Here is a 144,179-nt window from a genome sequence, read left to right on the forward strand (position 1 = left end):
TTTGTGTGCTTTGCTATGATATTACAAATTGTTATGCGTTGAGATGTTATGATTGTATGTCCGATGGTAGTAATGTCTAAGTTCGTACCATGCACCTAGTTAGTAGGATCACAACCTCACAGAAACCACATACACTCAACATCTTTCCGTTTCATGACAGAAAGATGCCTCGCCGACCTACTCGCGGAAACCCAGGACCAACTCCACCCGAGGTTGACTCCACTGCATTCCAGGCAGCCGTGTCTGCTGCGGTCACCGCAGCTATGGCACAACTCCATCAGGGGAATAATGGAGGAGGCAACGGACAAGGGGCAGGAAGTTCGAACAACGGGATGAACCAAGGATCTACCAAAACATGTGCCTACAAGGACTTCACAAACGCTAAACCACGAACTTTCAACGGCACTGGAGGGGTGATCACTTTGAATCGATGGATTGAAAAGGTGGAGTCGGTATTCGAGATATGCGATTGCCCCGAGCAGATGAAGGTGAAGTTCACGGCCTGCACTTTTGTGGACCAAGCACTCACTTGGTGGAACGGACACGTGGAAGCCATGACGCTCCCTGTAGCCAACTCTATTCCATGGACAGAAATGAAAGAAATGTTAATGGCTAAGTACTGCCCACGAGGCGAAGTACAGAAGATGGAGCAAGAGCTATGGAACCTCACTGTGCAGAATGCGAATATCGATGCCTACATATCGAGATTTAGTGAACTATCCCTGCTGTGCCCGGGTATGATCACATCAGAAGGAAAGAAGATTGAGCGATTCATCTAGGGACTGACATCCCCCATTCAAGGGAATGTGATAGCTGCGAACCCTGAAACGTTTGACAGTGCGAAAAGATTGGCGAAGAGGCTGTATGATCATAACAACAAGAAGGGCGAGAAGCCAGTGGAGGCTGAGAAGAAAAAGGAAGGTGATGACAAGAAAGGGAAGAACAACAAGAGGAAGGGACGTCAGGGCCCCGAGACCTCTAAAAAGCAGCAGACAGTGGCAGTTAACGCTGTCACCGCACCGGTTCCAGCCACACCACATGCTCCAGCCTCAGCTGCTTCAAATGCTTCAAGACCCTATTCCGGTAATCTTCCCAAATGTAATAAGTGTGGTCTCCATCATCACGGTGAATGCAGAGAATTCCATTGCACCAGTTGCAACCGAAAGGGGACACACTGCAAGATACTACAGGACTTATCCTCCCCATAATCAAAGTCAGGGAAACAACCACAACAACAACAACAACAACAACAACAACCACCGCAATAACAACAACACCAATGTCGGCGGCAATAATGCAGGGCCTAGCCACACCTGCTTCGGGTGTGGAAGGACGGGGCATTTCCGCTGAGATTGCCCTAACAACAACAACTCAGGAAACAGAGGAGCAGGAAGGATGCTGACTATGGGTCAGGGTGAGGCAGTTCAGGACCCCGCAGTTGTGACCGGTACGTTTCTCCTAAACCACACTTATGCATGCACCTTATTTGACACCGGAGCGGAGCGAAGTTTCGTAAGCGAGAAGTTTAAACATTTATTAAAACAACAACCCCAGAAGCTAAATGAAACCTATACGGTGGAAATGGCCAATGGGAAAACCGAATCCACTGGGGAAATCTACATCGGATGTACCCTAACCCTTAACCAACACGTCTTTCGAATAGACCTAATGCAAGTGTCAATTAGGAGTTTCGATGTGATTATCGACATGGATTGGTTAAGCCCCCACCATGCTGAGATTATGTGCCACGACAAGGTCGTTCGCCTTCGTCTCCCAAATCACGAAACCCTAGTAATTTACGGAGACAAACCTAGCATGAATCTTCGCCTCATCTCGTGCATCAAGGCACAAAAACATCTACGAAAGAACAACTTGGCGTTCTTGGCTCACATAGTGGATAAGACCAAGGAAGAGACTAACATTCAAGATATCCCGGTAGCGTGTGAATTTCCAGACGTGTTTCCTGAAGATCTTCCGGGAGTACCCCCAAAGAGACAGGTTGAGTTCCGAATCGACCTCGTTCCAGGAGCAACTCCTCTCGCTAAATCACCCTATCGGTTGGCTCCTGCTGAAATGCAGGAATTGTCCAGCCAACTCAGTGAGCTTCTGGACAAGGGATTTATCCGACCTAGCTACTCGCCATGGGGAGCTCCAGTGCTCTTTGTCAAAAAGAAGGACAAATCTTTTAGAATGTGCATCGATTACAGAGAGTTAAATAAACTCACTGTTAAAAACCGCTACCCACTTCCACGAATCGATGATCTATTCGACCAGCTTCAAGGAGCTAGTTATTTTTCTAAAATAGATCTACGGTCCGGATACCACCAACTCAAAGTCCGGGAAGAGGATATTCCTAAAACCGCTTTCCGAACCCGCTACGGACATTATGAATTCGTCGTAATGCCCTTCGGTCTAACAAATGCACCTGCCGCATTTATGGACCTAATGAATCGAATCTGCCGACCGTTCCTTGACAACTTCATCATTGTGTTTATCGATGACATCCTCGTCTATTCTCGAAGCAAAGAGGGGCATGGCCGACATCTCCGACAAGTCCTAGAAACTCTGCGATCGGAAAAGCTTTACGCCAAACTCTCCAAGTGTGAGTTCTGGCTCCGAAATGTGAACTTCCTAGGCCACGTAGTTAGCCAAGACGGAATTCATGTGGATCCCTCTAAGGTCAAAGCTATGGAAGGATGGGCAACTCCGACCACGCCCACCGAAATTCGTCAATTCTTGGGTCTAGCAGGCTACTATAGGAGATTCATTCAAAACTTCTCTAAGATCGCCAAGCCACTTACCTCGCTTACGCAAAAGGGCGTACCATTCAAATGGATAGACAAACAAGAGATTGTGTTTCGAACCTTGAAGCAAGCTCTCTGTAGCACTCCCGTACTATCTCTACCAGAAGGAACGGAAGATTTTGTAGTCTACTGTGATGCGTCGAATCAGGGCTTAGGTTGCGTTCTCATGCAACGTGGAAGAGTGATAGCATACGCGTCCCGCCAACTAAAGACGCACGAAGTAAATTACACGACCCATGACCTAGAATTGGGAGCCGTAGTCTTCGCTCTGAAAATTTGGAGGCACTACCTGTACGGTACGAAGTGCACCATCTTCACGGACCACAAGAGTCTCCAGCACATCTTGAACCAGAAGGAGCTGAACATGAGACAACGAAGATGGGTTGAATTGCTAAACGACTACGAATGTGAGATCAAGTACCACCCAGGCAAGGCCAACGTGGTAGCTGATGCATTAAGTCGGAAGGAGTACTCTAATCGCCATACGAAAACTCTCTCGATAACCATTCAATCTCATATGACCACTCAAATTGCATCAGTCCAGTCGGAGGCTATGAAAACGGAAAATAGAGCTAGCGAGGCATTGCGCGGGATGGAGAAGAACCTAGAAACAAGGGAGAATGGGGTATACTACTTCATGAACCGTATTTGGGTCCCAAAAATCGGAGGATTTAGGGAGGCCGTTATGAAGGAAGCCCACAAGACACGATACTCCATTCATCCCGGTTCAGACAAGATGTATTTGGATATTAAACAACACTATTGGTGGCCTAACATGAAGGCGAAAATCGCGACCTACATTAGTAAGTGCCTTACGTGCGCCAAAGTAAAGGTGGAATACCAGAAACCCTCAGGATTGTTACAGCAACCGACAATCCCTGAGTGGAAATGGGAGGGGATTTCTATGGATTTCGTGACCAAGCTACCCAAGACGTCGGACGGACTGAACACCATATGGGTAATAGTCGACCGACTGACGAAGTCTGCCCATTTCCTGCCTATAAAAGAAACCTACAAGATGGAAAGACTGACACGTTTGTACATTCGGGAGATCGTGCGACTCCACGGAGTACCAGTGTCTATTATCTCGGATAGGGACAGTAGATTCACTTCGCGCTTTTGGCAATCACTCCACAAGGCAATGGGAACTCATCTCGACATGAGCACCGCGTATCACCCACAAACGGACGGCCAAAGTGAGCGAACCATTCAAACGCTTGAAGAAATGCTTCGTGCATGTGTGATAGACTTTGGGAAGTCTTGGGATACCCACCTACCTTTGATCGAGTTCTCATATAACAACAGTTATCATTCGAGCATCAAGGTAGCTCCTTTCGAAGCACTGTACGGGCGTAAATGTAGATCACCGTTATGTTGGGCTGAAGTAGGTGATACCCAGCTAGCAAGAACACACACGTCGGACAAGGCACTAACGGGACCCGAGATCATTCGCGAAACCACGGAAAAGATCGTTCAAATCAGAGCTCGATTGCAAGCATCGCGTGACCGACAAAAGAGCTACGCCGACAAACGGCGAAAGCCCTTAGAATTCCAGGTCGGTGATCGAGTACTGTTGAAAGTCTCACCCTGGAAAGGGGTTATACATTTCGGAAAACGGGGAAAGCTGAACCCGCGATACATTGGACCTTTCGAAATCGACGCCCGAATAGGTCCGATAGCCTACAGACTGCAACTACCCGCAGAGCTAAACGGTGTACACCCCGTGTTCCATGTCTCTAATCTAAAGAAGTGTCTATCAGATGAAACACTCGTCATTCCCCTTGACGAGATCGAAATCAACGAGAATCTCCTGTTCGTTGCAATTGAAATCATGGACAGGGAGGTGAAGCGTACTAAGCAAAGTCGCATCCCGATCGTGAAAGTACGGTGGAACGCAAAGTGTGGGCCAGAATTCACGTGGGAACGCGAAGACCAAATAAAGCAAAAGTACCCTCACCTATTCTAGCATTCTCAAACCTAGCTTTCAAACAGAATTTCGGGACGAAATTCCCTCTAACGGGGGGATGATGTCACCACTGGAAATTTTGTGTCATGTAATCTATACACGCAAGTTAATGTGAATCAAAAACTTAAAAGCATGTGTGATACCTATTATATGACTTCAAAAACTTCAATCAAATACATCATACAAGTACTACAAATAGTCAACAAGTAATTGGAAACCCTAGAAGTTCTTGTTTAGGTCCATTTTGGACTAGGACTTCCTTCTTGGACTCAAATGGACCAATAAGCTTCCAATTTGACTATCATGGGCTTAGAACCCTTAAATGGGCTCTAATTGGACCCACATTAATTTATTTCAACATTTTGGGCCATATTGGGCCTAGAATGAAATGAATTAAAAGCTTTGATCCATGAGTAACCTAAACTAGTCCAACACAAAAATGTAAAAATCATACTACATTCTTTTAGGTTAAAACTCACCCAAACTAACTCTAATATTGGGCTTAGGGGCAAAAAGCCCAAAATTTTCCTTTTCCCTTCAAAACTCTCGGCCCAAGGCCCAAACCCAAGAGGAGATGAAGAGAGTTGACTTTCAAGTGACACCTCACTATTACCTCATGGTTATCCATGCATTATATCTCATATACCCATGCATACATCACCTCAAAGTTCATTCCTTCTTCCCTCTCACTCACTCTCGGCCGAAAACACACCCACACACACCACAAAAATCTATTCCAAACTCTCTAAGTCTTGAAGAACAATCCTCCCTCCTCCTTCAAAAATTTCGTGAATCAAGAGCTTCACAAGGAGAATCCATCACTAAAATCATTATCTAGGTAAGTTAATGCTTGGATCCATGCTTTGGACTCCTTCTTATCTCCAAAAAATCTCTTCTTAACTCTCATTAAATCATAAACTTGTGTCTTAGAACTCCATAAACTCGAAATCTTCATCAAGAGGTGCTAGGGTCAAAAATCACCAAGCTTTCTTCCATCCTTTCTTCAAAAACCGAATCAACATCCAAAGGTGAGCTTCATACTCCCTATTTTCTGTTTTTATGAGTTTTGTGGGGGGGGGGGGGGGAATACAAGTGAAAGTGTAGATCTATATGTGTTTTGTATGCCTTGTATGATTTTTATGCTTATATGTGTGATTTTGTGTGTTTATAATGTTAGATCTAGCCATAAACCCCTAAAAATCAAGATATACTTTATGTTAAATGATACTAGCATCAAATATATTTCTACATACAAAGTGTTCCAAGAAAAATAGCTAAATGGTTTAATAACATCTTCTTTGGGCTAAAAACCCAATTTTTGGACATAAAATGTTAAAAATATAAAGTTAAAGGGCCCAAAATGACATATCACGAATTCTGATGGATGAGGAGTGTCAAAACAGTTTCAATAAAATATTTTCTGGAAATATACTCATATGGAGGATTAAAAATACAAATTTCAAGCTTAATGGGCTAAAAATGACAATTTCGGCCCAATAGGGCCCATTATGCGAAATTTTCTGTTTTGGAGGGCCAAAACTGTGTTTTTCTGTAAAAAGCGGACTACTAGTGTTCCAAGTACTTTTCAAAGGTTTAAAATGCTTTTCAAATTTAAAAAGGACCAAAGTTGCAAAAATTTTCCAATTTGGGCCAAAATTGTAAAAACTGCGAAAAAGAGGGGTTATAACCGAGAAAACTGCAATTTCAGGGACTTAAACTGTTTTCAATGAAAAATATGCTGAAAAATATTAATTTCAATAATTTTTGGTGTTAAAATGTCAAGAAAAATGATTTAAGGACCAAACCGGAAAGTTATTTAATTAGAGGGTTGAAAAAGTAAATTTTACAAACAATGAGGGGTTGAAAATAGAAAACTTTCAAGGCTAATTCAATACACGCAACTTGATCAAATATTGGCACCGCGACTACCTACGTAATACAATACACAACAATACCAAAAATCGTTGTTAAACGAATTGATTCGGTCTCGAATCAATAATAATCCGAAAATACTAACACGACGATAACTCGATTCATACACGAAAACATTTGGTAATTTAATATACACGTGAGAGTGCACAGACGTCTACGCACCATCTTTGGGCCCCAAAGTGTAAAATCTTGTTTGTTGGGCCTAGCTAGCCCAATGACCTGATCTTAGGGCCCGAAGATTTCTACCTTACGAGTTGTTGGGTCTTACATGATCTAACACAGCGTAAAAGGACTTTCAATGGCTTATATACTATTGGTCCCCAAGGGTCCTATGGTATTGCTAGTAAAGTCGGTATTTCATGCGAGGCGGGTCAAGGGCCCCTCGTACTTTTTTTATCCCCAACCGGTTAATGGAGTCATCGGGGTCTTCGTGTCCTCTTTCTCTTCGGATGTGGGATTACTCGAAGTCAGGGCGGTCGGATAACGTGATTAGTACGGACGACGCCTACGGGATCGTTAGTATAGTTATAAACGGGTCGTTTGTGTAACGCGTGTTTATAGCAATTAATCATGCGCAAAAATAATCCGACGTCGCCTGGAATTAATGACTTCACGCGCTGCAATGGTTTTATTTTTAACTTCATGGAATTCAAAGAATTAGGAAAACATCGGGTTTTCCTAGGGTTTTTCAATACACACGATTTTCAAAACGTACACAATGTTGATGAGCATTTTTCTTACAACTATAGAAACAAACAAGCATACCTATGGATCTTCACAAATGTTTTCAAAAGCTCTTTTTAGAAAATATCGGATTTTCTGGTGGTTTTCAAAATGATACAAAACATTGCTTTTCAAATACCGCTTATGAACTCACCAACATTTCACATGTTGACGTTTTTCAAAATACTTGTATTCTCAGGTAATCAGTGAATCAAAGGAAAATGTACTCGGTGATGGTTTGCAGTTTACTTATTAACGAGTCAAACAATTTATTTTTGGGAATGTAATGTTTAAACAATGTACTTCATGTAAACTTTATCGGTTGTACTATATTAATGCATGGTGACGAATGTTGTTATGTTTCATATATATTCAATGTTATGGTATTCAATTAAGTCACGACAGCCCTCGGACGTTTCCGCCGTCTGGTTCGGGGGTGTGACAGGTTGGTATCAGAGCTTTGTTATAGTGAACTAGCATGTCGAGCCACACATTGATATGCAACTATAAACCAAAAATAGGGACTAACATAACTCTGAACAAAACAAGTAAATAAAACACCCTTGCTTGCATTAGGAATAGGGACATAACGCCGAACCAAACACAGTAATGCTAGTATCTCGGTTAATTCGGGACTGTTCTTAGTGATACCAAGGAGTGAATGTAGCCTGATCAACTACATTCTCTCCAAAGTAAAACTAACACACGTCTTGATGAGATCGGGATAGCTAGGGAACCTAAAACTATACCCTTTATCACTAAAAGAGAACGTTTGCTTAGTCCGTACAATAGTCATAGCATCCTAGGAATGATGTTAGCATATTTACATACTCGCGCAGACAGCTTGGCTGGTTTTCATCACCCTGGAGACCCCTATTTCCCTAATCAGGGAAACAACGGATGGCTAGAGGAGGAGGAGCCTGAGGAAGAGCCTGAAGAGGAACCTGAGGAAGACCCCGAAGAGGAATCTGACGGGGAACTGGAGGCAGAAGTCGAGGGTGAGCCTGCCGAACCCGAAGAAGACGAAGAGAATTTCGAAGAGGAGCTCGATGACAACGAAGGGGGTGATTCGGACATGGAGTCCGAGGTCATCAACCCCCCTTACCCGATCAGGGTGCCTGCTTACCGTCCTTGGGGCATTGATCTTTGGAGATGGAGCAGACATCAGGGACAGCGACCCCCGTTTGGCATGTCACGTGAGTTCTTTGACCTGAGGGATGGAGGACCGGCCGACCGAGCCCTACCGGTCATGGTGAGACGATTACGGGACACCGGCGACCTTGCTCAGGGCACTGCTGATCAAGTACGCCAGCTGTGGACTAGGGTCGAGCGTGCGGAACAGGAGATGCGTGACGTCCTTCGGGAGTTTCACATGAGGCAGGTAAGGTGGGAGTCTCGACTTCAGGATGTAGAACGCTTGGTGGCTCGTCTTCAGGGAGCATCCACATCCTCGGCACCACCTCAGGATGCAGCTCGTCACGGTTAGGGATAGACTTATCATAGTAGGTCATTAGGAACTATGCTATGTACTCCGACTCTATGTTTAAGTGACTACACTACTCATAGAGTCGTTATGTTGTCGAAATAGTGTCACTTGTGTATGCTCTTACGAGCAAAATTTTCTTGTATTAAATGCGGATAATATTAATAAACTTTTGTGTGCTTTGCTATGATATTACAAATTGTTATGCGTTGAGATGTTATGATTGTATGTCCGATGGTAGTAATGTCTAAGTTCGTACCATGCACCTAGTTAGTAGGATCACAACCTCACAGAAACCACATACACTCAACATCTTTCCGTTTCATGACAGAAAGATGCCTCGCCGACCTACTCGCGGAAACCCAGGACCAACTCCACCCGAGGTTGACTCCACTGCATTCCAGGCAGCCGTGTCTGCTGCGGTCACCGCAGCTATGGCACAACTCCATCAGGGGAATAATGGAGGAGGCAACGGACAAGGGGCAGGAAGTTCGAACAACGGGATGAACCAAGGATCTACCAAAACATGTGCCTACAAGGACTTCACAAACGCTAAACCACGAACTTTCAACGGCACTGGAGGGGTGATCACTTTGAATCGATGGATTGAAAAGGTGGAGTCGGTATTCGAGATATGCGATTGCCCCGAGCAGATGAAGGTGAAGTTCACGGCCTGCACTTTTGTGGACCAAGCACTCACTTGGTGGAACGGACACGTGGAAGCCATGACGCTCCCTGTAGCCAACTCTATTCCATGGACAGAAATGAAAGAAATGTTAATGGCTAAGTACTGCCCACGAGGCGAAGTACAGAAGATGGAGCAAGAGCTATGGAACCTCACTGTGCAGAATGCGAATATCGATGCCTACATATCGAGATTTAGTGAACTATCCCTGCTGTGCCCGGGTATGATCACATCAGAAGGAAAGAAGATTGAGCGATTCATCTAGGGACTGACATCCCCCATTCAAGGGAATGTGATAGCTGCGAACCCTGAAACGTTTGACAGTGCGAAAAGATTGGCGAAGAGGCTGTATGATCATAACAACAAGAAGGGCGAGAAGCCAGTGGAGGCTGAGAAGAAAAAGGAAGGTGATGACAAGAAAGGGAAGAACAACAAGAGGAAGGGACGTCAGGGCCCCGAGACCTCTAAAAAGCAGCAGACAGTGGCAGTTAACGCTGTCACCGCACCGGTTCCAGCCACACCACATGCTCCAGCCTCAGCTGCTTCAAATGCTTCAAGACCCTATTCCGGTAATCTTCCCAAATGTAATAAGTGTGGTCTCCATCATCACGGTGAATGCAGAGAATTCCATTGCACCAGTTGCAACCGAAAGGGGACACACTGCAAGATACTACAGGACTTATCCTCCCCATAATCAAAGTCAGGGAAACAACCACAACAACAACAACAACAACAACAACAACCACCGCAATAACAACAACACCAATGTCGGCGGCAATAATGCAGGGCCTAGCCACACCTGCTTCGGGTGTGGAAGGACGGGGCATTTCCGCTGAGATTGCCCTAACAACAACAACTCAGGAAACAGAGGAGCAGGAAGGATGCTGACTATGGGTCAGGGTGAGGCAGTTCAGGACCCCGCAGTTGTGACCGGTACGTTTCTCCTAAACCACACTTATGCATGCACCTTATTTGACACCGGAGCGGAGCGAAGTTTCGTAAGCGAGAAGTTTAAACATTTATTAAAACAACAACCCCAGAAGCTAAATGAAACCTATACGGTGGAAATGGCCAATGGGAAAACCGAATCCACTGGGGAAATCTACATCGGATGTACCCTAACCCTTAACCAACACGTCTTTCGAATAGACCTAATGCAAGTGTCAATTAGGAGTTTCGATGTGATTATCGACATGGATTGGTTAAGCCCCCACCATGCTGAGATTATGTGCCACGACAAGGTCGTTCGCCTTCGTCTCCCAAATCACGAAACCCTAGTAATTTACGGAGACAAACCTAGCATGAATCTTCGCCTCATCTCGTGCATCAAGGCACAAAAACATCTACGAAAGAACAACTTGGCGTTCTTGGCTCACATAGTGGATAAGACCAAGGAAGAGACTAACATTCAAGATATCCCGGTAGCGTGTGAATTTCCAGACGTGTTTCCTGAAGATCTTCCGGGAGTACCCCCAAAGAGACAGGTTGAGTTCCGAATCGACCTCGTTCCAGGAGCAACTCCTCTCGCTAAATCACCCTATCGGTTGGCTCCTGCTGAAATGCAGGAATTGTCCAGCCAACTCAGTGAGCTTCTGGACAAGGGATTTATCCGACCTAGCTACTCGCCATGGGGAGCTCCAGTGCTCTTTGTCAAAAAGAAGGACAAATCTTTTAGAATGTGCATCGATTACAGAGAGTTAAATAAACTCACTGTTAAAAACCGCTACCCACTTCCACGAATCGATGATCTATTCGACCAGCTTCAAGGAGCTAGTTATTTTTCTAAAATAGATCTACGGTCCGGATACCACCAACTCAAAGTCCGGGAAGAGGATATTCCTAAAACCGCTTTCCGAACCCGCTACGGACATTATGAATTCGTCGTAATGCCCTTCGGTCTAACAAATGCACCTGCCGCATTTATGGACCTAATGAATCGAATCTGCCGACCGTTCCTTGACAACTTCATCATTGTGTTTATCGATGACATCCTCGTCTATTCTCGAAGCAAAGAGGGGCATGGCCGACATCTCCGACAAGTCCTAGAAACTCTGCGATCGGAAAAGCTTTACGCCAAACTCTCCAAGTGTGAGTTCTGGCTCCGAAATGTGAACTTCCTAGGCCACGTAGTTAGCCAAGACGGAATTCATGTGGATCCCTCTAAGGTCAAAGCTATGGAAGGATGGGCAACTCCGACCACGCCCACCGAAATTCGTCAATTCTTGGGTCTAGCAGGCTACTATAGGAGATTCATTCAAAACTTCTCTAAGATCGCCAAGCCACTTACCTCGCTTACGCAAAAGGGCGTACCATTCAAATGGATAGACAAACAAGAGATTGTGTTTCGAACCTTGAAGCAAGCTCTCTGTAGCACTCCCGTACTATCTCTACCAGAAGGAACGGAAGATTTTGTAGTCTACTGTGATGCGTCGAATCAGGGCTTAGGTTGCGTTCTCATGCAACGTGGAAGAGTGATAGCATACGCGTCCCGCCAACTAAAGACGCACGAAGTAAATTACACGACCCATGACCTAGAATTGGGAGCCGTAGTCTTCGCTCTGAAAATTTGGAGGCACTACCTGTACGGTACGAAGTGCACCATCTTCACGGACCACAAGAGTCTCCAGCACATCTTGAACCAGAAGGAGCTGAACATGAGACAACGAAGATGGGTTGAATTGCTAAACGACTACGAATGTGAGATCAAGTACCACCCAGGCAAGGCCAACGTGGTAGCTGATGCATTAAGTCGGAAGGAGTACTCTAATCGCCATACGAAAACTCTCTCGATAACCATTCAATCTCATATGACCACTCAAATTGCATCAGTCCAGTCGGAGGCTATGAAAACGGAAAATAGAGCTAGCGAGGCATTGCGCGGGATGGAGAAGAACCTAGAAACAAGGGAGAATGGGGTATACTACTTCATGAACCGTATTTGGGTCCCAAAAATCGGAGGATTTAGGGAGGCCGTTATGAAGGAAGCCCACAAGACACGATACTCCATTCATCCCGGTTCAGACAAGATGTATTTGGATATTAAACAACACTATTGGTGGCCTAACATGAAGGCGAAAATCGCGACCTACATTAGTAAGTGCCTTACGTGCGCCAAAGTAAAGGTGGAATACCAGAAACCCTCAGGATTGTTACAGCAACCGACAATCCCTGAGTGGAAATGGGAGGGGATTTCTATGGATTTCGTGACCAAGCTACCCAAGACGTCGGACGGACTGAACACCATATGGGTAATAGTCGACCGACTGACGAAGTCTGCCCATTTCCTGCCTATAAAAGAAACCTACAAGATGGAAAGACTGACACGTTTGTACATTCGGGAGATCGTGCGACTCCACGGAGTACCAGTGTCTATTATCTCGGATAGGGACAGTAGATTCACTTCGCGCTTTTGGCAATCACTCCACAAGGCAATGGGAACTCATCTCGACATGAGCACCGCGTATCACCCACAAACGGACGGCCAAAGTGAGCGAACCATTCAAACGCTTGAAGAAATGCTTCGTGCATGTGTGATAGACTTTGGGAAGTCTTGGGATACCCACCTACCTTTGATCGAGTTCTCATATAACAACAGTTATCATTCGAGCATCAAGGTAGCTCCTTTCGAAGCACTGTACGGGCGTAAATGTAGATCACCGTTATGTTGGGCTGAAGTAGGTGATACCCAGCTAGCAAGAACACACACGTCGGACAAGGCACTAACGGGACCCGAGATCATTCGCGAAACCACGGAAAAGATCGTTCAAATCAGAGCTCGATTGCAAGCATCGCGTGACCGACAAAAGAGCTACGCCGACAAACGGCGAAAGCCCTTAGAATTCCAGGTCGGTGATCGAGTACTGTTGAAAGTCTCACCCTGGAAAGGGGTTATACGTTTCGGAAAACGGGGAAAGCTGAACCCGCGATACATTGGACCTTTCGAAATCGACGCCCGAATAGGTCCGATAGCCTACAGACTGCAACTACCCGCAGAGCTAAACGGTGTACACCCCGTGTTCCATGTCTCTAATCTAAAGAAGTGTCTATCAGATGAAACACTCGTCATTCCCCTTGACGAGATCGAAATCAACGAGAATCTCCTGTTCGTTGCAATTGAAATCATGGACAGGGAGGTGAAGCGTACTAAGCAAAGTCGCATCCCGATCGTGAAAGTACGGTGGAACGCAAAGTGTGGGCCAGAATTCACGTGGGAACGCGAAGACCAAATAAAGCAAAAGTACCCTCACCTATTCTAGCATTCTCAAACCTAGCTTTCAAACAGAATTTCGGGACGAAATTCCCTCTAACGGGGGGATGATGTCACCACTGGAAATTTTGTGTCATGTAATCTATACACGCAAGTTAATGTGAATCAAAAACTTAAAAGCATGTGTGATACCTATTATATGACTTCAAAAACTTCAATCAAATACATCATACAAGTACTACAAATAGTCAACAAGTAATTGGAAACCCTAGAAGTTCTTGTTTAGGTCCATTTTGGACTAGGACTTCCTTCTTGGACTCAAATGGACCAATAAGCTTCCAATTTGACTATCATGGGCTTAGAACCCTTAAATGGGCTCTAATTGGACCCACATTAATTTATTTCAACATTTTGGGCCATATTGGGCCTAGAATGAAATGAATTAAAAGCTTTGATCCATGAGTAACCTAAACTAGTCCAACACAAAAATGTAAAAATCATACTACATTCTTTTAGGTTAAAACTCACCCAAACTAACTCTAATATTGGGCTTAGGGGCAAAAAGCCCAAAATTTTCCTTTTCCCTTCAAAACTCTCGGCCCAAGGCCCAAACCCAAGAGGAGATGAAGATAGTTGACTTTCAAGTGACACCTCACTATTACCTCATGGTTATCCATGCATTATATCTCATATACCCATGCATACATCACCTCAAAGTTCATTCCTTCTTCCCTCTCACTCACTCTCGGCCGAAAACACACCCACACACACCACAAAAATCTATTCCAAACTCTCTAAGTCTTGAAGAACAATCCTCCCTCCTCCTTCAAAAATTTCGTGAATCAAGAGCTTCACAAGGAGAATCCATCACCAAAATCATTATCTAGGTAAGTTAATGCTTGGATCCATGCTTTGGACTCCTTCTTATCTCCAAAAATCTCTTCTTAACTCTCATGAAATCATAAACTTGTGTCTTAGAACTCCATAAACTCGAAATCTTCATCAAGGGGTGCTAGGGTCAAAAATCACCAAGCTTTCTTCCATCCTTTCTTCAAAAACCGAATCAACATCCAAAGGTGAGCTTCATACTCCCTATTTTCTGTTTTTATGAGTTTTGTGGGGGGGGGGGGGGGAATACAAGTGAAAGTGTAGATCTATATGTGTTTTGTATGCCTTGTATGATTTCTATGCTTATATGTGTGATTTTGTGTGTTTATAATGTTGGATCTAGCCATAAACCCCTAAAAATCGAGATATACTTTATGTTAAATGATACTAGCATCAAATATATTTCTACATACACAGTGTTCCAAGAAAAATAGCTAAATGGTTTAATAACATCTTCTTTGGGCTAAAAACCCAATTTTTGGACATAAAATGTTAAAAATATAAAGTTAAAGGGCCCAAAATGACATATCACGAATTCTGATGGATGAGGAGTGTCAAAACAGTTTCAATAAAATATTTTCTGGAAATATACTCATATGGAGGATTAAAAATACAAATTTCAAGCTTAATGGGCTAAAAATGACAATTTCGGCCCAATAGGGCCCATTATGCGAAATTTTCCTTTTTGGAGGGCCAAAACTGTGTTTTTCTGTAAAACAGTGGACTACTAGTGTTCCAAGTACTTTTCAAAGGTTTAAAATGCTTTTCAAATTTAAAAAGGACCAAAGTTGCAAAAATTTTCCAATTTGGGCCAAAATTGTAAAAACTGCGAAAAAGAGGGGTTATAACCGAGAAAACTGCAATTTCAGGGACTTAAACTGTTTTCAATGAAAAATATGCTGAAAAATATTAATTTCAATAATTTTTGGTGTTAAAATGTCAAGAAAAATGATTTAAGGACCAAACCGGAAAGTTATTTAATTAGAGGGTTGAAAAAGTAAATTTTACAAACAATGAGGGGCTGAAAACAGAAAACTTTCAAGTCTAATTCAATACACGCAACTTGATCAAATATTGGCACCGCGACTACCTACGTAATACAATACACAACAATACCAAAAATCGTTGTTAAACGAATTGATTCGGTCTCGAATCAATAACAATCCGAAAATACTAACACGACGATAACTCGATTCATACACGAAAACATTTGGTAATTTAATATACACGTGAGAGTGCACAGACGTCTACGCACCATCTTTGGGCCCCAAAGTGTAAAATCTTGTTTGTTGGGCCTAGCTAGCCCAATGACCTGATCTTAGGGCCCGAAGATTTCTACCTTACGAGTTGTTGGGTCTTACATGATCTAACACAGCGTAAAAGGACTTTCAATGGCTTATATACTATTGGTCCCCAAGGGTCCTATGGTATTGCTAGTAAAGTCGGTATTTCATGCGAGGCGGGTCAAGGGCCCCTCGTACTTTTTTTATCCCCAACCGGTTAATGGAGTCATCGGGGTCTTCGTGTCCTCTTTCTCTTCGGATGTGGGATTACTCGAAGTCAGGGCGGTCGGATAACGTGATTAGTACGGACGACGCCTACGGGATCGTTAGTATAGTTATAAACGGGTCGTTTGTGTAACGCGTGTTTATAGCAATTAATCATGCGCAAAAATAATCCGACGTCGCTTGGAATTAATGACTTCACGCGCTGCAATGGTTTTATTTTTAACTTCATGGAATTCAAAGAATTAGGAAAACATCGGGTTTTCCTAGGGTTTTTCAATACACACGATTTTCAAAACGTACACAATTTTGATGAGCATTTTTCTTACAACTATAGAAACAAACAAGCATACCTATGGATCTTCACAAATGTTTTCAAACGCTCTTTTCAGAAAATATCGGATTTTCTGGTGGTTTTCAAAATGATACAAAACATTGCTTTTCCAATACCGCTTATGAACTCACCAACATTTCACATGTTGACGTTTTTCAAAATACTTGTATTCTCAGGTAATCAGTGAATCAAAGGAAAATGTACTCGGTGATGGTTTGCAGTTTACTTATTAACGAGTCAAACAATTTATTTTTGGGAATGTAATGTTTAAACAATGTACTTCATGTAAACTTTATCGGTTGTACTATATTAATGCATGGTGACGAATGTTGTTATGTTTCATATATATTCAATGTTATGATATTCAATTAAGTCACGACAGCCCTCGGACGTTTCCGCCGTTTGGTTCGGGGGTGTGACAAAGTGGGAGTGAGAGTGTGAATTGTGAGTGTATAATGATGAACTTGTCTTTATATACAATGTACACAAAACAAAATTTCCTAAAATCTTGGGAAGTTCTTTGATTTTTGCTTGACCCGGTTTTTGGTGAGAATTAATGTCTATTCTTGTTGACCACATGATTAGTTGACTTAGTCCATGCCTTGTGAGATAATTATTTAGTCCTGGATAGATTAACATGAAAATTAAAACACGATCGTAATCCCAAGATGTTGGCTTGTTCAAGATCTTGGGTCATTCAAGATGTTAGACATAATAAAATAATGTTATGAAAATATCACCCATAACAACAACATTATCTCAATCCTGTTAGAATTTGGTGAGAGGAAGGTAATAAGGAGGAAACCATTTAGGTAGTGTGACTGGTTTCGAAGATGACCTCTTACATAAGAAAGGAAAGATGAAAGTGAACTCGAATATATGTTGGGTGAAGATTTGCACATGAAAACCTTAGTCTACAATGGAAGAAAATAAAAAAGCAATAAAGGCAAACAATGGTAAGGATTTTAAGAATTATATGAGAATAAAAAAGTGAAAGACATATAATACAAATAAAGTAGAAAACATATACAAGTAAGTAGCAATACAAGCTAAAAACACATAGTATGATTGTAACACCCTGTTTCGGGTCGTTTCTTAATTTGGGGGCGTGATCTGAAGATCGATTATCATAGGGCTTTGGGCTTTGAGGGAGGAAAGGTTTAGACCTAACTGGATGTGGGTAATATATGTTATGTGATCCAAGCCCTCGATTCGTGTTTTGGAGTTAAAGGGGTAATATAGGAAGAAGTGATGTTTCGGGCTTCTTGCATGAATTAAGAATCTTAGTTTGATATGGTTTTAGTAAATAGTAATGAGACAGGTTTATGGGGATCTTCACTAACTTTTCGAGCATATAAAGATCGTCGAAAACGAAGTTGGGGCGAAGAATTTATGCCCGTTGGAAGTTAAGATAAGAATGTGAATTTGTGTGTATGTTGGGCATACCTGGCATGTACATTGGGTGTACATCATTAAAGGTGACGTGATCATCCTTGAGTACGTTGGGCGTACATGTCATGTACGCTGAGCGTACTCATGCAACTCCTAAACCTTAGTTTTTGGGTCTTGGACCCTAATTAAAGACCCTAACCCCTTAAAAACCCTTCTGATTTCTAGTCTCGATCCTCCCCAACCCTAGTTTCAAATCCCTAATATCTTAGAGCTGGATTTTGGACCTTTAAAGTGTTCTTGGTACCTTGTGGAGGAAGGAGAAGTTCATCTTTTCGAATTGTTGTGGCTAGAGCTTGGAGATCCAACACTTTTATCATCTTTGCAAGCTTTTGGAGGTATAAAGCTTCAAACTTTTATGGATCTTTAGTGTAGATCTAGTTTTGGGTTATGTTTAAGCATGTTTTTGTCCCATGGATTGGATCTTGTGAGTAGAAGTTACTCATGAACCTTTGAGCCTCATTTATAGTCTTTTTTGAGCTCATTAAGTCATAAAAATCGAATCTTGATGTGTACATCTCTTCCATTCATGAGTTAGTGGTCCTTTGGTGAAGATATGAATCTAGGGCTTTGGTTTGGATTCCATTAAGCCATGAAAAGTCATAAAGTTAGGAAATTTATGACTTAAGATGTCTCTTAGAGTTAGATATGTGAATTAGACGAAAGGTCTTTTAGCATTAAGAGCTTAAAGTTGAGTTTGGGTAGCAACAGAGTATGTTGGGCGTACCCTCCTGGTATGTTGAGCGTAACGGATTTAGCCCAAGTTCTTTTTTGCTGAAGCCCAACACTCTAGGCATAATAGGGTGGTACGATGGGCATACTCACTAGAAGGCCATTTTGGGCCTTGGGTCATTTTGGGTTTGGGTCATGGTTAGATGGGTCAAGTAAGGGAAGGGTAAAATGGTATTTTACCCCTTAGCATTATAGAATATGGTTCGGACCTTTGAATATGGGTTATTACCTTAAATATTGATTAGGGATGATTTTGGATATGTTCACTATGAGGAGCCCTTGTTGCAATCGCATGGGTGTGATTCAGTTATCTTTAGTTCGAGGTGAGTCTCTTCACTGTACTCATGGGTCGAAGGCACCAATGCAAACCCACTAGAATGTGTTATGTAGTATCATAGCTGTCTTTGTGACTCTCGCATTGTATGTTGGGTTAGGCCCATTGGCACGGATGTAGGCTGGGCCCATTTGTGTGATTGGGGTAGGCCCATTGTATGTTGGGCTAGGCCAATTATATGACGGGCTAGACCCATTTGTATGTTGAGTTGGGTCTATTAATTAGGAAGGACTAGGCCTATTATTATGGGTTGGGCCCAACGTGCGATCTAGTCCCAATGATATATATGGTATGTGGTATCATATAAAGGCATCGTCAACAAGCCTATTATTCAAATCTTCACCCTTCTTTCTCTCTCAAACTTATCTCTAAACCCCTCCCAACCTCTAGTACTTCCCAAGTGATAAGAGGCGAGTCCTGGAGTGCTAGAAGGCTCCGAGAAGAAGAGCTTTCAGCTCGGAAGTTCCGCCCCCGCAGAGTCTGGTTCCTAGCCAAACCTCCTAGTAAGTGAGTTATGTTTACCCTACTTTAAGTATAGCTTATGTTTAAGTTCAATATCGTTATTATGAACTTATAAACAATATATATTATAAAATATAATATACAAAGTGTTATTATAATATCTTTTAACTACTCACGGTATGAGGAATCTGGTTTGAAGGGCTGCATAGGGTTGTTGGATTTCAGAAGTGCTATAATGCCAAAATGGTCCTGCCTTTTGGTGTTTCATGTCTGGCCCCTGACTGTAAATAGTGGTTGAAAATTATTTTTTAACACTTATAATACAATAACGCTCGTAGACAGTCACAATAAATATTAGACTAAAATCTAGTGGTAATGATACTAGGTTTTGTCGAAGGAAAATAGAATTGTTAGAAGCGATGCGATGCTCGTGTTTGGAATCATCACTTTAATAAGTGAGTGCATAGTTGCTTTCATATTACACATAGATACTAGTATGTAGAATACTCATAGACTACGACAATACCCTAATTCTAAGCCTCCATGACCTCATATTTTGGTTATGTCATGAGTATGATCTATTAAAGTCCTATCTTATGTTATATTCTCACTTCTATCTGGATAAAATGAAGAAATTAACGAAGCATAAGGCCATACCTCATAATTTTTGACAAGAAGCCTTCTTGAATTACCATAATTTGTCTCAGTCTACCATAGTGTTATGTGGTCCATATTATGATTTTTCTATGTATATGTTGTTTTTTCATAGTCTTATTTTCAGGTTAGCATTTTCGCATATGTTAGAGGTTATGTTTGTAATGTAGTCGTTCTTTCCATGACGGAGGCACTGCTATTAACATCTTACCTATCCCAACCCATTCTAAATGGGATTTTACGGGGTTTGTTGTCGTTTTTGTTGTTAATGTCTCACTCTACCGTATTGGTCGAGGAAGTCATTCACAAGTTCAACCATATTAAAATTGTAACCTACCAAAAATACTAAGTAAAAGAAATTATTTTTAAGTCAAACAAAACCATCAATCATTCATTTCAAAACCCATCAAAGTATGACAATGTAGAAAATAGTTACTAGAGTACAAATCATAACACAAAGTGCGGAAAGCTGATGGATGCGATACAATCAAGTCGAGCTCTTCCCCTTGGAACCAAAAGCACCTGAAACGTTTAAACATAAAACAGTAAGCACAGATCTCAACGAGTTCCCTAAATACCACATACCATACATACATCAGACCCCACCCGACATCCATCGGTCCTCGCCCGGTACTGATCGGGCCCCACTCGATTAACAGACATGTCTGTAACATGTAATAGGGCCCACCCAACACATATATTAGGTCCCACCCAATCATACATACAAATACATGCAAGAGTCACAAATACAACTATCACTCTATAAACTTAATCCAATGGGTCTGCATTAGTGCCTTAGAACCACAAGTACTATGAAAAGACTCACCTCGATCGATAACAAATAACTCTCACACCCGAGTTGCTGGTCTAAGAACCTCCTCACACTACACATATCAAAACCAACCCTAATTAATATTTAGGGTAATAATCATAATCAAAGGTGCATTGCATACTTTCTCTATCTAGGGTAAAAGACCATTTTACCCTTCCAAGGCTAGACCCCACCCAACTTGACTTAATGCTCAAAAATGACCAATATCACCCTTTTGATCGTACGCCTTGCGTACTCTAGCTCTACGTTATGTGTAGAGCCTTCCTACAAAAAGCGGGGAAAGGTCACGCTACGCGCTGCGTACTCCAAGGTTACGCCCTGCATAACCCAACTGTTGCCAAAATCTAGTTTTAAGTCCTTAATACCTTAACACCAAGCATCCGACTCTTAGATCTGAACCTAATAGACGTCTAAGAAGATAAAATTTTAGGTTTTATGCCTTTGCATGGATTAATAGATCCCAAAACTAAACCCTAGTTCCATATATTCCTTTAATTTCCTTAAACCCTTGCATAGGTGAAAAACAACCATCAAGATCCCATTTTTATGACATACAATCCTCAGAATCGACAAGATATGGCAACCTTAAGCTCTAGAGTAGCTTTTATTCACAAAAACCAAAACCATGGGACCAAAAACTTGCAAAACTCTATACTATCCTAGATCCAAGCCATAGAAGCATAAGGGTGAGAACTTTATACCTCCAGAAGTTGGAAAAAGAGACGAAAGCTCTAGATCTTTAAGCTCCAATCTCTCCAATTCTTTTCCAATGAATTCCTTCTTCACAAGAACACACAAAAAACCACACCAAGGCCTTAAAATCTCAAAAATAGGGCTAGGGTTTCGAGTTGTAGGCTTAAGAGGATGGAATATGATGATAAGAAGGACCTCAAGGGGTTAGAGTCCTTAAATAGGGCTCAAAACCCCGAAATTAAGGTTTTTTCCCAGCTCAGTTACACCCTACGTAATTTATTAAAAACACTCCCTTATAAGCCAATACGCCCAACTTACCTAGAGTACCAAACTCCAAAATCCTGCTCAACTTCAAATAGTCATAACTTCTTTGTTTAACATCCTAAAAATCATGGCAAATTTTTTCATTTTTAAAACCATTCCAAAAACCCATAAGCTTACAAAACAAGTTCTCAAAAGTCACTATCATGAATTAGAGTATCCCAAAATCATAAAAGCACATAAAATCCAAGATGATGTGCACGATCAAGCCTTCGCCTTTCCCCTGTCCTACCATAAAATCAAACTGTAAGCCAAAGCTTAGTGAGTTCCCCAACACAACCCACACAATAAAACATATACAATCATGCATGTTAGGTCCATATAGTCATCGGACTGGATTACCCCCAGGTCTACAGTCATCGGACTAGATTACCCTTAGCCCATAGTCATCGTACTAGAATGCCCCGGTCTGTTGGCTTACGTATATAGCCGTAAAGTCTCAATCCAAACTGCATTATGTCGACATATGCAACAGATAAATCATATAACAACAACAAATAATCATACATATCTAATATATCACTACATCATAGCAACATCCTATATACTAGGATACATAATCCAGTGGTCCGACATTAGTGCTTTCGAACCACAAATAAATTGAGGAAAACTCACCTCACAGTCTGAAAAATAGTTGAATAGATCACTACTCCAAATACTATCTCTACAGGTCACCTATACAATAAACAGGGACCCAATCACAATCTACTACTCAAATTACCCAAAATGACCTCTAGTCAAACTTGGTAAAAGTCAATGGTCAAAAGTCAACCTCCAGCTGGTCGCCACGTCGTGGCCGCTAATCGACAAAATAGACGAGCCTTAGCCCAGTCGTCATGTCGTGGCGACCTAAGGCCACGTTGTGGGCACTGGGCTCCTAACAGCTTAACGGGTTAAGCTGTTTTCTTCGATTCTAAGGGCTCCAAAGCTCAGATCTGGTCCATTCTATGGTCTAAGTGGATAAAGTTTCCAACTTTATCCCATTATACTCTCCAAGAGATAGAGATCTCACTCCTAGGTCCAAAAAAGGGGCAAAAACAACTTGGATAATCCAATAAGCACTTAATCTTGAAGACATATAGTCCAACACTTCCAGAAAGGTTTCTAGCATCATAAATAACATAAAAATCCATGATTTCCAAACATGCATGTCTAATGCATGTCTTGAACTCCAATTAGGTCAAAATGAGGGTTTATGGCCAAAAATCCATGTATGACACTAAAACTCATTACTAATCCAGATCCAAAGCACCAAATACCCTAGATGGCTTGGAGATTCATAAAGTTGCAAACTTTATAAGATCTCACCACTCCAACCAACAAGAACATGAAGATTTAGGGACAAAACTCAAGATCTAACAACCTAACATGATAAAAATCAAGTCTTGAACACTAACAAAGGTCCAGAAGAGTGCTATAACAAAGGATGGGGACTTGCTTGTTGAATCTTAACTCACTTCTTCTTCTTTCTTCCTTCAATGGCTTCAAAGAACACTGAAAAGGGCTTAAATAAAGGAGGAAGGGGATTAGGGTTTCTTAGATCTCAAGGAGGCTGAGGATGAGCAAGCCCTAGCCTCCTTATTCCTTTAAATAAGGAGCAAAACCCAGAAATAAGGTTTATCATTTGCCAGTTGCGCGTAGTGGCTATACACTGCCACGGTGTGGCGACTTAAATAAACCCGCGATCTTATCTTGATTTTCCACGTCATGGTGTCTCCACCACATCGTGGAAAACCCTAAAATGCTAAAATTGAAAATGTGAAGTACCTCGGGATTCGGGTGTTATAGAAGCAAACATTGTAATTAACCCAAAGGGAGTTGATATCATTGTTTATATCTACACCAAAACATGTGTAGTATGGAGCAATATATTGCATAGATCCCTCAATGCGCTGCCATTTCCTTCCACTAGAAACTAACACTCGAAAAAAAATCCTGTATACATACTCATTCCGAAACGTATAAAAAAAACTATCAAACAAACAAATATGCAATATATTGCATATATGGAACAAAAACACACAAATACCCTAAATTTATGTCTCTGGAACAGCCCTCCGGATGTACGGGCACTCCGAAGTAAATTTTGGAATAAACATTTCAGTCTGGAATATACAACGTGTCAGATTCCGGACCCAATTCCTACCAACCACAACTACCAACTCCATAACAAAAATAGATACTTTGAAATATCCTATTCCGGAATACTTTGAACGAGCAATGTCAGGAATGACCTTACATACTCTGAAGTGACATACTCCATAATACGATATTCCGAAGAAAGAAAGTCATTTCAAAAAAAAAAAAATTATATAAGGGTTAGATCACCCCATCTACCCTAATAAATGAAAATGACTTTACCACATGTCATTCTCTCATAAAATTAGCCACATGTCATTTTGTTATAATTTGATATATATTTATTTTCCACTTGTCATTACTTTAATTTTTCATTTTCAGTATATCATTAATTAATTTAGTTTCCATAAATTAAACCTACTATAATTACTATTAATTTTAAATTTTAAATTTTAAATTCAATTTCAAATAAATTTACAGTTTAAATCTTTATGTTTAACATTTTGTTATAATTAACCCTTTTAGTACACACTAAACACATAATTTTAATTTATTTTTTTTTTCATGTTTTTTTTCTCATAATTTTCATCTATTTCAATTTCAAATTCAAATAAAATTTCTATTTAATCGTTCGTACTTAACATTTTATTTTAATCAACTCGTATAATATACGTTCTCACAGCTAGTTTCATATTATTTTCCTAACCTGCACAAGAGTTAAGCAAAAGAAAATATTTACAAAAAGATAAATAAATGCAGAGAAAGATGCGGAGAACACACCAAGCGCACAATAACAAAAACAATCTAACCTCTTCGAACGAGTCATTAATTTCCTAAATACTTCTTGTGCTGTTGGAAACCTCCTCCCACAATTCCTGTTTCCTCGAACATCAACAACACCGCTACACTGAGCAACATCAAACTCACATTCAGGAGGTATACTATCATCAATCAACAACTTGCTTTACGATTTGATGGATTCTCGTTAGTTTCTTTTCAGATTTCGATTATATGCTCTTCGTTTTAATCGATGTATCAATTGTACCGATGCAAACACCTACCTTTTCTTATAATGTTTAATGTTCATTAATGAAATTTCTTTTAGTTATAAGGATTATCATCTCTTGATTATCTATAATGTCGTTTGATTGATTATTTGATAGACTTCGTCGTGCTGTTGATTCTGATTAGTTTATCTTGAGATTTCGATTGTCTTCTTCGTTTCTCTTGAGCACCGCTTGATTATCTGTGATGACATTTGATTGATCGTTTCTAGTAGTGATGCGTGCGATTAGTTTTGAGTTCATCAGAGTATCAATTCATATTTCGATTTAAATGATAGTTTCTTTTGAAATTTTGATCGTGTTTTTTGTTTAAATTGGTATATGAACTGCGCCAATACCATCGCTAAAGTTTTGATGATGTTTAATGCTCGTTTTTTAAATGTTTACTTCGGATTAGTGGCGTTTGATTGTTCTCGAGACTTGATACTGATGCTTGCGTTTTGTTTTGAGTTCAGATTATCAACAACATTTGTTCCTTTTGTTAGTGTGTGTTTGTTGATCAGATTTTATAGATTTAAAAATGTTTTTACCTAATCACCATCAAGAAATCACTGCATATTTTGTTTTTGTTAAAAAGTGGATTATTTTCATTCTATAATGACACTTAATGATTTGTTCAACCATTACTATTGGCCATAAGGATTGGACATTAGGTGAAGTGATGATGTTCTTTGATAAAATATGTATGATTAATGTTTTACTTTTGACTAATCATATAATAATCTGATTTATCTTTCAAATTTGTCATGAGCAGATTAAAAGGACTTCAATTTGGGACAAAAGAGTGAAAGACAAAACTTCCATCATGAAATATAAGAAAGGAAGTATGGTGGAGGTGTTGACCAAAGACAACTTTTGTCACCATTCTTGGCGTTGTGCTAAGATACTTTCCAAAAATAGCCACAATTATACTGTCACTTATGATATCTACCCTGGTTTTACCAACAAAGAAGACATAGAACAAATATCCATGAAATCAATTCGACCTTATCCACCTTTATTAGAACTCCCAGAATCTTGTGTTCCTGGTTATGTAGTTGAAGTCTTTCACAATCTTTCATGGAAGATGGCAATTGTTTTGAAGGCTTTTAATTGGGATCAGTTTGTAGTCAGATTAGTTGGATCTTCTCATGAACTCAAAGTAACCAAATCAGAACTCCGTGTGCCACAATCTTTTCAAAATGGTGAATGGATTGTTATTGACAAGTTTAAGACATTAATAAACTTGAATTCTTATAAAGATAAGGTTTTGACTTACAAAGAAGATGTTGTGAGTAATGATAGTGTCATGAGTTCTAGTGATAGTTGTAGCATTAATAGCTATAATGGATCTGATTGTTTTGAAGATATTGAAAGGCGTGATAGTGATGCAGAGTCTGTTTGTGAAATGGAATATGATGATGATGATGATGATGGGTGTGTGTCATTGGAGGATGAAATCCATAGACTTGAGTTGAATGCATATCGATGCACAATGGAGGCATTACATGCATCGGGACCTTTAACATGGGAAAAAGAAACAATGGTAACAAATCTTCGTATGTTGCTTCATATATCAAATGATGAGCATTTGATTCAGATTAAAAACTTAATTTCTTCAGCTAGTAGTAATACTTGTAATAGATGACAACCAACCTGACTCTTTTCTTGGTAAAACTCACTTTTCCTTCACATAATTGTAAAAAGCATTTGTACATTTTTGCTTCTATTGTTATATAAGAAAACTACTGGTGTTCAATAAATTTGGGTAGTTATATGATGGTTGTGTGCATGTTATATGTCATGATAAATGGTTATTTTGTGGGATATTATTGATGTTTAGCCTTGATTTTCCAGGGCCAAAGTACTGGCTTGAACATCTTTTCTAGTGAAAGCAGGATCATATGACATATGCAGAATTATATCTGAGAATACATGTAAGTCTCAAATTATAGATTTTCTTAAAAATACAGGAGCAAGATCTCGCACGATGCTCAGGTATGGAAAAGCTTTTACTTTAGATTCTTTACCTTGCTTTTTTTCTTAAATTTTTCTTATTGGTAAATTAATTTATTTTGGTTTCTTTTCGTTCCCAAAGATCATGTTTGTTACGTGGGACAAGGCAAAGACAAAACAGATTGTACTACGTTACTAGATTGATGTTAGTATTTCATATTTAACCCAAAAAGGTGGGATAGGCTTTGCCCTGGATCTCTCGTATTTGCAAAAGATGTGAATGTCTTCAACATGCTCATCATCTAACATATCCACAAACGTAGCCATAACGATGATTGGAATTGATGCATTTTCGATTTTGAATATTAAATGAAACCTTGCAAATCTTTGTGGTAGATAAGGGGCTAGGGGTGGATCCAAAGGGTGTCTAAGGCATGTAGTTCACACCTAAAAAAAATAGTATTTTGGTTTTTGTAGTGTAAAATAAAGAGTGAAATGCATTGGTAACGTATGTCTTGATTTTGTTTTGAAATAATAATAGTGCATACCTAGGTTAACACTTTACATATTTGACGATATAGGTTATTGATTGAGGTTAAAAAAACGTTTGAGAAAAAGATGATGTAGTCAGAAAAAATGGAGGGAAAAAATAAAAAGGACGTATTTGTAAGGGCAAATTAATCATTCAGTCTCTCGGACATGTGTCAAAACACATGTTTAGTCCATATTTTCAAAAGTTAACTCGGACCGTTTCCATGTTTGTTTTTTCTTGAACGCTTAGTCTCTATTGACTACCAACTCCTCCTCCAACCAAACCATAATCTAAAAACCATTCAAAAACGCATGTTTAGTCCATATTTTCAAAAGTTAACTCAGTCCGTTCATGTGTTTGTTTTTTCTTGAACGCTTAGTCTCTATTGACATGAAATAATTATTTCACCCTTAATAATTTCTTTTTTGGTTTTCATTTATTTCTTTATCAGTTTTAAACTAAAAAAAACAAATATCCCCACCCCTCACCTTCCATTTCCCCATCTCAAGATTTTCCATAGATTACCCACCATCACCTATCACTGCCAGCACCTCCGGCTGCACCACCATCAACGTCAGCACCTTCGACCCCACCACCTATCACTACTAGCTCCTCCAACCAAACCATAATCTAAAAACCATTTACATGCCTTTGCCTTCGACTTCTTTTCCGATTTTAAACCCTAAGCGGAAATCAATATGAACATATGCGAAAAAGGAGATCGATCTGAACATATGTCGATGGCCTCTTCCTTGATCTGAACCTTGCACATACCTTCTGCCTCGATCTGAACATATGTTGACAATTTCTCCGGCGATCTTAAAACCCTAGCCGACCAGCACACATGTGAAGAAGGAGATTGACGGCTTTAGGCGTCACTGCAAGTGCAAATCATTGTGTCACTGCAAGTGCAAATCATCGGTGGCGATTCGAAATCCTAGGCAGTGATTTGAAACCCTAAGCGACGACGATGATGGTGTTCGTGACAGCTAGATCTGGCATATGTTCTAGGTTGAGGGTGGTCGATCAGACAAAAGTTGTGCTTGATTGTTGGTTGTTGAAAGTGCTACAATACGTGTGTGTGTGTGTGTGTGTGTATGGAGGCTATTGGTTTCCGGCAAGGTGGAGGAGATCTTAGATTTGAGGCGAGGGAATATCAAAGAGAAGAAGGGGTATCTGATTGGAGAATGAGGAGGAGGAGAGTGAGGTTTCGATTCTAAATAATGAAAATGGTGGTGAATGGTGCTCTGACGATGGTGGTCGGCAGTTCTCCAGCGATGGTGGTGGTCGGTGGTTTCGTGGTGGAAAAGCAGTGGTGGTGTTAGTGATTTTTTTTGTAGGGTGAGGTTTTGTTGTTCATAATGAGAGAACCGATGAATAAGGGGATCAACCATTTTTTCTAAATATAATTACTAATAATAACTAAATAGAAAATAATTGGAAAATAAATAAACAAGGGCATTATCGTCATTTCAGATCTGATATGGACTAAATTTATAATAAAACCGTATATCAGGTATGAAGCGTACAATTTTTAAACAAACGATAAACGGTTCGAGTTAATTTTTACGTGCAAGTTTTAAACAAACGAGAGACTATCCGAATTAATTTTTAAAAATAATGATTGAACGTGTGTTTTGGCACATGTATAAGGGACAATTCATGCAATTTACCATATTTGTAACGAGTGTCTAATTACTATTATTTCAACTTTCTCTATTATGTGATTAAGTCGTGTCACCATTAAGTTTATTCAGGAAAAGAAACAATACATTGGTTCGTACTTTGAAGGGGCTGATAAAAAAATTAAAAATCGAACTCTTCAAATTTGAAAAAAAAAAACTTAAGAGTTAAGATTGTTTGTTTTTTTTTACATATTTTCTTGTGCAAACATAGTTTTAAGTGTGTATGTATATGTGTTGGAGAGAGAAGTAATATCTAATTCACCACTTTCAGTTATCTAAATCCAAAGAATCTAATATATTATTCATATTGTTGTAGCACTATTTTTTTTTTTATTAAAAAAATATGTTTTTAGCTTTTCAATCAAAATAAAAAAAAGAAAAGATATGAATAAATGGAAAGATGAGAGAAAGAAAGAAAAAGAATATTGATGATATATAATTCTAATATGTAAGGTCTACAAGTCATCTCACAAAAAAAGTTGTGTAATAAAGCATTAATACGAATTAAAAAGATAAGGGCTATGATTAAATGGTATAATTATGCATCATTTACTCACAATCTTCCAATGTTCCACTTCGTAGATGGTTTTGATAACTTGTTTACTTAGTATATTAGACATGGTGGCATTTTCACAAGATCTCTAGGAAGAATATACATAAACGAGAGTTTGAACTTCATCAATTATGTGGACATCAGGGAGTTTCAGTTTACGAGTTAAATACCCTGTTGATCAATGCAACACCGTGAATCAGGGTTAAACGTTTGAGTGTTCAATTTTTAATATATATTCTATTGGAAAAATCTGATTATTTGCATCTCTACCTACTATTACCAATAATTCACCCTTTACCTCACAACCTCTCTTACATACATCACTCAATGCTTTGAAACATACATAAAGCCTTTTAAAATAATTGTAGTCGGCTGAGGTTTACTATTACACCACCTTTACATATTCAATTTGGGTTTGATCTTAGCAGCTCATGTGCATAGTTCGAAGACCTTGCATAACGGTAACCTAGATTACCTTCTTTGGCCTATTTTTTTGGACCTACAACATTAACTTACTAACACCACATGGTTGAATTTTTGCTTCATATCACCAACCACTCTCCATTAGTTTATCTAGAGGCTTGTTTGCAATTTCAGTCATATAATGTTTTCTAATCCATTCAAGTGAAATAATTTTTCCATATTTAAACTTTATTGAACATGCATATGTATCTATCATACTTTTGATTTGGAATGATCTCTCTTTGTACATCCAAGACGCATACAGTCTAGCATATATTTTCTTCAATCCTATTTCGAAATCATGCTACCATTCTTGTATTGTCACACTTCGCAAAGTAAATTCCTTAGCCATTTGTGTCTATATAGTTTGTGGCATAGAATTTGAGTTAAGGAGGCTTAAGCATGTCACCAACCATTGGTTTCATCTTATTCCATCCGATTGTTGGATCATCAATCCTATATTTGGAAATGATTTCCTCCTCATTCTCATCTTCATTTTGCCAATCATTAGCATGGTAAACTCGAACACTAAAGTCATCATCCGTATAAGCATTACATAGATTTTCACCATTCAATATAATATTCATAAAGGTGTCCTTACACTTATTAAGTAACGTAATGAACTCCTCATTTGGTTCATGATCCATGTAAATTCCATGAAGCTCTAATCAATTTCCAACTTCGTTCTACCCAGAAAAAGGATCATATAAACCATCAAATTTGTTGTTGAGTTCTTCGTCTATGATGTAATTTTTAACTCCTACACAACATTACACCACCAATCAAATATCTTCAACAAACGCCATAATGTAAGGAAAAAAAACAAAAATTATATAACAAAATAACATTTATATGTACACAATTTCTTCAGCATAACACCTTCAATTACCTAATTTTTTTCTCTCACTCTTAAAACTATACTACCAGTGTAACCCTTTGTTTCCTCTTAAACTCTACTTTACATGATGATTACTTGAAAAAAACCAAGGTTTCCAATTCTACTAAGTACGTAAATTTGATGTAAAGCTGATGTTAAGACGTAACACAGCTAAGCAGTGATACATGGAGATTTAATGGACATATTGGATGTCACATCGGTTAGGTCACCGACTGTGAATGGTGAAACATGATAGATGGCATATATGCAAAAAAAAAAAAAAATTGAAAAGATTCGGTTATAATGCACCTAAAAGTGATGTTAGGTAATGTTGAGTTTTATTCAAAATCGTTTTCCCAAAAACGCTAAAAGCATCAATGAAAGCTTTAAAAATGTGAATAAACTTAAAACTATTTTTAACACACCAATGATTATTTTCCAAATCATTGAAGTATTAACACGACCATAGAAGAAAAAAATGTTACAACATTTCAAGACTTTGATTCCTCCTGAGAGGTTGGAAGTTGATGAAGATGAACAAAAAGACTCAAATGAGAGCTTCTTTAGAAGTATACACCAAGCAAGAGTAAACTATTTCAAGATTATAGTATACACTTGTATTAAGTTGTTCTTAATTCATTAAGACTTATACCAAATAAGCCTTAAGGAGAAGCAACTTATGAACCTTCAAATCAAGCGCCAAATTTCAAGAGAGAAGAGAGTGAAATAAGCTTCATATTCTTGGAATTAGCATCCAATAAAGAGAGCAAAAGAGAGCAAAAGAAAAACCTTTTCGTACTAGCAATGCACTCCTTTTATACATACTAATATGTACCAAAGTCAAGCAAGCATCAAAGGAAAGTATGGTAGTGTAAGATGCAAGGCAACACTTAAACTCTTTCCCTCTCATGCACCTTACGGTTTTGATGCACAAAGTCAAGCATTTGGAGTGTGCTTCACTCTAACTCATAACTAGTAGTTACATGCCTAACTAAGTGGTTACTCAAATTTCCCACTTATTTGTAGATGACATTTATATTCATACCATATGATATTTACTAATTTTTGTTATCTTTATTATTATTTCCTAGAAACAATATTTCATAATATGTTAGTAAAATATCATTTTCATAGAATAATAATTGTCGAATTAAATAAAAGTCTTAATATTTATTAATAATCATATTACTCTAATAATAATCAATTAGTAGTAAGTTGCTATAAGGTGTGACCATATACGATCATATGTCATTATCAAATATCAATTTATAATGACTCCTGAACATAAAGATCTTTCAAGTAAAAATGTGTTTATCACTTCATTTTAAATAATTATTTTTATTATAGTAAAAAAAACTTGGATCCCACTAACCTCTTTATCCCCTCAAATACATTGACCCTATATCCCTTTATACCTTCCACTTAAATTGGTATTCCACCTTCCTCCTCCCCTTCTGCTGCTGTAACATCCCAAAAATCCGTACTAAAATTTTTTCTTTAAATCATTACTAAAACCATTTTTATAAAAAACATATCATAAAGCATAACATAATTTAGAGTGTTAATTCCAAAACATAATTTCATTATCAGAGTAAAACATCCCAGGCTGACTAATCAATGGTGTGTGCCATGCGATCACCCCGGGCTCTTCCCTCCGCTACCGGAAGTACCTGAAAACAAAACTGAAAACCGTAAGCACGAAGCTTAGTAAGTTCCCCCAACCTACCACATACCCTGCATAAACACATACTACACATATTGGGCCACGCCCGCTATTCCGGGCCTCGCCCACTACAACGGCCCCGCCTGGCTTCGAGCCCCGCTCGGATACAGATCTGTTTCTCTTAGGCCCCGTCTGTCTCTGGGCCCCGCCCGCTAACCACATAATACAATTAGCATATAACACATAACTGAACATACCCTACTGTAATCCTGTCCTTAGGCCTCGCCCCTATCTTGTCACTAGTGAGTCATGGAACCCCGTCCAAGCTCCTACTGTAAGTGAGATACGGGCCCACGCCCACACTCACTCCATACCTATCTCGGGCATCACCCATGCTCTGCTACTAATGAGATATGGAACACCGTCCATACTCTGCTATTGGTGAGATACGGGACCTTGCCCACACTCACCTTGCTACCAGGCACATATATGCATCACAGAGACAACAAGTATACTCTATCATGCAAACCATTCCTTGGGCACCCGCCCGACATCGGACCTTGATCCTACATATCATAATAGCAAATAGTGCCTAGGGCTAACCCCCGGGTCTTCCTACTCATAACTACATGGGCCGACATTGTGGCCTTAGACCCATTCACACAAAAGGGAAACTCACCTACACTGTGGAACTCTTGCTGATAACCCTATGACTGCTGACTGAAAATTCTCTGAACCGCTGCTCCACTAGCTCCCCGACCTACCAATATCAATATACATAACACTTAGATCCAAACAGAACTCTTAGAATCCGTTTAAGTCCACTCTTGCCAAAGTCAAATTCATGGTCAAAGTCAACCCTCTTGACTGACTCTACTCGCCGAGTCACCCCAAGACTCGTTGAGTCCATGAATTCAGAAACTCCCATAAAACGACTCAACTCGTCGAGTCACCCCAAGACTCGTCGAGTTCAACGATCTGTGAGTCTCATCCTGCCCAACTCATTGAGTCACCACTCAACTCACCGATCTAAGTCTTAACCAGAAAAGGTTGAGGTTCTGCGATCCAACTCGTCGAGTCCAAGAACAGAATCGCCGAGTCCATGGAAATATTCAACAGACTCGCCGAGTTGTTCTTCCAACTCGTCGAGTTCTTGCCTATCTTCATCCAACTCGCCGAGTCCACCCATGTGACTCGCCGAGTAGCTTCAGTTCTTAATCCATATAGTGGCTTTTCGAGCCATGCAGGGGCTCCATCTTGTAGATCCACCCTTCCAAAGTATATTCCTCACGTAAAGTTGCAAACTTTATGTGAAACTAAGGGGCTATAGGCTTAGAACACTCTTGAGCTAGGGTTAGTGACAAAGGGGCTTCACCAACAACTTATTGGCATAAACTTTATGGCTTTCTGGATCCTTAATTGCCTAGATCTGAGGTAGTAACCTCAGATCTACTCCAAACTCGAAATAAACCTTCTCCATACTCAAAATGCCAAAATCTCAATCATAAGATAGATCTTAATGCAATAAGGTCAGCTTATTACCTCAAAGGATCTGAAAAGTCACACCAACTCTGTATCCAAGGCTTCCTCTTGCACCACTATGAACCTCCTTCTCTTCCAAACTTCAAATCACTTCACCAAGGCTAGATCTTTCTCAAAATGGATATGGTGGCTAGGGTTCGGTATTTTGGGTGAGAGAGACTGTATAGGAACCTTAGGGAAGAGAATGGGACGTTTAAATAGGGCACCAAGTCCCGAACTTAGGGTTTTCCCAATCCAGACCGGACTCGCCGAGTCCACTCTCCGACTCGTCGAGTCGGTCACTTACTCTTTAACCCGAATCCCGCTCGGACTCGTCGAGTACACCTATGGACTCGACGAGTTGACCCCTTCACTTAGGGTTTTCCTTTCTTTTCTTAGTCTTTCTGATTCTGGGTGTTACAGCTACCGAAGCTTTCGACAACATCATTGATCTTGCTGGCATGTGAAAGATTTGTTAGTTGCCTCATTCGACCGCCACCTCATCTCTTTCAGTCACGTACACCACTAACATCATCGTTGCCATCAACCGGTATGTGAAAGATTCGTCGGTTGGATCAATTGGAGCTAACACCACCGCAACCGTCAAACTTCTTCTCTATCACTAATCTATGTTATGAATCACTAGAACCTCGCCTTGAACCACATCCTTCCATTTGGACTATTGCCTTCTACAAAAAAAATATGGTCTCCCTATGATTTGGTTTAGACCACCCTATGTAACATTCATAAAATTTCACAAAAATTTAAACTTTTCTAAACCAACCAAAAATCATAACTGTTTACATAATAGTTTTCAAAACGTGTTTATCATTAGAGTTTTTCCCAAAATCCCAAAACATAACATGAGGAGGTACTTGAAACATAATCCAAAACTGTAAGCCCAAAGCTTAGTGAGTTTCCCCCAAAGTACCAACACAACACAAAACTAGAATAATACAATATGGCCTTCACCTTTCCGCGATCCTCATAGGTACCTAAAACATAATCCAAAACTGTAAGCCCAAAGCTTAGTGAGTTTCCCCCAAAGTACCAACACAACACAAAACTAGAATAATACAATAAACATCATGCATACAAAGCCTTCGGTCTGACTAGAATGCCCACCCGCCTACAGTCTATCTAGTACGCTCACAGAACCTTCAGCATGACTACTACACTACCTCGGGCCTTCAGCTAATCTAGAACGTTATATGGGCCTTCGGCCTGATTGGGACACCCCACTGACCTTCAGTCTATCCGGGATGCCCTAGTTCTATTGGCCTTCAGCATAGATCAGGAATGCCTCAACCCAACCACACATAACATGTCGACATATACATAACAAATAATTATATAACCAATCAACAGACAAACAGATAGATCTTATAGATCACTAAGCATAACATCATCCTATCTACCAGGATATCAAGATACAGATTTACCAGATCACTACAATACTCAATCATGCAATAATCAACATAACAATCCAAAAGGGTCGGCCTTGGTGCCTTCGACCCAACAAGTGCAGTGAGGAACACTCACCTCACACTAACGAATCGCACAGAAAACCTCCAGCTGCCAGCCCACTAAAACTCCGAACTATCACAGCAAATAAACATCCAATTAACAATTGGATTACCATCCTTGACTAATGACCCAGACCTAGCGTAAATCGCCACTTTACCCTATCCGTAATTGGGCCAAGACCTAGGCCCAATTCTTGATCCAAAAGCCCAAAATTATACAAGGCCCATTATTGGACTAATTTTCCAAATTGGGCCCAAACCCGTGTTAGGCCTTATCCTAAGGTCCAACTCTTCTCTTGGCCCAAAACACTCATACTCAGGAAGTCCAATGAGGGCCCAAATCATTTAAGCCCAAAAGGAGGCCCAAAACTCGAAGCCCAAACTCAAAAATACACAGACGACGTATGATGGGCGTACTTCGGAGGTACGTAAGGGGTACGTGAGCCTCGCATTGACCACCATTGGGGTGGTTAACTGAGTACGCGGGGCGTACTCCTCCCTACTTTGGGTGTTCCCTCACAGATCCGAAAGTCCATTAAGTGCTTAATGGCTTAAGCACTTAAGCCTATATTACAGATCCATGGTCCAAATGCACCTTAGAGTCATAAAGTCTCCAGCTTTATGACTTTAGACGTCAAAAAGTTCTTAATACAAGGTCTTAATTCATTACGACCCTTCTACCAAATGCACGAGACACTTCTAGCCATTGGGACCTCATTTTTACGATTAAGGACCCTTCCAAGGATCTGAAAGGACAACTCAAAATATCCAGAACATGTCATGCTCAATATAGAGCATTTGGGACCAAAAAGAAGCATAAAAAGAACCCAACAAGAGATCTAATCATAAAGGTATGAAGTTTATACCTTTAGATGATGGAGAATGAAGCCAAATTCCTAGATCCAAGCCTTGCCTCACGTTCCCAAGCTTCTTGATGCACTTCCTTTGTCTCTAAATCACCAAGGATACACTTTAGGGCTCTCACTATCACTCAAGGGGGATAGGGTTTTGCAAGAACAACTCAGGGACTTGGAGGGTGAAAGGATAAGGGCAAATGGTGCATAATGATGTTCAAATACTCCTCAAACCCTAAAATTTAGGGTTTCACCCGGACACTAGTATGCCCAACGTACTCACATTTACGCTCAACATACACCTCCTGCCCCAAAATTTACCAATTTGCCACTAGGGCTTCTTAGGGCTAATTCTAACAAATTCCAAGGACCAAAAAGACATAATTAAAATCAAGTGAATGATTTGAAAATACCTGAAATCCGGGATGTTACACCCTATCAGACACTTTGGTTTATCCGATGGTTTGGTTTCTGTAAAGGGTTTCTTGATCTACTTTCATAGGTGATTTCCTTCGGTTTTGATTTTCCTGGTTTGCTTCAGATTTGCTATTTTCTTAGGTTTAATTTTCTTAGATTTCCACAATAATTTGCTTCAAATATGGTTCCTAATTTGATTTTCTTATAGTTTGCTTCAAATCTGGTCCCAATCAATTGTGCTTTTCACCACTTCCTTTTCAATCCAATTTGCTGGCAGTCTTGCCGGAAAAGATGAAGGGGGTGATGATGGTTCGTTGGAAGAAGATTGGAAGAAAAGTGGGAGGGTGGGTGGGTTGGGTGGAGGGGACCAAAGACGCAACAAAACCAAACCATAAGGATCATAAGGATCAGGGCCGGTCCATTGATTTTCAATGCCCGGGGCGAGATAATAAAATCATGCCCCCTTATTTGTGCTTTACGATAGACCAAACACAAATATAAATATCTTTTAAAAATAAGAGTGATAGATTTTATAATCAAACAAAATATGTATTAACACAAACAAAAACCTACAAAAACTATCTTATTAGTAATTGCAAGACCATAGTCGGATATCATACGATAATCAATCGCATGTTCTAGTAGTTCCAAATATACATTTCAAAATACTTTGTATATAAAAGAAACAAGAACATAAAATACAAAGGTTTTACGTTAGAATTTGCACAATCTATTAAAGACGAGTCATTTGGATGGAAAGGAAATTGATTAGAGCTTTAGTGCAAGCAACAATGGTGTCAAGCAATCTCATAATACCCTGTGCATACAATTAAAAATCAAAGTCGTATTATTATAAAATATTTAAAATATGTACCTTATTAGGCTTGAAATTTAACCAAAGACCCTTGGAAATATACAAACAAAGAATAAGATCCACTGTACAAGTACACATTACAAAACATAATAATGGTTTTTAATAAAAGAATACATAAAGGCTCTATATTAATATAAATTAAGTGACTTAACCAATAAGCAAATGATATCTTTATAAGGCTTAACAACAAGAACACTATTGTTGTGTAATGTAAATACTACAAATTTGACACTAGAAAATAAAACTCAGTTCATTATTACCCCACACACACAATCCTGAGGGCAAATAAGTCCAATCCTTTCTATAACAAGTTAACAACCAAGTAAAATTCACATCCATTCTTATTATCTACAACATCAAACATCAACTATCTCACCTTCTTGTTCTATAACAATGATTGTAAATAAACCAATATCATCACATTACAACCTCGTGAATAATTCCATCATTCTTTCTTCATTGCACTGCTTGGCCTTTCCATTTTACACTAAAAACTAGAAGATAAAACACACTTCCAAAACCCTTGAAAAGAAAACAAGAACAGAAAGATAAAAACTTGAGAATTTCACAAAACTAATCACCGATTAGACTTAGAAACAGAAATAGAGGAATTCATCCATGTGTTAATAAACATATTTTGTTTACCATTATTGCCTGCTTGAATCTGCAATGCGTTCGAGATTTCAAGGCTTCTCAATGCATTCGAAATTTGAAGGCTTCATAGTTCAACTTTCAAACGAAGGGGCAGAGGCTATTACCATGATTGTAAATAAACCAATATCATCACATTACAACCTCATGAATAATTCCATCATTCTTTCTTCACTGCATTGCTTGGCCTTTCCAGTTTACACTAAAAACTAGAAGATAAAACACACTTCCAAAACCCTTGAAAAGAAAACAAGAACAGAAAGATAAAAACTTGAGAATTTCACAAAACTAATCACCGATTAGACTTAGAAACAGAAATAGAGGAATTCATCCATGTTTAATAAACATATTTTGTTTACCATTATTGCCTGCTTGAATCTGCAATGCGTTCGAGATTTCAAGGCTTCTCAATGCGTTCGAAATTTGAAGGCTTCATAGTTCAACTTTCAAACGAAGGGGCAGAGGCTATTATGGTGTCTCCTCGATTTCCCAAACACGTGCAATTCCTTCGGTCTTCCAAAATTAATGTCATAGACTTGTAGCACATTTTCATTTGTCGCACTTCAAGTCGATGCGTTGAATGTTGGTGGCTTTACGCATCCTTCCCTAAGTTAGACTCACTTGGATGGATTAACATTTGGCCCATAATCAATATAAGACCACTAGACATGAATCAAACTGATGCCCCAGCCTTCTTGATGCCCTGGGTTGTGGCCCATCTCGCCCAGCCCTTGGGCCGGCCCTGATAAGGATTGTCCAAGTTAAAAGAAAATTTTATGGACCATTAACGTAGTTTAATCATTAAAATATGTTTTTTTATTTAAAAAATACGTTTACGTATAAAATGATATTACATTGCTATGATTTTAAAACATATTTTTACGTTTCATATAAAAATAAGTTTTTCTTTTTTCACATAGGAAAAAAAGTTTTTTTCACATATTTTTTTATGTGAAATATGTTTTTTATATATTTAAAAAATAAGTTTTCATATAAAATATTATTACATTGTATAATCCGAAAATATACTTTTAAATACATAAAAAAAAACGTGATAACATATTATATAAAAACGTAATCCTAAAAAAACAACAAAAAAGTTTTTTGTATATGCAAGTATTAAGGTGTTGTTTGTTTTTTAAAAAAAACACTTATGACCATTTATTGTTGCGCTACGCAGCACTTGGTCATTCACAGCTGTTTGTTTTTCAGAAGACTTCTAGCTTAAAAACGGTTGTGCGTGTACTGCGTGGCGCAACACTTGACCCTCTACTTCAAACATTTTCACACCTTACTTTAACTTATTGCAGCAATCTACAGTGGTTAAAAAACAAACAGATTTTTTATTATATATTGGAGTCGTTGGTCCTCCACTTCTACTACAGAGGGTTGCAGAAGTGGTCTGTAGACTTCAGACATTTTCGTTTCGGAAAAACAATCGGCACCTTAGTTGATTTAAAGCGAATATGCAAGTTTTTTTTTTTTTTTTTTACGTTTTCGTATAATATGTTATCACGTTAATGTTTTTCGTATAATATATTATCACGTTAACATTTTTACGTAAAAAATACTTGCATATTCGCTTTAAATCACCTAAAGACGTTAAGATAATGTAAAAGTATATTTTAAGATTATAATAACATAATAATCTATTATACAAAAATGTATTTTTTAAATACATAAAAAACATACTTCACATAAAATAAATATATATAAAAAAACTTTTTTTTTACGTTTTTTTAGGATTACATTTTTGTATAATATGTGATTACGTTTTTTTATGTATTTAAAAATATATTTTCGGATTATAACAATGTAATAATATTTTATACGAAAACATATTTTTTAAGTATATAAGAAAACATATTTTACATAAAATAAATACGTAAAAAAACTTTTTTTCTATGTGAAAAAAAAACTTATTTTCATATGAAAACGTAAAAATACATTTTACGATCATAACAATGTAATAACATTTTATATGAAAACATATTTTTTAAATACTTAAAAAACATATTTTACATGAAATAAATACGTAAAAAAATCTTTTTTTCAACATGAAAGAAAAAAAAACTTATTTCTATATGAAAACGTAAAAACATGTTTTAGGATAATAGCAATGTCGTAACATATTATACGAAAACATATTTTTTAAAATACATAAAAATATATATTTTTTACGTAAAACAAATACGTAAACAAAACAAATAAATTTTTTGTAGTTTTTTTTACAATACGTTAAAAATCTATTTTATTTTATTAAAGAAAGTTTTTTTTTGTAAAAATATGTTTTTTAATTATTATTATTATTATTATTATTGTATTTACAATTTTAGATAACATTAGTTAGTTTTCAGAAATATAAAACAAGTGTGGGTTAAGTCTTGTTCGCTAGAGCTTTGGTTGATTAAGGAGTAGGTTAGGAGGTCCCAAGATCAAATTCTCTTATTCTTTTTTTTTTTCTAGCATTTATATTATTTTAAAACAAATTACAAAATGGTCCCTGTGGTTTACCAAATGTTATGAATTCAGTCTGTTTATACTTGAAAAGACTAGCATTTATATTATTTTAAAACAAATTACAAAATGGTTGTCCCTCTGGTTTACCAAATGATACGAATTCAGTCCATTTATACTTGAAAATACGAAAATGTCTTTACAAATTCAGTACCTAACAATTGGATACTAACGATGTTAGCAAAAATGGTAATCCATGCAAGTTTTGCTAACCACAATGACCATTTGCATAAAAAAAAATTAACAGTGACTGACTTTGTTACTTTTGACAAACCAGAAAATCTTATTTGGTCAAGAAAAGTCATAAAGTGGAATTTGGCCAGTCAAAAGTAACCCTTAAAACATCATATACAGTAAGTAACAATAAGTTTATACCTTAATAAGCATTTAAACTAAAATGTTGAATTTTAAGAGGTATAACTCTTAAAACATCATATACAATAAGTTTATGCATTAAATCTTATTTGGTCAAGAAAAGTCATAAAGTCAAAGGGTGAGAATGGGTCATTCGATTCGAATTTTTCTGAAAGCTCGCATAGAATGCATTTGACCAGATGAAGTCTGTTGAATCCGAGATCTTGGCAAATATACGTGGAATCTGGCCAGTCTCCCATATCAGCGCCTTTTTGTGGAGCACTTGAACTTCATCTCCACACTCTTTCACCGCCTTCCTCAATCTCTCTTCTTCCCTCTAAGAGAAACCGTAAACGTCACCTTCAACAATCTATCCCCTTCAACTAGATTTAGGGGGTGTTTGACTTAGCTTTTCACAGCCAAAAATCTTTTTTGAAAAAGAAAAAAAAGCAAAAGATGTTTCTTAAATTAATTTTAAAAAGCTACTTTTGAAGTTTTTATATAAAGAAAATAACTTTTTAGAAAATTCAGTTTCAAAAAAGGCACTACCTTCTACCACCACTATCACCGTGAGAATATCTTCCAACCACCGACCCACCTCATTGCTACTACACCAACAGAAACCTTAGCCTCTACTTTGTTACTTTCTTTCTTTCCAGAACACCGTGCTCCGTCAGCACCATCCAACGCCAATCTTTTCCTCATTCACCATCAAACTTGGTATTGTTTGTCGTCAACTTCTAGATCTGAGAAAAATCGAAGGAGATACAGAGAAACGCATAGATGGGAAATATGAAGGCTGATGGAGGTCTGCAACCTGGATCAAAAAGGTGGGCTTTTTTATTAATGATAAAATGTGACGTTTTTTTTACCTTTTCTTTTTCAGGTTTCTTTTGATATAATATAAAATCGGAAGAGTAGCAAGAAATGAAAATCTCGATTTAATTTGTTTTTAGACAAACCCCTCTTTATCAGATACTCCCAAAAGTAATTTTTATTTGTGATCATTTTTGCTGGATGTTGTCTTATGAAACATTACAAAAACATCATAAACATTTTCTAACTTGAAATTTTGCTTGTTTGAAAGATTTTTGCTTTTAGGGGTTTTACTGTTGATGCAAGTTATGGAAAGATTGCAATAAAAGTTATATTTTGTCTTAATTAACATGCATATAACATATAAATTTGCTAAAGTTTATACTCATTATTGTTTAACATTTTGTTTCAGCAACCCAAATGACTATTAATGACCATTGAAATTGATGAAGGACTAGAGAGGTGGAAGATCCTATTCTTTCAACATCATTCTCAACATTGTAAGGGCTATTAAGGATTCTCAATTCTACCATGTTTAACATTTAGTTTTAGCAAACAAAACTATATGTCTTGTGTTTGTCAAAGATATACATTATTTAGCTATTTTTTGATTTAAATGATTTACAAAAAATCATTTATTTCCGGAAAGAAGATTATTTTTTATTTCATTTATGTGGTTATAAAGTTTGTAGATGTTGTATATGTGTATGTATTTGTTTATGTATCTATGTGTCTATCTATTTGTGTTTATATATGTATCAGTTTATGTATAATAAATAATTCATGGGAAAAACAAGTTCTTAATTTGATTTTAATTTTTTCTCAGATTTGGAAACAAATGAGTGCTTGGAGAGGCATAGTAGATGTTGGCATGCCAAAGATCGTACTTGAGATGCTTGAAAGAGGGGTGCTTGAGAATACTTCTTAAGGTATGTTAAAATGGTTTATGATCCTTATGTTTGTTTGAGTTCATTTCAACTATTTTTGAGTTTTTATGTTCCTTTGTTTTTCATTTATATTGCTTAGTTATTCCAATGGTTTTCTTGGTCTTTAAATGAACACCATTTTTCCATGAAATTGCTCAATATCTAACCACATCGTGATATTATCTTGTAGCAAAGTGAGCACATTCCATCTGAAGATACACTTAAAGCAGCTTGAAAAGTTAAAAAAGGAATCGCTACACATGCTCAAACATTGTTTAGGTAATCATGTTGTGTAATTTATGAAAATATATAAATCAGTAACAACCAAATAGAGCCACGTCATTTGTTATATGGTTTCAGTTTTACATAATTTAAGTTATCTTATCTTTCACTGGTTGTTTCATTAGAAAATTTATATTATCTTATATAAATAGATTGCCCCTAACTAAGGTGCTGTTTGTTTTTTCGAAGCGAAAATGTCTTAAGTCTGTGGACCACCTCTGCAATCCTCTGTAGCAGAAGAGGTGGAACAAAAGGCTGCAACATTTAATAAAAAGTTTGTTTGTTTTTTAACGTCTGCAGACTGCTGCAGTAAGTTAAAGTAAGGCGCGAAGAGGTTTGAAGCAGTTGGTTTAGTGCTGCGCCACGCAGCATACGCGCAACAGTTTTTAAGTCAGAAGTCTTCAGGAAAACAAACAGCTGCGAAATGTCAAGTGCTGCGCAGCGCAGCAATAAGTGGTTTGAAGTGGTTTTTTTTAAAAAAACAAACAGCACCTAAGAGTCAGAGGGGATGTCGGATGGTGTAAATTAAATTATGCTTCTTTTATCTTATTGAACATAACCAAACTTTAAGGCAGGCCAAGAGCATAATTGGATGTAACAAGGAGCATGCATTCAGTTGAGGTAGTTTCTTTTAGTTGTTTTACTAGGGACATTTACTTTCATTGTATTTCTGTTAGAAAGCTGTTTGTTTAATCTATTATTCACACCATCTATTTTTGAAAAATGCAAGTACAAGTAATGCACTTTAATTTTAAAATAAAACAAAGCACATGAGACAATATAGTTTTATGTTTTTTGAATTTACTTTTAAAAAGTTTAGTTTCTTATTTGGAACATGATATTTCTTGCATTAAGCACCATTCTTTAATTTCTTTCCATTAAAACAAAAATAGTAATCTACTTACATTTTTGTTTTGTATTTCAAAATTATTGTTCATTGCTATTACTTGCGTGATAGCAACTTACATAATTTTAATGTATTTACCCATAAAAAAAGTAAGCTTTCCTTTGGAATTTTGGATTTAGCCACTGTATAAGATTAAACCATATGCCCTTTTACATACATTGACTATCCTTATTGTGGTTCAGATCCTTGTTAAAAGAATAACTCATGGATTTTCAAAATGTTATGAATTGGCTTGATCATGTAACCACCCTCATATAGACTATCTTTTTTAATGTATGATATAATCTTATCTTATATTTCCCTATTTCTCATAAATATTGTAATATTTTCAAATATACTTCCTACATGATTCACATAATCACATGACTATGGGTGACAAATTGAATTACTAAAAAAACATCCCTGTTGCCTATAATTGGTTTTGATTACAATTCTCGGCCAAATTAAGTAATTATATTTTAAATCTTTACATATTTATGGTTTCTTATTTAAAAATTGGCATTTACTTTTGTTTAAACTGTGAAGCTTATAAATTATATAGTGTAAATGTTTTTTATTTGTTAACTTATTTATGTTTTTGAGACGTTGATTTTTTGATGATTTTCAGGAGAATAAGCTTCGGCTAAAATTTGGAATACACTTAAAATAAAGTTGGATATTTTGTTCCAATCTAATTTGTTTTTTTTCCATGCCCACTACATAAATTTTCTAAAAGGATATTACTTCATAGTAACATTTAAAGAGAAACATATTATAAATTTATAATACTGGAAGTTATATAGATAACTGTGTTAGTTTTTTTTTTATTTAAAGACTGAAACATAATAACGTTGTAATGCATATAATAAAAAAAAACGTTTAATTTACAATATGACTGTTACGAATGGTATTTATGAATTTAATATTTAATATTTAATATAGTCGGAAAGTATCAACACCCAAACAAATAAGCTATACAAATAACATGTCTGGTCCGCCTCATCGGGCCTTCAGCCTATCTGGACCGCTCCTGAGCCTTCGGTATGACTAGGCCGTCTCGCAGGGCCTACAGCCTATCCGGACCATAATAGATTATTTTATTTACTTTTTTATAGTTTATTTTAGTTTATTTCATCCTAATTTAGATAATTTCCATGCATATTTTCCTTTTTGTTATTTTATGACTATTTCGGGTACTTTCGAATTTTGAGAGTATAATTGCAGGTTTTCGGGTCTAGCGGAGCGGGAGTGTCGGGAATGGAAAGCGATGGGAATTGGTAGACAACAAGGATCTTAGGCTTGATGGGTGGTGGAGATGATGCATGAAGCAAGCTTGATGATTATTTGAAGGCTTTGAGAGAAATAAACTTTAAATTTGTAAGATGCGGGAGTATATTCAAGCGTGTGTAGATTATTAACCGAGCGAGTTTGGATCATTTGGAGAAGCCAAATTGGGTTTAAATTGAAGAAAACTTGAAGAAAATGGGCTAGGAGCTGATTAGACTCGAATTAGGCTAAGTGGGCTAAGCTATGGAGGCCTAAACCTCAAAGATGCTACATCCAGGGACCCCCCGTGCAACAGCACGCGGGTCGCGCAACCTTCTGTAGGGGCAATTCTGGAAATGTTTTTTTTGAGCTATATGGGGAAGGTTGGTGTGCCATTTTTGCACTCTTGGACATCCGATTTTTTAGCGTTCTTTTTGGAGTTTTGGAGATTTTTGAAGGCCAAGAACACCTCAAGAACATCATCTTTTCACCTCTTTATTCTTGTTAAATGTTTGGTACAATCTTCTCTAACTTTGTTTTCTTGATTTTAGTCATGCTTGGCTAGACAAATCTTGGTTGACTTTGGTGAAATCCTTTGAATATGTGTTGAATGTTGAAGATTCCATGAACTTGTGTTTGAATCTTTATGAAAGTGTTTTGTGTTTTAACATCTTATCATTACTTGTATGTTTTTATTCATGAGTTTAAATGTGTTTGTGGTGATTAGTTGGCTAATTTCTTGATTAAGTAAAAGATCTTCAAATTAGCAAGCAACAAGTGATTTTTGTGTTAGCTTTGCTTCACACAACCATAAAAACATTTCCTCCAACATGGTAGTGAAAGCATTTGACTCCTCATGGATAAGGTGACTTTTTGGTTCTTAATGCTAGTTAACTTTAATTAATTACATGCTTAATAGAAATTGTGACTTTGACTAAGGAAATTGTTATGAGCTTCTCTAACCATTTTAACAACTAAGAAAAGTCTAGGTAATCTCAAGCTTCTTGGGTTACTATAGCCAAATTAAGGATTTAAAACAAGTATTGCACAATTGGATTCTAATGATATGTTCATCAAAAGTCAAAGTGAGGAAACCTTAAGTCAACCATCATTCCCTTATTGATTTTACATCAAACTCTTATTTTCGTTGAAATTGTCTATTTAAATCTTAGTTTAGTTCTAGTTTATTTCAAGTATTTCAAAAGACCAATCCCCCCATTTTTAATTTATTGTCATTTTACAAGTATTTTTACAAAGAGATTTTTCATAGAGTTATAAAATTGAACCAATCTTCGTGGATTCGATCCCTTTACCACTATACACTATTTTAGTGTGTAATATTTAGGGTTATTAATTTTGTTGGCCTCGACAACCACCAGACCGCTCCCGAGCCTTCGGCATGAATGGACCGCCTCGCAAGGCCTACAGCCTATCCAGACCGTTCACTGGGCCTTCAGCCTGACTGGTCCACCTAGCAGGACCTTCAGTCTATCTGGGCCGCCTTAGGTCTGTTGGCCTTCAGCACAATGCAGGACCGTCTCAACCCGACCACACACACACATGTTGACATATACATAACAAATAAGCATGCATATAGTATACCAATATAAATATTACAGGGTTTGTTGACTGGCAGCACAAAGCTGTACAGTCTCAACCCAACCACACTACATCAACACATGCTACTAGAAGCATTATAGCCAGAACAGATAACAGACAGATCTAGCATATCACTAAGCATAACATCATCCTATCTACCAGGATACCGATCTATCAGATCACCATAACATACAAGCATACGATAAACAAGGATAAAAATCCAAAGGGCCGACCTTGGTGCCTTCTGATGGGTTTCGAGCAATACATCATTCCTATGGTGTACATGCAAACCCTAATAGCTTTTGGATCTAGTTTGTCTAATGAACATGCAATTGAATATCCAAAACTATAAACCCTAGATCTAGCATACAATTAATCATATTAACACAAAATAGGGTTTAGATTTGACATTAGATTGTTATATAGAAATAACAATCAATCCTTAGCTTAAGAAAGCTTAGTGCCTCAAGTGTTGCACCTCTAATGGAGTCACAAACACCACTAAGCAAAAAGAATGAAGAAGGAAGAGAGGGGAGGCACCAAAAACGGTTGGAAACCCTAATCCAAGTGTTGGTCACGTTTTTGGTGTCTAAGGGCTCCTTATATACTTAGGCAATTAGGGTTATCAAGCTAGGAAACCCTAATTTGACTGCTTAAGCCCTAAGCAGCCCATGGACTCCTTTACAAGCCCTGGACGATTTCTAATGGGTTTCCCCATGGAATTCGTCCACTCCACTTCTATGGAGTCCATAAGCCATCTATGTAATTATCTTATAATTACACAATAAGTCCCTTAAGTTTAATTAATCTCTTTTAGCCACAAAATTAATTCTTAATTAATTATTGACTAATATTAATTATGATTTCTCCTTTAATATATTATTCTAATAATATATTAATAAATCATAATTAAACCTTTCTCTCCTTAATTCATCCTACATATTGCTATGGTGAAGGCAACCCAAAAGGATCATGCTCATAACCGGGTCAAGTACATACCAAAATAGTTATGGACTTAGACACTAATCCAACACCTTCGACTCATAAGTACGGTGAGGAAAGCTCACCTCAAATGGTAGACAAATCCTACAACTGCTACTGCTGAGAAGCGACTCCAAACACTGAGCAAAAACCTTAAAAAAAACAAAAAAATTCATTAATACTCATGGCTAATCCAACATAGGGCCCAACAATGACCTAGCCAACCAGGCCCAATATTAACCCAAGCCCATTGAGACCATAAGGCTCAATTACCAACTAGGCGCTCTAAGCCCCAAATGCAAACTGGGCCCACAAGGCCCAACTCCAAACTCCTTAGGCCCAAACTGGGAAATTCAATCAGATCAGTCCACACATGGCCCAAAACAGAAAGCCCAAACCCTATTACCAAGTCCAAGATCAAAAGCCCAAAAGTCCACTGGTGACACGAACGTTGGGCGTTCCCTTGTGGAGCGTTTGGCATTCGTCAGTCGTCACTAGACCATCCATCGGGAAACCAGACCGGAACACGCGGCGTTCCCTAACCTTACACACGGCGTTCCTGGCCAAAAACCAAAAATGCACAAATGACTTAATTGCTTAAACCCAACGTCCAGAACTTCCAAATAGGTCTATATCAGTGTCTTAATACATAAAGTTAACCACTTGGCACCTTTACATTGTCCAAAAAGGTCCCAAACATGATTCCAAACACCCAAATTTCACAAAGTGACCAATAACTCAAACATGGGAGGACTTAATGCATCAAGACTCCAACTTTAACTCAAAACCAACTCAAAAAAGGCAATCAACAAATCTTAGGCTCTTGGAGTGACTCAAACTCACAAAGAGCCTCAAAAGACCATAACATACATACTTTAAGTCCCAACTTAGATCTATGATGTAGAAGCACCAAGATGAGAACTTTATACCTTCAATAGGTTGGAAATGATGTAAAACCTCTAGATCTACAAGCTCTCATCAATCCCCTGCTTCTTCTCTAAACACCTTCTTCTTTAAAATCACCCAAATAACACCAAAATGCTCAAAGGCTAAAAATGCATGCAAGAGGCTTACAATTTCGTTCTTAGGGTTAGATAGGATGGAGTTTGAAGGAAATGAGGGTTTGAGGTGAGTTAAGGTGTTTAAATACGGTTCAAGACCAAAAAATTAGGGTTTAATCTGCCCAGAAGAATGCAGGGCGTTCCCAAATGCACCGGCGTCCATAACACCCAAGTACACTATGCGTACACATATCGTATGCCCCGCGTACCCGGTTCGGTCCAATCCCTTCTAACTTCAAATTGTCATAACTTCTTCATTATAACTTCGATTTTGACGTTCTTTATATCTACGAACAGGTAACGAGAAGCCCTACACTTATATTAACTTTATTTAGTCTGAAAACCAACTAAACTAAAATCCAAAATTCATAAAAGGCCCGAACCAACACCTTACCGATACCCTTGGCTCTAAAGAACAACCTGAACCCTTTCATCACATAACCAACATCACCCACATACAAAGGGGTATACATCTTTCTTCCCTAAGGCCCTAAACCTTATGATAGCTGATGATTGGGCCGCATCCCCGAATCACAAAGCGATTCGGAACCGATTGTTATATATATATATATATATATATATATATATATATATATATATATATATATATATATATATATGGTAAGGGATGAGATTTAGAACCGAAATCGGAACTGTTAGAACCGGAACATGTAAAACCGGTATGGGTCCCGGGTTTAAAAAATTACTTTATCTCGGTTCCGGGTTTCAGGTCCGGGTAAACCGGGTTTAAGAACCGGAACCGTGTTAGGATCCGGAACCGATTTTAGGGGCCGGAACCGGTTTCTGTGAAAATTTTAAAACATGCATATCTCATACGTTTGAAGTCGGATTGGCATGACGTTTTTTCCAGAGTGTAGTTTATAGTTTTTACATGATTTTAGACTATAATGTTGTCATTTTCGGGTTTATATTCATTGACTTACAGTATTTCAAAATCGGGATATTAAAGTTGTAAGTTTTATGTTTTTCAGTTTTTTTGTATTTTATGATAGATTTAAAACATACATATTTCATTCGTTTGAAGTCATATTGACATGAGGTTTTTTCCAAAGTGTAGTTTATAGTTTGTATATGATTTTAGATTATAATAATTACATTTTTGGGTTTATATTCATTTACTTATAGTCTCTCAATGTCAGGATATCATAGTTGGAATTTTTATGTTTTTCAGCTTTCTTTGTATTCTGTAATAGTTTTAAAACATGCATATCTAATTCGTTTGAAGTCGGAATAACATGCGAGTTTTTTCAAAGTGTAGTACAGAGTTTGTACATGATTTTAGACTATAATTTTGTTATTTTTTATTTCATATTCATTGATTTAAAGTCTCCCAAAGTCGGGATATCAAAGCTGCGATTTTTTTCAGCTTTATTTTTGTATTCTTTGAAATTTTAAAACATGCATATCTAATTCGTTTGAAGTCGAATTATCATGAAGTTTTTTGCAACGTGTAGTTTAGAGTTTGTACATGGTTTCAGACTATAATTTTGTCATTTTTTGTTTAATGTTCAATGACTTACAGTCTCCCGAAGTTGGGATATCAAAGTTGAAAATTTTCAAAGTTCAACCACTAACTAATTATCAAAAAATTTCGGTTTTCCCGGGTTTTCCAATTATACACCCACTTTACCTGGTTTCATCCGACCTACTTTGATATTTCCAGGTTTTTCGGTTCTAGACCCACTTTACCTGGTACGTTACCCAGAACCGAAACGGAACCGGTTCCTATATACGGGTCCGGTTTTCGATCCTATAAAATCTCGTTAAACAGTTCTAGGGTTTTCTGGGTCCAGTTCTACCAGTCTGGGTTTGGACCCACTCTCCTTAATATATGGTATAATGGTACGTTAACACTTTTGCATACATCTTTTAATTAATTTTTTTTACAAGTAAAAGTCACCACGGCTATAAACTCAAACCAATGAAGGTTTTTATATATCTATTATATTAAATAAAGACTTTACAAGGGTCAAAGTCAACCCTCAATAAGTTCAAACTTCAAACACACCAGTCTTGATAACTTCAAAGTTCAAAATAGCTACGAGATCTTCATCAATGGAGGACAGAAATGCTAACATAATCGGCGGTATATCTATCATCAATCTCATCGTATTCATCATAATTGCCAGAATCATTCTCAAACTCACCGAACCGTTTTTCTTGATACTCGGAGCCTGTGTCGCTGCTATCCTCGCCATCATCGTTTTCTACTTCATCAGGCGCCGTTTTCAAAGCAGGAGGCGGAATCTGGAGACTATAATTGCTTCCGAAGGTAAAGAGTTGCGAATCGAGTATAGTTTTCTCCGGAAGGTAGCCGGACTTCCGACGAAATTCCGGTCAAAGGAGCTTGAAGAAGCCACCGACAACTGGAAGTCGATGATCGGACAAGGAGCTTCGGGATCTGTTTTCAAAGGAAGCTTAAAGGATGGTACGGCCGTTGCGGTGAAGAGGATCCAACATGGAGAGGAAAGAGGGGGAAATGAATTCAGATCTGAAATCTCCGCCATAGCTAGCGTACAACACGTAAACCTTGTACGCCTCTTTGGATACTGCGTTCAGAGTAACAATCTCCATTTTCTCGTATACGATTTCATTCCAAATGGCGCCTTATCGAACTGGATATTCCCACGCCCTTCCTCCGCCATGATTAACAACAATTGTGGCGGATGCTTGTCGTGGCAACAGCGATTGAAAGTCGCAACCGACGTAGCAAAAGCCCTATCCTACCTACATCACGATTGCCGGTCGAAAGTCCTCCACCTCGACGTTAAGCCGGAGAACATCCTCCTTGACAAAAACTACAACGCGATCGTCTCCGACTTCGGAATATCAAAGCTCATGAATCCAGACGACAGTAGAGTCGTAGCATCAATGAGAGGTACAAGAGGCTACATAGCTCCGGAATGGTTGCTCGGCCTAGGAATCTCGGAGAAATCAGACGTGTTCAGCTACGGTATAGTTTTACTCGAGCTCATCGGCGGGAGAAGGAGCGTGAGGTCGATTGACGTCGTCGACGGTAACGGATCAAAGAGGAAGTTTGAGTATTTTCCGAAGATGGTGACGGAGAAATTAAAAGCAGGAAAGATCATGGAGGTGGTTGATCAACGGTTGTTAGATCTCGGCGACATTGATGAAAACGAAGTAAGAAAAATGGTACACGTAGCATTATGGTGCATACAACACAAGGCGAGACGGAGGCCGAGCATGGTGCAAGTGGTGAAGTGGTTGGAAGGGCTGGCGGCGGTGGAGCAGCCACCGGAGACTACGATGATGGTGGTTGACCTACTTGCTATAGGGAACGATGAACATGGTGACGAAGGGGGATGGCAGAATCGTAATAAAAGAAGAAAGCCAGGGGTTGTTGCTAGAGTAGCTTCACAAATAACTGGCTGCCTACCCTTGGCACCAATTTCAACAACGTCGGCATACAGGTCAAAATCGTTCACCTATACAATGTCTATAATTACTCCTAGATAGATACTACATATTTTATTATTTTATTTCATTTCATTTGAGTAAAAGTAAAACCGGAACGTGTCGTTTTTGAGTAAAAGAAACCCATTTCGGTTTTAGGTTTTCTGGGTTTTGATCATTTTTATATTATTTTTTTGGTGTGAAAACTGAAAAATTAGTATAACAACAGCTCAATTAAAGTGTATATGTAAAGTAATACAAAGAAAAGATAACGGGTTTCGTGTTGCTAGTTTTCTGGGTTTTATGGTTGAAACATTCTTATCGAAAATTTCTGATTAGCTATAATAGGTTTTATTTAGTGTAATTTAACTGAATTTTATTATATTGTGATGTTTGGCTTAATTTTAAGATACATATACCATAACCATACATATATGAAACTCCCAACATGCAAAAACTATGCAACGAAAAGCCTTCATAACGTCGTACAAAACAAACGCGCTCCTACATAATGTTGTCATTTCATTCATTGTTTTCACAACCCTCCACATATACAAAGGCTTTGGAAAAGTATAAAATCAATCTCAAATCAAAATTCACAAAAGAGCTGCTTCTTTATGTTGTAATATTAGTCTTTATATAAGATTTTAACATTTTTTTGTACACAATTACAAATAATCTTACAAATATTTTCAAAAAAATGCCATTGTCACTGATATTTTGTAGCTACAGTTACCACTTGATATGGCATATCGTGTAGTTGTTGACTTGAATTTTTGGTTGATGTGAATAGCCACGTCAACACTTCAATGAAAAAAGAGAGGAAACATAGCTCATCTTTTAAAGAATTAACCGCATTTCTTGCATCAAGTTTTATTTAGACCATTCGACATTAAACATAAGTGACATTGTTGCCAAAGCGAAGAATTTCTTTTTGCAAGTTTGATCGTAACCATTAAAATGTTTGACAAAGCTTCAACACCAAGGAAAGATTGTGATTTGCCTCATTCATATGTTATACTTGCAAAGAGAAGTAAAAAAGGTAGGAAGTAGTGAGTGTATTATGTTTGAGATGTTAGAGAGCGTTTTTCAATGGTGTGATAAAACTAACATAGACAATACTTATTTATACTAGGAAAGGAGGGGAAAAGTGGTCATTTATGCCAAAAAAAAAAAAAAAAAAAAAAAAAAAAAAAAAAAAAAAAAAAACTCCACTTGATTACTTCTTGGAACAAAATAAAAATGTATTTAACGGCTAGTTCTTGTGAACTGAATCCCAAATCAATTTCTATCAAACCGCAACCAACGACCATAAACTAAAATAGGTACTAACCATTAGTTCTACTCTAAATCATGCTCTAAATCAGACAGACTTGTGCCGATTGGACTATGAACTGATTTCAAAATCCATTTTATTTTTTTAACGACATAATTATATTACAAATGAGTTAGCAAGCCGCAAGGCCAAGAGACAACCAACCAAACATCCAAAACAACAAAACACAAAATGACTAGAAAATTACATCATGGACAAAATAGGATTTTGAAGTCAACCAATTCAATTTAAACCGTTTTTAGACCTAGTAAAAAACCAATGAAATGACTTAACGACTATATTATCACATAGATGGTTCTTCTTCGGCTTATCTTTATCGAACAAAGCCTTGTTCCGAAACATCCAAATATGATACCACATGACAAAAAACACTCCTTCTAGAATCTTATTTCTTGGTTTCCTAAGATGAAGACCATCAAACCAAGAGCTCCAATATATATTCAAAAGAGAGAGAGAGAGAGAGAGAGAGAGAGAGAGAGAGAGAGTTAAAGGCACATCTATCCCCATCATTGCATGATATTTCCCAATAACAAAAAAGCAAGATGACAGGAAATAAAAGGATGATTTATCGACTCCACCACATCCCTACAAACCACACAATTCAACTAAGGAATATCCATACCCTTCCTCGAAATATTCGATCTGGTAGGGACTAATCAAGCATCAACTTCCAAGCAAACATATTAACCTTGATGGGGACCAATTTAACCTATTTAGTCTATAACGAACTAGACTCAAGCAAAATCGAATCAATATAAGGCGAGTAGAGGAAAATCAAGAAGACACCAGAATGATTTAAATTCCATACCCAATTAACAAAAAAGAAGACAAGGAAACCACTTGAAGCAAAGAACGGAGAAGTTCACTTTGCACGCTCTCGGCACAAACCCAAATGAGGTCTACGAAAAGACCAAAACCAAAAAGGATGACTCATTTTTCAACAATTTCCACTTCCTTATTCATCTCCAAGTCAAACATTCTTGGGAAAAGTTGATGAAAAGGGGTACCCCCATCCACGACTCCTTCTAAAAAGAAAACTGGGAACCATCACCCAAAACCTTCTTGCATTTAGACATTAAATTCACACCTCTTGGTGAAGAAGATATCGACATAAATAATGTCTAACCAAGTAGAATTTTTATTCCTAGGAGGCTCGTGATCAAGGAAACTATGAGAACCATGAATAGATTTAACAACTCGAACCCAAAGAGCATCAGGAATAGTCTACTTGAACAGCCCTATTAAGAGCAAAAAAATTGTTAACACTAAGGCCTCGACTATATATTTGGAAGACAAGACTTTTTCCTAACTAACCCAAGCCATCTTCTTCTCATTCTTATCAACACCCAAAAAGAAATTTCTTCTCAAAGATTCAAGCTTTGCCAGAATACACATAGAAACTTTAAAATTCGACATATAATACATCAGAAGAGAACCTAATAGTGATTTCAAGAGAGTTAAATAAATGACCACCAACAGAAATAGATTTAACCTTCTAGTTGGACAATCTAGAAGTCAACTTTTGGATCACTTCATACCAAGAATACATGTTATCCATCTGAACACGCAGTAGCCGCATAGTCATTAAAAGAAGCAATACCTTCAACTTTATAAAAATTAAATCCTACCCCGAGAAGCCTATATTTATCGATATTGAGCTTCAGAATAGAATCCAAGAAAAAACATCAGAGAATATCCCAACAATATTTAAGAAATTATAATCTCTACATTCTCCAATAAAAATAGTGTTTATATGCAAAGAAGAGTATATCATACTACCAAAGAAATCACCTTGTTCTATACCCAAGAAAAAGATAATTGAAGCTATTCCATCACCATAATGAATAAAAAATTTGGTCCTTAAAGAAGATTATAAAGATAATTTCAATATAGAAGGATGTTGAGTTTGAAAGAATTCTCCAGAACTATCGATACAAGGTACTTCGAGCAGACAACAGTATCTGTAAATTCACCATTGCAGAATTTTTGTTGATGAATCTGAATGATCTTATCACCCTGGCTTTGCTTGTGAAAACACTTAATGATAAACAAGTCACCGACAAGAGAGCTTACGTTATAGGGTATGCTCATGTGAAGAATTTTATTGACTGCTATCTTACACACCTAGGATTAACTGACTCCAAGATTGCTAATGTAACATTCAGATTTTCAGGGTTATTATTGTTTAGTTTAATCTTTTGATTAAAGGAGAGACTCGACGAGTTGAGGATCCAACTCGCCGAGTCGAGTCGGGTTTCTCACGCGGATTTAATGGGTGGACTTGATGAGTCAGAGGAAGGACTCGCCGAGTAGGTGCTGGGCAGAGAAACCCTAATTTCTCAGGTTTGGGACCTATTTAAAGGCCCTTATGGCCTTCATTTCCGGCCACTACACCCTGAGAAACCATAGAGAGCAGGGAGGAAGCTTGTAGTGCAAGAGGAGTGCTAATTCATCATCTTTTGAGGTGTCTTAGAAAAGGGAAGGTTGGATTTCGCATTGGGCTGTCTTATGGGACTCAAATCTTCTATCATTTCGTTTAGAGCTGCTGTGAGAGGTAAGGATTCATGTCCATCTTCGTTTGTTGAGTAGATTTAATGAATCTAGGGTTTCTTCATGCTTTATTTAGCTTGAATCTAGAGTATGAGAGGTCCCATGGTGAAATGATTCCTAGATCTGGACCTTAAGAGGTCCAGATAGTCCCTTCCATTCTGCTTTATGCCTTTTCCTTGGAGTTATGAGCTAGGGTTGTCATGATATGAAGGATTTCACCAAAATAAGCATTGAGAGCCTTGCATGTGTACCAAGATTCGACCTTTACGTGGTTATTGGTCCTAGGGAAGTCAGATCTATGGATTAGAGGAACGGATCTGACCTCAGAAGGTCAGATGAGTGTTGTCTTGGAAGCAACTCGTCGAGTTCATGAGAGGACTCGACGAGTCGAGTCGGGGTTGCCCCGCAATTCATACCAGGGTAACTCGTCGAGCAAGGGGTTGGATCGACGTGTCAAGCGAGGCTAGGAGGAGGATTCCGTGGACACATGTGGACTCGCCGAGTCGCCCATGTGCACTCGACGAGTCAGGTCAAAGCTTGACCATTGACTTTTGTTGACTTTAGGGTTTTGGTCAAGACTGACTTAAGAGAGTTCAAGGAAGGGTAGAATTGTCTTCTACCCAATCTTTAGAGTTGAGACAATGAGAGAGTATTGATCGGGGATGTTATTTGAATAATAGGAGGAGGCCAGGTCGGGACGTTGAGCACGAGAGTTCATCCGACTTCGTTTGAGGTGAGTCTTCTCACTATACTTTGCCTTGAGTGGTAATAGAGTTAGGTGACAGAGTTATTGTATGTTATTTACGTGATGTGTTGCACTGCATTATTTCTATGTGATTTATGCCGTGTGTATATCAGAGTATATCAGAGTTAGAACCGGAAGGTTCACAGAGCTAGGACCAGAGGATCCACAGAGTTAGATGTGCTAGTGTATTTGTATGTTATTTATGTGTTGAGCTTTATTGTGATATGTGATATGCATGATTCAGAGTTATCAGAGTTAGGACCAGTGGGTCCATAGAGTTAGGGCCAGAGGGTCCACAGAGAGTTGGGACCGGAGGGTCCCACTGAGACACACTGACCAGAGGGTCAACAGAGTTATAGCCTTGAGTGGCTAATATGTGTTAGAGTGGTATTTTGGGGAACTCACTAAGCTTCGTGCTTACAGTCTTTTGTGTTATATGTTTCAGGTTTTCTCAGGATCACGGGACGGCACCAGCTCGATTGTACACATCAGAGGAAGCGTTTGTTTTGAGGATCCTGGTTTATTAATCGATTGAACAAAAGTTTCATGTATTGTAATTTAAATAAAAATGAGATTTTTATGAAAAGTGTTAAAGAGATAAGCGAATTTAAACAAAAAAATTGTTTTGAAAATTTTGGTGTTACAGCTAAAGCTTACAACGAGCCTAGGAAAAAACCCAATATGGAGTTTGAGGGTGTTGATATAGAACAACATAAATATGGAGAAATACTTTTAAAGCCTTTGGGTGTTGTTTTTCAAGGAAATAAGGTTAAGGGAGTGCATAAGAAACATTTCTTTTACACTGACTTGAAGAATATGTATTCTACAGCTAATCTAACAAACCTTTTGCTACGAATAGTGAAGTGTAAGAGGAATTTTGATGCTGATAAAATGGAGATCATAAATGTAACACCTAGTTTCCATGATATTTCTAATTTGAAGATAGAGGGTTGTAATTTGATCAAGTAAAGGTCTTGGACTTCAAAGGAATTGATTATAGACCTTATCAGATGTTGATAATGTTGGTTAAGTGATTAAAGCCCTCGAATTATGCTTTAAAGTGACAGGGGTAAAATGGTAAAAGTAATATTTTAGGATTATTGCATGAATTGTGGTTTTAGTTCGTCATGTATTATGTCAAAAGTAACTAAATAGAATTGTGGGGCTTGTCAATACCTTCGTGTGGATATAAAGATCACCGAAAACGGATTTGAAATAAAGAAGTTACGGCTGTTTAAATATTGGATCTGGGAAGTTATACCCTATGTTGAGCGTATGATAGTCCCCTACGTTGAGCGTAGGTGGGAATGTTGGACGGGTTTTAGTGACCTACGTTGAGTGTTGGTTAGGCTACGCTGAGTGTAGTCTTGTTGGAACAAAACCCTAAATTTATGGTTGAGATAATCCCCATGCCCAGCCTCCACCCTCTCAAATGACCTCCTTGAAACCTTAGTCGTCATTTGTGAGTTTTAAGCTTTTGGAGTGTTTTGTGTTCACTTTTGAATGAAGAGGAGTATCGTAGAACCACTTAGGAGCTCAAATCAGTGTAGATTCGGAAATTGCATCCTCTTATCCATCTCCAGAAGGTATAAAGCTTCTATTTTGATGCCTTTTCATGTTAGATCTAGTTTGATCTTGAAATTATAAGCTTTTCCCCCATAATATTTGTCCATGTGAGTATGTCCTACTCTATACCTTCTGAATGTCATTTTCTGATGTTTCTAAGGTTATAGAATCATAAAAATAATTGCTTGGACACTCTCATCCTTTCATTCATGAGTTCTTGATAAAAAAAAATATGGCTTTATGGACTTTGGGTTTGGTTCTGTGCTCCTTATAGCCATACAAATAGATAAAGTCTGAGACTTTATCCATTAAGATGTTCATTTTGATCAGATCTGAAAGATTGAGGAATTAACCTTTTGTATTAAGAGCTTAATAGAGTTTTTGGGCATCAGTGGTCCTACATTGAGCGTAGCCTTCTCTACGATGAGCGTAGAGCAATGTGTTACAATGAGCATAACATCACAGTTACGAGTGATACTTGATTAAAAGTAGGGATGAGCAGCAGAACTGGGTACCCGCTTTTAGAACCAGAACCAACTCGGAACCGCCTTAAGCGGTTCCAGTTCCGGTTCTTATTTTTATGGAACCGCTACCCGCTGGGTACCCGCCGGAACCGATATATATATATATATATATATATATATATATATATATATATATATATATATATATATATATATATATCACCAACACATACTTTATACGGTATCTCGAATACGTAACGAATTACATAGTATAGTTGTCAATAACTTTCTTTTATGTTTACAATAGATATACTTTTATTAGTTTTAAAAATTCAACAAATTTAACAAATAGGGTACCCGCTACTGGAACCACTACGCGCAGGTTCCGGTTCTGGTTCCAACATTTTAGGAATCGTCGGTTCCGGTTCCAGATAATTAGGGTGGCTACCCACCTATGCTCATCCCTAATTAAAAGGTACTTTCTTTGTATCCTTAACACCTAAGATACGTAGTGAGACTTAAGTGTAATAAGTGTTATGGTTTGATATGGTCAAATGTTGATCCTTAACCAGGCAGTTATAAAATCCATTTTCAGGTATGGTGTGAACTATGGAAATAGTTTATGTATTTGAGATGAGATTTGTTCCTCAGGTATGGTGTGAACTATGGAAATAGTTTATGTATTTGAGATGAGATTTGTTCCTCTTATGTGTTGAGAGCTAGACATCTAACGCTCGTTACCCCAAGTTGAACTCAAAATGAGATTGATGTGATCCAAGTCACATGTTTAGCAGGATGTATGTGGCAAATGAATAACTGATAAACTTACCTTATAAATCAACTGAGGCTTTGAGCTTTTAGGAATTAGATGTTGATAGAATAACATTAAGTCATATATTACTGGGGTAGTGAAATGTTGGTAGACGTTCACCACTATCTATATCAATCTATGACGAGTCTTGTGCAAGTGGGAGATTGAAAGATATATATACCCATGAATCATTATAGAATGATATTGCAATATAATATATGATCCTAAAGGGTCACCCTAACAACTTGATGCAAATATATTATTTATAAGAATCTGATTCTTGATATATATATATATATATATATATATATATATATATATATATATATATATATTATAATTAATTGTAAATTATTTATTTCATGGAAATATTAATTTTCAATGTTAAGTATCAAAATATATCATAATGTATGATTTATTAGGTCATGTACATCGTTTTGGATGAAATGGGTTTTTTGTCTTATATTATGTTTTATAAGTTATAAAAACACATAAAAAATAGAAGAATTTTATAGAAAAAATAGTTTCTTCTTTTTATAAAATACTCAAAGAGACCATAAAGAAGAAAGAAGACTTGTTTTTGATTAATTTATTCAACACACCAGTGCTAAGACCCATGGATAAAGGCTTAAAGTAAAGACTTAAAAAAACTAGTTTTCTCATTTCTTTCACTAAGTGAAAACCACGAAATTTGTGGCTTCCCATCTCCATATTCTCTTTAGTTTTTGTCTCTTAAAGTGTTAAGAACATTAAGATGAAGATGATACATGAATACTCTCTTTTAAGGCAAACTAGTTTCTTTGTCTTAAGAGCTTAGTAAATTCTTTTATTACAAGAAAAAGACTAGCATCTTATCAAGTTGATTTATTATTGGTGGATATCTCTACAGAACTTCTACCTTGAAGTTTCATGTCACACTTCATCATCTTCCAATCTCCCATGAGAATCAAAGTCTTCAAAGGTTGTAACATTTGTATTTCTATGGTTGTTTTTATATTTCTAAGTCTTGCAAAATGATCTTTTGGTGGGAATAAAACTAGTTTTATTTTGCTCAAAATCAAAGTATATCGTTGCCATGTTTATGTTTTTGAAATAATTTTTGAATAAAAACCCAACAAAATCTCATATATTTCAACCTTTGGACGGCCTCATGTTTAAAAAAAGTAGTAACAACTTTAGTTTTTTTTTCATTAATATCTCATACTCCGCAATCTAGGGGTGAGCAGTTAGGCCTTCGTACCAGGGATTAGACCTGGACCTGGACCTGGTAAGCATCAACAAATCCAGTCCAAGGTCCACCAACTTCTGCAAAATAGGCCTGATACGGTTCCATCCAGTCCAAATGCTTAATTTTATGTCCAAGAACTAGGAACCTGGCCTGACTTGGACCTAGTAAGCCTCAACAGGTCTTGTCCAAGGTCCATCAATTTTTGTAAAACCGGTCTAGTCCAAATGCTCACCCTACCACAATCTCACTCGCCCACTTCCCTTTTCGTATGACTTGCTTCCTCTAAACTTATTGTGGATTTTGCTCATCCACCTACCAAACTACTACTTCTTCCTTTTTTCATTTTTTTCCCACTTCTCCACACCTTACTCGTTCAACCTATAGTGTCTCAATCTAACACGACACAACATATTTACAAGGTTTAAATCCTAAACCGACAATCTGACACGAACTCGACATGGAAATAAACAAGTTCGACATGACACAACATGATACTTAAATAGGTCTGATTAAAGTCAAGCTATATCAACCCATTTAAGTTTCAACGGACACGGACGTTTTCCACCCTTAATTTCTATAGTCATAAGGAAATGGGTAAAAGAAAAAAATGACATGGGTATATTGTAAAGTTTAGTAGTAACCAAGAAGCCGAAATAGAATAAACCTAAAATTCGAGGTAGCTGAATGTCAAACTTTACTAAAATAATCCCATTGGTAGCAGAAGTCGCCTTCATGCGGGGTATCAAATACGAAGCCAACGCTAAAAAACAGTGGGAGAAGAAGAGCGATCGCAAAAGCGTGAAAAGTAAGTCAAAAGCTCCTTTGGTGCATCCTTTCTATCATCATAAGATACATACTGATCTAAAAACTCCCTAAATATTATAGATCTGTAAGTTTTTTTTGCGAATTATGATCGTCAAAGTCGCTGTTATTAGCTCGTAATCTCTATGAAGTCGAATTATTTATATCTATAGCTATAATCACGCTATGTGACCAGCGAAATTAACAAATTGAAAGGAATCCGTTATATAACTATTAAGTTATATTAATTTATTAGAGTTTTAGGTTTAAAATTGACTCTATTAGCATTGATACCTTTCTATCTATTAATTGCAATATATATTGGCTTTTGCGATCAAATTTTGGAGACAGACTACGAAATTTGTCAGTGGCAGAATTTTCTGTTTAAAATTGGCTCTATTAGCATTAATAACTTTCTTAGTATCTTCATGTATAGTGTACAAATATGCAGAACTGCTGATGTATTTTGTTGCAGATTTCATTCTCTTTGGCTGCTGTAGTCGATTACATTACATCTCTGGTGATTAATATGAGTCTTGGAGGCCCTTCTCTTGGTTCTGGTTAGTTTCTTTTTTTTGTTCATTTTCTCTATGTTAATTCCTTTTATATTTATGTAAAATGTAATGTGAAAATGAAAGGTGGTAGAACTGCTAGAAGGGCATTTGAGTTTGGACAGACACACGTGGTAAAACCTAAAGGCAAACACCTGGCAACTATTGTTTGGTTGCATGGCCTTGGTGACAATGGTGCAAGGTAATAATAATACTAACATCATCTCAAATTCTCAACTTCTTTTCTCTGTTTTCTATCATCTTTTTCATTTTTTTTTTAATCTTTAGCTACTGAGATCTATGTTCTGTTTCCTGACAGCTGGGCCCAGCTCTTGGAGACCCTTCCTCTTCCAAATGTAAGGACAATACTCCTTTATTAAAATTTATTGAATAAAAAAAAAACAAATCATTTACCCCTGTTTTATAATTTCTACACAAAACATAGATTGATTTAACTGAATATGATGCAGATCAAATGGATATGCCCCACATCTCCTTCTCAACCCTTAACATTATTTGGTGGCTTTCCTTCAAATGCATGTATGTTTTTATGCTCTTGTAAAAAAAATTAAAAAAAAAATATGCATGAAATTATCAAAAAGTTGGTGTGATGGATTTTAGGGTTTGATGTAAGTGACCTTTCTGAGGAATCAAAACAAGATGTAGATGGACTTGATGCTTCAGCTGCACATGTTTTGAGTCTCCTCTCTGCTGAGCCTCCAGATGGTAGCTTCCATTTTTTCTTCCACTGAAATGACCAAAATACCCTTACTAGTTATTTCTTCCTCTTTGGCAGTGAAACTTGGAGTAGGAGGGTTTAGTATGGGTGCAGCCACTGCTTTATACTCTGCAAGTTGCTTTGCTCATGGAAAACTTGGGGATGACAATGCTTACTCAGCCCATTTGGATGCAGTTATTGGCCTTAGTGGCTGGCTTCCATGTGCCAAGTATTATTTACCATTTTACCCTTTATCCTTCCCCAGTCAACACCTTATTTGGTGATATGATATTCTTTGCTAGGGACCTAAGTAGCAAGGTAGAAGGAGATGAAGCTTCAGCTCGAGCATCATCTTTGCCCATTTTGCTATGCCATGGAAAAGGTACTTTTTTTTTTAATTAATTTTATTTATTATATTTCACTTTTAAAAGTACATTGCTATTTCTTGCATTAGATATTGACTCTATTTTTGCAATGTGATTTCAGTTGATGATGTGGTTCTCTTCCGTTATGGTGACAAGTCATCAGAGAAATTAACTTCAACTGGCTTTAAAAACTTGACCTTCAAAACCTACGACTCGTATGTAACCTTTCCATCAAATCTAATAAGTATATAAAAAATATTTAAGGAGGGCATTTACGTCTTTTATACAAACAAGAGATCCAACACGAGTCTTTTTCCCATCTTTTTCTATGAGACTAAGAAAACACAACTTTTGTCTCATTCAGATAAATCACAATATCAGTTCAGTATCAATACAATGCATATCAAACACAGTATTACTGACTTTTTTATTTTTATAGGCTTGGCCACTACACGATGCCAGAAGAGATGGACGAAGTTTGTTCGTGGCTAACTTCAAAATTAGAGCTCAAGTGCGAGTCGTAGTTTCATCAATTGCAAAATCAAAACCAAAAGGAATATTTTGTGAAATATAATTTGCTCAAACATTTAAACATGTGTGTTGGTTTTGGGTGTGAAAGATGGTTCCAAACAATCAATCATTATAAATACTTGGGTTTACAATCTACAGAAAAGTACATTCGATTGTGTACAACAAACGGAAGTGATAATAGACAAAACAATAAACTTAGGAGCAAAATAAAAAATCACTTGAAATTTCAACAAATTACTATGAAAGAAAGTGTGGGTTTTTGGTTTCATCTAGCAACCTCTTTGATAAAAGATACATCATTGTAGGGTGGTGGGAGGAGGTGTTTATCTTGCTCATCATTGTCATATTCTTCTTCTGTAGGAGGAGGTGGTTCTTGAGCATTGGTTGTTGACACAGATGTGTTCCCATCTTCTTCTGTAAATCGATCAGATCAAAATATTACTATTACAACATTTCTAAAATATCTATTTTACAATTAATTAAAGGGCAAATTTGTAAAAAGACAGGACTCATCTCTCATACTTTATCCATAATAAGTCAAAAAGAATATAAAAAACATACCACAATTATGATACTCAGGAAGCTGTTTAACAGCAGATACTTGAAGGCTTTCAGGAAGTAGACAACTGCAAACAGCACCTACACATTATAAAACCAAAATATCACTACTGTGTTTGACTTTGACATGGATTGATTAATGAATGAATAGGACAAAAGCAAAAAGACATAAATACCCTCATCATAAAAAATAAAAATACGTACCTAATCTGGCGAGTCGATTGACCCAGCCAGGGATACTTTTGCCAGTTAATCTTTGGGAAATATCATCTGTAAAATGGTTGCAATTTTTGGAAATGAGGTGATATGTGTCTCCATGATACTCTGAAGCCACATTCTCAATAAATTCCCTAAATTCGGATGGTGATTTGGTTACATGCCCTAATGGGATTGAACATCTGTAAACAAAACCAGGGCAACTCTTGGGTTCAACTTCAAACACACCACTAATTGGAAAATCATGAGCCCCGTATCCGTATTCCATACCATACACTGTAACAAATAAAAGGGTAATTACGTAATTTCACATTTATCTCAATTGACTTGCAAATCTTAGTTGATACAGAAAAAACGAGTGAGTATTAGCTTTTTATCTGTCATTTCTATGTTCATGAATAAAACTCAATCAACATAGCATCTTTTACAACTAAAGAAACTTGATTTATCATAAAACCTAAAAAAAATCTATCTCATGAAGAATCTTGCATTTTTGAAAGATCCCAATTCATTTAGTACTGATCAAGAAGACATCTTTTATGGCTCAAGAACCACAAAGAGTTCATAAAACATTAAATTAAAAGAAGAAGTCCAATTAATGTTTTATATTCTACAAAACCCATATCACCAAATACAAATCAAGGAAAACCCAAATCATTTAACTTGTACAATTTGGAATTGAACATAAACACCCATGAAAAGTTAAGTCGTGATCACCATTAAACTTCATCAAGAACACGTCTTTTAAAGATGAAGAAACAACTGTACTCCAAAACCTCATAAATCATTAAGTTAAAACATAAACCCATTGCAGTTACAGATCATTCTACAAAACCAATTACGAAAGAAAAGTAAGAGCCCAAATGATTCTATTCATCAAGAAGACATGAGTGTAAAGCTCAAGAACCCCTACCCAAAAACCTCATAAAACTTTGAACTAAAACAAAAACCCATTAACGTTTCAAATCAGTCGACTAAACCCACATCACCATATACAAAATCGCCTAAAATGGAATTAGATCAGGTTGGATTTTTGCTCACCTTGAATACCCGAATGAAAAATACCAAATCCAAACCAGATGCTGTACGAATTGATAGGGGTAAGATCATATACATTCAGGAAAACTTGTGTGTCCATGTTGCTGTAATTCCTTTCTGGGCTTGTTGAGTTTGATGAGGTACTGTGTCGTCCCATTTGCTGATTTTAGTTTGCTTGTCTCTAAATTAAAAGTGATCTATCTTTCTGAAAGAAGAGAAAAGGGGCTTCGTATGCTTTATGAACGATTTTTCGTTTCTGGGATCATACTTTTTGCTGTGAGATACAAACACACACTCCAATCGAAAAGGGTTGGTTTTTCTGTTCGGGGAAGAGGCAAAATTGATCGGAACTCTTTTCGAGTGTAGAATTGGGAAAAGGAAAAAGGAAAAGGAGAAAGGGTAAAGTGGGAAGAGGGATTTTCAGAAAGCTGTATAAGTTCAATTTGGATCGTGGGATCAATCATGGAAGTGAACGAGTCAGGACTCGCTGTGTCGCTGAGCTCATTTGGGCCCTTTGATAAAATGACAGATTGGGATCAATCATCAAAGTTTCATAGGTAGGGTTGAGTTTTTGACCGGAAAGAAAATGTTTTTTTTATAAAATATAAAATTCTAAAGAGAAATTAAATAGTCAAAATTACAAAAATGGTCCCTGTGGTTTACCAAAAATAACAAAGTTAGTCCCTATTAATTTTTTTTATGCAAATGGCCCCTGTGGTTTGCAAAACTTGCACATATGGCCCTTTTTACTAACACCGTTAACATTCAGCCGTTAGGGACTGAATTAGCAAGGGTATTTTCGTCTTTTCATGTATAAAGGGACTGGATTCGTAACTTTGGATAAACCATAGGGACTATTTTTGTAATTTTGTCTTAAAATGATAAGAATGAGGAGAGCAAGATTCGAACTCGAAACCTTCACACCTTCTTATTCAGCCAAAGCTCTAACCAACTAGGTTAGAGCCAAACTTGTTGTATATATCCGAAAATTAATTAATACTATATAAAAGTGTAAATAATTAATAATAATAAAAAAAACATATTTTTTTAAAAAAAATTAATAAAACAAAATATATTTTTAGCGTATTATAAAAAAAATTACAAAAAATTTACTTGTTTTTTTACGTATTTGTTTTACATAAAATATTTTTTTATATATTTAAAAAAATACGTTTTCGTATACTATGTTATTACATTGCTGATCCTAAAACATATTTTTACGTTTTCATATAAAATTACGTTTTTTTTCTTTCACATAGAAAAAAAGTTTTTTTTACGCATAAAATATGTTTTTATATATTTAAAAAATATATTTTCGTATAAAATGTTTTTACGTAAAAACATTCAGAACGTGATTACATAACGTAAAAATATGTTTTAGGATCAAATCAAAACGACTTATATTTTTTACGTAAAAATGCGTTTTTTTTTACATAAAAATGCGTTTTTTTTACGTAAAATATTTTTTTTTTACGTAAAGCAAACTAAAGACATTTTTTTATGTATGGGTGATTGGTCCCTCCCCCATATAACGTATTTTTTACTTAAAAACGTTAATGTGATAACATATTATATGAAAACGCATTTTTACATTAACGCCATTAGTTTGCTTTACGTAAAAAAAATATAAGTCGTTTTGATTTGATCCTAAAACATATTTTTACGTTATGTTATCACGTTCTTAATGTTTTTACGTAAAAAACATTTTATACGCAAATGTATTTTTTAATATATATAAAAAAACATATTTTATACGTAAAAGAAACTTTTTTTTCTATGTGAAAGAAAAAAAAATGTGTTTTTATATGAAAACGTAAAAATATGTTTTAGGATCATAGCAAAAATATATTTTATGTAAAACAAATACATAAAAAAAACAAGTAAATTTTTTGTAAAAAATATTTTTTTAGAATACGCAAAAATATATTTTGTTTTATTAATTTTTTTTAAAATATGTTTTTTTTTATTTTTTAATTATTACTTATTTACATTTTTATATAATATTAATTAGAGTAAATTACTGAAATCGTCCCTGTGTTTTGGTCAAAATTGCACGTTTGGTCCATAACTTTTTTTTTGCACTCGGATCGTCTCTATAGTTTGATTTTGTTGCGTTTTTCGTCCCTATGGTTTGGTAAAAAAATGCATGTTTGGTCCCTAACTGTATATATGTAAGGGACGAAAATGTAACAAAATCAAACCACAGGGACGATCTGAGTGCAAAAAAAAGTTAGGGACCAAACGTGAAATTTTGACCAAACCACATGGACGATTTCAGTAATTTACTCTATTAATTAATTTTCGGAAATATACAACAGGTTTGGCTTTAGCTTAGTTGGTTAAAGCTTTGGCTGAATAAGAAGGTGGGAGGGAGGTCTTGAGTTCGAATCCTCCTCTCCTCATTTTCTATCATTCTTATCATTTTAAGACAGGAATACAGAAATAGTTCCTATGGTTTACCTAAAGTTGCAAATCAAGTCCCTTTATACATGAAAAGACGAAAATACCCTTGCTAATTCAATCCCTAATGGTTGAATACTAACGGTGTTAGTCAAAAGGGTCATATGTGCAAGTTTTGCAAACCACAGGGGCCATTTGCATCAAAAAAAAAATTAATAGGGACTAACTTTGTTACTTTTGGCAAACCACAGTGACCATTTTTGTAATTTTGTCCATTAAATATTTTTTTCTTTTTTTCTTTCTAAAAATCATTTTATCCATTTAAATGATGATATGAGTTGCATTAGTATACTAGAATATATCATTAAAGTTCATTAAATGAACATTAAATGTTACAAATGTCATCATTTAATTGGTATAAGGATTTGTAGGAACAAAAAGTAAAAGGATATATTTAATTTCTCGATTTTAAAATATTACGACTAATTACAAAAGAAAATAAAAATATTATATTTTATCAAATTTTCGGTTTAGCTATCAGTTTTTAATAAGTTTCAAGAAAAACATCAATTTTTGATAAAACGTTTTAACACGACCACTCTTACATGTTATGTGATGGGTTGATTATAAGAAAAAAAAACATTAATATTTTTCAAAAGGGATAATGACTTAAAAGGTAACATATTTTTTGATTTCTACACATTTGGTGTAACACCCAAAATCAGAAAGTTCAAGAAATGAAAGAAACCCCTAAGTTAATGGGTCAACTCGTCGAGTCCAGGGAGGAAGTCGACGAGTCCGAGCGGGATCCGGATCGAGGAGTAAGTGACCGAGTCGGCGAGTCGGAGAATGGACTCGGCGAGTCCGATCTGAAGAGAGAAACCCTAATCCCGGGGGTTGTACCCTATTTAAGGGATGTTATGTCCCTTCCTCAACCTCTATATCATCCTAGAGAACCTATAAATCCTAGATTTCGTGTGAGCTTCCATCATTTGAGGGAAAATAGCTTTGGAGGAGGGAATCTTTGAAAGGAACTTGAAGATCAAGAGGGTTGCTTCAAAGGAGAGGTGTAGATCCGAGAACTATTTCAGTTTGTGCTCATCTTGGAGGTAATAAGTTGTTATCTTCCCTCCTTTGCATCTAGATCTATCTTGGTTATGAGTTTTGGGGCTTTTATTCCATGTCCTTGAATCATTTCGAGTTAGAGCCCAAATCTGAAGTTGCTACTTCAGATCTAAGTGTATTCTGGCCTAGAAAATCATAAAACATCAGTCTTTGTGTTGGTTGTTAAGCCTCTTTGTCTTAAACCCTAGTTTGTAGTGTTTTGAGCCTTGATCTCCTTAGTTATACGTAAAGTTTGCAACTTTACATGGGGAGTGGACTTTGGAGGTATGGATCTATGATTTGGAGCCCCTGCATGGCTCGAAATGCCACTGAATGGATTAAGAACTGAAGCGACTCGGCGAGTCATATGGGTGCACTCGACGAGTTGTATGAATATGTGCATGGACTCGGCGAGTTAGAAGAACAACTCGGCGAGTCTGTTGAAGATTGCCTTGGACTCAGTGAGTCTGTTCTTGGACTCGGCGAGTCAAGTCGCGAAACCCCAAACCCTTCGAGTTAAGACTCGGATCAGTGAGTTGAGTGGGGACCCAGTGAGTTGGACAGGTCAGGGCTCGCAAATCAATAGACTCGGCGAGTCATGGTCTGACTCGGCGAGTCGAGTCGCAAATGAAAGGGATTTCAGAGCTTATGAACTCGGCTAGTCAGTAGGTTGACTCGGCGAGTAGGGTCAATCTGGAAGGTTGACTGTGACCAGGACTTTGACTTTGACCAGAGTTGACTTAGTTCACTTTTGAAGGACTGTCAGACTAAGTATCATATTGATATTGGTAGCTCAGAGAGCTAGAGGAGCAGTGCCTCAAAAGGTGGTCGGTTAGCAGCCAGAGGGTTATCAGCAGAGCTCAGCAGTTCAGGTGAGTTTCCTTCCAGTAGGAACGGGTCTAAGGCCACAATGTCAGCCCGTTTAGCTAATAGTAGTTTCCGGACTTAGGTCCGATGCAGTAGTTAATATGTTTGATGCCTTTGTGGCTCGGACAGGATTTATGTGTTATGTGTTCCGGGCTACGGCCCGATGCAGTATGCATTATATGTGTTCATGCTAGTTGATATGTTTATGTTATGCTATGTTCAGTCAGCTTCCGGACTTCGGTCCGATGCAGGGGACAAGGTCCCAGTCAGTTTCCGGACTTGGTCTGATGCAGCGGGCAAGGCCCTAGTTAGTCCGCTTATGCTAGATGATATGTGTTATGCTAGTTGATATGTGTTAATGCTATACTATGATCAGTCAGTCCCGGACTTTGGTCCGATGCAGTTAGTTCCGGACTTCGGTCCGATGCAGCTAGTTCGGACACCGGTCTGATGCAGGGGACAATGTGACATCCCCAATTTCACGGCCAGAAAAGACCGATTTCGTTTATGCTTTTTAAAATAAAATCAGAGTATTTCATTAAAAGTGTTGCGGAATGTGTTCCCAAAGTCAAACATGATAAAAATTTATCAAAACCTTGCTTTAAGAAATATATATTTTTATTTCATAACAAAACCTCGGGATGTCATGTTCCGATACAGATCAAAAGCATAAACAAGACATTATAAGCCTTACAACAGTTATTTATAACTAATGACCTATAATCCAAAATCACTCATCATCATCATCCGACTATGCTCGGGGTCCACTACCTATAATCATAAAAAGCTGAGTGGGTCAGGCTTGGAAGCCTAGTGAGCATATAGGGTTTTCAGCCCACAATACATAAATTTATTATGTTTAAAAATCAATCAGTCAACCAAATTACCCCAATTACTCATTCCCGTTATCCTCACGTTACGTCCCTAAAACAACTATCACAAGGAACCTAGCCTAAGGATTTTCATTAGGGGTGACAACATTGCTTTCTCAGCAATTTATGTCAAATAAAACAAACACCGGGGTGACAACATTGTTTTCCTTCAACAATTTATGTCAAATAGGCACGAAGTCACATTGTCGCCAAGATTTATATAATCGGCACGACGTCACATCGTCACCAAGATTTACTCAACAGGAACTAACAACATCGATCCCCACATACTAACTTTATACAGTGATCTTACTAGATCTAACCTAAAGAATCGATATGAACAACTAACTAACTAAACTGCTTCAGAAATCCTCTAGCAGTAAACAAGGATCGATAAAGATATTGAATGGATGGACTAAGTTTAACTACGAACCTTTGTTCGTAAAAGAAAGAACCACAAGACAATTAAGTCAGGGGTAGTTATCAATGCCTAGGCTGTGGTCTGAATATCGTGAGGTATATAACCTCCAGACGCACCCTATCCAGCATCGAACTTTGCCTAGGCTGTGGTCTGAATATCGTGAGGTATATAACCCCCAGACGCACCCTATCCGGCAATGGAAACACTAACTAACGCCTAGGTTGTGGTCTGAATATCGTGAGGTATATAACCCCCAGACTCACCCCTATCCGGCATCGGAAATGAAAACACTAACTAATGCCTAGGCTGTGGTCTGAACCCCCAGACTCACCCCTATCCGGCATCGGAAAGGAAAACACTGACTCATGAAGCTCGTCCGATCACTTCACAAAAGAAACGAAGACTCCAAATCTCTTCAAAATAAAAGCATAGGGAAAATACTAATAAAGTACTCCCGTACCCCGACACATAATAGTGTCAAAAAGAAGAATTAACGGATGAACACATAGTTCAAAAACACCTAAGGAACATATAGTTCAAGAACACTTTATGAACATATAGTTCAAACATATGTACCGATTACGAGTCTACTAACGTTCCACTGGACTATCTAAAATAGTCTGTGGTCGTTGTCTATACTCTGTTAGATGACTAGATCATCTTAAACATCGATACCTCTCATCACTTTATTTTATCACACACCAACTAACTACCCATGTTCTACCCAACATATTTGTAGATAAAAATATATATACAGTTTAAAACTTGTATAAAATATCAACACAACAGTCACCTCAAAAAAACAATTAACATATTTACACGTAACACGTATTTTAAGGTAAATACTTCATATCTATGTGTAAATTGAAAGTGAATATACACTCACTTGATTTGATGATAATCGGGCAGCAATTCGTTTCCTAAAACGATCGTTTTTAATAAAACCGGGAGTTTTATTAAGAAACCGGGCTCTACGAAAGGTCGGGCTTCGAAACCGAAAAGATAAATTTTTCGGGCTTCTCGGGCACTTCGTGGAGTATTCCGGGCTTTACAATCGATACCGGGGCTTTGCGGGATGTTAAGGTGAAGAAAATATGAAGAAAGGGGTGAAAAATGGCAAATTTCCAAAGTTACCCGGGAAGGCTCGCAGCCTTCTATTTATAGGGAAGACCTTCTGATCGGACGGTCAGGAGTCTTCTGATCCGACGGCTGAGAAGGCTCGCAGAGGGGGAGGCTCGCATGAGGGCTGCGCGTGCGAAGGAGCTGCTGGCGGCCTGTGATTGGACCGAAGTTCGGATCCGATGAGGGAAGCACGTGGCTTCTGCGAGGGCTCGGACACGAGGGAGAAGGCACGCGTCGGATCTTCACTGGACCACTTCGGATAGGGCCATGTGCTCGGATGACTCAGCAGCTTCGGTGACTCAGCAGGACACGTGTCACATGCGAGGCGAGGGTGACGTGGCAAAGTGTGACTATGCGAAATTTCTCGGTTTTCGCGCCAAAACTTCTAAAATCCATAACTTTCGCATACGAGCTCCGTTTTTGACGTTCTTTATATGCACGCGTAGCTAAAATTACGATCTACAACTTCCGTTTAGACTTCGTCGGCTAATTTTGACTTTAAATTTTATATTATTATTTTTAACAGACCGGGACAGGAAATCCGTTAAAAATTCATAACTTCTTCATCCGACGTCCGTTTTCGTCAGACTTTTTACCGTTGTGCTCCTAATGACGAGACCTTCAATTCTCGTTTAGGTTGTGTCGGCTAAAAATCGCTCGATCTAAAATTCGAGTTTTTAGCTGTCTACTGCTACGCTGAAACTTCGAAAAATCATAACTTCCTCATACGAAGTCAGATTTGGGCGTTCTTTTTATCGAACTTCTCGGTTTAACGAATACTACGACTTTCGTTTAGATTACTAAGGCTAAAAAGTAGTTTATCAAAAACTCACTTTTTACGACATTCAGCACCGTGCCGGTTTTGTCGCGAAACTTCCACAGGTCATAACTTCTTCGTTATAACTCGGATTTCGGCATTCCTTATATCCCCGAAATCCTTGTTTCGACCACTACAACTTTATGTAAAGATATCGGGCTTATCTCACACTTTAATTTTGACGCTTATTTTTATTTTTAATTAATTAAACCCTAATAATTAAGCATAAAACACATAATTCACATAAAATTCACATAATTCCTTTTCATTTCTTCTAAATGAGTTACAAAGGTTAACCTAGACCATTATGTCAATATTAATGCCTAGCCTAGAAACACGGGCGTTACAGACAAGGTCCCAGTCAGTTCCGGACTTCGGTCCGATGCAGTGGGCAAGGCCCAGTATGTGATTTATATGTATTGTATGGTATGTGATAGTTTGGGGGAGCTCACTAAGCTTCGTGCTTACGGTTTCAGTTTTTGGTTTCAGGTACTAAGTTTTCAAAAGAGGAGCTCGAAGGGATTGCAATGCACACACCATAGTCAGTTAGCTTGGGAATGTTTACTCTGATAATAAGATTATGTTTTGGATTAATTCCCGGAAAATTATGTTATGACTTATGATGTGGTTTTTATAAATATGGTTTAGTAATGTGTTTAAAAGAAATTTTTAGTCGTGATTTTTGGGGACGTTACATTTGGTCACTGAGTTTTTTTTTCGTCCATATTTACCCCTTCAACTTGTTAAACCGTACACATTCAGTCCTTATGACCGGTTACTTTAGGTTAGCCGGGAAAAATGACTTAATAGGGTAATATATTTCTCATTTTGTACACATTTAGTCCTTAATACTTTTGTACACATTTAGTCCTTAATATTTTTTTGTTTCAAAATAAGTCATTTTTGTTTTTGTACACATTCATTACTTATAAATGTTTTCTTTAGGTTTTTCTCACGACATCTTACGTAGGACAATCATTGATGAAGTGTGTAGGGTTGTGGATACTTATGTGTAATGTCTCGTTTTCACAATAAAAAATTTTCATTTTTAAATAAGGCAAAACTCCATAATTATAAATCCATTATTAAGAAAAAAATGTTTATTCCAAAATACATTTATCGAAAATCAGAGTGATATAAGAAATGTGGAATCCTCAATATTGTTGATGAGTGTGTACAATCATGCATTCTCCTTCCCACGGCCAACGATAGAACCTGAAAACATAAACAACTGGGTAAACACAAAATTTAGTAAGTTCCCCCCAAAATACCCGATACAACAAACGTATTATCATGCATAACGGACCCACACTCATCAGATTGGAATACCTTGACCCAATCAATCATCGGACTAGAACACCAACATACAACAGGTCCAATTAGTCATCAAACTGGAATACCCAGGTTTTGTTGGCATGCCGCCTTAACTCAACCGCTCTTCTCGAGTCTTCGTGTCTATAGTTTATAGCCGACCCGCACCAGGTATCTTGGCCTACAACATATAGCAAGACCACCTCAACATATCCCATCACAATATGGCTATCTCACATAAGATGTCGTGAGAAAAACCTAAAGAAATCATTCATAAATATTGATTTAATACAAAAACAAAAATGACTTATTTTGCAATAAAAAAATATTAAGGACTAAATGTGTACAAAGTGAGAAATATATTTACCCTATTAAGTCATTTTTACCGGCTAACCTGGAGTAGCCGGTTATAAGGACTAAATGTGTACAGTTTAACAAGTTGAAGGGAGTAAATGTGGACGAAAAAAAAAAAAACTTAGTGACTAAATGTGTACAAACCGAAAAACATATTACCCTAAGTCATTATCCTTTTTCAAAATTTCAGTCTAACCATTAATTTATGGTTGGTTTCTTTAAAACAAATAAAAATTTATGGTTTTTTTAACATTATTACAAGTCATAATAACGGTCACGATGGAATATTTATAAAAAATATATATATGAGGTTTTTTTAATACAAATAAATATTAGGTGGTTAAACCGAAAAAAAAATTGATTAAATAGTATAGTTTTTTTTTTTTTTTTTTTTTTTTTTTTTTTTTTTTTTTAAATTAGCCCAAATATTTTATCAAATAATTAAAGCTTTAAATTTTTATACTTCTAATAAAATATTCAGTTTTTTACTAGTAAAATATAATTCCATCAATGTATCTATGATTAATGAGTTTTTTTTTTTTTTTACCAAAAGAGTGTTTTTTTATAAATTATTGTATGGTTTTAAAAATATTTAATAAATGGTGTATTTTAAAAAATTTGTAATTTTATGTTTTTTTAACTATTTTTATTGTTTATGTATTTATTTATTTTTCACTTTTTAAAACTTTTTGCTACTAATGTTTATCAATTTCTTTTACAAACACTAATTTTACCTTGGGTTAATATCATTTTAACCTAATCAACTATCAATTTTTATTTTAAATGACCCATCAAGTTATTTTTTTGCATCATAGGGGTATTAACTTATTTTTTAGGTTTTAGAATATCCTTTTATAGAAAATGAATGGGTCTATCGATAGACCCCTACCTAGTTGGCAAGATACTCTGTCATGTCATTAAATGAATTTTGCGAACTCATGTGCCATAAATCAACACTCATTTTTCGATGAATATAAACACTGAATCAACACTCTTTTTTCGATGAAGATCAACATAGACAAAATTTGCGATGAAGATCGTCGGAGTACAGGGATGCCAACCGGCTCTACGTCGTCGTCATTGTCGCACAGTAATCTTCTCTTACATCCTTCTTTCCTAGATGCCCTGCATGAATCCTTCAAATTCTAGTGTTCTTGTAACATCCAGTTTTGAGGTATTTTTACTTTAATTTTAGATTTGATTTTGGGGAGTCACCCCGGTGTGGGAAGGATGGCCACGACGTGGCGAGGCATTTTCCTTCTGCGGGTCTTTTTAACTCGATACGACGTGGCAAGGAAGGCCACGACGTGGCCGTCGCTGCCGTCTTAAACCCTAATTTTTCAGGTTTTGCACCTATTTAAAGGAATGAGGAGGCTAGGGTTTGCTCACCTTCATCCTCCACCACCTTCTTAAACTTAGAAGAAACCCTAACTCATTTTCCTCCACCGTTGAAGCTTTCTTGAGTGCTTTTGAGAGGTCTTGAAGGAAGAATCAATAAGGAGTAAGCCAAGGATCCACAAGAGAGTCCCTATCTTCCTTCCTAGCTCAATTTTGGACCCTTGTAAGTGTTCAAGGTTCCACCTTTTCTATTATAAAGTGCTAGATCTTGTATTTTGTCATATTTTCTTCTTAATCTTGTTAGATGGGATTATGAGATTTCATAAAGGTTTCAACTTTATGAATCTCTGGATTATTTAGAATAGTTCATGATTTGGATCTAAAACTTTTGTGGGTTGTTTGAGCCATGCATAAGATTTTGGTCATAACCCCCCCCCCCCCATTTTGACCTAAGTTGAGTCCAAGGCATGCACTGGACATGCATGTCTAAAAAGCACCAATCTTTAGGATGGTTTTATTATCGTAAGCTCTTCTGGAGCAAATGGGCTTGAGACTTAAGGGATTAAGTGCTTCTTGAGTAAGTCCATGCCATAGTTATGCTTTATAGACTTAAGGCTTGAGATCTAGACCTCTTGGTGGGTCTCAAGGGATAAAGTTTGAAATTTATCCATTTATATCATAATAATGTTCAGAAATTGACCTTGGAACCTCTGGGATTAGAGGATTCGTGTTAACCCATTAAGACACTTTAAATCCAATGCCCACAACGTAGCCTAGATTGCCACGACATGGCGACTGGGGAAAATGCGTCTGTTTTGTCGCTTGATGGCCACGACATGGCCAAGGATGGCCACGACGTGGAGGGTCAACCTTGACCGTTGACTTTGACTTTTGACTTGCGTTGAATTTTGGTCAAACCCATAGTTTTGGAAGGGAAGCTATGGTGGCACTTTGTATGGTTGTATAGGTGGTTTGTAGCTTCTGTATTCATGGCAGTAGGAACAATAGCAGTTGATCATCATTTGTTAGGTGAGTCTCTTTACTACACTATCGGCCCAACGGATTATGCTTATAGGATGATAGTGCATTTGTGACACTTGTTGATATGCATGTATGTGATTGTTGTCTTTATGTTCTTGCTGATATGATTGTATGCTTAGCTGTAGGGGTAAAATAGACTCAGTCGCAGTTAAAAGATACCGAAGTGGGTGAAATATATAAGTTCTAGTTGAAAGATACAGAAGGAGGTGAAATAGACCCAGATTTGGTTTCGAGCTGTTATGTATGTTTGTTATAGAGTATTTTGGGAGAACTTATTAAACTTTGTGCTTACAGTTTTATGTTTATGACTTTAGGTACTTCCAGTTCGAAAGAGAAGGGCCCTGTATGATCACACCACATCCACCAGCATTCCGTATTTTATGTCATGATTTATACTTTGAATAACTATTTTATACATTATCACATTTTGATGGATTTGTAATGAATGAATGATGTTTATATTGGTTTTAAAATGAAACTTTTACATAGTGATTTTTGGGACGTTATACTGCTCTTATGTCCTTCTTTCCTAGATGCCTCGCATGAACCCTTCAATTTCTCCACTACAGGTACTCTCGATTTTTTTCACGCCTTTTTTTCTCTATACTTACCCATTTTTGTTTATTGATTTATCCAAGAGATTGTAGATGGAGACCTCGTGAAGAGTTGTAGAACTAAGAAACATCATTGAAGAAAAACAAATTGACTCGCATACATAGTTCAAGATCACGATAAGATTTTATGTAAAAAAAATACGCATCATTTTTTATGTTTCTTCTTTAAGATAATCACGACTACCATAATTTTTATATTCATGATTGTATCTCGGCACATATTTTAAGGCTAGTTTGAAATATAAATCCTTTGGTTTCCAGGTCTATTGAGTGACTAAGATAAACAAGGTCGTTCATGTTTGTAGTGAAGATAGGGATAAAGTTTTCAGAAAGAATGAAGGGGGAATTGAGATTGGGAGTGGAAATCATACAAAAAAGAGGAAGAGAAAACATATTCAATCAAGTATTTGGGGAAATTGAAGGAGAGAAATTGTTGAAAGCTTCTCAATGCTACTTATCAACCAATGCAAGTCCAATCATTAGAATATTGTTCATCGCTATTCAAAAGACAACTTTCTATAATGACAGATCTATCACATTACGTTCACCAATGGTTACCTTGTTCAAAAATCTTACAAAGTAATTAATTCAAAACCATTCCCCATTTTGTAAATCTTGTTGAAAGACATGTACTTTGATTACATATAAATTGTTATAATATGATTGAATGTTGGCTTTAGGTATTGATTCTAGTAAACTAGATTAAAGAAGCAAATGATAGTGAGAACGTGGAGAATCTTAAACAAGAGTACATATAAATTACGACATAAGATGATTTTGTTCATCTGACACATAAAAAACACACATCGATAGAGATGATAGATTCCGACATTTAGATTGATGGAGAGGATGACAGTGTCTGACATTCAATGATTTTCGATATGAATATATGAGAGTGGTAGAGATGTGTAGGTGGGAGTGTTTAGGTTCTTAGATTAGACATTGGTGGAATAGTAAAAAGAGTGAGACATATTTTCTATAAGATGAACAAGATATTAATGGGTGATGTGAGGTGAATTTTAGTTTAAATTTTTTTTAGTGAAAAAATTAAATCATATCAAGAAAACCGTCAATTATAAGTCAGTGTCCTTTTTAATAGATAAAAATGGATTTTATAATTCTAAAATACACACACAAAAAAATGATAGTTGGTCGGATTAAATGACATTAACCTCTTTACCTAGCCTAAATCATAAAATGTCATATTTGTATCTTGTTCTGCGACATTACCCTTAATTTTCTCATCAGTAAATCGCAAAATATGATAAACCCAAATTCATGTTCACATGAAAGATGAAACAAAACACCATCTCAATTAACTCCTGATAAAGTCTTTTTACAATATATTTCACATCTTTCAACATTCATCATCGTCATCATCATCATCATCAACACCATCGGACAACCCATTATCATCCTAACTCTCACCAACAACCGCGCCCCGAGCCCTTGCTCGAGACCTTCTCGAACCGTTTCCCGGTCTAGACATACTAACCACATAAGCCCTCAATGTTGATTCAAGTGTCCGCAAAAAATCCAAAAGATCGCTCTCTCCTTCCAGCCGCCGCCACTCCTGCTGCCGCCTCGGATCAACCTCCGATGGTCTTACCAGAGGGTGCACCACCCTCGCGTGCCTCCTTAAATCCGAATACATCCCTGAAAACTGACACGTTTCACTTGTACAGCTTCTTGATTTCGTGTTCATGAACTCACGGGCGGCTTCCACCACCGCCCACCCTTTCACCTGCCCCCGACAGAGCGGACATACCACTTTTGATTCCTGGACGGTGGCGGTGGACGGTGGTTCACCGGTGGTGGCCGGATTTTCAAAGGACTTACGGAACTGGTTGAAGCAATTGGAGTGGCGGAGGCTTGTGTCACACATGTAAGGGCGACAATTGTTGTCGTATGAAGAACATAAGAGAAGGATTGCGTTGTGAGGGTGTTCCATACATACAGGGCATCGAGCTTCTTCCCATTCTTTCAGATTTTGATCTTTTTCTAATCGCTTTGAATGACCGGTGTTGGTGTTGCATTTGTATGGAGAATGCCGGGACTTATCGGTGGACACTGAGTTGTCTCGTCTCGCCTTTGGCATTGTTATCTGTAAAAAAAACCCCTAATTACATTAAAGAAATAGGGAATGACAAAATCAAAATTCCACTAACGAAACCCTGAATCCAGAAATGATATCGTTTTACTTCAAATAGATTATGAAAGCTAAAATTAGATCAAAACATTGAAGCACAAACCCTAGAAAAGCTCACATTCAAAATATAAGCAAGCTTAAACATGATCGGAGAAGTAATCGAACATTGCAGAAGTAAAATGTGAAGATTTTCGTGGGAATTTTTACCTCTACGGCACTGATCTCCCTTGAATCAACGAAGAATGCTATCTATTCAACTCTCAATAACAAATCACTCAAGAAGAAACAAAACCCTAAGAACTAACTTGTGTGTATTATATGAATTTACCCAGAAAATACAAATTACTACATTCGAAGGATTTAATCCGGGTAAAACCCAGGGATCAGAAGATCCGCGTCGTTTTGCAAGTTTAATAAATTGAGCCCCAGTCCTGAAATCTCGTAGCTTAAACACTTTATGCCCTCAGCAACATTTCAGCAATGTTTGTTTAACTTGTCATATTCAGTCCTTTCTAACAATTCCTTGCAAGATTGAGTTAATGGGACACGATTCAACACCCTCCCTCGATGTGACTGTTGAAAAGGATCTATTAAAATTAATTTATTTGTTAAAAATACGTATTGATTAACATATCTACAAATTGAACAGTAGTATCAAATTTAATAATTTTTTTCGATCCAAATGTTATGAACTAGACTTATAAGAATAGATTCAATAACAACAATTCAACCAAAAGCTTCAAATACTTATTGATAACTTCAAATTTACCCAAAAGATTACAAGAACAAATAATAGGTTAGCTGATTCGAGATAGCTACTCTCCCAAGGAATAAATTCCAGATTCACAAAAAGATTGGTTGATCCTCACTCTCCCTATCCACTACCCTCTTATACTATCTGACATAACAAACTAATAATATGAAATGCCCAAAATACCCCTAATTCTCCTTGCACTAGTAAGATGATATTTATTTGTTAATTTTCCAAACTACCCCTATCTAAAATAACATGATGTAGTGGATGCATAACACCAAATATAATTGATGTCCAAATTATAATATAAAAACCATTAACGGGTATTTGGATGCGTGTATCACTTTCTCGTTATTAGGATCATTTTCATTTGTAGTAGTAACTATAACTGATATTTAAAAAAAAAAAAAAAAAAAAAAAAAAAAAAACTGAATGTTTGAATAAAGATAATAGTACCTAATTATCTTTAACTTAATTTGAGTCACTTAAATATATGACTATTTACTTTAAAATTGAACTACTGAATGACCCAATAATTAAAATGTATATCAAGTTATCAACTGAGGGTATGTTCCTTGAAAGCTTTTATGAGTTTTTAGATTTTAAAAATAATAATAATAAAAAAATGAAAAAGTAGAAGCTCACGATCTTTGAAGTTAGTCTTGAAAAAGCCTAAAACATCTTGATTTGTGGGTACATGGATCAGATTGTGTGTTTTTAGGTTTTGTCCAGAAGTGAAGAGATTGTGTGTGCATTCTTCTTGAGCTTCACTTGTAATCAGGGCCGGTCCAAACGTCTTGCGGGCCCAGGGCGAAAAGAGAAAAATGGGCCCCTAGAATAATAATTTAATTTAATATAAAAATAAACACATCGTTACAAAGTCCACAAAAATCACTATTAATATTAGAAACATAAATATGACCACAACATTATTTAAAAGAGAAATTAATATCATTTTAATTCAAATTAGTTCTCCTTCATTCAATCTAGACAGACTCATAGGTTTGAAAAAATTATGCATAGATCCTTTATAAGTTTGATTGAAGGCATCAAAAAAAAATTTGTTTCTTCCTTTTCTGGATTCCGGATAAATTTTTTTGGAAAACATTGTAGATTGTAAATAGTTAAACACTATCTACTCATGGGAAAATATTTCATCTGATTTTTGGTATATGACTTATGTCTCAAAGTTGTAGAAGCCTAATATCATATTCAATTTAAATCAAGGTGCAACTGCAAATTAAAATCAGAAACAAACAATTAAACATCTGAAAATTAGAACTGGATTTAAAGTTTTGAATTCTGAATCATATATCAACAAAAAAATATTACCTTCTTAAGAAAAAAAATCTAAAATGTAGGTAGAAGATATAGAATCAAGTCTCGAGAAATCTGAGAACATCCAAAACCAGAAAAGAAAAAAAAAGTATATAAGCTTTCAGCATTTGATTAGATACCAGGACTAGGAACGTAAAATCAAATCAGAAACAACACTAAAACATCAGAAAAATTAGAATTGGATTTAAATTTTTGAGTTCTGAATCAGATATCTACAAAAAATTACATTGTTAAGTAAAAAATATGAAACGTAGGTAAAAGCTAGAAAGAATTAACAGTCCAGTCTCCAGCAATCCGAGACACAGATGCACAAACAAAATAAATAAATAAATAAATAATATAAGAAACATGAATAAGAAATCAAATCAGAAACTAATAATAGTTGAAAAACAAAAGAATCAGAGGAGAAAAAACAAACAATAAAAATCTATAGCCAACCTTATGGTTTTTATCTCATTCGCCGGGTGCTTTGCAAATTTGCATTCACTGACATAACTGATTATAATCTGAAGGCTAGTAAGAGACTATGAGAAGGGAAGAAGTCGCACGACATAATTGATCATGAATCATTATTTTTATTAAGATTCACGAGGTGTCGATTTGATTAATTGGTTCCCACTAGATGTAGAATCCTGAAAGATGCCCTAAGCGGCAGTATTTGTTTAACGTTGCTTCAAAACGCATTCCAGAGTCCACATAAAAAGAGGTTATTTCATTGAGCTAAAGTTAGGTTAATTTGGTAATTGGGCCCTTAGAAGACATATACATAAAATTTATTTTTTATATATGTATATATATTATATATTTCAAAAATTTTGGACCCCTAAAAGTCGTGGGTCCTGGGCGGTCGCCCGGGTTACTCATCGTCAGGACCGGCCCTGCTTGTAATGAATGGAAGTCTCATGTATAGATTTTTTTTTAGAATAAAAGATGCTTATCCTAATAAAATATTAATCATAATTTCGAGTTTTAATCATAATTCACAAGTAAGGTCAATTCGGAAGAATAAACACATTACATAGTATTTTAACAGTCACAATTACAAGTCTTAACCATAAATCTTAATTCACAACTAAAATTGATTTATTATATATTCTCAAGAAATATAGATACAAAAGAGCTATCAAACGTACTCCTTAACAAATACATTACAAAGTCGTAATGTATATAGTGGTTAATTTACTTAAATAAAACATCATAAAATGTCATTTTCATCTTAAATAAAACACTAGCCCTAATTTTTTTCAATGACCTTTTCTCTTCACCGAATCGCAAAATGTGATAAACAAATAACAAATAAACCGTCAATCAAACCTTCAGACATTAAACAAAACCTTATACCAATTAACCGATAATATCTTTTTACAATATATTAATATTTCACATCTTTCAAGATTCATCATCATGACCCGATCTTGGCCGACTCAACTGAAACAAATTATCCGAGCCCAAACCCGAACCACCATCGGGCGACCCGTTATCATCATAACCCTCACCCTACAACCGTGTCCCGAGCCGCCTCCGAACTGTCACCTCAACCACGCCTGAACCGTTTCCCGGTCTTAAAATTGTAGTCATAGAAAATCCCCAAGATTCCATTGATGACTCAAGTATACTCAGCAAATCCCCAAGATTCCTCTCGCTTTCCAGCCGCCGCCAGTCCTGCTGCCGCCCAGGATCCGCCTCCGATGGTCTTACCAGAGGGTGCACAACCCTCGCGTGCCTCCTTAGATCCGAATACGTCCCGGAAAACTCACACGTTCCACTTGAGCAGCTTCTTGATTTCGCGTTCATGAATTCACGGGCGGCTTCCACCACCACCCACCCTTTTACCTGCCCCCGACAGAGCGGACATACCATTTTTGACTCCTGGACTGTGGCGGTGGACGGTGGCTCCGCGGCGGTGGCAGGAGTTACAAAGGACTTGCGGAACTGGTTGAAGCAATTGGAGTGGCGACGGCTTGTGTCACACATGTAAGGGCGACAATTGTTGTTGTGTGAAGAGCATAAGAGAAGGATGGCGTTGTGAGGGTGTTCCATACATACAGGGCATCTAGCTTCTTCCCATTCTTTTAGATTTTGATCTTTTTCTGATGGGTTTTTGTTTTTGGTGTTACATTTGTATGGAGAACGCCGGGACTTATCGGTGGACGCTGAGTGATCTCGTCTCTTCTTTGGCATGGTTATCTGTAAATACATCGACATGAAAACTTACTTGAAGCATATAAAAAGCCCTAATTACATAAAGAAATCGGGAATGGCAAAATCAAAAACCCATTAACGAAACCCTGAATCCAAAGTTGCTTCCAGGAGAAGAATCGTAATGATCTCGTTTTACTCAAATAATTACAAAACCTAAAATCAGATCACAAACCCTATAAAAGCTCACAAGCAAGCTTACACATAACTAATACATCAGAGTAGTAATCGAACATCGCAGAAGCAATTATGCAGTTTTTCGTAGGAATTTTACCTCTACAGCAGTGATGTCCCTTGAATCAACGAAGAACGCAATGTGGGTTAAAGAAATTCAGAGCGATTAGGACAGCTTTTTGTAGGTGGAAGAATTATACATTGGGGAAGGGATTCAGATTATGTACGGAAGAAGAAGAGGTGTGGCTGTGTGCTAACGTGGAGGAGCACTGTCGTTTCTGGCCCCGATTATTTGAATTTTAATTCGCTTTTGAGTCCGCGCCTTATTGTTTTGTGGTAATTGCTTTTTCCCATTTCGACCATTAACATTTTCAACCATAGACCCTTTTCAACAAAACTTAAATAGAACTATATACAATATTATGATATAAAACTAGACATTTAATTGAAAAACAGTGATATTAAACACTTTAAAATAAATATTTCGGACATAAGTAGAGAGAGTCTTTTTAGAAAAAACCAAAAAAAAAAAACTCTGAAATTTAATGATCAAATCTAGAATGGAACATTTGGGGGTAAGTTGTCATTTTTCAAAAAGACAAAACCATGTTTTTTGACTGTCATTATTAATTGAGTTAGTTTCACATGTGTATTAGAAATTTAGAATAATCTGAATTTGTTTGTTTGTTGATAATTGTTTTGAGTTGTATAAATTAGGTTTGTAATTACCATTATGAATATCATTAAAAATTGTATTGAATTATAAAACTGTGATTGTAGTTGTAATTGCAAAAATTGACTCAATAAGGCAATAACCAAATTTTTTAGATCCATGTATTTCGTTACTCAAATTATCAAATTAAGTTGGACATCCGTGAGTTTGAGTTCTAAAGTCGCAATTGTAACAAGGTATGTAAACAAATCCAAGAATTCAACAACAATATCGAATGAGGCATGAATCAAGCATCGGAAAAAGGTTGTTATAGCTAACAAAAATCTTCGGACTTAAACGAGCCTTTCCAAACGAGAGGATGATACATGAAACCTAACAACACGGAGGAAATGGACTTAGAGTATCGCATCTGGTGGTTTTTTGGTTACGAATCTTGATAAAATTAATTAGTGTTTATTTTATTTATCTAAAAGTTTACTTTATTTCCTTTTATTAGTACTCTCATAGTCTCCTTAACTCATTAGGAGTCTTCATTAGGGATAAAAATCTATAACCTTCTAATTTTGTTTTACTTGCAAGTTTATATTATATTTATCATTAATCATATTTCACCTCTACCATTTTACATAAGTGAGTTAAATTACCCTATCAAGATTTCTTTTTGCACTAACTACTTCAAGGGTTTCCTTAACAAATTCTCCAAACTATTTTAACAACGCAACTCAAATAAATCAACATCCTTTCAAGTTCAAGAACATCATTCATCACCATTGATCCATACAAGAACAAATCCCATTTTTGAAATGATGAAACCTATTCCTATCCCTAGCAATAATCTCCCTCTCAAAAATCTTGGAAATCAACTTCGTAGCCGAATGACAATTACCACAAACACGCAAATTCTTCATTATCCTAATCGTTGTCCCTGGCTTAGTACTAATCAACCCAAAAGCAATTGCTAATCTCTCACTATGTTGACATAATTGCCCTTCCTTCCATTCATCATCCATATCATAAAGCACTAAAGATGTATCCAAAACATAACCACTCTTTTCAAGAACCCGATTAGTTTCTTCCAACATTGCATAGATTTGATCACTCATGGGATGTGTTCTATCACTTGCAAGAAACTCATGAACAACACCATCTATTTCAATCGAAGTACACCCAGGAATTTTCTTTGATCCATCATCTTTAAATTTAGTTCTTATTCTTGCCACATCATCCCATTGTCCATTTGCAGCATAAAGATTTGATAACATCACATGAGCACCCGAACTTTCGGGGTCCAATTCTACAATTTTCTTGAAAAAGAATTCACCCAAAAGGGTATTTTGGTAAAATGTACATGCCCCGAGAAGTGAACCCCAAATCGCACCATCTGGGTTCACTTCCATTTTCTTGATCATATCCATGGCTTCTTCAAACAAACCAGCTCTACCTAAAAGATCAATCATGCATCCGTAATGTTGTAGTTTGGGTGAAATCTTGAAATCTTGGATCATGGAGTGAAAAAGGTGGCGACCTGAGTTGACTAGTCCGCCATGGCTACATGCTGATAGAACACCAACAAAGGTTATGTCATCAGGGGCGAAACCGTCATTTACCATTTTCTTGAAAAGTTCAATGGCTTTGTGGGCTTGTCTATGCATGGCTAACCCTGAAATCATCGCGTTCCATGAAGCTAAACTTTTGTGTTTTAAACTCTCAAAGACTGATTTTGCAGCTTCAATGTCTCCACATTTAGCATACATATCGATTAGACTAGTGGAAAGAGAAGGGTTAGAAGATTCTGGAATGTTCTTGTTGATATAAGCATGGATCCATTTGCCAAGATCAAGTGCACCCATGTGAGCACAAGTGGGAAGAATGGTCAACAATGTGACTTCATTAGGTTTATGGTTTGATTGTAACATGATTCTAAAGAGGTCCATGGATTCTTTATAATGGTGTGTATGTGCATACCCACCTATCATAACATTCCATGTGATTATATTCTTATTGTTTATGCTATCAAATAAGCTTCTAGCTTTCTGTAGCTCATTGCATTTTGAGTACATATCGATTAGGGCATTCACAAGGCGAAGGTTTGAATCAAGTTTATTGTTAAAGATCCAAGTTTTGATGTGTTCACCTGTTGTAAGACAACCTGATTGAGCACAAGCAGAAAGAACTGTCACTAGTGTGCTCTCATTGGGTTTGATTTTGGCGATTTGCATCTCTTTGAACAGATCTATTGCCTCTTGGAAGCGTTGGATTTTAGTATGGCCAGCTATGATAGAGTTCCATGACACTACATCTCTAAGAGGCATTTCATCGAACAGTTTACGAGCGTCTTTGAAACGCTCTCGACTTATGTACCCTGTGATTAACGCTGTAAACGAAACAGGGTCTCTCAGAGGACTTTTTTCGAACGCTAATCTTGCATCATCCAATTCTCCACTTTGAGAATAGAAATTAATCAAAGAGGTGTGGATGAACACATCGTAACCGAGTCCAAGCTTCAAAACATGTCCATGAATCTGTTTCCCTTCGTTTATCCCGTCGATTCTTGCACAAGATTTCAAAAGAGAAGGAAAAGTATAAGAGTTTGGTTCGACATCGGATAAAAGCATGAACTTGTAAAAATCAATTGCTGAAAACGGTGATGAATTTAATGAATAACCTCTGATAATTGTGTTCCATATGATCGGATCAGGCTGTTCTTCAATGGTGTCAAATACTGAAAGGGCGTATGAAAGGTCGCCATAACTGTTGATAGCACAAAAATGGAGAATCTTGCTTAAGGCAAACTGGGACTTGTGGAGGCCGTTTTTTATCATTTGAGCATGAATTTGTTTGAATTCTTCCATGTTCTTGCATTTTGAAAGAAGATTCAGAGATTGGTGGTTTTGTGGTGGAGTAATGGATGAAGTGATAAGGGAAGAGGAAGAGAGTATCATTGCGTTTTGTGCTTCGCTATAAAATGTCAACTACAAAAAATTTCACCAGGTTTATTTTACATAAGTCCTACATAAGTTTGTCAAACTTGTTTTTATATATTATAAGTTCAATAAACATAAAAACTTTTGTCATTGCTCGACTCCATTAGTAAAATTAACAAGTTACATGGTCTTTTAAATTTTGAAATAAGTTAAGTGACGAAATAAAATCAATTTTAATAGTCTACCGACTAATTTTAATTTTAGTCCAATAAAATATTTCATTCTTGCCTATCTCAATATAAAGCTACTAAGTCTATTGTTTGGTTGATTGGTTCATGTGGAAATCGAGTGTTTGGCATAAACATGTATGGTTTAATGACCTAATTGGATTAAATATGTTAGTTTGGCGTAAACATGCAATTTCAGTGACCTAATTGACATTAGTTTTATGACATATCTAACATCAAGACTACACATAACACATGCACATATTGCACTCGCTACCGAGCGACTTTAATTACAAGAAGGGATAATGACTTAGAAGGGTAATTAGGTTTCTAGTTTGTCCGTATTAGATCACTAAGGTTTTTTTTTGTGCGTATTAGACTAATATGGTTGATAGTACCGTTTTGAAATAGTCTTTTTTACCGGTTTTTTCCTGTTTAACCGGTATAAATGACTATTTCTAAACGGTAATAACAACCATATTGGTCTAATACGCACAAAAAAAAAATTAGTGACCTAATACGGCAAACTAGAAACCTAATTACCCTCCCAAGTCATTAACCTTGATTTTAAAGACATTGAGAATATATGGCCATCAACAGTGAACTAGTTCGTTTAGAACTCGCGTTGTCCCATATCGACCAGAAGAAGAACCTGCTACTCCTCTATATGACAAAACTCTTCATCTATAGTCGTCCATTCGGGGGCATCCGATAAAATTGGAACGATACAGAGAAGATTAGCATGACCCCTACGCAAGGATGACACACACAAATTGAGAAATGATCCATTTTTTAAACCCTTTCGTCGTCTTCTCTGAAACCCTAATTCCTTTTTCAAATGCTAATAGAGTTCAATTGCAATTCTTACGTTTCAGTAGATGAACTATTGAAGTCATGATCAGACAACATGTGGATTACATTGTCAGATTGATCTTCTTGTTGATGTCTTCAACCATTTGTGGCAAGTAAGGGTGATCTTTCTTTCTACAAAGTCTCATTTAAGTTTTTTTTACTTTTCCTGTCATTAAGTTTCATGCTTTATAAACTTTCGTTTATGTGTTGTATATAGTATGTGTTTGTTTATGTGCTGATTTTTTATTCATTTTGCAACTTCAGTTTCTTAGTTAATATTGTGATTTTGTTGTTTATAAAATAATTGATAATAGGCATCCTTTGCAAGTCCCTGTTGGTTTTACATTTCCATTTGTTATCAAATGTAGACATTGATGGGAGGTATCAAAGTGAGATTGTTTTTGTACATATGGATGTGTTCATGTAAACATTTAAATGACAAAAAAGAAGTTATTGATAAAATGTTGCATATTTATGTAATGAAGATCATCAATCATATGAGTTTTTGGACTTGGAAATTTTGGAAGGGTTGTTTGATAAGTTTAAATGGAAGCAACTATTTTCAGTCAAACAAGTCAGTCACATTGATTAGTAAGCATGTTTTCCAAATAATTAGGTTTAATGACTTAGGGGGGTAATTAGGTTTTCAGTTTGTCTGTATTAGGTCATTAAGGTTTTTTTGTGCGTATTAGACCAATATGGTTGTTATTACCGTTTAGAAATTGTCATTTTTACCGGTAAGGACAATTTCTAAACGGTAATAACAACTATATTGGTCTAATACGCACAAAAAAACTTTAATGACATAATACGGACAAACTGAAAACCTAATTACCCTCCTAAGTCATTATCTCTTACAAGAATGATAAGTAATGACTCAATTAACAATATTTTATATTGCCAAATTACCAAAAGCAATAATGAGTTGTAATACCAAAAAAATAAAGCTTTAATTTAAGTTCTAACAATTTTTTTTTTGTTTTTTAATGTTTGATTATTTTTTATTTTTAATTATATAAAAATAATTGGATTTAAGTTTGCAATAAAAAGTCGTTTTTTACTTGGAATAATGTAAACTTACGTCATGTTTCACCGAACATCTCTAATGGAAATATTTTTTTAGAGCTTATTATTATATTTTTTTAATTAATCACTTATTAATATTAGACCATATAATTTTTTTGTTTTGTTTTTTCTTTTGCCACTCTCTATATAAAATAGTCAATATAGTTAATATATAGTCACTGTATATATTAAATAGTCGATATATATTTTAATATAGTCGATATATATTTTAATAAGTTGTACATCTAACTTTTTAATGATGTTTTCTTTTATCTTTTAACTATAATTTCGTTTTTAATATTTGTTATCTTTTAACTAATAAATTATTCTTATTAAATATTTAATGACATCTCATTTATAAAATATAAATTTTATAAGGATATTATAATATTTTCAGAGTTTTTATTTTATTTTGTAATTATAACTTTTTTTATGTTTTTTTTTTATTTTATATATATAAATAAAGAAATGATATAGTCGTATTTATATGTTTGTATTAAAGTATGGTTTTTGTTTAAAATTTGACTACTTAAATGAAAGGTTTTATTAAAAAGTTTTAGAAAGATAATGATATATTAGTTATTTATTTTATTGTTTTAAAATTATGTTAATAAACTTAATCATTTGAGTGATCATTTATTTTGAGGTTAATATTACTGAAATGACGAGTTAATATTTATTTTAAGAATAAGAGAGTATAACGGTTAGAAATGCTCTAAGGTTTTTATAATTGATAATGGTCATTAAACTTGAACTTTAAACCATTTGATTTGTTCGTGACCCGGAGTTGTTGAAAATCAATTAAATGGCTATCTACCATTATAGAAGGAAGTCAAATCCAACCTTTCTTTTTCACGGCTAAAAAAATATATTGTATAACACAAATGTGGAAGCAAATATTGTATAAAACAAAATGTGGAAAAGTAAGCATGCAAATATTATATAATACAAAATGTGGAAACAAATATTATTAACTAGTAATGAAAGTTTAAATCGTATCCTCTTAATAAATAAAAGTTTTTTTGCCACATGTCAATCTCTCATGAGTTTTGACACTTGTCATTTTATAGTATTTTTAAAATATATATTATCCACTTGTCAATTTTTGATTTGTTTCGATTTTTAAAATTAAAATCATATATATGTAAAGTATTAAATATCATATATATATATATATATATATATATATATATATATATATATATATATATATATATTAAATTGCAATAAATACGTTTATTCCTTTCTTATTTTAAAGTTGTACATTAAAAAATATTTTGTGTTTACAATTTTCTTTAATGTTTCATTTTTTTTAAAATCAACTCGTGCAATACACGGGTCTCACACCTAGTAGACGATAAAATGAGACGGTAAATATTGTAGAAGAAGAAGTTGTACCTTAGATTACTCTTATAATAATATACTTAACTACCTTGATTTTAAGCCTCTACGCTTTCAATATTTAAGAAAATATTTTCGATAAAAGTTAACTCCTTTGAGTCTAACCCTACGCTGTCTTATATATATATATATATCTCCTTCCTGGACATCAACTCCTTCTCGTATCATCAACATTAACAATATCCATCATCCTAACCACAACTTTCAATTGTCTCCTATTGACCTGTCCAAGCCGCCACAACTTTTTTTTACCTAGTTTACCATTGATGGCGTCACCCGTTTCTTATGAATCACAAACCCAATTACTTTGAAACTCTCATTTGGTTGTAGAACTTGCTCACATGTATATAATTCTATCCATACCATTTCCCTCTCTGTTTAAATTGCACAAGAGATATTTCATCTTAATTGTGTTGATTGATAACAATTTTTTCCTTCCAATAACCCCCTCTAGCCTCCATATAACATAGTATCAACTAAGTCCTAGTCTCTCCTAAAACAAAAACCAAAAAAAAAAAAATCGATAACAAAAAAACATGGCTCAACTCCTTAAATCTTATGAGAAATACAATCCATAATCATAAGGAATATTATAAGATAACAGACAATATGTGATGTATTCCAAATTACAATAGATTGAAAAGGGGTTTGTTATCAATTTACTATAGCTCAAACACATGTTATAATGACAATACATATCATATCATGATAGCCTGTCGTGTCGTAACTTTATGGAACCCTTCTCGCTTCCATGATCCCTCTAGATCGTCTCTTACGGTACACTAGCATACGCCTTCTTAAAGTCAATGAACATAATGACTTAGGAGTGTTCGTTTGGATGGATCGGTTTGATCCGATCCAATCAAGTGAATCCAAATTGATTTCGTTTTCAAAACATGGATCCGAATAGTCCAAACTAAATTCAAATCCGATCTGATCCGAACCAAGTACAATTCAATTGGATCGGTTTTTATAATTCGGTTTACAAAAAACCGAAACATTTTAAAACGACATATAATTATAATATTGTCCAACTTTACACAAGAAGCAAAAACAAATTATTTAGTTGTGATTTGAAATTTTTAAACAACTAATAGAAATATATATTATAGTTAAATATTTTATAAAAATAAAAACTTTCGAGAGAAAATATATATTAATGTTTTTTTTATCGGGTAAAACGTTTTGAACTTATTTGAAAAAATAAATTACAAAATTAATAAATAACTATAGATATATATTATAAATAGATAAATTTTAAATGTTTATTCGGTTTTTTTGGACTATTCGGTTCTAATTTTATAAACGAAAACCAATCCGAAATCCAAAATAATAATTCGGTTTTGTTGAAAACCAATCCAAAAATCCGAATAACCGAACCAAACAGTCTCATCCAAATTGCCCAATTGGATAATTCGGTTTTATCCGAATAGTGAACGCCCCTACATAGTGTAGAGGTCTTATGTTTTTCTCTATATTTTTTTATAAGGCATCTCGAGAGGTGGATCGCCTTAGTTATTGACATCCTAGACATAAAGTGGAATTCATCTTTAGTTTGTTTCAAGTCTTAACCTAGCCTCCAACACCTCTCCCAAACCTTTATCGTATGACTAATTAGTTTAATAATCTATAATTGTCATACTAATTAAGTATGCATTCATAACTGCCTTCTAGATATGTTAAAAGGTTTGTCAACTACCATGCTCCCTCATCATCACCACCGACTACATAGTCCTTGAATGTCCTCCACATTCCTATCCCCACCAATGAAGTGACATCGTTGAATAAAAATGGATAAAACTACGTCATTTCTTTTTAAAATCTTCATCTTTCATTATGATTATGTTGTTGTCATCCTTAATATACTTTAAATATCCTATGTCATACTTCCTTCTATTTTATGGGTTTTGAAGCTTGTAGATTCCATTCTCCACCCTTTGCATCCAACATCATGTACACCTCTTCATGTACCATATTATTTCCTTTAGTCTTCACCTCTTATCTGTATCACATAATTTTTCCTTTGCTCTGACCTACTCAATAACAACTCCTTTAATCTAAGGGTTTTTTTTTTTATTTTTTTTTATTTTTTTTTTATTTTTTTATATCTTAATCTTAGTTTCGACATATTCATTCCGCCACCACGATTCTTTATTCTCATTGACCATGTAGACATCCCAAATGTGTTTTTGGCAATTTTTTTTAAAGTTGTCGGCGACACTATCTCATAATTGCTCAATATTCCACCTCTTAAACGGCTCCAAAGTCCAAAACCATATTCTTTAGTATCTGGTTTCTCAAACAACTTCATTTACACTTGTAATTTAAAAAAAAAAAAACATTTTTCAAACATTTAAGATGCGTTTGGTTGTGAAAACTGTTTTTATTTTTCTTAGAAAATGTTTTTAGAAAATAAAATAGAGTTTTTATTTACATTTTTAAATAAATTTCAGAAATGTATTTGGTTGAAATCGGCGAAGTTTTTATTTTCTATTTTAGAAATTTAAAAAATTTTGAAAAACTGTAAAAATCATTTTTTTTTTTAATTTACATACAATCTAAAAAAATCATTTTCTTAGAAAATTTAACAAACCAAGTTTTCAAAATTTTCATTTTTATTAGAAAATTTTTGGGTTCATATTATAAAATTTCTAAATTTTTAACCCGTAATTGGAAAAAGCCCTAATATTTTTTTTATTATTGCTATGGACATAACTTTCTCGCAGAATTATCACTCTAGCCATTTAACGAGTTTTATGGTTAACTTGGTTAACTTTTTTTGCAAAATCAGTCCTAAAAGTTCATATTTGGTCCATGAGGTTTGGAAAAAATTACACCACATGATATTTTAACTTTATTTTTCGTTTTTTGTATACTTTATCTATTTTCGTTTTTTTTATAAATATATATACATTTTTTATTTTCTTTTTTGTATATACTTTATTTATTTTTATTTTTTAACTTTATTTTTCATCAATTTGATTTATTTACCTTTTTACCTTTTGTTTTCTATTTTATAGTGTCTATATAGAGTATATTAGAGTTTTTTTTCATATTTCTTTTCATATTATATTTTAATTTTTTCATCTTTTTTATTTTTTTTCTTATTTGTTTTCCAATTATTTGTTTTTATTATTAATTTTTTTTTTGTATTTTTAAATTATATGGACCAAGTATTTTGAAAATCTTCCAAATTTAAAAAGCATGCACTTCCTAAGCCATTTTACAATGTAATATACAAGAAAAACCGATACTTATACATGAAATATATAATATAATTCCTACATAATATATGAACTAAAAACACACATGACTATTTGGTTTCCTAAATGCTCAATTTTTACTTTGCAAATCGTTGAGTCCATTCTGCAGCTAATGCATCATGTTTACTTCTGCCTACCAAGTACAAATGAGCAATTCCTCGAACTTGAGGTTTATTTGCAACAATTGAAAAACAAAATTATCAACTTTATCCAAATTTCAGATTTTTAAAATGCTAAAAGATTATAATATAACAATTCAGATAGGGAATTTAAGGATTAAACTATAACAAAAAGAATGAAATACATACAAGGGTTAGGGTCGGTGAAGATTGATCTTAAACCAAGTAGCACCTTTGAAATTGTTAAAGCACGACTCCAACTATTTTCTTCCAAGATATCCAAGCTAACATTGCTTGTTGAATCTACATTGCAATGATATATTCGTGTTTTGAAATACAAAAAATAAAAACAAATAATTGGAAAACAAATAAGAAAAAAATATAAAGATGAAAAAATTAAAATATAATACGAAAAGAAATATGAAAAAAAAACTAAAAAAAACTCTAATATACTCTATATATACACTATAAAATAGAAAACAAAAGGTATAAAAGGTAAAAAAAAATCAAATTGTTGAAAAATAAAGTTAAAAAATAAAAATAAATAAAGTATATAGAAAAAACAAATAAAAATGTGTGTATATATATATATATGTATATATATATATATATATATATATATATATATATATATTTATAAAAAAACGAAAATAAATAAAGTATAAAAAAACGAAAAATAAAGTTAAAAAGTCATGTGGTGTAATTTTTTGTAAACCTCAGAGACTAAATTTGAACATTTTAGGATTGATTTTGCAAAAAATTTAACCAAGTTAACAATAAAACTTGTTAAGTGGGCTAGAGTAATAATTATGTGAAAAAGTTGTGGTCATAACAATAATAAAAAAAATATTATGATTTTTTTCAATTACGGATTAAAAATTTAGGATTTTTATAATATTAATCCAAAGTTTTTCAAAAAAACTCATCCATTTCATTTAACTCGTAGCTGTAATATTCGAACACGAAGTAAGAAATGCATTATAGCTTATACCTATTTCTTCACAACTTGTACATATCTCTTGGTTTAGTAATCTTGGCCCTTTTACTAGGCATAATCTCAAAAAGAGCACGAGCATAAATATTTAGTCGTCGTCAGTCGTCACTGTTCACCTACACAGATCCTCGGAGCTTCCCACGAGACTTTTCTCGTATAAAACCTAAAAATGGGTACCCGAGAAACACTCCCATGTTCCATCACCGCTTTACTATCCTCTTTGTTCTCCAATAAAATTTCCCTCGAAATCTATCATTTTTACAAAAAACCAGTTCACCACCATGTCAATAAGCCTAAAATCTCCAGTTTTTGCAGGCAATCCGATAAAATCCAAAACCCCGAAATCAACGGATCCATTTTCACACACATCAGCCTTTGAAACCCTCAAGACTCTTCTTGTAGGGCAAACCCAAATCCAAGAACCATCTTCCCTAACTTTCAAGATCTTGCCTTTTAGAAAAGGGAGACCTTTAGCTGGATCAACTGGTGATTTGGTCAAGAAATGGCATCTGGGTTGGTTTAATTTGGTTGATTTTAGAGATGTTTTGGAGGGTTCAGAGGTTAAATTGAGTGAAGATTTGTTGGTTTATTTGGGTCATGAAAGTGAAGGAGAAGACGCGAATGTCGTTTATTGGGGAATCGATGTGAGTGAAGGGGAGAGTTTGGTGGAGAAATTTGGTAGTCAGCAGCTTTGTTTTGTGCAGTTGACGACTTTAATGGTGGCGACTGATTGGGCTGATGATAATGCAATGGGCCAACTTGCTATTGCTGGTCATGTAAGTTCGTAATTCAGATTAAACCCCATTTCCATTTGATGATCATCTTCACGATTGAATCTTCTTTGACATGTTTTGAATTGTAAGTGGTGTTTGGACGTGCAATTTTGACCCGAATATCTTACTATTGCGATTTCAAATTAAAGATAATCAATTTGGAAAATTAAATTGCTTCCTAATTAACCCTCCTACTTCATCCTCCTACCCATTCAATGATTTTCATGTGTAAAACACCCTCTAATTCTCTTTCCTCGTTTTATCCTTTGATTTTGACACTTGTGATGATCGTGTACTTAAGAGGATATTTAACCTCTTATGGTTTGGGTAAAAAATGAATTTGATTCTGATTGGAGATCAAATAATTCGTTTTTGATAAAAACAAAAATTACTATATTACCGATCTTTCCAACCCTAAATCAAACACTTTCTAGTTCCAGTAAACTGATATATAGATATTTTTACTAGAAAAAGTAATTCTTAGAATTATAAGTGGTAGTTATTTTTATAGATTTTTTAAACAAAAATTTATATTATTAATTTTTGGGGAACTATTTAGGCGAGAGCATTACTAGAATGGCATAATACATCACGTTTTTGCGGATCTTGTGGTGGAAAATTAATTCCCATTGAAGCTGGGAGAAGGAAGCAATGTGTAAATGAATCTTGCAAAAAGAAGATCTACCCACGAATCGATCCGGTATGCTAAAATCATTCTTAAAATTCTATCGATTTTTAATCTTATTATCATTTTACGTGTTCTATAGGTTGTCATTATGTTGGTGATAGATAAAGAAAACGATCGTGCACTTTTTAGTAAACAAACGAGATTTGTGCCTAGAATGTGGACTTGTCTTGCTGGTTTTCTTGAGGTACGTTTTAGACTTTTAGTACTTCAAAAAATGTAACGTTGCTATTTATAGTAATTGATAATCGCTCCATTCTAAAGAATATGTTGTTTAAAAAGCATTTGAGAAAATAAAAGCACACGTGGAAAGAATAAATAAAACCAGGGAAATTTTGTAAAATGTATAACCTCTATTCCCTAGCTTATCGGATTAAATCCAATGTGGATTAGGGGATTTTTTTTTTTTTTTTAAAAAAAAACTTTTTTTAAATCTTGGTTAGCCTGGAGAAAGCTTAGAAGAGGCAGTAAAGAGAGAAACATGGGAGGAGACAGGCGTTGAAGTTGATGATGTTGTTTATCATAGTTCTCAACCATGGCCAGGTAATATTTTTTTACTAGGGTTAATTGTAGTAAAAAAGGAAGATACTTTAAGCCCGTTTTTATTTTAGGGACCAAAAATGTAACAAGAACCTCAAACGATGACCAAAATTGCAAAAGAGAATTTTTTACAACTCATAATTTTAGAGAATTAAAAGTTGTTTATTGGGTTTGTTTGCAGTTGGAAGTAGTAGCATGCCATGCCAACTAATGATAGGGTTCTTCGCATACGCATCATCACTTGAAATAAATGTGGACAAAAAAGAGTTAGATGGTAAGTCTAAATTTTTACAAATCTTTTTAATCATATTTATATTGTGAAATGGAAATGAAGTTGAGGTTTCTTGTTTTTGCATAGATGCTGAATGGAAAAGTAGAGAAGAAGTGAAGAGAGCGTTGACTTTTGCTGAATATGGAAAGGCACAAAAAACAACTGCAATTAAGGTTGACAAGATATGCAAAGGGGTTGAAAAAGGTCAAAATCTTGCTGCGGATTTTAGTGTTGAAAGTGGGGAACTTGCATCGATGGTTGTTCCTGGACCTTTTGCAATCGCTCATCATCTCATATCATCATGGGCTAATCAGGTTAGTTTTCTTAATTTTATCACACTCAACAAAAAGAAAGATTATTTAAACTTATCAATTTGTTTTATTATTTTTTCACAGGTTTGATTGCTTTGATTAACAAGTTGGTTTTGATGGTATTGGTGTTTAAACTTATGAACTTTAGGTTAAAAGTTTATGTTGTGAGTTATATTTGGTATGTAATATTTGGATTCTAGTTTAACATGTATATTACTTGTTCTTATTGGTCATATTTTGAGAAAAGTTTCTAATAAAACATGGTACTCCCAATTGTTGCAATGAGACTATCTATTTCCAAAAAATACTAGAAGATATTTTTAAGAATACTTTTGAAAAGCTGAATACAGCATGATTCATCCAAGATAATTGCAAATGGTTCGTATGGTTTGCAATTTTCTTTGACTAAGATCCAAAAAAGTTTTATTTTGCAAAAGGGTCTTTATTTGAGAGTTTTATTGTGGGTTTAGTCCCTAGTTATAACAACCGTTAAAATGTCACCGTTTTATGTAGCACATGCCCCTTACACAAGGGTATTTTCCTCTTTTCATGTTGAAGGACATGTCAATATGTTTACCGCCAACCTTAAACCTTGTGTCGTTAATGACATAATGAGCCCTAAATATCATCAACCCTTGGCATTCTCCCTCCTTTATTGAGCACACAATCATAAGAAAACCGTAATCCATCATACAACTGAAGTCTTGATTTATTGAATTAAATAGAATATGGTACATACAATGAGGACGATAAGACACGTTGACTATTTCTTTTGATGTAATTACTATGTATGGTGAGTATCATTGTCTCGTTTGAACCCATTTGATAAAAGTTTGAATGATTAAGCAAACTGCTAAGTTGATTTGTGGTTTTTGACTGGTTTGTATTAGTTTTTGTATAGATGTAATCCACGTTGTTCACAATTGAACTACACCATGGTGGGAAGTTCACATGTTTTCTAAGAATAAGGTATGTGTACGGGCAAATGAGATATGTGGACTTGATTGACATAGACGAGTTTTCAGTGCATGAGTTAGACAGTATGATGAACAATTAGGATATGTGGTGCTCCTAGTAATGTATTACCATTTTAGAATACCCAAAGAAAACTTGGATTTTGGTCTTAGAGCTCTTGGTAATGATGATGATGTATGTATGCTATCTAAGTATATCAGGTCTAACAAGGTGATCAAGGTTTATACTGATCATGGTAACATCAACTTGTTAACATATTTCACGTCTGTAGTGACAAGGCCAAAGTTATGATTGAGGACTTGAATGATGGTGATGATGTAAAATGAACCTCAACAATAATAACATGATGGTTCTTTTAGTGGAAAAGGGCATGGGGAGTTCACATGACAAATGTTACTATGGAGGATGTTCTGATTAATGTAATGTATTATGAAACAGGGTATGCTAATGACAAGGCAATAGAAGACTATGATGTTTTTGCAAAGAGGTATATACCAATGGAAGTAACTTAATACATGGTAAGGTGGAAGGATATCTTGATCATTTGGTGTTTTTAGACTTTTTGCATGATTTGAGCACTTTGATCCATTTGATAGAGATGCATATAATAATAACAATACAGCAATGTATAGTACAATATATGATGGAGAAGATGAAAGTAACTCGGATTCTAGTAATAGTGATTTGCTAGTGGATGAAGATATTGATGTGGACATGGTTGCTTGAAGAGGTAGAATACATATGTAATGGTTGCAGGTAGAAGATGTACACCATGCAAATGATGAGATGGTGTAACACCCAAATTTCATGTATGAGTTTTATATTCTAATTGTGAGAATTCTGATGGCCACGATGTGGTGAAGGGATCACCACGATGTGGCATTCGGCCAAGATCGCATATTTCATTAAATGGTTGGCACAATGTGGCTATGCATTTGCCACAACGTGGTGACTCATTTTTGGCAAACCCTAAATTACGGGCCTAAAGCCTATTTAAAGAAAGTGATGGCTAGGGTTTCCTCCACCCTCAGCCTCCATCACCTCTAAAGCGCCTTTGATAAACCTTAGCCTCCATTTTGAAGTTCTTGGCTCATTTTTGGTAGTTTTGTGATTTTGGAAGGAAGAAAAAGAAGCTCTTGTGCATATATCATCAAGCAACTTGTCTCCACTCCTTGTGTGCACCTTATATACTCTTTGTAAGTCTTCAAGTCTCCACCTTTTGGTTCTCTCTTCATATATCTAGGTGTTATAGCATGTTTTGGCTCATTTTTTTAGTATGGGTTGGTTAGATGAGATAAAGGTTGCAACTTTATGGCTCACCTTGATCCGTTGGTCACTATATCTTCTAGATACAGAAGTTGAATGGGTTTTGAGAGCCATGCATGAGTTTTTGGGTCATTTTCTCATCATTTTGACCTAGTTGGGTGAAGGACATGCATGTCCATAAAGTTTGGATTTTTATGGACCATTGGAGTCCCAAGAAGCTTACTGGAAAGTATGAGCAATGATCTTTATATATTAAGGACTCAATCCATTAAGTTGTCCTAGTACAATAGCCACAATGTGGCAAGATGGATGACACGACGTGGCAAAGGAGGATGTCACGACGTGGTAGCGGATTTTGATTGTGATCAAGTTAAATGGCCACGACGTGGAGGTCAGCTGGAGTTGACTCTGATCGTTGATCTTGGTTGTTGACTTTTGACCAATTGCTAGTTTAGAAGGTAGACTAAGGGTTGCCTCATATGGTTTTATAGTTGAGAAGGGACCGATATGTGGGCGGGGCCCGTTAGTTGAGAAGGCAAGGCTCGATGTTATGTATCATGTATGGTATGTGGTATTTTGGGGAACTCACTAAACTTTGTGCTTACAGTTTGATATTTCAATGTTTCATGTACTTCTGGCTCCAAAGGGAAAGGATTGGCTTGATCGCATTGCATCCCCTGGAGTTTTACTTCTGCGTTATTGATTTATGTTTTGACTCTTATGTTGATAATACATTATACTCTGATTGGCTTTTGAACAAATGATTGTATGCTTTTGGTGGTTGAAACATGATTTTTTACTTAGTATTTTTAGGACGTTACAGATGGAAGACTTTGAAGTAATTAATAATGAAGAATGGGACTCATTGGGAGAGTATTCTAATTATGAAAGAGACAGAATAGTGCTATTGAAATAACTAGGTATAGATAAAAATATTCATGTAGAGAGGTTCAAAATGTCAGTTTTTGTGTTGGAGAAATGTACAAAACCAAAAAAAGAGCTAAAAACTGATGGGTTATAAGCACAACAACATTCCTATGTGTTCATGCAACCCTAATTACTTTGGATCTAAGTTTTTCTCTAGTTATACATGCAAATAGAAAGTTTCAAAGCAATAACCCTAATACTAGCATACAATTTCAGAAATCAATATGAAACCTAGGATTTGATTGCTACCTTTCTTGTTATCTCGTACTAACAAGTAATCCAATGATGATCTCGACTCTTGAAAGCTTGAGTGCCTCACGTGTTGCACCTCTAATGGAATCACAAACACCAAAAGCAAAGGATGACTAAGAGAGAGGGCATAATTTCGGCTAGGGTTTCTCTTGGAAGCAGTGACCGAAATTGAGAGGTCAGGGGGTCCTTAAATAGCTGTGGCTGCTAGGGTTTTTCAGGTAGAAACCCTGATCCTTGCTTAAGCTCCAAGCAGTCCATGAACCCTCCTTCTAGAAGGCCTTGGATGATTTCTATAGGGCCTCCTATAGATTTCGTCCAACCCATTCCAAGGAAGTCCAACAGCCCAATTTGCAACTATCAATGATTTGCAAACCAGTCCCCTTACTTTTAATCAGTTCCTTTAATCCCAAAATTAATACCAAATTAATTTCTGATTAAATACTAATTAAATAACATGATTTCCAGTTAATATATTATTCTTATAATATATTAATATTTCATTAAATAACCTCTCTTTCCAAAGTCATCCTGTCAAGTTGCTATGTTGAAGGCAACCCAAAATGACCATGCTACTATCAGATCAAGTACATACCAATAATAGTTATGAGCTTATACACCTAATCCAACAAAAACATGGTAGATCAACATTCTTTAGAATCTAGAAGAAACTTATCTTTTAAAAAGAATGATGGTTTAAGGCTAAGGGTATTTTGTAAGGGAGTCGTTCTTGGAGTCAATGTAATTTGGCCATGTGTGATAGGTGGATCAAGTGGAAACCATAATAAATTTAAGGGCAAAGAAGTAATTACTAAAAGTTTAACTTGGCAACTTTATGCATCTAGGTCAAAAAAATGGAGACTAGTTTGTGAAAACCTACAATCGCAACCACACTTGTTTGAAGTCTATGTAAACTTGTACAACCACTTTCTTATCAAATGACATTATGAAACAAGTTGAAATTAACCCAAAAGTACCCCTATGAGCTTTGCAAGATGATGTTCATAAAAAATATAAAGTTGGTGTTTCTATGCATAAGACTTTTTAGACTAAGGCTAAAGCTATAAAACATGTCATTAGGAATACACAAATCAATATCAGATTCCGAGATACTATGCCCTTCAGGTGCAATCAACTAATCAAGACACCATAATAAAAATTAACTTAGATAGGAAAGAAGTATAAGAAATAATTATGGGAATGTGCAACACCTATTACTGTTTTAGAGTTGTAGGCCATGATAAAAGAGTTTAGCTACTACAATAAAGAGGAAAGTGATTAGGTCAATCAGATACGAATTTTGAATTCATTAAAGAATACCACATGAAAAGGATATGCAATATGGTGAAAGAGCAAAAGAAATGTTAAGGTCCTCTCAACCCCCATTGCAACAAGATCGTTGGAGAATAATGATAAACAATCAAATCAATACACAAGAAGTTGGAATGGTGGGGTAAAGTTGTATGGTCACACCTTATGATGTGATGATTCCAACACACGACACATTGATAGATCAACGTCAACGTCTACTACATCTACAGCGCCAACGTATCAAGCTTATCGGCTTTGAAAAATCATAACTTCCTCTAATGAAGTCAGATTTGGACGTTCTCTATATATACGCTCTCGGTTTAACGGATACTACGACTTTCGTTAAGATTACTAAGGCTAAAAGTAATCTAACAAAAATTTACTTTTTACGACGCGCGTTGCCGTGTCGGTTTTATCGCGAGACTTCAACAGATCATAACTTCTTCGTTATAAGTCCGATTTAAGCGTTCCTTAAATCTCCAGAATTCTTGTCACGACTAATTAAACATTTTGTCAAGGATATTCGGTCTAATTATTATTCTATTTTAGATGCGTATTTTGTTCATATTATTATTTTTGCTATAAGCATGTATACTACAAATAATTACACATAGAACACATATTCACATAATACTCAATTAATTTTATTTATTATATCAAATAAGTTACAATTGTTGACCTTAACTATTAGATCATCTCATTAATGCCTAGTGGGAAAACGCGAGCGTTACAAAACAAAGTTGATGAGTGATTTAAAGAGTTGTTAGGCCATTAGTTAAATAAAATGTTGCAAGACCTATTAAGACTTGTTTATGCTTATGTATCGACGATGACATCCCATGGTTTTAAATATAAATGCAATACATTTCCTCATAAATGCTTTGATAGTGTTATTATCATGTTTTGGGAACAAATTTCGCAGTAATTTTTATACTATGAATATATAAAGCATAAACAAAAAGTTTTAAATTGACTGTAAAAATGGAGATGTCACGCATGATCATTAATAGTGTTTGTTAGTGAGATTATAATACACTACAAACATTCAAGTCACTAAGATCCACTTAAGTTATCAATACTGCAAGTTTAAAGCTTTAAGTTGAGTTTTGTGTTCATTAATGTTAAATCAATCCTTATTTATTTTCCTTTGAAACTGATGAACACTATAACATTACATCACTTTTAGATCAATGTTTCTAATGTTAAATGTTCACTTAAATGAGAAATCTAAGGAGATGTCATAAGTGAGAAAGTTGGAGCTTAAGTGTTGTAAATGGGTTTTTTAAGGTTTAATACAAACTGAATTTCAAAATGGCATGTTACTTATGGATGATTTAAGGGTCTGGAACTTATTTTAAACTCATTATATTATTTCTATATCATTGGAGTGAGTACATGTAAGTTTCTAGTGAAACAGAGTTGATATAAGATGTTTACAAGGAGTTTGTGTATATGATTTGTTTTTCATAATATTTCCAACGCTTTCATTTTGAGGTCCTATGATCATTTATTTACTTCTAATCCTTGCCTATGAACATGTTAAGAGTAGTTAAAGGATAACATGCATTAATTAAGGTTGAAAGATACTTATTGGAAAAGAATATGGATATGAGACAAAATATTATAATTAAGAGTGAAAATCCTAAATCAGGCATGGATGATTGGAGTTTATAGTGTTTATACACCAATTTCACCAAGGAATATCACTATATGTATAATCCTATATATTATATTGCTTGATTTGAATTTTAAGGCTTAAACTAAAATGGTTGTAAAATTGGTGATGTCAGGGTGTTGAAACAAATATTCTAATACCTTAAGTTCATTTAAATTAAGAAAAAACTATTGCAATTGGTTCATTATTGAGATTTTAGATTTTAGGTGACGAAATGGTGTTTAACCGTTTAATCTAAAGGTGGATTTAGAATTGATTATTATTATGGAATTAATTATGTGTTTTAATATTATTGTAAACACATTACTTATCAAAGGTGATCCCAAGTCTTCCCCAGGTGTTAGAATCAAAATTTGATGAAATTGAAGGTAGTTTAGGGTTTTCCTGATATGCGTATTGTTACCTGGCATTACATTGTTGTGTGATAACTTAGTTTATATCTTATGAAACTTATAATTTTGATTTGATGAATTTTTTGATGCTACTAAATAATGTACCCTAAAACATATATAAGAGTTATTAAGAGGTCCATAGGACTAACTAGGTTCATGATTATTTTGGGAGTTTAAAGATGCTTTGGATATAGCAACTTATGCAAGATAAAATGATTTAGAGACCGCTTAATCACTTTTATATGTTTTTTGTGTGTATGCATAAATGCGACACATAATGTATTGAAAATATGATACCATATGATATGGCATCATATTTTTGATATGTATAAGTACTACATATATATATATATATATATATATATATATATATATATATATATAAAGAGATATTAAAAGAGAGTTTCGAGAAAGTGAAATATTTTATGGATGTTTGTTGTATAGTCGTATAAAAGATAATATTGAGTTTTACAACTCATGATCATGTATCATTTCATTCATACAAGTCATGAGTGATTGAGCCTTGCGTGGTCTGCATAATTGTGAGACTTAGATATCCATTATAGATGTAACTGTCACACCCTGACTCCTAGGTATAAATTTTAAAGCTTATATATTCATCATTATAGACCTACTCGGCGAGTTGGATTCCCCAACTCATCGTGTAGAGACTGATCAGGCCGCATTGTTTATGGAACCTACTCGACGAGTTGGAGGACCCCAACTCGACTAGTAGAGGTTGTGCATGAAAACCCTAATTTTTAGGGTTTACACCCTATTTAAAGGACCTTAAGTCATCCTTCCAGCCTCCTTACCACCTTTTCACGTCCAGAAGCAAACCCTAATCGATCTAACCCTATTTTGAGTGTGTGTGAGGCTAAAAGTGTGTGTTTAGTGCATTTCTTGAAGAGATTTGGAGACTTAGAAGCTTGGAACGAGAAGGGGCTTGTAGATCTAGCATTTACACTGTTTTGGCATTCATTTGAAGGTAAAAAGTCATTACCTTGATCATCTTCTTGTTATATCTCTTCATTCAATAGTTTAGGGCCATTTCTAGCTTATCCTTGAAGCATTCCTGGTTTTGAGAACGATATGAAGTTGTAACTTCAGATATGGACTCCTCTAGGCCCTCATTGACATAAAGCCTCAAGCTTTATGAAGCTTTGGCCCTTATGCTTACGTTAAACCTCTTCCTAAGGCTAGTTTTGAGTGTTTTAGCTTCTTGAAGCCTTGCATGCACGTAAAGTTAGCAACTTTACGTGATAACTTCACCCTAGGAGTTTAGATTTACAGTTTGGGGCCTTGGTTTCGCTTAAAAACGTCTGAATGAGAAAAGGACGGAAGGAACTCGATGAGTTGGATGAGGGTTTCCCGCTTTCTAGATTCTGCATGAACTTAGCGAGTTAGCGAGATGACTCGACGAGTTGGTTAGGGTTTTTCCTGGTATTTTGGATGCTGCATGGACTCGACGAGTTACTTGGTAACTTGACAAGTTGACTGGGGTTTTCGCGACTTTCTGAGTTCTGAAGGAACTCGACAAGTCTGTAAGTTGCACTCGACGAGTTGGGTCAACATGGAGTGTTGACATTAACCGTTGACTTTGACTTTGACCAATGGTTGACCCAATTTGACTTCTGAGGGTATTTTGATAATTTGGGAATTAGATCAATGGTGGTTGTAGGTGTTGGTGTTTGGAGCTGTGTTTCGGGAGTTTGATATTTCAGTTCCGATCGACATTATGAGGTGAGTTCTTCACACTATATCAACAGGGTCGAGGCACTAATGTCGAACCTTCTTTTCGATTGTTATCATGGTTATTGCATGATGATATGCTTAGTGACATGTTAGGTCAGTATCCTCGTATATAGGATGATGCTATGCTTAGGGACCCGTTGGGTCGGTATCCTGGTATATAGGATGATGCTATGATTAGTGATCTGTTAGATCGGTTTGAATGTTTATACATGCTAGCATTGTTATCTATGTGTTAACTGTATGCTTGGGGGTAGGTTAAGGCGGACCTACTTTGTGCTGTAGGCCAACATACCCAGGGTGGCCCGGAGAACGGTCCAGACGGGTTGAAGGCCCGATATGGCGGACCAAACATGCTGAAGGTTTTGAGAGTGCGCCAGACAGGCTGAAGGCCCGATGAGGGCGGTCCAATCATATTGTAGACTTTATATGCATGTTGTTTATTATGATATGGTTATTGTTTGTATGACGTTGGTACTTTGGGAGAACTCACTAAGCTTCGGGCTTACAATTTTGGATTTTGTTTAAGGTACTTCGGATGATCGCGGGAAGGCAAATGCGTGATCGTGCACCTCCTTGCATTTTTATGATTTGATTTTAGGGGTACTCTGATATGAAACTATTTTGAAACATTTTGTAATAAATAACAGGTTTTTGAATGCTTGAAAAAGTTTTAAATTTTTATGAATTTTATGAATGTTACAGTAACACTCGAAAAATTGGCAATTTGAACTTTTTGATACTTGCCGGAAGGTTTACGTTTAAGATATGCACCATAAATATGTTGTTATTGTTGGAAAATTGTCCAATGTCATTAATTATTGATGATATTTCTAATAATAACATGATCATTTTAGGTTGCCCTCAAGACCCATTTAACCGAAAAGAATATAGAAAAAAATAGTTTATTAATTTCTCATGACTTGATAAATTAATTAGAAACTATCTTGAAATTAGTTAATTCAAAGGGGTTTAAAATGATAATTAATTGGAATATTTTAGACACCCTAGAAGGATTAATATGACAGAATTTTAGGCTACCCCACATGTGTTTGGAGTTGATTTGGGGCTAAACAACTGTAGCTTATAAATAAGGTTAAGCCTGTATATTTTTTCACAAGCCAATCTCGAGCACGATAAATAAGATTCGAAACGAGCCAAGTTCAAACTCGAGTCATATAAAACTTAAGAAAGTCGAGCTCGAGCTTGGTTAAGCTCGAACACAACTTGACTATTTTGCACCCCTAGTCATATGGTTCAGGTGGAAAACATAATTTTGGAACCATTAAAGTTAAACACTTGGGAAACCATAAACCATAGTTGCAACAAAAGACTCTTAGTGAATTTTTTTTTGAAGTGAAAGAAAGTGAAAGTTATCAAATTTTATGGGGACCATTTCTTGTAAACTAAGCTATATTTTATTATAATAAGAAAATTTAGTGTCTCGAAGTTAAATAAAGATTGAGAGTTTGAGACGAACAGAATCCCCCTCTCGTAAACACAAACACACACAGTGCCATAAACTCAGAATCCGAAAACCCAATTTGTTCACCACAAAGATCAAATGGAAACCTAATTTCTAAGAAATTTATCGATTTCTTTTTCAATCAAGTATTATATGATCATCTCCATATCGACGAAACATAGCATTTATCTCAAGTAAGTTTCTTACAGATTTCATTGATTCGTGCGCTTTGTGTGTCTTAAGAAATGGACGAAGAAGAATTACAGAAGCGATTCACTGATTGCGTCTATTTCTTAGCATCTCCGCTCACTTGCAAGAAGGTATTATCTCCGTTTTCGAATGCGTTTTATATTTCGCTTTATATGTTTGTTTATAATTTATGCTTTCGATTGCATTTGCGGAATGTAGCGATTATCGTTCTTATAAATTTGTTTTAGGTTTCCTTTAATTTTTACTTTTGCAACTATCTGGTTTACGAGGCTATAGTTCATAGGGTTTTACGAATCTGATTATTTTATTGTAAATATAGTCTATTTTGGTTTTCCTTTTCTTAGACTGTTTATAGAGATAATGTTATGTATCGATATACTTAAACTAGGGATGCAGGATGATTGCTGTTAATTTCTTTCCTCCAAACATTTTTCTCGAAATCTATTTCCGTGTTCTGTAGGATTTGCCACTGGTTCCAGTTAGGGTTTATGTATGTCTCTATCTTTCTTTTTGAAATTTATCTCAGTTTTCTTTCACATTCTGTTCGTGTTATATTGCTTTCTCATTTCCATTGCTTTCAAACAATGCATTCTTTGTGATAAAAACCGAGTTGGATTGTAGAATGTAGCTGATTCAGTTCTTGTTTTCTGCATTTTAATCGACTTTTTTATGCTTCCATCCCATTTTAATGGTGATGTTTCAAGGGAATTGAATGTGAATACCGACACAGTGAGATTGCAAGACTGAACCCTAGAGATTGCTGGTATTGGTTAGGAGGATGCTGTTTTAACCCTGATTGTGCTTTCAGACATCCTGTAAGCTCCTACTTCTTAATCAATATTATAGCTTCTTCTATACTATCAGGTGTTATTAGTTATTACTTATTACACCAATATGCATTCTGAACTTATTTTCTGCTACTTTTGTAGCCATTGGAAGGACTAAAGGAAGCCTATCTAGAATCTTCTAATCTTAACAATGCTCCTGCTTTACCTGTGGAGAAAACAAACATCCCTTGTTACTTTTACTCAAAAGGGTTTTGTAACAAAGGCGAACACTGTTCATTTCTCCATGGATCTGCTGATGTCAGCCTTGCTTTGAAACCCTCTAAACCTACATCCATGGTCAACCATCCAGCCCCCTGTGTAGAAAAATTATTTACAGAAAGTAGCACCAGGTCAACACCAGTCAACATCCACCCCACTCCATCTGAACCTGCAAAAGATGACCACACAAACAATGTGAGGACGCCCACACAGGATCCCAATCCCAAGCAAGAAAGAGACACACCAGATTCCCAACAAGAAAGAAGCGAGTCTCCTGATATGTCAAATTCATTGGATCTTCCGGAAGAATTTGTTCAAAGTGGATCTGATGTTTTTAATGATCAAAGTTCTGGTTTTGATGTTGTTGTTGAAGGTGAATCTGAAAGGTATGAATATGAACAAGATGTTGAGTATTTTTCTGTTCATGAAGAAGAAGAAGAAGAAGGTGAAAAAGAGCCTATTGAGTATGATCAAACTTACCCTGAATTGGGAAATGGAATTGTAAAAGAGAGATGTGTTTATGAATGTTTAGATAAAGGGGAATCAAGAAAGAGTATCTTTTATCGGCTTTCTTTCAAGAAAAGAAACTTACAATCAGAAGCTCCATTATTTAATGGCAGAAAAGGTCATGATCTTCGTGAGCATTTGAAGAAACGCAAGGTTTTTAATAATGGTTTTCCTTTTCCATACTGTTTTTCTCAAGGGTATGATCGTAATTTTAGAAGATATCCTCAAAGAAAGGCTGTCCCTATGAACAGATACAGGAAGCCACAGTTGATACAACAGAAGAGAAGATTTAAGGAAAAAGATACTATTTTCACAGGACCAAAGACCCTTGATGAAATAAGACAAGAAAAGAAGAATACCCTTCAAAGAAATGATGATTTTCAGGGTTCTAGACATTTTAGTGAAAGAAAAGATGGTTTTCAGGGTCCTAGACCTTTCAGTGAGATTCTCAAGAACAAAAGGAAGTTTGGGTAAGGAGTGGGTGGGTGGGTTGGGGGGGGGGGGTGTTGTGTTCTTGCTGTACAGTTTTAGTTTTCGTTATGCATGTCTACTTTCATGGGATGAAAGTTTTTTTTTTCCTTCCATTTTTGGGGTTTTTGAGTTTGTTTTGTGAATTAAATGTTTTTATTGACATGGTTTCTGTAAGCTGTTTAATTCACATGATCATAGGTTGACTTCAATGTGCATGCTTAATATCTTTGGTAAGTTTTTTATTCTTATAAAGTTATCGGAGACAAATTCAAGATCACATGTTAATATTACAAAAAAAGATTTAAGATTATATATTCTGATTAAATTCTCTAGATTCGTATAATGTCGATTGGAAAAACTCAAGAGTAGATAGATGCTTATAATATTATTGAAAAAAAATTCAAAAGTACATACTTAAACCCACATACTACATGTTAAAACCTTGGTCTTCGTTTGACTTCATCCTCTTCATAACTAGGAAACATTCTACACCGACTTGTATTTTAATTGTATAGGATTAGGGCAACAATGTAATGAATAGATGTCATCTTCTGACTTTTTACCCTTTTTATGCTTCTTTTGTCATATTCTCCTTCCTCTTGGGCTATTTATACCCAAAACCCAACGGTTAAGAAGCCACATAGAAATATTTAGATGGGTGGATTAGTATTACCAAGGTCAGATGTGTCATTTAGAAGAATAGGTTCTTCAGGGATAGTTTGGGAAGATAAATTATCATCTGAGGAACTTAAGCCAAAAGTGAAAACCGAGCCAGACCCAAAACCATATCGGACTCTGGTGGTTGAACCCACCATGGACCCTCCCTCACCAAAAGTCTCCGGCTGCTGTGCTATGTTCAGTAAAACCACCACCACCACCACCACCACCACCACCAAGAAACCAAACAAAAGAGGTCACCGGAAGTCTTGATCACTGAAAACTTTTTGATATTTTCTGACCAGTCTCTTGTTCTTTTGTTACTTATAGAACAAGCTTTTCCGATATATAAATATCGTAAGTTATTAATATTTATAAATATTGTCAAAATAGTGTTCTTTTGTGAGAAATATTGGATTTATTTTTTTATTATTATTTGTTATTTTGAAGTTGTGACGTTCAGTTTTGAGAATTATTTAATATGTGATATTTTTAGTTCAACTTTTTTTTAATGGAAATCACTATATTTAGAAAGGTAATATTGCAATGTTTATCTTTTTGTCATTATACTCTATTAGATAAGGACGTTTTTGTGGATTTGGAAGTTTATGGATGTGATTGACCCCACTATAAATATTGAAAAGACTTGTATGCCAAATGACATTTTGATGTATACACGATTATGCATTAAGTGCAACAATAGGAAACGTAGTTGGCTATAAAAACTTGGGATTTGTTGTAAATATGCGATCGAAGGATAGTGTGTCCACAAATATATGATCGTTTTTCTATTTATTTATTTGATATGTTAATTTTAAATGTCAAACAAAACGATTATTGATCAATTAAAGACTACTGTAATTGCGTCTTTTTGGTTGATTTTATAATAATTCATTCACAGTAAATTTCTTATCAAATTCCTAACTCCATTCAGGTGAAACGTAGCGACTTATATTAGATTCATGTCAAGGGTGGTAATTTTGATTTATTTGTTTATAACCTGTTAATGTTAAATTGTTATTATAACAATAATATATTTGTAATTTAATACAATAGTTATTAATAAACACAACTATTTTAGAAAAAGAGTCGGGTCAACTATCCCGTTTCAGTATATATAAAAGTTATTTTTTTTTGCCTATTCCAGCTCATCCAATGTGGCTATTTAGTTACTATATTTTGTTTATGTTTTAATAAAAACACGATTAGGGAGATTACCTTTTTGTAGTTGTAATCCAATCAATGTGGGTTTAACATATGGACCTTAGCTACACATGTAACTTGGAAGCTATGCTATCAATAGTATGTTATAGCAGCGTTATAATGTTTTGCGGTATTACTGAACCGTTATTTTGAAATAACGCTTATGAGCGCTATTGACCGTTATTTACCGTGAATCTCATCAACGCTATAACGACGATACACCCGTTTTTACAATTTCACACACATTAGACTACTTTTACAAAGAAAAAACCGATTGTGAGCTATTTCAATATTAAATATGTATTTTTTATTTGTCCACTACACTTTTGTTTTAATAAGTCAAAATAATAGAATCTAATTAATTACAAACTACAAAACAATAAATGACAGCTTCTTTTTCTCGTCTCTTTTTGTACTTAGAAACTACGAACGAATTGAGTTGCAATGACATTTTGACATTTTTTAGTTTCCATATTATTATATTAGAATATTATATATATGGTTTATGTGATGTTCTTATATGACTTTTTATAATATGAATTCTATATTGTATGAATACTCTAATATATATAAACTTTGTATAAATATATAATATAAATTACACGTAGTATTAAAAAACCGTTATATCACAACTATAACACTGTAATAACCGCGATTTCAAATAGCGACATCTGACCGCTATTGAAATATTGACCGCGATAACTGTTTAGCTTGTAAGTAGATCCTAATTTACAATTTTATATATTTATTAGTTTATAAACTATGGTTACAAAATTAATTAAACTTTTATAATAAAAATTCAAAATTATTAATCAATTATTTTGAATAAATTATTATTAAGAGATATCTTTTTAGTTATATAAAATTATAATCGTTGATTTAAATAAATATGTGATATTATAATTTGTATTAGTTTTATTTAATTATTGTTCTAATATATTTAATTTAATGTAATTAGAATGAGAAATTTAAAATTTGAAATTTGAAATGGAGAACCAATAGATTGACATGTGACATGAGATTAATCATAATGTTTAATAGGATGACACACGACAAAAGAAGAATCAACGTATTTTTTTTATTAGAATAAGAATATATATAATATCTAAGGTTACTATTGCTAAATAAAATCACGAGATGTATTTTTTAAAAACTTTTCGTTATATGTTCAATAAATTTAATTTCGTCTTGTACAACTACGTTTATAAATAGCGATAGCTATCTAATTTATTAGGAACCAAATAATTTTTATATTTGAATGAGATTTTGTTGTAATCTCCCTGTAAAATAATTTTGTAGTATATTTTAATGTGTGATAGTGTGTATGTTATATTGTCGTAGTCCGACCTCATGTATCTCGGCCAATACTTATGTGTTAGTTTAGCTCATCATGTATTGAAACAACTATATATATATATTGTATTATTAGTTGTGAGACCCGTATATTATACGAATTGGTTAAAATATAAAGGTTTAAACAAAAATTTATTTAAATTTGAAATTTTAGATTTGAAATTTAAAATTAAAAGGAAGCATATTAAATATAATATATAACTAGTTATATAATAATTTTTTTTGACTATTTTCAATTAAAGCAATTATTAATTGATGTATAAATATCATGTATTAATTAATTAAGAAAAGATTTAAAATGAGAAAATGACACATGGAAAACATTTATTCAAAAATATTACAAAATACAATGTGTCTAAATGAAGGAGAGAATGACATGTGACAAAAATATTTTGATTTATTAGGGAAGATATGAGGAAATATTTATGATAAAGTATTTTGATTACATGATATCATAGCATAATCAAATTCCTTCATGAAAATTCTCTCATTTCGTCTCCTCGGTTCCACACTGAAAGCAACATCCTTCTATACATACCATTCTTTTCGACACCTCACTTTCTTGCTTAGGCCTTTTGTAATGCATACCACAAAGGGTTTTGTGGTCTAGGTGGCCACGACTGTGGTTTGTGCACACCAGACCGAACCTTTGTGGTTGGTTGTGGTCGTGCTCAATAGTGATGCCAACCACGAACAACAACAGCCAGTCATGTTTAAATACTCTTTTGACCACTTGACCTTTCTTTTTACGACTATTTGATTTTTTTATTTAATTTTTACCTATATAAATATCACTACAAACCTTATATTTCACACAATTCTTCTCTCATTCTATTCACATTCTTATATTTGTGTTGTTCTTTCAAAAATTATGGCTCCTAAAATGTAACGTCCTTTTTTGTTGAATAAAAAATAGTTTAAAAAATAAAATCTATATTTTATTGTATTTTTCATTTAATTTTAATTAAACAATGATGTGGATTGTTATGTTAATGGTAGGTATCTTATGATTTTAGTGGTAGGATGTGGTGATTAGGTGACACCAGACACCTACTATTATAATGGTTAGCAGTGAATATTATGGATGGCATTAATATAATGACAAATACAAAAAAAAAAACAACGAAGTTATGAACATAAATTTGTACACATTACTATAAAATGAGTTATAAAACTCGGTTAAAATGGGTAATGTAACTCTGTTTTGCAATTGGTTCCTACGCGGTTCCCAGAGGGTGTTTTATGTGTTATGTGGTGATATATTTGGTTGTTTAGGAACAAACTCTTGTTTGATAAAAAGCAACCTAAGAAAATTATTTTTTTTATAATATAATTATGCATGCTTACTCTTAGTGTGTTAAACGGTCTAAGGCGCCGATTGACTGTATTGGTTGGCTTCATAATCCTCAAATGACTATTTTGTAATGGTTTGGTTGTTCATATGTTTAAGCTTTTTTTAATGATATATCTCACTCTTCAATAAAAAAACATGCTCTGGTAATTGCTTTATTTTTTCTAGTTTAACATATTCATTCAGAAAATAAATAAATGATCATATGTTATGTGATTCTGTTGATTTTTTCCAGTTTAATTGGTTTAATTCTAAAAATTGTAAGTCTAGAAAAAAAAAACTAGAATGAATGGATGCAAAACCCACTCATAAACTAATTGTTATTTGTTGGTCTCAAGCTAGCTTGTGTTTATAAAATCCAGCCTTTCCAATACTACAACTAATAATAATAATAATAATAATAATGTGTAAGAAGAATTCTATTTAACTAACAAATACAATATTAATGTATGAAATTAAAAGCTACCAATTATTGTTTTTTTTGTTATTTAATCTATTGAAATAAATAGTTATTTTTCAAAAATAAATTTCGTACAGAATAACTTAAGCACATTTTGTCAGTTTTTATATTTTCATATTCTTAGCCAATACATGATAATCATAATATATAATATCACATGTTATATTCTTTTATTATTTAGTTAATCAAACTATTCTTTATGAAATAAAAGAAAAACAAAACACATCTATATTCAATCGAAGTTTTTATTTATTTATTTTCTAATTGTTGCATGCAAGAAGAATTGTTTTGATGATGACTAACCATCTAAATATATAATTGTCCATTTTTAAGACACAAAAAAACATACACACAATGCATGTTTTAGAATGTAAGATTGTGAGTCAACCTCAAATAGGATATTGACAAATCAATTACAAACCCTACAAGACAAATAATATTAATACCAATTAATATCAAACAACTAAAGGAATGATCCAAGAAATCCAACAAATGCCATCATACATCTCTTTCCAAATACATTCCAGCCCCACTCTTTATAGTTGACAACCAAGCCACCAAAACTTATCATTCCTCTTGATGTTGAATAAACAGTCCTTGGTTCCAAGGTATGGGTGGTGCCAAAATTCATTATCAAATATGGCCCATGGTTTATAAGAGCCCGCGAAAGGTGTAGGAGTAAATTAGGGCTTAATTTGGAGGAGGGTTGATGCCAAAGTTAGGGTAGGGTTGGGATGGGGTCGGTTGAGTGGCTAGCCATGGCTTAATTTGGAGGAGCAATGATGCCAAGTTCATTATATTTCATGAACCATGGTTTAACTAAAGCTTTTGGTGAGAGGCTTAGGGGTGGGTGGGGTGAGTGGTGACTAGCTATTGTTTAATTTTGAGTAGGGTGATGCAAAAGTCTTTATACCATGGTTAAATGTAAGAAATAAACGTTGTATTACTTTACTACCATTAATATGGCCTAGTGGTGATCATCCATTATAAAACACTCAAAACTATAGTTGATTTTATTTTTGAATCTCACAAACTTCAATCTTGAAGTGGTCCACTATTAAAAAATTGTAAGAAATAATATTGCATTTTTATTTTTTATTTATTGAAACATTAGATTTGAAAAACATATCTTGTTATAACAATAAAAATTGTTATATAGTTAGATGCCATGCTATAATGATAGAATATTTAAATAGGAAATTATAATAGAAAGAAACAAATATAACCTATGATATTAAATCAACTAGGAATATTATTATTTTAAAACTTTTAATGGTGCCAAAGTTCCTAGTCTAGCATGGACCGTGGTCTAACCATGGCTTAATTTGGAGTTTGGAGGTGTAGGATTAGGGGGTGCTGCCGCACTCCAAGATCTATTATGGACATGGTCCAATAAAAGCTTTGTCTCAAGTATTATTCAATAGTTTAAACTCTAAAGACTAAAGATATAATTTATCACTTTTTATGAAAGTGAGCACACAAATCTTTGGATAGTCTCGTCCTATTAATTTGAAAAGCATAATTTTCTAGTAAAATGGGGAAATTTTTATATGCTAATAAGTAATAATGGATATGTTGATATTATCTTGAGAAAATTCCGATGATGTAGACGGTAATCTACCTAAATATGATGTTTGATTGCGTTCAAGTAAGTGGTTAAATATATTCCGACGACGTTGTAAAACCTTTCGAATCATCTTAATATACTTTTGAAACAAGATTTAATCCATGATTTGTCGGTTATTTTTTTGTCTGTTTAGTAAACAGGAGAAGCCCAAGGACTAATATAAAACTATGGGTTATCTTATAAAATATTTTATATTTTATGTTTTTTTTAATTAAATTTCAATTTTATATTATTTTTGATTTTTTTTTTTTTGAAAAAACCTTCAACTTTGTCTTTTTTTTTTTCCGACAAATCCGTTAACCTTCTAACCATTTCCGAAAAATGCTCAACGTTTTTAGTTTTTTTTTTTTTTTTTTTTTTTCTTCCGAAAACCTCTCATATTTTATAAGTTTTTTCCTAAAATGAAAACTAAAATTGTCAGATGAAAAAAATTAAAAAAAATACAAAGTATTTTCAAGAAAAAATAAAATAAAATTGAGATTTAACCCGAAAAAAATACAAAATATAAGGTTTTTATGTTGCAAAAAAATTCCTTAATGTTTCAAACTAGTTGGTGATTTAAGATGTTTCAAAATATTAAGAGGATTCGTATGGTTCGAAACAATTCCAAACTAGTCGGTAATTTCACATGTTTCAAAATAAATCAAACTTAATAGATGCATGCATCAAGTTAGCTTTTAATATTTGCAACTCTAACATTTGTTGTTTTCAAGATATGGAAGTGAAGGTTTTGTCCATCTATAGAATAGATATAATAATAGCTTTGATGAATTAATTTACATGTTAATGCACAGTCATCCACTCAATAATGCATGATAACATCGAGTTTCTAAGGTTTTGTCTACATGTACATTCTCTTAAAAAACCAACATCTCAACTATTATATGTTATAGCTTGTGCATTATTGATAGTATATTTATAATTGCATCTCCTTATAACATATGGGAGAATATTTCTCTTTTTACCCTTATTTTAATCTAAAAGTATGTTTATACATACATCCCCATACTTTTTTTTTTCTTTTTTCACGACGCAATCATCAATTTATTTATGTTGCATAATTTCATAACTTTTTAATAAATAATAAAACTGAAGTTGCCGTTGTGGCCATGAATGTTTGTTTGCAGTGACTTTAGAGTATGTTGCATAGTCTAATGTTCATAGCGGAGAATTAATCGGTGCGTGAAAACTAACCTAGGAACCCTTGTCGGGGAAAATTCTATTTTTTTTTTAAAAAAAGACTTAGTGTAAACTACTATGGTAAACTCGAACATATTTAAATTTTAATTTAATAAATTTGGATAAGATCTTCAAAGTTCAAAGTAATATACAGTTCAAACAAATAGCTAAAAAATTATAGAGGGTTTACATGTTGCCACTGAAGATGCTATTGCAGCTAATTTGTTTTCGGGGGTGTAGATTGGTATTGATAACTTGGTGCTTTCACACTTATTTTATGCGGATGACATAATCATTTTAGGACAATGGAAGAAACGAAATGTCCAAAATATTTTCCACATATTGCATTTCTATTTAGTTTCCGGTCTAAAAAGTAATATACACAAGTTGGAGTTTCTTATGGGGAGGTGGTCAATTTCGTATCTGTTATTGGATTTAAACCTGATAAAAATACCTTTTACATAATTGTGGCTTCTAGTGGGACAAAACATGTGTGACATCCCCATTTTCACGGCCAGAAAAAACCGATTTTGTTTATGCTTTATAAAAATCAGAGTACTTCTTTTAATAAAAATGTTGCGGAATTTGTTCCCAAAAAACATGATAATCGCATTATCAAAGCATTTCTAAATAAATATATTTTTATTCACTTTTAAAAACATTTGGGATGTCATCGTCAATACAGAAACATAAGCATAAACAGAACTTATATTTATTTACACTAGTGATCTACATCTCTTTTAAATCTCTCAGTGTAATGTGACTTCATATCGACACCTGTGATACAAATAAACTGAGTGGGTCAGGTTGGAAAACCTGATGAGTACATAGGGTTTTCAACCCACAATAATATAATTATTATGTTTTAACAATCAAACAATCAACCTAATTACCCATCCTCATTATCTTCTTTATTCTTAAGGATCTACCCTAAGAACCAGTTATTTCTCATTCATTCATTCCTAAGGATCATCCTAAGGAAACAACATGAAGTCCATTGTTGCCAATGACACTTTGGTCAAGTGCAGCTGCTAATCTTGTCACTTAGGCGCAGCTGCCAGAATTGGGACATTTTCTATGAGGCGCTTCTGCCGGTATTGACCTTTAAACGCTACTGTCATGGTCATAAGGCTCCCTATTAGGCGCAGCTGCCGATACTGTCCTTAGAGCGCAACTGCTAGGACGTTTACCGTAGATCTAAAACATCTACGGGTTGTGGCGCAGCTGCCAGTGCTCATCTATAGGGCACTGGGTCCACTGCTGCCAATGTATACCTATAGGGCACTAGGTCCATGCTACTAATGTTCCTCTATTTCAGCTTTTATCCCTCATTATTCATCTACCCATGTTTTACACAACATATTTTGTAGATATAAAATACTTTATACAGTTTACATCATTTAAAACATGTATAAAAATCTTTCACCAGCATAGACAGCAAGTATTAAGACAATATGTACACATAGCACATAATTTATAATAAAATACTTCATATCTATGTGTAAGATGAAAGGGACCATGCACTCACCTGATTAGGTGATGACTCAGTACTCGGACAGCGCTTTGATACCCTCAAAACGATTTTCCTTCGATAAAACCTAGTACCAATACCACTAGGGTTTAGTCTAATGATAACCGCGACAAATTAATTAGTCTGACTATTATTAAGCGTTAATAACACTTAATATAACTCATAATAATAGCCCAAATAATTATTTTAAGGACCTAATAACATTCCTATAATTATTTGAAAGCTATATTAAAAATTGCGTAAGCGTAGCACACTTACAACGAATTTTATCGAAAACCGGAACTTAATTGGAGCAGCGTTTCGAAACCGAAAGACTCTTTTTCTTGGGACTCCGGGAGCCTCGAGGTTTCCCTCGGGGGCTAAGGGGCTTAACTAGGGCTTAGGGGGGTTTATAGCACTTAGAGAGAGAAAGTTTGTAGAGAGAGAAGTGAAAAATGGTGTGAAGAATGAAGAAATCTCGGCCCCCCTTTTTTAGCCTGCGAGGCCTCGGTATGCTGGGCGTACCTCGGACCTACGTTGGGCGTAATGGTTCGGATAAGAGCGCCACCTTGGACCAGCTGTCTTGCACTCCGGAAGAGATAAGGGCGAGGGTACGCGGGGCGTACTGACTTCGGACGCGGGGCGTAAGCGAGGGCGACGTGTCCTTCATCCGAAGCGAGATCTGATCAGCGATGGACGGCCCACAACGCGCCACGTCATCAATTCCTTATCAGCCTTCGCAAATTGCATTCTCGACTTCTAAAAATCATAACTTTCGCATACGAGCTCCGTTTTCGACGTTCTTTATATCCACGCGAAGGTGGGAACGTACTCTACAACTTTCGTTTAGAATCCGTCAGCTAATTTTGGCTCGATTTTAAATTTTATATTATTAACAGGCCGGGACAGGATTGGTCCGTTAAATCCTCATAACTTCTTCATCCGACATCCGTTTTCGCCCATCTTTTTCTCGTTATGCTACTCTTAATGAGATCTTCGATTCTCGTTCAGGTCGTGTCGGCTAAAAGCTGCTCGATCTAATATTCGAATGTCAGGCTGTACACTGCTAGTCCGAAACTTCGAAAAATCATAACTTCTTCATACGAAGTCAAATTTGGGCGTTCTTTTTATCGATGTTCTTAGTTTAACATATTCTACGACTTTTGTTTAGATCGCTAAGGATAAATCTCGCTCTATCGTAATTTCACTATTTACGCTTCTCGGTGTCGTGTTGGTTCTGTCGCGAAACTTCGACGGGTCATAACTTCTTCGTTATAACTCGGATTTCGGCGTTCTTTATATGTACGGAAACCTTGTGACATATTCTACAACTTTGTTAAGATTATTTATTCTAAATAATATTTTGTCGAAAAGTCGTTTTCGACTCCTATTGCCTCTAAATTTACTAGCCCGGATCTACGGGCGTTACAACATGACAATGATAAGTGGTTGGAAACCGATTGTTGATAGAGTTCATAAAAAAACTTTCCAATCGGAAATGTGTTACCCTTTCTATTAAAGGCATGACTATGTTAATTAAATCGGTTTTAGGAGCTCTTGGAATTTATATTATGTCACTTTTTTTATGCCGATAACGATTGCGGATCAAATTGAAGTTACTCGTGCAAAGTTCTTTTGAGGTGCTAATGATGAAAACCAAAAAATTCATTGGATAATGTGGGATTTGGCTCTTTCTGCTAGAAACCGAGGAGGGTTGGACATTGATAGTATGTCTGCTTTCAACCTTGCTTTATTATACAAGGTGTTGGCATTTTTTACATAATCAAGATTTCTTATGGGTTCAAGTGATCGAGGCTAAGTATGGAGCTCATGGTGGTCTAAGTCAAGTGGGTGCCAAGTGTGGTTTAGGGTTGCGGGCTCGTATTTTAGGGGATATCAAGAGACTTGATAATCGTGGGATAATTCACAGGTATGCATTGAAGAAATGAATTGGAAAGGGAAATACTTCAAAGTTTTGGACAGATTGCTGGATTGGTGATCAGATTTTAAAGACTCAATACCCTAAATTTTTTGCATTGGAAACTAATAGGGATTGTTTTATTGCCCAACGAAGATGGGAAGGAGAATGACGTTGGAGTTGGAGATTTCCGATTCATGGGGGTGAAGAGATGTTGCAATTTTCGACACTTTTGAATTATATTGGGGGATTTCTGTTCTCAAATAATGAGTTTTAGGGGCGTAAACGAGCCGAGCCGAGCCGGAGCCTAACCAAGCTCGAGCTCGGCTAGTTTAATTTTGAAGAAGCTCGAGCTCGAGCTCGATTCGAGCCTTAAAATGAAGCTCGAGCTCGGCTCGTGAACAATTTAGTGAGCTCGCGAGCCTAAACGAGCTTAAACGATACAGACACACACACACACACACACACACACACACACACACACACACACACATATATATATATATATATATATATATATATATATATATATATATATAGGCTCGTTTAGACTCATTTAGGCTCGCGAGCCCACTAGCTGAAGCTCGGCTCGAGCTTGTTTAATAAACGAGCCTCATATTTGGGCTCGAGCTCGGCTCGGGCTCGTTTAATTCGATCTCGAGTCGAGTTTTGAACGAGTCGATCCCGAGTAGCTCGCGAGTAGCTCGGCTCACTTACACCCCTAATGAGTTTAAATTGGTGGTGGGACATTAGTACTACATGTGAGTACACGGTTAGTGAAACTCGTCAATGGATTGATGATGTCACTTTGCCAATGTCAGATATTCATAATAAGTGGAATTCTTTTTTGCCAAGAAAAGTGAACATCTTGATTTGAAGAGTATTACATGACAGGATCTATACTAGACTGAACCTGTCATATCGTGGGGTTAGATGTATCTTCTATTCTTTGCCCGATTTGAACGATAGGAGTGGAGCAACTTGATCATCTGTTTTTAAGATGCGAGGTTGCAGCTAGAACATGGAACTCAGTTTATAGATGGTTGGGTATTCAACCAGCGGAGCATATTTCAATCCGAGGCTTGTATTCTTGGATTGACGGGTGGAATGTTGCAAATAAAAAGAAGTTATTGGTCGATACTATTATTGGTACCACAATTTGGTATATTTGGAAATACATGAAAGCATTATTGTTTGCAGATAGGGAGTTAGGAAAGGACGAGATTTTCGATTCTATTAAACATTTTTCTTTTTTGTGGTATGGTAATAGGAATTTGAAATGCCCAAGTAATTGAGTTTGTTGGTTGCAACAACCTTTAAATATTTTGTAATTGGTTCTTTGCTATAGCTCTTTACTAGTGTTTTTTATATATGGGTGCTTCTAAAAAAAAGCAAATAGTGATTGCTATAAATATATATTGTATGTATAACTATTAGAGTTATAAACGTATTTTTTAATCTTATTGATATAAAGTTTTTTCAAAAATATTATCATAAATAACAAAGAAAGTAATTGTTATATGTTAAAAAATAAACCAATTATATATAAGATATTATTTATTATTTTTCGTCATATAAGCACAAACATATTTGAATAAACACTAAAAAACAATCAATTTATGTATTGTGTCTTCCTGTCGTATAAATTAATTCAACCATTTTATTTTAAATTCAGTTTTAATACGACATAACTTATTAAACATTTTTATATAAAAAAAAGGGTAAATGACATAAAAGCTTTTGAGCTTTCAAAAAAATATCGATTTTTATCCTTATACATGTTTTAGGTCCAGTAAAATTAGATATTTTGTTTAATTTGTTCATTTATACCATTTTATCCGGTTTTCAGGCCACCTACCAATTACATGATGCCAGTAATTCCCTTAAGTTTTAAAAATACTCGGATTTACCCTTAAATTTTCAAAAATGCTAAGATGTACCATTACTTTGATAATTATTATTATTATTATTATTTTCATTATTATTACTATTATTATTATTATTATTATTATTATTATTATTATTATTATTATTATTATTATTATTATTATTATTATTATTATTATTACTACTACTAATTTTATTATTATTATATGTGTTTAATATGTTTTTAAATGTATAAAAATATTTTACACATATATTTTTAAATATGTTTTTAAACATATTTTATAGATTAAAAACATATTTAAAAATATATTTACTTGTATACGATATGTATTTATACATATTTATATGGTAAAATACATATAAACTAAATATTTTTGTAATTCTTTGGGTGATTCATCAACCAAATAAATAAATAAATAAATAAAATTGGTGTTTCCTTACTAAGTATAAATATGTATTTATTTCAAATTTATATGTATAAGATAGTTTTTATACAAAATAAATACATATCTATATCTATTAAATACAATTAAGTACAAATAAATTTATCTACTAAATACAAATAAAAACGTAGTTATACATTTAAAAACATATTTGTACATTTAAAACTACTTTTATTTGTATTAAATATATATAAATATGTATTTATTTTGTATAAAAGTATCGTATACATATAAATATGAAATAAATATATGTTTATATTTAGTAAGCAAAAACCAAAAACCAAAAACCTTCTTTTTTGTGTTTTGGTTGGTGATACACCCAAAGAATAAAAGAATTGTTTATATGTATTTTACCATATAAATATGTATAAATACATATCGTAAACATATAAATAATATATATATATATATATATATATATATATATATATATATAGTAATATGTATAAATATATATAATTATATTTTTATACAATATAAACCTTATAAATAGATATTTTATATTTATATGTATATAATATGTTTTTATATGAAATAAATATATATTTATACCTACTAAATACAAATAAATACATTTTTAATATATAAATACGTTTTAAAAGGAATACACAGGCTTTCTAATGTATATAAATACTAATACAAGTACATATATTTTTAAAAATGTATTTATATCTATAAAAATAGTTTTATACATTTAAAAATGTATGGATAACATATTTGTATACACTTGAAAACGTATTAAAAATATATAATAATAATAATAATAATAATAATAATAATAATAATAATAATAGTCAAAATGATAATAATAATAATAATAGTAATAATAATAATAATAATCAAAGTAATGGTAAATTCGAATATTTTTGAAAACTTAAGGGTAAATTTGAACATTTCTGAAAACTTAAGGGTAAATTCGAACATTTTTGAAAACTTAAGGGTTTTACTGGCATCAGGTAACTGATAAGTTACTTGTAAACAAGCTAAAATGGTATAAATGAACAAATTAAACAAAACATTCTGCAGCTAAAACATGTCCAAAGGTAAAACCAATATTTTTTTGAAAACTTAAGTACTTTTATATCATTTTCTTTTTTACCAAATAACTTGTTGTTGGATGGCATACACATGTCTAATAATAGTTAACAATGACATTTCATTTATATTTTCTTGGATAATGACAAACCCTTATGTCTGACGTAGAAATTTATGAATTTATCTTTTTGCGGGTTTAGGTTCATTAAAATGGGATGTTTGTAGCTAATTTTTTTTTTTCAATTTTACAATTTTATGTATTTCTAGTTCATTAAAGCCCTTACGTTTGACAGAAATGTTCGGTTTAACAATTTTTTTGGTTCATAAAAGCCCTTGTGTTTGAGTTTCTGATTTATTAAATCTTTTAAGTTTGACAAAAATATTAGTTTTAATCGGGAAAATCTCCAAATAAGGTAAAATTAGAAAAAAGTTGTAACCATCTTATTTTAATGAACTTTAAGACCGCAAAAACGTAAATATGTATATTTCTACAAAACTTAAGATTTTGTATCATTATCCTTTTCTTTAACCGGTTTTTTATTTTTGTGAATGGTCTAAAATCATTTAAATTTGTTTAGAAATAACATTTTTTTTTTTTTTAAATTATAGTATTTGTCATGTTCCAGAGACCTGTTTTTGATTGGATTTTAATAAAAACACGAGAAGAGGAAATGTACTCAAAAATATAAAACTAGGGAGAATGTTGGGGGCCGTATTGTTGATGGTAATAAACCAACAACCGCAAATGGAAACAAATATCTAAGGACAAAAACAATAATGACCATAGTTTATACATAATGTTGTTCCCAAAAAGTAATAATAATAATGCTTATATATATATATATATATATATATATATATATATATATATATATATATATATATATATACACACACACAGAGAGAAAGAGAGAGAGAGCTAGGTTCAAATATTTCTAGCAACTATTGTGTGCATGAATGCACCAATAGAAATTTAGGAATAATTAAATAAATAAAAATTGTTATAAGGGTAATTATGTAACTTTAGCATAATAATTAAAATAAAATCCTTTAATTCATGGAAATTACCATAAAAATCTCTTTGACCAATTATTTAACCCTAGCCTCTCATATGATACGTATTCTATTTCTGCCTCCTCCCATTTTCTTTTCTTATTGACGAATGAAGAAGAAGCCGTGGATCAGAAGCTGCAAATCTGTTTCCCCATTCTGTTGACAAGATGAAGATGTTATTCTCAGCGACTCCATCTCCAATCGAAGCTAGCTTCTATCTCCAATAGTTGGTCAAAGAGATTTCTACAATTTAATTTACCAGACTTGCAATTCCATTCCATAGAAAACAGTTTTTTTTTCTTCGTTCTTCCAACTAGCCAATTTTTACAATTTCAACTTTTAGTTTTAGATTTTTATAATGGTGTTGAAATATATTGTTGTTCATATGAATTTGATGTTGATGGTTCTGAATTGGATTTTTTTTTCATTCATGATTCATAGAAAATGTAGTGATTTAGGGAGCGCCCTTAAAGTGTTTGATGAAATGCCAAAGAGAAATATGGCAGTCTCAGATTGTATTTATGGTTAGCGGTAGAATGTTTATTGTTGTGCATCTCGTCTCCTAAGGTAAACAAAATCAAAACAATGAATTATGTTATTCTATCATACTTTAAATTTAGAATTACTCTCATTTTCTTTCAATATTGAAAGAGAGGGAATCATTTTTCGATTATGAAATATACCAAGTGCTGGAAATCATATAAGAATATCTGTAGAATAATTATTGGGTGTTTATTCTTATCTTCAATTTTTTCATTATGTAAGAATAATTATTTCATTCTTTAAGAATATTCTGTGGAGAGTATTATCATCTTGGAAATCACATATGAATGATTATGCCAGAATTGTATTTCCGGTATAATCACATAAGAATGATTTTGCAAGGGTTGTATTGCAATTGGCTGATGTTTTAACATGATTTTTGTTTCTTATGTTTTTCAGATGTTTCAAGTTTTGCCAAGGGATCACTTACCATCCTCGAGTTTATCTTCTTTTGCAACTCCTTCTATAAAATCATTCTCATGCAATACAATTCTGACAGAATGTCAATCTCACAAAATGTCAATCTCATAGAATGCTAGATATTTTGAAGTAGCTTAGAGGTGAAACATACACAAGACATCTAGGAACGAAACAAGAAAGTGAATGAGGATTCTTTTAAGAATGTCGATATTTTTTTTGCAAGAGATTTCAAGAATGAATGTAATTTATGTTCATAGTTGTATTCTTTAAGAATGAATGTAATTATTTATTCTAAACTATTAAACTTCGTCTTATATAACATTTGTATTCATTAAAATTATTGATCTTGATCATATGTGTTTATAATATTATGTTCATAGTTGTATACCATTCTAACAGAATTATAGAATATTATTCTAACAAAATGACATTCTGATAGAATAAAATCGGTATATGCTTACAAATTACGTTTGAAATTAAATTAATTTGAAAAAAAATCAGATTTTTTAAATCAAAATCATTAATTATCCTGTAGATCTCGATTTTTCCTTTTTAAAATTTTTCTTAATTGACTAAAATGCTCTGATGCTGAAATTTGTGTGATTATATGGTACATGTTACCTTATTGTAATATCATAGACCCTCAGATCATGACCTTTGATTCTATTCCATCCGGTGGTCCAGATCTGTGTATTCTGGCACACAATAGTTATATATATAGTTCCCAAAATGACAGGTTACCGTATAAAATTAGATAAACGAGATTTTTTCTATTCAAAAAATAAATATTTGGATTAAAACGTAAATCGGCACAAAATATTTTATCGGAGATTTCCCTATTTATATCTCGAAAAGTAAAACAAGTTGTGTTTTCGGTTGGGTGGTGGTGATTTGTGTTTTGTTCCATTTATTTGAGAAAATAAGTTAGCATATAAGAAAAAAATGGGTGTAGTTTGAGAAGTTTGTGTATAAGTTTTTAAATGAGATTAGGGATGGTGTTTCTGTTTGACCATGCGTACCAAGTAACTGTTGAGTTTTATTCAAAAATAGTCTATAGCAAACTACGAGTTTTAAAATGATTAAACTTAAAATCATTTTAACTCACCAATGATCATTTTGCAAATTATGGAAAGATTAAATCAATTGTAGAAGGAAAAAAAACTACAACATTTGAAGAATTTGGTTCTCATGGGAGATTGGAAGTTAATGATGTGAGACAAAATCTCCAAAGTAGAAGCTCCCTAAATACCCCATACCATACATATATAACGAGCCACACAAGTCACACATAACCGCGAGCCATACATATCATTCATATACCATAATCAATAAAGGTGATATCTGTCATCCATAGTCTTGCCATTATGCTACGAGCCACCTCATGGTCTTTCTTGCCAGGCTAGGGGCCACAACCCTAGGTCTTACAGACAAGTGCCAAGAGCCACCTCCTGGTCTTCCATGCAAGCATCATAAAGACAACTAGCATACAAACTATACTACTTAACTAAGTACTTGCCAGAGTTCAGTCTCTGGTCTCACATACAGTGTGTCAGGAGCCGCCTCCTGTTCTTTCATACATAATGCCAAGGGCTAATCCCTGGGTCTTCTTACAATACAATACCTAAACCAAATGGGCCGACATTGGTGCGTTCGACCCATACAAAAGTGAGGAGACTCACCTCGAATGTAGAAGCTCCCTGAAAGAATTCCCTGGTTGCTGCCCTGACGATACCTCCGAACTATCAGATCAAAATAGCACCCAATTAACAATTGGATTCCATTCCAAGGCCTGCCAACCATACTTGAGGTAAAATGACCATTTTACCCCTAAAATCAACATGAAACAGAACTGAGGCCCAATTCCAAAAACCAGAAAGGTCCAACACCAAAAGATCCACAAAAGGCCCATTAATGGCCCAAATTTTCCAAATTGGGCCCAATCCCATATGGGTCTTATCCTAAGCCCATATTTTTCCTTAAATACAATTTATAATACCACAAAACCCCCTTGGGACAAATTAGGTCAAAGACATAAGTCAAAAGTCAAAGTTAATGGGCAAAGTTGACCCAACTCGCTGAGTTTCCCTTCAGCCCGTCGAGTTTCCTTCTTCAGACTAAAAAGATCGAGAAGAACCGATCCAACTCGCCGAGTTCACCCAAAAACTCACAGAGTTCATCAGGAACCAAACATCTTAACCCATTAAGCTGACATAATCGAATCTAACAGCTTCCCCACTCAGATCTTAATTGAAATAACGTCCAGAAGGGTAAAGTTTCCAACTTTACCTCTAGGGACCAACCAAGTGGGCTCAAAACCCAAATCCTAGGCTTAAAAGGTTCAGGACTTTATCAATAATCACTTAACCACCAAGACAAAGCCTCAAAATACAGATCTAGTCCATTAAGACTGCAAGGTCACATAAAGCTTCCAAATTTACAATCATGCATGGCTAGGAGAGGCTCATAAGCTCATAAGAGACTAAAAGAAGAGCTTAATAGATGCATGAAGCCCTTAAGACCATAAAGTTGGCACCTTTATGCCAATCCATCCATGGCTAAAAGCTTGCAATTTAACCAAATAAGAGATATAAGAAAATATTAAGCAAGGTTAGAACCTTATACCCAAGACGTGCTGGAAATGAAATAGAGAATCTAGATCTGAAAGCTCCTACTTGAACCACCACTTTGCACCATGATTTTCTTCCCTTCAATGAGCTTCCAACACACCAAAACACACCCATAATGAGCTCACAACACCCAAGGAGGCTCTAGGGTTTTGAGATTAGGGTTGGGGGCTATGGAGGTTGGGAATGAGGCCACCACCTGGAACTTAAGGTGTTTAAATAAGATGCAAAATCCAAAAATTAGGGTTTATTAAATAGCGTCCAACTTGTCGAGTTCCCTTCACCATCTCAACGAGTTGATCCTTAAAACGTGTGCCCTGAAAGCTTCCAACACGTCGAGTTTATACCACAAACTCGACGAGTTAGCCCCTAAAAAGGAATTATTTCCATAATTGACCTTCTAGATTCCAGATGTTACACTTTTAATGCCTTAAAGAACTTATACCAAATAATTCTTAAGGAGAAGTACCCATTAATTCACCAAAAGCCCAAGTGTTCTTCAAAAGACAACTAGAGATGGAGAGAGGAGGAATTCTCAATTATGGAGAGGGAAAAAGAGAAGAAGATTAGCCAACTTGCAAGCTTATCTTCTCTTTATATACTTACATGCATGTATGAAAGTTCATGCATTTATTTAATGCCAATGTAAGGTATTGTATGGAGGTATCATGTATAAGATGCAAGGAAAAGAAGCAAGTTTACACATTCATTACCATCTATGACTTTTACAAGCAAGAGAAGGAAGAAAGAGTGCAAAATATTCCAAGTCATTTCCTTAAATCTACATGTTATAAAATGAACTTTTAAAGGTCCAAAATAAATGTACACAACATATTAATCATACCATGTGATTAATAGCTGTTATTTCTCTCCAGAAAATATCATTTCATACAACAATAATTTTTCTATTAAAATACTATTTTCGTAAAATTATAATTCTCCAATAAATACAATAGTTGATTATATTTATTAATAATCAAATTACTCTAATAAATAATCAATAAGTAGTAACTTGCTATAATTTGTGACCTAATATAATTATATATCATTAGCAAATATCATTGTATAATGACTCTTGGACATGCATATAGATTTTTCAGTAACTGCATAATTACTACCACACACCTCCATGCCATGTCACCACCATTGTGTTGGGGACATTTTCTTCGTATGGTTACACGTATCGAATCAACACCAAACCACATGATAAGTATATTGTATGCTCTTAAATTAAATTTATTTTGATATACATTATCTTATAAATGTTAGCATGATAAATATATTATCTTATAAATATTGCTGATATGATAATTATATCTTTAATATCTTTTTATGTAATTAATAACGATAATGATCTAAATTGCTACTATAAAATTATTTTAATTGTTATAAATATAGAATACAACATAGAATGTATATTACTCATTTTCAATTTAATATTAATATTATAGTCCATAATTATATTCAATATTATTTATAAAATATAAAACTGATAAAATTAATAAAGAGTACATACGTAAGAAGGGAATATATAGATTGTACCTATACGATTTAGAGACTATTTGTTTTTTTTAAGTGTTGTTTGTTTTTTCAATGCGAAAATGTTTGAAGTCCGCAGACTACATCTGCAACCATCTGTAGTAAAAGATGTGGACCAAACGGCTGCAGGCTATAATAATAAGTATATTTGTTTTTTAATGTCTGCAGACTGCTGCAATAAAGTGAAATTAACTACACAATAGTTAAAAATAATTCTAATTCAAAAATTTATTGAGTTTAATCATATGTAATTCAAATATAAATATCATTCTAATGATATGATTTTTAAAGACGTTTATATAAAATAATTTAACATAATATTTGCTAACTAATAATAAATAAAAATGTTAATTTAGCGAAAAGTATGTTCATTTTTGTTAAATTTTCGAAGACGATTGTTATCTTTCCGGTTAGTTTCAATAAATATGGTAATTTTAGTGATTAACTTTATAATTTATTAATATTTGGTTCTAGACAATGTATCATAAAAAAATATTTATATGAAATTTTACCAAACGGTTTTGAAATTATGTAAAATATACTTAAATTGTTTATAATATTCTTTACAATATTATTAAAATAATAAATATATTGTTGAAAAAATTAAAACAAATATATATTGAATAATATAACTTAAAGTAAAGTGAGAAGTGTATAACGTTAAAAAATTACAACAAATTTAAACTTTTCAAAAACAAAACATTTACTTAAAAAGTGTTTACATAACCATTGTTCTAAAAAAACATTATTTAAAATCAGAGTCTCCCAAGATCCAACAACATAAAACCAAGGATGTGTACTGTGACATCCCCATTTTCACGGCCAGAAATGACTGGTTTTGTTTATGCTTTATAAAAATCAGAGTACTTCTTTTAATAAAAATGTTGCGGAATTTGTTCCCAGAAAAACATGATAAATACTTTATCAAAGAATTTTCGAAGAAATGTATTTTTATTCAGTTTAAAATGTTTGGGATGTCTCCGTCAATAAAGAAACATAAGCATAAACAGAAGTTACATTCATTTATACTAGTGATCTACATCTCTTTAATCTCTCAGTGTAAAGTAACTTCATATCAACACCTGTGATACAAATAAGCTTGAGTGGGTCAGGTTAGGAAACCTGGTGAGTACATAAGGTTTTTAACCCACAGTAATATAATTATTATGTTTAATCATCAAAAAGTTAATCAACCCGATTACCCATTCCCGTTATCTTATTTACTCTTAAGGATTTACCCTAAGAATCATCTATTTCTTGTTCATTTATTCCTAATGATCATCCGTAGGAATCGGCACCAAGTCCATCGTTCCCATGGTTTACTCAATAGGCACTAAGTCTCATAGTCGCCAGAGTTATTCTCTTTTATCGACAGTATCGATTCCGAGACTCCTCTCACAACACATGTCAAGGGGTTTAGGAACTACGTTGCATAGTCGCCAGGGTTAATCTCGACTATAGATAGTGTGGTTTCCGAGACTCCTCTCACAACACATGTCAAGGGGTTTTTAGAGTATAGCTGGTGAGCACACAGTTCAAAACACCTACAGGTTGCGAGCCTACTAGTGTCCATTGGACTGTCTAGAATAGTCTGTGGGTGTCATCCAAACTCTACTGAATGACGGGGCCAACACATAGGTAAAAGGCTTCTCTCATGGTTTACATCTCACCCTTATCTCACGGTCTATATCACCTCTCATTTCATCATCCAACTCATATTTCATCTACCCATGTTTTACCCAACATATTTTGTAGATAAAAAAACACATATACAATTTTAAATCATTTAAAACTTGTATAAAATCGTTCATCCAGCATAGATAGCAAGTATACAGATAATATGCACACATATTCCGTAGTTTATATAAAATACTTCATATCTATGTGTAAGATGAAAGTAACTATGCACTCACCTGATAAGGTGGTGACTCGGCACCCGGACAACACTTCGTTACTCTTAAAACAATTTCCTTCGACAAAACCTAGTATCATTACCACTAGAGTTTAGTGTAATGTTCAACGAGACTAATTAACAGTCTAACTATTATTACTATTATATAAGCGTTAACACAATACTCTTCACACACTATGTACAGACATGGAACACCGGAGGGCAGGACCATTTTGGCATATAGCACTTCTAAAATCTAGCAACCCAAGCGGCCCTCCAAACCAGATTCCACGTACCGCGAGTGGTTAAAAATATATTGTAACGACACTTATATAACTCATAATAATAGCCCAAATATTTATTATAAGGTCCTAATAAAATTACTATATTGAAACATAAGCTATACTAAAGATAGGGTAGCGTAGCTCACTTACAATAAGTTTTTCTCAAAACCGGGCTCCATTGGAGCAGCGTTCCCAAGCCAAAAGGCTCTTCTTCTCGGATCCGTCGGGCGCTCCGGGGCTTCCACCTCGTGCTAGGGAAGTTCCCTACGTTTTTCGGGGGGTTTCGGGGCTAGAGAGAGGTTCTAGAGAGAGAGAGGGAAGTGATGAGAGGTGTGAGGAATGAAGAGGGATTCACCTCTTATTTATAGGGGGATGGAGGGTCACTCACATCGTGAGGTTTATGATGCTCACGTCATTAGCCAACTTGGGCTCCAATTCGGAGCCTGGTGCTGACACGTGGCATCGCACACATGGTGGAAATCAGCCGATTTTCAAAAATTCATAACTTTCGCATACGAGCTCTGTTTTTGACGTTCTATATATCCACGCGTAGATAAAAATAAAATCTACAACTTTCATTTTGACTCCGTCAACTAATTCTCGACCAATCTTAAGTTTAACAGTAGAAGGAGATTATAATGTTAAATGTCCGCATAAAATTCATAACTTCTACACACGGACTCCGTTTTTGTCTGTCTTTTTACCGTTGAGTTCCTATTAATGAGATCTTCAACTCTCATTTAGGTCGTGTAGGCCAAAGCTGCTCGATCTAAAATTCGAGTTTCGAACCGTGCACTGCTATGCCAAATCTTAGAAAATTCATAACTTTCTCATACAAAGTCAGATTTTGGTGTTCTTTTTTTGTATGTTCTTGGTTTAACGTATACTACAAGTTTTGTTTAGATTTATAAGGCTAAAAAGTCCTCCATCGTAAATTAACTATTTATGTCTCCCGGTGTCGTGCCGGTTTTTGCCGTAAAACTTCGACGAGTCATAACTTCTTCGTTATAACTTGAATTTCGGCATTCTTTATATGTACGGAACCCTTGTAACATATAATACAACTTGGTTAAGATTAATCCTACTAAATAATATTCCATTAAAAACTCATTTTTGACGCTTATTGTCTCTAAATTGACTAGCCCAGATCTACGGGCGTTACATGTACGGTCACACCTTCACATTGTCATGATCTTCAGAAGTACCTAAAACAAAACTAAAACTGTAAGCCAACTCTTAGTGAGTTCCCCCAAAGTACCACCACATAATCATAACAAACAACAATATGCATACAGAGCATTCAACATGACTAGACCGCATCACAGGGCCTTTAACCTATCTGGACCGCTCTCTGGGCCTTCGGTCTGAATGGACTGCCTCGCAGGCCTTCAGTCTATCCGGACTGCCCTGGGTGTCTTGGCCTTCAATATCAGTTGGTTCGCCTCAACCCAGTAAACCATAACCATAATATATCGATATAAACATTATCATAATATTCAGCAACACATGCAGTCCTATAGATCGACCAGTCTAATCACATAACCAGTAAACACATATCTCAGCGTAACAACTACAATAAAACACGATATCTAATCCAATGGGCCAGCCTTGGTGCGTTCGACCCATAAGTAAGTGAAGAAAACTCACCTATTAGTCCGGATACAGTCTGAATGAATCTCTGCTCCGATAACCGGCTCTACTCGACTCCTAATAATCAAAATATTTCCCAATATAAATTAATATCAATTTCACAAAATACCCTTGGTCAAAATCAACGAAATCAACCGAGTCAACCTAGCCGAGTCAACTCAGTCGAGTCAGCTCAGCCCTCATACGTAGGGCTTGCTTTGTATGTACGCGGGGCATACTCACTGCCCGGTGAGTCGGGGCTCAAACTGCATATGCGCAATGTACTAATTGGTACGCCCAACATACGCTGCTGGTCTTCCACTTAATGAGTTAAAAGCTTAATACTTGAGCTATAACGATCAAAATGTATATCCAAGTCCCAACTATCATCCTTGACCATAAAGTTTCCAACGTTATGGTCTTGCATGGCCAATAAGTGCTAAATGCTAAAAACCCCACCCTCTTTACCCATTAAGACAATCAAACACATGTATGGAAAAGGAGTAAGATCCAAGATCCTATTTTTATGCTTCTAAACCCCTCAAGACATCTGAAAGGAAAACTAGAATGGACTAGTGCATGCCATAGGTCAAGACTTGGGACAAAATGCTCATGAATCAAGGAATTAGCATGATCTAATGAAATACAAGCCAAGTTTGAAACTTTATACCTCTTGGAGGTTGCTAGAGAGGTGAAGATCCCAGATCCAAGGCTCCTTCCAGATTCCAATGTAGTTCTACTTCATTCTTCCTCCTTCAAGATCACCAAAAACACACATAAAAGGGTCAAGAGTGCTCAAACAAGTGGCTAGGGTTTTCTAGAATCGAATGGAGGTGTTGGAGGCTGATGAGAGATGAGGTTGGAGGCCATAACGATGTTTAAATAGGGTCCAAACCCTAAAATTTAGGGTTTGCAACCTTCGCACATACGCCCTTTGTATGCGATGTACGCCCAACGTACTCAACCCGCGTATACACGCCTAACATACACATGTACACCTGGCGTACTAACCTTTGGCCTGAAATTACAAAAATGCCATTATGGGCCATTTTGCAAGCTTTCTCATACACAAGGGCTAAATGCCATAAACCTTCATACTTAAGGGTTAAATTTAGAAATACCTCATCGTCGGGATGTTACAAATTGGTTTGAAGAGGTTGGTTCAGTGTTGCACCACGCAGAACAAGCGTACCCGTTTTGAAGTTAGAAGGGTTCTAAAAAACAAACAGCTGCGAAAGACCAAGTGTTGCATGTGTGCTACATTGCGCAACAAGATGTGGTCAGAAGTGGTTTTCTAAAAAAACAAACAGTCCCATACAAAAACCTCTTCATACCACTTTTTACTGCACGACACAGTACACGCGCAACACTTGCCCTCTTGCAACAATTTCTTTTTTGCAAGGCTTTGAACTACAAAACCTCTGCACGTGTTCTGCACAACGCAACACTTGACTTTCCTTTTCAAACCTCTTCAACTTTCATTTTTTTCAAGTGATTTTTTTTATAAATTTGGTATAACTTGATTTTTTTTTGGTAATTGTCATTGTAGCCTAACAAACTTACATGTTCTGGTTTAAAAGGTCCCTCATCTTTTTTATTTTTATTTTTATTTTTGCATTCTAAGGGTACGAAGTCATGTTTTTACGGTTTAAAAGGTCAATTTGAAAAAATTGAAGGGGTCATCCGGTGAACCCTTCCTAGTCAGCAAGTTTAATATGCAAAGTCAATTATTAAACTCTCTCAATTGCCACGTTACATGACCGGCAATAACCCTAAAATCAATAGCGATGGACATGAAATCAACGAAGACTCCTTCTACTTCTCGTTTTAGAGAAACCAATAATTACGTATGAATTGCGTCACAAGAAAATCATAGGTTTAAATCAGAAAAGATAACAATGGTGTCTCTTCCAATTTTAATCAACATTCTTCTGGTTCTTCACTCTATTCTTCGTCTTCTTTGTTATTGACAAAGTCGCCTGATCATGAACATCAAATCCGATCGACAACGGTGATTTTGATTATGATTCAGTTACCAGACCGACTCCTAGATCAACACCTCATAAAAGGGTCAGGGAAAGCTGGTATAGAGGTCAGTATAGGAAAGGGTTCATGGATTTGGTGTGTATAGATTCTACACTGGAAATGCATATTTTAGTGAATGGTCAAAAGGTCAAAGCCATCGATGTTCAAGGCAAGGACTGAGACATAGATACAGTGTGCTTGTCAAAAATGGCAATTGATCCCTAGTTCATCCCGATTCTTATAGTAACATTGTTTATTGCAAGTGGGTTTTCAGGTTGAAGTATGAAAAAATCAGTGTTATCACTCGCCAAAGCCATGGATGTGGGATTCATACTTGTGAAAATGGTAGCAAATATGTCGTAGAATTCAGTTGGGTTGTTAAACATGGTATTGGCCATTATCATTTCAGGTTAGATAAAAATTCCTCAAAGCTTCTGAATATATCATTTCTTGATCATGTTTATTTAAATTTTTTGACAAACGATGAAAAAGTTATAGTTTCTAGATTGGATCATTTTCCATTTGAGTACCTTTCTTTCTTCATATCACTGAAAACACAAAGTAACAAACCATCATCACCTCACATTACATTTATTTGATAGAGTTATTTGAATTTTCAGAAAGAAAAGTCACAGAACTCGTAAATCTCAAGCTTCAGCAATGATGGGGGAAGCCACAGGGGAGACTAAACCTTGCGTTTCAAGAAGTCTACCACAAGCTCTTCATCAGTCGGGAAGATGTAACACCCATAAAAATCATGCCAATTTAAAACTTTTTAAATCATTCAAAAACCAATAATTATTACAAATTTGTTTTCAAAATGGTTTCATGTCAGAGTATCCCAGAATCAAATCAAAAAAATATAATGAGGTGCACGATCATGCCTTCGCCTTCCCCCGATCATTAGAAGTACCTGAAACAAAATCAACAACTGTATGCCTGAAGCTTAGTAAGTTCCCCCAAAATACCAAGGCCACACACATATAACCATATCATAACAAACATCATGCATAATGAGCCATCAGCTTGACTGGACCGCCTCGCAGGGCCATCAGTCTATCTGGACCGCTCTCCGAGCCATCGACACGTCTGGACCGCCTCTCAAGGCCTTCAACATATCCGGACTGCTCGCCAGGACTTCATCATGACTAGTACGCCCTAACCGGGTCTGCAGTCTATCCCGTCCACCCTGGGTATGTTGGCGCAAGCACAAAGCATGAACGCCTCAACCCAACCCCCAATCAAACAATCATCTGCACATAAATATCATACACTAGCTAGCATGTACAAATAGTCATACAGATCTTATAGATCACTAACATACTATCATCCTATAACCAGGATACCGACCTAACCGGTCACTAACATAGCATCATCTTATATACCGGGATACCGACCTAACAGGTCACTAATCATATCATCATGCAATAACCAAGATAACAATCCAAAAGAAGGGACGACATTGGTGCCTTCAACCCTGTTGATATAGTGAGAAGATTTCACCTCACAAGTAGCTCGGGATGATAATGTCAATTTCCCCAAATGCAGCTCCAAACTCAATCACCTACATCCACCAATGATCCACTTCCATAAATTTACAAATTACTAAAATACCCCCAAAAGTCAAACTGGTCAACCCTTGGTCAAAGTCAAAGTCGACGGTCAAGGTCAACAGTCCATGTTGACCCAGCTCGTCGAGTGTAGCTTATTGACTCGTCGAGTTCCTTCAGAACTCAAAAAGTCATGAAAACCTTAGTCGACTCGCCGAGTTTTCAGACAACTCATCGAGTCCATGTAGTGTCCAGAATGTCGGGAAAACCCCAACTAACTCGTCGAGTTACCTCTCCAACTTGTCGAGTTCATGTAGAATCCAGAAGGCGGGAAATCCTCATTCAACTCGTCGAGTTCCTTCAGTTCATTTCTCATTCAGATGCTTTTAAGTGAAACCAAAGCTCCAAACTATAGATCTAGGCTCCTAAGGTGTTGTTATCACGTAAAGTTGCTAACTTTACGTGCATGCAAGGCTCCATGAAGCTAAAACACTCATAACTAGCCTTAGAGGAAGGTTTTCGACATGGAGGAGGGACAAAACTTCATAAAGCTTGAGGCTTTATGTCCATAAGGGCCAAGAGGAGCCCAGATCTGAAACTATGCCCTTGTAACAAGCTCAAATCCGAAAGTCGCCCCATTTTGCACCAAAATGCCCATTTCTCACATAAGAAGAGATCTAACAAATGGAAGACCAAGGTAAAGACTTTTTACCTTCAAATGAAAGCTAAGACGATATAGATACTGGATCTACAAGCTTCTTCTCGTTCCAAGCTTCTTAATCTTCAAGCTTCTTCAACAAATGCACCAAAAACACACTTTTAGCCTTTCACACACTCAAGAATAGGGTTTAGATCGATTAGGTTTGCTTCTGGCCATCAAAAGGTGGTAAGGAGGTTGGAGGAGAGGAATTAAGGTCCTTTAAATAGGGTACAAACCCTAAAAATTAGGGTTTTCATGCACAACCTCTACTCGTCGAGTTGCGGTCCTCCAACTCGTCGAGTAGAAGCCATAAACCACGTGGGCTGAATAGGTTCGACACGACGAGTTGGGGCCTCCAACTCGTCGAGTTCGCTCAATATATAAAATGAATACAAAGCCATTTCCCGATTTTGAAAAAGATAGAAGAAAAAAGGTGAAATCTATTGTTTTGGTAAGAAAAAAGTATTAGAGTAGTGCTTAGATTAATCCCCAAGTTGCTGACGAGGCAGAACTCTACTAGGCGCCAAGTGTTGTTGATGAGGCTACATGTCATCATTTTTTAACCTGTTTGGCAGATCTAACCTATTATATTTGGTTGTTTACCCTAATTAGCCGGTAAAACACAAGTTTTTTCCCCTAGAAGCAAAAAAATAAGATGTTGGACCTTTTAAACTAAAACATGTAAATGTGTTGGGTTGCAGTGACAATTACTATTTTTTTTTTTTTTTTTAACTTTGATTTCTTTTTTAACTTTGATTTTTTTAAAGTATGATTTATGGATTTGATACAATTTTTTTTATAGTTTCCACAATATTTTATAACTTCACTTTTTTAAAAACCTTTGATTGTTTAATATTTTTTTACTGTTTTTTTTTAATAATATTTTTAATTTCGGGTGCATCTTTTTGAATATGTGTTATTCTTCTACGAATTTTCTAGACATTGTTTGCAATATTTTCTTAATTTTTTATAATTTTTCTTTTTTATGTTCTGTAAAATTAATTTTTTCTAGAAAAAAATTGATAGATTTTCTTTTACATTTTTTAAGATTTTTTTACAAATTTTATATTTTTGTTTTTTTTAAATGTTCTTTTTAGTATTATTTCAATGTTTTAAGACTAAAATTATTAAATATTTGATGTTGAAAATTATTTTCAGTTTGTATAATCATTTTATTTAAATTTCAGTTTATCGTAGCAGTCTGCTGATATTAAAAAAACAAACTTTTTATTATAGATTGCGGCCGTTTAATCCATTTCTTCTGTTGTAGAGGGTTGTAGAGGTGGTCCGCATCAACTATAATAAATAAAGATCCATTTTATCATATGTCAATCTTTTATGAGTTTTGAAACTTGTCATTTTATGATATTTTTGAAATAAATAATATCAACATGTCAATTTCTAGGTTTTCTTAATTTTTAAAATTAGAAAGTCACATAATACTTATATATTTATATATGCAAAGTATTAAATGTAATAAATTTGATAATAATTGTAATTAATACATTTTTTTCCCTTATTTCAAAATTTTATTTAAAAAATATATAATGTTTACATTTTAATATTTAATTTTTTTATCAACCCATGTAATACACAGGTTTTACACCTAGTATTTAATAAATTTTCATTTCGAAAAGACAAACAACACCTTAGCAAGTTTGATATATAATCGTGATTCTACTTTTTATGTTCCACAAATTTTCATAAATTTATATTATTAAAGACTAAACTATACAAATGGTCCTTGTGGTTTGCTCAAAATTGCTACTTTGGTCCAAAAGGGTTTGTATTAGCACCAAAGGTCCAAAACTTTTATTTTATTGTGTTTTTGGTTCAATTTATTATGTATGTTTTCAAAATGATGGATTTACCCCTATTAATATGATTTTTTTTCCTTATTCCAATTTTCTGATTAAAAATAATAATAATAATGTAACATCTCCCTCTGGCACGTATCACAATATTGTCTGATTTGGGCTCCCGACACGAAAACTTCCCAGGGGGTTCCCATCCCTGAATTGCTCTTGCCTAGGCACGCTTAACTGCAAAGTTCTTATTGGATCTGCTGCCCTCACGACTTTAAAACGCGTTGTGACAAGGAAGGTATCCACACCCCCTTTAAGGAATGCTTAGTTCTCCTTCCCAACCGATGTGGGATTAGGTGCAACCCACCTTCACCCCCCATTATAGGGTTCGACGTCCCCGTCGAACACATCGACCCGTGCCCTAACTCTGATACCATTTGTAACATCCCCCTCTGGTACGTATCACAATATTGTCCGCTTTGGGCCTCTCGTCACGAGGACTTCCTAGGGGGTCACCCATCTCGGTACTACTATCGCTCGAGCATGCTTTAACTACAGAGTTCTTATGGGATCTGTTGCCCTCACGACTTTAAAACGCGTTGTGACAAGGAAGGTATCTACACCCCTTTATAAGGAAATGTTTGGTTATCCTTCCAAACCGATATCAGGTTCAACCCACCTTCACCTCCCATTATAGGGTTCAACGTCCCCGTCGAACACATCGACCCGTGTCCCAGCTCTGATACCTTTTGTAACATCCCCCTCTGGCACGTATCACAATATTGTCCGCTTTGGGCTCCCGACATGAAAACTTCCCAGGGGGTCACCCATCTCTGAATTGCTTTCGCCCAGACACGCTTAACTGGAGAGTTCTTATGGGATCTGCTGCCCTCACGACTTTGAAATGCGTTGTGATAGGGAAGGTGGGTTGCACCTGATCCCACATCGATTGGGAAGGAGAATTAAGCATTCCTTAAAAGGGGTGTGGATACCTCCCCTGTCACAACACGTTTTAAAGTTGTGAAGGCAGCAGATCCTATAAGAACTTTGCAGTTAAGCATGCGTGGGTGAGAGCAATTCAAGGATGGGTGACCCCCTGGGAAGTTTTCGTGTCGGGAGCCCAAAGCGAACAATATCGTGATACGTTCCAGAGGAGGATGTTACAAATGGTATCAGAGCTGGGGCACGGGTCGATGTGTTCGACGGGGACGTCTAACCCTATAATGGGAGGTGAATATGGGTTGAACCTGATCCCATATCGGCTTGGAAGGAGAACAAAACATTTCCTTATAAAGGGTGTAGATACCTTCCTTGTTACAACACATTTTAAAGTCCTAAGGGCAGCAGATCCCATAAGAACTTTGCAGTTAAGCGTGGTCGGGCGGGAGTAGTACCGGGATGGGTGATCCCCTGGGAAGTCCTCGTGCCGAGAGGCGCAAAGCGGACAATATTGTGATACGTGAGAGAGGGTGTTACAAATAATAATAAAGAAAAATAAATCTACAACTAATAACCCACCAAACCCCACCCCACCTTTCTTTCTCTCTTTCTCTCTCTCTCTCTCTCTCTCTCTCTCGCTGGCTTCTCTGGAAATAATCTCCATATAGGCACCCCTTCTCCGATCTCTGATCTATGCTCCAGACATTCGGGTGATGGTACCAGCTACTGCTCCTTCTCTGATCTGGTATGTCCCATTTTCTTTATCAGGTTACACCTCCTAAATTGATACAGGAATTTTGATTTCTAAAATCGATGAATCACATGGTTTTCTTCTTCTGTTTTATATCTAAAGATCAATTCGTGTTTGATTTTTGGTTTGGTGTTAAACCTATTTTCTTTTCCAGGTTCAGTAAGCTGATGATTTTTTAATGAAATATATGAAGCACATTTTGGAATTGATGAAGCTGATAATTTTGAAAGCAGTTGGAAGGAGATGAAATTTGAGGCGGAATATATAGATGTATAGAACCTCCAAG

The 144,179-nt window shown here is 35.4% G+C and overlaps 9 protein-coding genes, 1 long non-coding RNA gene, 1 other non-coding gene and 1 pseudogene across 17 annotated transcripts; 8 read left to right on the forward strand and 4 right to left on the reverse strand.

Annotated features, from left to right (window-relative positions):
- The first annotated feature begins 24,853 nt into the window (after window positions 1-24,853).
- On the forward strand, window positions 24,854-27,646 carry LOC145064270 (Plant Tudor-like RNA-binding protein). 4 transcript variants are annotated; one of them, XR_013688055.1, is made up of 4 exons: window positions 24,854-25,019; window positions 25,902-26,797; window positions 26,984-27,124; window positions 27,225-27,646. XR_013688055.1 is itself a non-coding variant. In XM_079011749.1 (3 exons), the coding sequence occupies exon 2, from the start codon at window positions 25,953-25,955 to the stop codon at window positions 26,772-26,774; it is 822 nt and encodes a 273-aa protein (XP_078867875.1). In that variant the 5' UTR covers window positions 24,854-25,019; window positions 25,902-25,952; the 3' UTR covers window positions 26,775-26,797; window positions 26,984-27,646. The 4 variants fall into 4 exon arrangements, 2 of the variants coding, with proteins under 2 accessions (XP_078867875.1, XP_078867876.1); XR_013688056.1 differs by having other exon boundaries at window positions 25,902-26,672; XM_079011749.1 differs by having other exon boundaries at window positions 26,984-27,646.
- A 14,452-nt stretch (window positions 27,647-42,098) lies between these two features.
- Window positions 42,099-46,414, forward strand: LOC145061751 (uncharacterized). Of its 2 annotated transcripts, XR_013687303.1 has the most exons (6): window positions 42,099-42,398; window positions 42,797-42,884; window positions 43,211-43,313; window positions 43,501-43,589; window positions 43,893-44,213; window positions 45,703-46,414. It is a non-coding gene; the product is annotated as an uncharacterized LOC145061751 (long non-coding RNA). The 2 variants fall into 2 exon arrangements; XR_013687302.1 differs by having other exon boundaries at window positions 43,893-46,414.
- Window positions 46,415-51,377: 4,963 nt separating this feature from the next.
- LOC145062017 (putative receptor-like protein kinase At5g20050 pseudogene) lies at window positions 51,378-53,111 on the forward strand (annotated as a pseudogene).
- Window positions 53,112-62,200: 9,089 nt separating this feature from the next.
- Window positions 62,201-64,628, forward strand: LOC145061170 (uncharacterized). 2 transcript variants are annotated; one of them, XM_079008569.1, is made up of 10 exons: window positions 62,201-62,325; window positions 62,797-62,881; window positions 62,960-63,074; window positions 63,192-63,228; window positions 63,343-63,412; window positions 63,494-63,598; window positions 63,669-63,819; window positions 63,893-63,972; window positions 64,077-64,170; window positions 64,395-64,628. In XM_079008569.1, exons 2-10 carry the CDS (start codon window positions 62,851-62,853, stop codon window positions 64,477-64,479), a joined length of 768 nt encoding a protein of 255 aa, XP_078864695.1. In that variant the 5' UTR covers window positions 62,201-62,325; window positions 62,797-62,850; the 3' UTR covers window positions 64,480-64,628. The 2 variants fall into 2 exon arrangements, with proteins under 2 accessions (XP_078864695.1, XP_078864696.1); XM_079008570.1 differs by having other exon boundaries at window positions 62,278-62,409.
- On the reverse strand, window positions 64,576-66,645 carry LOC145061171 (deSI-like protein At4g17486). The gene is made up of 4 exons (XM_079008571.1): window positions 66,302-66,645; window positions 65,249-65,536; window positions 65,048-65,125; window positions 64,576-64,900 (listed from the first exon to the last, which is right to left on the reverse strand). The coding sequence occupies exons 1-4, from the start codon at window positions 66,453-66,455 to the stop codon at window positions 64,752-64,754; spliced, it is 669 nt and encodes a 222-aa protein (XP_078864697.1). The 5' UTR covers window positions 66,456-66,645; the 3' UTR covers window positions 64,576-64,751.
- A 13,208-nt stretch (window positions 66,646-79,853) lies between these two features.
- Window positions 79,854-81,055, reverse strand: LOC145065037 (uncharacterized). The gene is made up of 2 exons (XM_079012380.1): window positions 80,916-81,055; window positions 79,854-80,663 (listed from the first exon to the last, which is right to left on the reverse strand). Exon 2 carries the CDS (start codon window positions 80,655-80,657, stop codon window positions 79,977-79,979), a length of 681 nt encoding a protein of 226 aa, XP_078868506.1. The 5' UTR covers window positions 80,658-80,663; window positions 80,916-81,055; the 3' UTR covers window positions 79,854-79,976.
- Window positions 81,056-84,123: 3,068 nt separating this feature from the next.
- On the reverse strand, window positions 84,124-85,484 carry LOC145061295 (uncharacterized). Its single transcript, XM_079008734.1, has 2 exons — window positions 85,274-85,484; window positions 84,124-84,987 (listed from the first exon to the last, which is right to left on the reverse strand). The coding sequence occupies exon 2, from the start codon at window positions 84,979-84,981 to the stop codon at window positions 84,298-84,300; it is 684 nt and encodes a 227-aa protein (XP_078864860.1). The 5' UTR covers window positions 84,982-84,987; window positions 85,274-85,484; the 3' UTR covers window positions 84,124-84,297.
- Window positions 85,485-86,568: 1,084 nt separating this feature from the next.
- Window positions 86,569-88,824, reverse strand: OTP82 (Tetratricopeptide repeat (TPR)-like superfamily protein). 2 transcript variants are annotated; one of them, XM_079008733.1, is made up of 2 exons: window positions 88,512-88,681; window positions 86,569-88,396 (listed from the first exon to the last, which is right to left on the reverse strand). In XM_079008733.1, the coding sequence occupies exons 1-2, from the start codon at window positions 88,529-88,531 to the stop codon at window positions 86,611-86,613; spliced, it is 1,806 nt and encodes a 601-aa protein (XP_078864859.1). In that variant the 5' UTR covers window positions 88,532-88,681; the 3' UTR covers window positions 86,569-86,610. The 2 variants fall into 2 exon arrangements, with proteins under 2 accessions (XP_078864859.1, XP_078864858.1); XM_079008732.1 differs by having other exon boundaries at window positions 86,569-88,824.
- Window positions 88,825-89,689: 865 nt separating this feature from the next.
- On the forward strand, window positions 89,690-89,792 carry LOC145065070 (U6 spliceosomal RNA). Its single transcript, XR_013688222.1, has one exon. It is a non-coding gene; the product is annotated as a U6 spliceosomal RNA (small nuclear RNA).
- A 7,029-nt stretch (window positions 89,793-96,821) lies between these two features.
- LOC145062649 (nudix hydrolase 19, chloroplastic-like) lies at window positions 96,822-99,530 on the forward strand. The gene is made up of 7 exons (XM_079010232.1): window positions 96,822-97,467; window positions 98,024-98,164; window positions 98,232-98,336; window positions 98,593-98,692; window positions 98,871-98,963; window positions 99,048-99,274; window positions 99,356-99,530. The coding sequence occupies exons 1-7, from the start codon at window positions 96,973-96,975 to the stop codon at window positions 99,359-99,361; spliced, it is 1,167 nt and encodes a 388-aa protein (XP_078866358.1). The 5' UTR covers window positions 96,822-96,972; the 3' UTR covers window positions 99,362-99,530.
- Window positions 99,531-109,282: 9,752 nt separating this feature from the next.
- LOC145063165 (uncharacterized) lies at window positions 109,283-111,522 on the forward strand. Its single transcript, XM_079010751.1, has 3 exons — window positions 109,283-109,603; window positions 110,198-110,308; window positions 110,423-111,522. Exons 1-3 carry the CDS (start codon window positions 109,529-109,531, stop codon window positions 111,518-111,520), a joined length of 1,284 nt encoding a protein of 427 aa, XP_078866877.1. The 5' UTR covers window positions 109,283-109,528; the 3' UTR covers window positions 111,521-111,522.
- Window positions 111,523-112,171: 649 nt separating this feature from the next.
- Window positions 112,172-112,447, forward strand: LOC145064035 (uncharacterized protein At1g15400-like). The gene has a single exon (XM_079011565.1). The coding sequence runs from the start codon at window positions 112,172-112,174 to the stop codon at window positions 112,445-112,447; it is 276 nt and encodes a 91-aa protein (XP_078867691.1).
- The last annotated feature ends 31,732 nt before the right edge of the window (window positions 112,448-144,179 follow it).

Source organism: Lactuca serriola, chromosome 7, assembly GCF_051521515.1.
Source record: "Lactuca serriola cultivar US96UC23 chromosome 7, Lser_US96UC23_V15, whole genome shotgun sequence".
NCBI lineage: Eukaryota > Viridiplantae > Streptophyta > Magnoliopsida > Asterales > Asteraceae > Lactuca > Lactuca serriola.

Coding starts and splice junctions, on each gene's coding strand:
- LOC145064270 (XM_079011749.1), top strand. CDS start 25,953: ATGAAATATAAGAAAGGAAGTATGGTGGAGGTGTTGACCAAAGACAAC.
- LOC145061170 (XM_079008569.1), top strand. CDS start 62,851: ATGAGTCTTGGAGGCCCTTCTCTTGGTTCTG. Junction 63,075..63,191: donor CTTGGTGACAATGGTGCAAG/GTAATAATAATA, acceptor GTTTCCTGACAG/CTGGGCCCAGCTCTTGGAGA. Junction 63,820..63,892: donor GGCTGGCTTCCATGTGCCAA/GTATTATTTACC, acceptor ATTCTTTGCTAG/GGACCTAAGTAGCAAGGTAG.
- LOC145061171 (XM_079008571.1), bottom strand. CDS start 66,455: ATGGGACGACACAGTACCTCATCAAACTCAACAAGCCCAGAAAGGAAT. Junction 65,537..66,301: donor TTTTCATTCGGGTATTCAAG/GTGAGCAAAAAT, acceptor TATTTGTTACAG/TGTATGGTATGGAATACGGA. Junction 64,901..65,047: donor TCCTGAGTATCATAATTGTG/GTATGTTTTTTA, acceptor ATCGATTTACAG/AAGAAGATGGGAACACATCT.
- LOC145065037 (XM_079012380.1), bottom strand. CDS start 80,657: ATGCCAAAGGCGAGACGAGACAACTCAGTGTCCACCGATAAGTCCCGG.
- LOC145061295 (XM_079008734.1), bottom strand. CDS start 84,981: ATGCCAAAGAAGAGACGAGATCACTCAGCGTCCACCGATAAGTCCCGG.
- OTP82 (XM_079008732.1), bottom strand. CDS start 88,788: ATGATACTCTCTTCCTCTTCCCTTATCACTTCATCCATTACTCCACCA.
- LOC145062649 (XM_079010232.1), top strand. CDS start 96,973: ATGTCAATAAGCCTAAAATCTCCAGTTTTTGCAGGCAATCCGATAAAA. Junction 98,165..98,231: donor TCTACCCACGAATCGATCCG/GTATGCTAAAAT, acceptor CGTGTTCTATAG/GTTGTCATTATGTTGGTGAT. Junction 98,337..98,592: donor GTCTTGCTGGTTTTCTTGAG/GTACGTTTTAGA, acceptor AATCTTGGTTAG/CCTGGAGAAAGCTTAGAAGA.
- LOC145063165 (XM_079010751.1), top strand. CDS start 109,529: ATGGACGAAGAAGAATTACAGAAGCGATTCACTGATTGCGTCTATTTC. Junction 109,604..110,197: donor CTCCGCTCACTTGCAAGAAG/GTATTATCTCCG, acceptor TGATGTTTCAAG/GGAATTGAATGTGAATACCG. Junction 110,309..110,422: donor ATTGTGCTTTCAGACATCCT/GTAAGCTCCTAC, acceptor CTACTTTTGTAG/CCATTGGAAGGACTAAAGGA.
- LOC145064035 (XM_079011565.1), top strand. CDS start 112,172: ATGGGTGGATTAGTATTACCAAGGTCAGATGTGTCATTTAGAAGAATA.